General features: G+C 31.9%; 12 protein-coding genes and 5 long non-coding RNA genes across 18 annotated transcripts; 13 read left to right on the top strand and 4 right to left on the bottom strand.

The window, feature by feature from the left end:
* The first annotated feature begins 4,596 nt into the window (after nt 1-4,596).
* Nucleotides 4,597-6,720, top strand: LOC112786551 (dof zinc finger protein DOF2.1). The gene is made up of 2 exons (XM_025829923.3): nt 4,597-5,383; nt 5,524-6,720. The coding sequence occupies exons 1-2, from the start codon at nt 5,351-5,353 to the stop codon at nt 6,412-6,414; spliced, it is 924 nt and encodes a 307-aa protein (XP_025685708.1). The 5' UTR covers nt 4,597-5,350; the 3' UTR covers nt 6,415-6,720.
* Nucleotides 6,721-11,324: 4,604 nt separating this feature from the next.
* Nucleotides 11,325-18,391, bottom strand: LOC112786541 (interactor of constitutive active ROPs 3-like). The gene is given in 5 exon segments (XM_072232206.1): nt 11,325-12,085; nt 12,088-13,138; nt 13,340-13,514; nt 16,377-16,508; nt 18,256-18,391. Coding segments are annotated over 4 exon segments (1,806 nt in total). The 5' UTR covers nt 16,403-16,508; nt 18,256-18,391; the 3' UTR covers nt 11,325-11,531.
* Nucleotides 18,392-22,666: 4,275 nt separating this feature from the next.
* Nucleotides 22,667-27,815, top strand: LOC112786532 (tetraspanin-3). Its single transcript, XM_025829904.3, has 2 exons — nt 22,667-23,277; nt 27,217-27,815. Exons 1-2 carry the CDS (start codon nt 22,765-22,767, stop codon nt 27,559-27,561), a joined length of 858 nt encoding a protein of 285 aa, XP_025685689.1. The 5' UTR covers nt 22,667-22,764; the 3' UTR covers nt 27,562-27,815.
* A 1,694-nt stretch (nt 27,816-29,509) lies between these two features.
* On the bottom strand, nt 29,510-30,524 carry LOC112792817 (serine/threonine-protein phosphatase 7 long form homolog). Its single transcript, XM_025836187.1, has 2 exons — nt 30,453-30,524; nt 29,510-29,908 (listed from the first exon to the last, which is right to left on the bottom strand). The coding sequence occupies exons 1-2, from the start codon at nt 30,522-30,524 to the stop codon at nt 29,510-29,512; spliced, it is 471 nt and encodes a 156-aa protein (XP_025691972.1).
* A 10,091-nt stretch (nt 30,525-40,615) lies between these two features.
* LOC112786521 (LOB domain-containing protein 1-like) lies at nt 40,616-43,297 on the top strand. The gene is made up of 2 exons (XM_025829895.2): nt 40,616-40,927; nt 42,309-43,297. The coding sequence occupies exons 1-2, from the start codon at nt 40,682-40,684 to the stop codon at nt 42,690-42,692; spliced, it is 630 nt and encodes a 209-aa protein (XP_025685680.1). The 5' UTR covers nt 40,616-40,681; the 3' UTR covers nt 42,693-43,297.
* A 12,539-nt stretch (nt 43,298-55,836) lies between these two features.
* Nucleotides 55,837-59,151, top strand: LOC112786512 (E3 ubiquitin-protein ligase RSL1). 2 transcript variants are annotated; one of them, XR_011879450.1, is made up of 3 exons: nt 55,837-56,715; nt 57,517-58,539; nt 58,663-59,151. XR_011879450.1 is itself a non-coding variant. In XM_025829884.3 (3 exons), exons 1-3 carry the CDS (start codon nt 55,945-55,947, stop codon nt 58,853-58,855), a joined length of 1,737 nt encoding a protein of 578 aa, XP_025685669.1. In that variant the 5' UTR covers nt 55,837-55,944; the 3' UTR covers nt 58,856-59,151. The 2 variants fall into 2 exon arrangements, 1 of the variants encoding a protein (XP_025685669.1); XM_025829884.3 differs by having other exon boundaries at nt 57,517-58,289.
* Nucleotides 59,152-62,331: 3,180 nt separating this feature from the next.
* On the top strand, nt 62,332-67,095 carry LOC112786504 (uncharacterized). The gene is made up of 6 exons (XM_025829877.2): nt 62,332-63,056; nt 63,805-64,005; nt 64,108-64,344; nt 64,626-64,843; nt 65,012-65,272; nt 66,450-67,095. The coding sequence occupies exons 1-6, from the start codon at nt 62,708-62,710 to the stop codon at nt 66,699-66,701; spliced, it is 1,518 nt and encodes a 505-aa protein (XP_025685662.1). The 5' UTR covers nt 62,332-62,707; the 3' UTR covers nt 66,702-67,095.
* Nucleotides 67,096-68,272: 1,177 nt separating this feature from the next.
* On the top strand, nt 68,273-80,641 carry LOC112786491 (tRNA ligase 1). Its single transcript, XM_025829864.3, has 27 exons — nt 68,273-68,620; nt 68,995-69,444; nt 69,531-69,581; nt 69,695-69,777; nt 70,049-70,148; nt 70,872-70,950; nt 71,369-71,492; nt 72,065-72,171; nt 72,773-72,901; nt 73,237-73,301; nt 73,588-73,752; nt 73,865-74,025; nt 74,150-74,181; nt 74,415-74,578; nt 74,684-74,763; nt 75,486-75,551; nt 75,659-75,948; nt 76,293-76,400; nt 76,817-76,914; nt 77,527-77,587; nt 77,944-78,020; nt 78,133-78,204; nt 78,276-78,352; nt 78,650-78,730; nt 79,289-79,391; nt 79,535-79,693; nt 79,867-80,641. The coding sequence occupies exons 1-27, from the start codon at nt 68,489-68,491 to the stop codon at nt 80,254-80,256; spliced, it is 3,504 nt and encodes a 1,167-aa protein (XP_025685649.1). The 5' UTR covers nt 68,273-68,488; the 3' UTR covers nt 80,257-80,641.
* On the bottom strand, nt 80,569-83,895 carry LOC112786498 (exonuclease V, chloroplastic). The gene is made up of 7 exons (XM_025829872.3): nt 83,068-83,895; nt 82,657-82,761; nt 82,437-82,558; nt 81,786-81,935; nt 81,520-81,691; nt 81,196-81,272; nt 80,569-81,083 (listed from the first exon to the last, which is right to left on the bottom strand). The coding sequence occupies exons 1-7, from the start codon at nt 83,482-83,484 to the stop codon at nt 80,810-80,812; spliced, it is 1,317 nt and encodes a 438-aa protein (XP_025685657.1). The 5' UTR covers nt 83,485-83,895; the 3' UTR covers nt 80,569-80,809.
* Nucleotides 83,896-90,003: 6,108 nt separating this feature from the next.
* Nucleotides 90,004-94,387, bottom strand: LOC140181335 (uncharacterized). The gene is made up of 4 exons (XM_072224874.1): nt 93,295-94,387; nt 91,866-93,181; nt 90,534-91,700; nt 90,004-90,129 (listed from the first exon to the last, which is right to left on the bottom strand). Exons 1-4 carry the CDS (start codon nt 94,385-94,387, stop codon nt 90,004-90,006), a joined length of 3,702 nt encoding a protein of 1,233 aa, XP_072080975.1.
* A 2,526-nt stretch (nt 94,388-96,913) lies between these two features.
* On the top strand, nt 96,914-100,038 carry LOC112786461 (vicilin-like seed storage protein At2g28490). Its single transcript, XM_025829837.2, has 5 exons — nt 96,914-97,322; nt 98,147-98,328; nt 98,416-98,496; nt 98,572-99,003; nt 99,088-100,038. Exons 1-5 carry the CDS (start codon nt 96,965-96,967, stop codon nt 99,838-99,840), a joined length of 1,806 nt encoding a protein of 601 aa, XP_025685622.1. The 5' UTR covers nt 96,914-96,964; the 3' UTR covers nt 99,841-100,038.
* A 3,097-nt stretch (nt 100,039-103,135) lies between these two features.
* On the top strand, nt 103,136-105,171 carry LOC112786473 (protein disulfide isomerase-like 5-1). The gene is made up of 5 exons (XM_025829848.3): nt 103,136-103,299; nt 103,390-103,448; nt 103,574-103,749; nt 104,509-104,624; nt 104,893-105,171. The coding sequence occupies exons 1-4, from the start codon at nt 103,198-103,200 to the stop codon at nt 104,610-104,612; spliced, it is 441 nt and encodes a 146-aa protein (XP_025685633.1). The 5' UTR covers nt 103,136-103,197; the 3' UTR covers nt 104,613-104,624; nt 104,893-105,171.
* Nucleotides 105,172-107,385: 2,214 nt separating this feature from the next.
* LOC112786482 (uncharacterized) lies at nt 107,386-108,283 on the top strand. Its single transcript, XR_011879449.1, has 2 exons — nt 107,386-107,583; nt 107,669-108,283. It is a non-coding gene; the product is annotated as an uncharacterized lncRNA (long non-coding RNA).
* A 6,209-nt stretch (nt 108,284-114,492) lies between these two features.
* Nucleotides 114,493-115,193, top strand: LOC140183681 (uncharacterized). The gene is made up of 2 exons (XR_011879448.1): nt 114,493-114,639; nt 114,745-115,193. It is a non-coding gene; the product is annotated as an uncharacterized lncRNA (long non-coding RNA).
* Nucleotides 115,194-121,011: 5,818 nt separating this feature from the next.
* LOC140183680 (uncharacterized) lies at nt 121,012-123,559 on the top strand. The gene is made up of 2 exons (XR_011879447.1): nt 121,012-121,533; nt 122,619-123,559. It is a non-coding gene; the product is annotated as an uncharacterized lncRNA (long non-coding RNA).
* A 4,350-nt stretch (nt 123,560-127,909) lies between these two features.
* On the top strand, nt 127,910-129,505 carry LOC112769267 (uncharacterized). The gene is made up of 2 exons (XR_003186439.2): nt 127,910-128,442; nt 129,224-129,505. It is a non-coding gene; the product is annotated as an uncharacterized lncRNA (long non-coding RNA).
* Nucleotides 129,506-135,196: 5,691 nt separating this feature from the next.
* On the top strand, nt 135,197-136,549 carry LOC112786453 (uncharacterized). The gene is made up of 2 exons (XR_003194277.2): nt 135,197-135,703; nt 136,315-136,549. It is a non-coding gene; the product is annotated as an uncharacterized lncRNA (long non-coding RNA).
* The last annotated feature ends 7,630 nt before the right edge of the window (nt 136,550-144,179 follow it).

The raw sequence follows: 144,179 nt of genomic DNA, 5'->3' as shown, positions 1-144,179 counted from the left end.
GCATATTCAAAGATATTCATTTTCTTCTAGTTAGATCCATGAATGCATGAATCATGATTATTCATGATGATGACGACGAAGATGAAGATATCAATTATTATTATTATTTAAGGCGGAAGGTACAACATGGATATTATTATATATATGCATATTATTTAATTAATGCTATATATATATTTGTAAAAAAGAGAGAGTATATGGATGGTTGTTGAAGAGTAGTGAAGTGAGTAAGTGACTATAATGGGAAATAATAATGTGTGGGGAAGTGGAAATGGGAACAAAGGTTAAGAGTGGATCCAATTAGTGGAAGTTGAGTAAGACAAGTCAGTGAATACTGTAGGCATAGATTATTATTATTATTTATCATTATCATCATCAAAATATGGGACCACCCATATTACATTAAAGAGCCAAAAGACCAAACCAAGTAAAGCAAAATTGACTGATGAATTCAGGGATATTGGTGACACTGCTCAGTGGCATACTACTATTATAGTAGACAAATAATTGTTATTAGTACCCTCTATTATAATCAAGATTATTATTCATGTTGATTAGGTTATTATTAAGTTATATAGTAATGATTTTTTAATTTTTATTTAGAATATTATGGCTGATCTGCTTCTTATTAAATAAAAAATACAACACTCTTTTTTAATCAAAAGATTCGATTATTTTATTAATCTTTATAATTTTATTAAATTTATAATTAAATTTTTATATTTTTTGTTATATAATTAGATTTTTATATTATTTGTAATTTTTAATTATATTTTTCGTGTTAAAAATATTAAAATTAATAAAATATTTTTTAAAAAAATATGTGATTAAAGACGTAATTAGAATTTTAATTGTAGGTATTTTTTAATCTTTTAAAAAATATTTTGTTAATTCTAACAATTTTTTATAATGTCTGACAGAGACTTAATTATAAAATTAAAAGTAGTGTAAATATTTAACTGAAAGAAAAAAATATAAAAATCTAATCGTAAATTTGATAAAATTATAAAGACAAACAAAATAATTAAATCTTAATTATACAAATTTTAACTATCAATTTATTATATTTTATATTAATAGTTTAAATTTAATGTTTAGAATACTCTATTTTTTAATTTTTCTTTCAATTTTCAAAAAGTCATGTTATCCTTATTTTATCTTAAGCGTATTCTAATTAAGAAAATTTTTTCATAATTATTTTATCAACAATATATGAGTAGAAAACAGTTAATAACACAGTATCCAATTATATAGTAGTTAATATGTATTTTTTTCAAAACATGATTAATTAATGAGAATTCACAACTTCTAATAATGCATGTTTGGTTAGTGTTTAGTAGAAATTGTACAAATATAAAAATTTAGATATAATTAACTTCATATAAAATTAATAGTTAAAAATTATTATATAATTTAGTAAATTTAATTAAATTATTATCTAATAATTTTTACCTTATACTACGAATAGAAGTGTATTATGAACTAGGTACTTAAATATGATTGTTATGAACGGACTCCACTGAAATCGAATCAATTAGAATTCAACAAGATTTAAGACACAACCCGACACTAAAAGCATTAGCTAGCAAGGAAACAATGAAACATGTACTGTTGTATTGTACATAATACATCCCATGTAATACATAAAATGAAAACACATACATGAATAATGAAATGGGGGAACAGATTCTGTGAGCACACATCAAAAGGATGAAAGAATATATCATCAAATGATCCTATAATATCTGCACATACATCTGTGGCAACCTGCAATTGGAAGTTGGAAGAAAAAAAAAACTATTTAGTAAATTTTTTTTTTCCAAATGAATATATATAGAGTCCAACACAATCTAAGTGTAAAAAGCATCCCACACTTTTATTTATACTCATAATTATTATCCGATAACGTTAAAAAGACAAAAAAAAAAATAATTATTCAGTTAATTTTTATAATTTTATTAAATTTTTTATTAAATTTTTATATATATTTTTTAATTAAATTATTATATCATATTAGATTTTATAATTAAATTTTTATTGTGATAAAAATATTAAAATTAATAAAATATTCTATTAAATTATAAATAATATCTAGTTAAATTATTTTATTAATTTTAATATTTTGTCATGATAGATATTTATTATAAAATTTGATATAGTATAAAATTTAATAAAAAATTTAAAAATTTAATAAAACTATAAAATTAATTAAATCACAAAAAATAAGTAGAATTTATCTTATTTAATTAAATATTAAATAAGGTAAATTCTTATTGTTTTTTACTTAGAATAGATAATTAACTAAAACTTTTTTGTAAAATAGAATAGTAATTATAATATTAATTATTATGTTCATATATTACAAAATTTTCTAATATATTATATAAGGATTTGAGAATGGAGGACCTGTGTCATTGTCAAGGGTGTCCCCAACATAATTAACCACAAGTCCACATCACTCGGACATTCAACAAACCACCACAATCCAATTTTAATTTCTTTTTCTTTTTAATTTCTTTAATTTTTATCTTTCTTTAATTCTTTCATTTCAATAATATATAGTAATGTTTGTTTTCCTATGCCATGTTTGGGTCCCATTGCATCATCATCACACACATCCAAAAACATCCCTCTCTATCTTTCTCTCACACCAAATCAAATCTCTGTTCTGCTTCGTGTTTAACAAGGAAACAATAGTTTAATTATAGTGCTGTTCTTTTCGTATAATTAGGAAAGATGTTCTTTGTTTCTTTAATTTATGGTAGATAGATTGAATATTAAAAAATAATTATCGGAAAATGACGGCAACTCTCATTTTTATATATATGGTGGTCACCTCAAGGAAATAAATAATTAAATAATTACAAATACAAATTCTAAAACAGAAACAAAAGTAACTAATTAGTGATCTTGTTTTAAAAGTAATTTAGTATATGGTGTTACTAATTAGTATAATTATCATAAATTTCATCTAACATTATTGTTTTGAAAAAAGACATTTATTTTATGGTGAAAATTCAGGTGCAGTCAATTTCACGTAAGATTGGTATCTGAGAGCCGTTAGATAATTTGACTGATTTGACTAAATTTAAATCTAATAACTCTTAGGTATCAACTTCACATAAAGTACATGAGTTTTCACCTTATTTTATTGCATATGGCCATATGCCAAGCAAAAAATAGTAACTAATATTACAAATTGATATGATTAATTGGGTGTAAGCTAAGTTTAAATTTGAATTTGCATATCAATACCATCAAATAAAAGGGTTCTCTCTCTCTCAACTATTAGTACACAAATTTTTTTTTGGTGACACTATTACTACACAATTAAATATAAGTATTAGGTGACAACGTAACCTAATATTGATGTTTTATATTATGAATCAAATTTACAAATTGTGAAATAAATTCCCTCGTCCTTCTAGTATTAGGTGATGACCGAATCCCGAAACCCGAGACTACAATTTAGTGTCATTCATTTACGAAATTAAAAAAAATATTGTGAATAATCATAGTTTTTTTAAAATAAAAAATCTAAATATTAAAATTTATTTTAATTTTTTTTGTAGCTTCTAAATATTTATTTAAATATTTACAAAAATTTAGATTTATTAAATAAATCGCTTGTTAAATATAAAATCAATTTGTTATTTATAAAAATATAATAATTATGAATTATTTTTATTATATTTTTAAATTATTTAAAAGTTATTTTATTAATATTATATTTAAAAAGATTTTATCAACAACTAAATTTTTCGAATACTAAATTAATGGTGAACCTTAATAGAATAATGCAAGTGTGATTTGGCCTTTTTCAACTATCTTGAGAGGATTTTTTACCCTTTCTATGTATATTTTTAAGGAAAAAGTCGGAATTATGCATACGGGGTCATTTAGTGAGACTTGTAGTCAAATCCAACTTTAAAATCATTTCTTAGATTCTTTTGAATGTACAATTTTAGCTTGTAGCCCTTTTTTATTTATTTTTTAATTATATTTTATCAAAAAAGATGAAATTTATAATGTTTAAAGATTAAAAGAATAATATTTTTTAATTAATTTATTAATCTGTTTAAATAAATATAAAAAATTTAAATTTTATTTTATAAATACTGACTAATAATAAATTTTTAAATAAAATTTAGAGATGCGATTAATTAGTATTTGATATATTAAATTAAAAGATGTAATGAAAATAATTTTTTTTGTACGGAAAAATAAAAGAGAAAAATTAAAATATAAAAAAATTTATATATAATTATTTTTGTATAAAATTAATAATTAATAATTATTAAATAATAATTTAATCAAATCTGTTAAATTTTTTAATAATTTTCGAATATTAATTTTATATAAAAATAATTATAGATAAATTTTTAATAGGAAATAAAATAAAATAAAGAAAAAAGGGGGGTGGAAGTGTGGGGACTGAAAGGGGAAGGAATGAGTGTGGGGTCCACGAATAGTTGAATCCACGCGAGAATGCGGGTCCCACAGGAGTTGTCAGAGACTAAGACTAGTGTTTGTTGTATGAAACCGTTGCAGAAATCTGAAATCTGAATTGGGTGGGTGGTGCTCACTGCTGATTGCTGAAAGCAACAAACACACTCTCTCTCACTCCATTTTCCCTTTCCTTCCTATTATTCCTTCTCTGCGTGCAAGCCATCTTCATCCACAAATTATTTCTATTTATTTTCATTTCACTTTTTATAATTCAAAATTTATTTTAATTACATCTCTGTAATTTAATTAAATTAAATAATCAATTTTTGTAAAGATTAATTTTAAATTAAAAATACTCATCCGCAGACTGAGTGAAAAACAAAAATCCAAAATTAATTAATGAATAATGTGTATTTTTTTTTTGTCTGTAAAATTTTAAAAAATTTAATTGCTAGAGGTACATTTAATACAAATAAATTTTTTTTGAATAAAATAAAAATAAATTAAAATTTATAAATATTTTTAAAATTGTTTGACAAAATTAAAAAATATATATATACTTTAACATGAAATAATCAAATATTTATTATACAAAAAAAAAAATCCCCCTCCTCTTTCTCACTCTTGGGATTGGCATTTTCCTATGCCTCCTTGCTTTATTTACATATAAGAACACTTGAGATGTGCTTTCTATTATCTCCACTTTGCATGACTTCCTAGATAAACCATCTCTTTACTTCTCTTCTCCAACCTCTACTCTTTCCCCTTTTTCTTTTCTTTTTTAGCTTCTTTTACTACTTCAAAAACACATACACCAAAATTAAGAACACTCTCTATATCTCTAATTTCAATCCAGAGTTGTCTTATTAATTAGACTCCATAAGCTTTAAATTTTATATGGATGGATCCTTCTAGTGGACAACAGAACCACCAGGTGAGTGATGAGACATATATGTACCATTTCATGTGTTCCAATCATCACATGTTCCTTATATTTATTAATTGTATACCATAATTTTAGCCGTTGATCTTAATTATAAAATTCAGTAATTGATTTTTATTTGTTTGTTTCAGCAAATGGCAAACAATAATAACAATCAGTCACTAGAAAGCATGATGTTGGGTTGCACAAAACAAGAACAACAACAAGAGAAGAAGCCAAGGCCACAACCAGAACAAGCATTGAAATGTCCAAGATGTGATTCAACAAACACAAAGTTCTGTTACTACAACAACTACAGTCTCTCACAGCCAAGGTACTTCTGCAAATCTTGCAGAAGGTACTGGACAAAAGGAGGAACATTGAGGAATGTTCCAGTAGGTGGAGGCTGCAGAAAGAACAAAAGATCATGTTCTTCTTCATCAAAGAGAGCTCAAGATCAATTACCCTTTAACCCAGATCATAACCCTCTCATGAATTCTCTCCCTCCATTGTCATATGACTCTGAATTCACACTTGCATTGGCTAGGCTCCAAAAACAAACAGGTGGTGTGCATCTTGGTCTTGATGACCACCATGATCTCTCAATGTTGGTGAACCACACTAACACTAACACCAACACCACAACACAACAACAACAACAACAACAACAACAAGGATTCTTGGATGCACTTAGAAGCAATGGATTCAACAGCAACACCATGCATAGTGATTTGTACTATGGTGGAAATGGGGACATGGGTGAGGTTTATAATGAGATTATGCTTCCTTATGAGCAAGAAATGAGTGTTGAAACAACTCAAGCAGTTACTGTCACAACCACAAAGCAAGAACTCTGCAATGTTAGTTATAATTGCAATAATACTAATAATAATAATAAGGTTTTGTGGGGTTTTCCATGGCAGATCAATGGAGAAACAAACATGCTTGGAGATATTGATTTATCAAGAGCAAGTTGGAATGGTAATGGTCCTCTCACTACTCCATTATCTTGGCATGGACTTCTCAATAGTCCCCTAATGTAGAACAACAACAATGGAGTTTAATTAATTAATTGCTACCCTTTAATTTCTTCTTTAAAGTATCAATTAGTGTTAAGAGTGTTGGGTTGATTAATAGGAATTTGATTCACTTGAATCACCTTTTTTTTTCTCTTCTTTCTAGGTTTTATTTATTTCTTGTTTGTTTCTAATATTTTTTTCTCTTTCCATCAAGCAAATGTCAAAACTTGTGTTATTATCTTTTTTTTTTTAATTGGAGAATAGACTAATGAAATTCTAGATTTGTAATGGAGGTTAATTATTTGCTTATGAAATGATAAATTCCTCTCATGTCTGAGCAAAATATCAAAGTAAAAGTCTTATAAGATTTTAAATCCTTAAGAGTGTTGAAATGAATCATGTTAATAATATTAATATGATTCATTTTGTCTCCCCCTTCTTTTTAGTTCTCCTAAGCAAATTGTCAAAAATTGTGTACTATTTTTTTTTTTTTCAAAAAAGAACATTGATGAATATAGAGATGAAATTTGAGGTTTGTATGGTAGCAATTGGTAACCAAGTCAATGAAGTTGGAGAGAAGTAGATGAAGCATCATTTCCTAATTTTGACAGATGGAGAGAGAGAGAGATTTGAGGGAATGAGAGTGATGTTTCATGGTTTTTTATTTTTAAATTATGTGCAGCCCTGAAACAACTCTCTGAATTCTGAACACCTAGAATCAAATTTTCAGATTCATAGATTAGTTATGGTTTCAAGATATTCTGCCACCATTGATTGCATCTTATATTCTTTCATTCATCAGGTAGATTCTTGGAACATGTTTTGTACTTTAGTTTTGTTACTGACTAGTTATATACCATACTGAAAATGTATTATTAAATTCAACTATAAAATACTAGGTAAGAATTTGAGTGTTAATTGAGTTTAATTTTAATATATTAATAATGTAAAATATTTATACGATCGTGCAGTTATATTTTGTTTGAATAATCATTCACGCCTAAATAATTATCTTTACTGATATGATATTACATAATTATTTACACATATAAAATTATTTTATACCGATATTATATCAAAATGCGCCAACTTCGGCAAGGATTTTTGTCACTTGGCAGACCAAAATCCGAGTTAAGATTTGGGCGTGATGGAATCTGTTTCAGTAATCAGTCTCAAAATTATTTTATTTGAAATAAAATAGTGCATCCATTACCATTAATCAATGTACCATGAGCTACTACATACATTTGTTACATCATTGTTTGAATATTTTATAACTATATATGGACATTGATTCTTGGCGCCTTATAAAAAATTTGATTAACGTGTACATTTTTCTACATTAGAAAACAACACTGCGTAAACACGTTGAGTAGAGAAATAAATATTATTCTTTACCATAAATTAACATTCTGCCTAACTTAATTGTATGTTAACTTTTATTATTAATTAGAACTGAATTGCTTTTTCTTAGTTAATTTTAAAATTTTGCACGTTACTTGATCATAATTTAATTTCATTTTTTGTAATAATAATTTAAATTTTATACTTTATCAATTTAAAAGAATTTTACATAATTAATAATTGTATATTATTATATTAATAAAAATAACTAATTTTTAAGTATACTATTTAAATACATAAATTTAATTAAAATAATCTTTGATGGTCCCAAAAAGTAAGTAGAAATAATATGAACAAAAAGAATTCGATGAAGTCAGAAAAAGAGAATTTGGTTTGTTACGGTGTCACTATTGGAGAATTACTTTTTGGTTTCTAGGGTATAAAAGCAAAAAGAAAAAAACGTTATAAAACAGTATCGTTTGATTTACTATAAAATTAAAAATTATAGGAGTCAGATCAAAATATTATTTTAGTTTTTAATTTGATTAATTTTTAATTTGGTCTCTAATATTTTAATTATTATATTTAGCTTCAAAAAAATTTTATAGAACTAATTTTAATTTTAAAAAATTTTAAATAATTTAATATTGTCCCATCGTTAAATTTGACACAAATAATTCATATATTAAAGAGCCAATAACGTCGATTTTAGTTTGTAAGTATAATTGATATACCAACGATTATTAATATAAATATTTTTTTTTAATTTTAAAGTGTTGATAATTAATTACTGCGATTTAGAGTTCTGTACAGAAAAATTCGAAAAGAAAAAATATTATAAAAAAATTTTGAAGATGTCTTTTTAATATAAAAAAAGATATAATATAACTAATAGCGTTGTAAATAATCACTCTATTAATTATTTGTGTTAAATTTAATAGTATGATAATATTAAATTCATTTAAAAAATTTTAAAACAAAAATAAAATATCTAAAATATTAAAAACTAAATTAAAATTTGATTTAAATATTAAAAATTAAAATATAATTTTATCCTACATATTATTTATCATTAAATGGGATAGAATTTGAATCTCATTTAAATTGAATTCAGCTCTAATCTAATGATAATTATAACGCAAATCAAGGTGATATTTTCATTGTGTATGTTATATGCATATAAAAACAAAAATAAACAAGAGATAGATGCAGCTGTATAGCATTGGAAGAAGAAGTCATTTTCTTGCACCTAGTTGAGAGATATCATATGATTACATTTTTGTCCTCCTTGATATAGTGCCATAAGGATAGACATTGTTGAACATTGATAGGTGGAGATGGGCCATAGGTTGATATTTTAATTACATGATTATGACAAATAAATATGTAATTTAAATTAAACAAACTATATATTATCCATCAAGTATATAGTTTATAAATATATTGACCGTCGCAATCACCTCAAAGCGCAACCGAATAATGGGCCCACTTTGGTTGATGAGGCTTCAAATGAGAACGAAAATGGAGCAAGTGTTGATGGTCAAAGTCTTCAGCTACCACTATCTCTTTGTTTATTTAGCTCACATGCACATGCCAATATATATGCCATATAATTAAAGGGCTTTTAGACTTTATCATTACCATTAAGATGATATTACTAACTCTTATTACGAGTTTAACTTAATAAATTATGGCTATTTCTGTATGATGAAATATTTTATATTTTTCATAATTCAAATTTAAAATTATAGAGTTCAACGAAGGAATCAATTACTTTTCAGCATATATCGGAAATCCTAACCCTAATCTTTACAAAAATTGAGAATTAGAAAATAATTTTATAATAAAAAATTAACAAACATTAATTAATTAAAAATTAATTCTCTATATTTATTCATTAAATATATACTCATTATTATATCAGCAGTAACATAATTAACAGTTGCAATGATATATATTTTTCATAAGAAAACTCTTAGAGACAATAAATTTTGGTATTTTTGCTTATTATTTGACTAGTATAAATATTAAATTATTTTTAATAAATAAATTTTATTAATTTATGTGTGTTAAATTTTGATAAATATAAGTATAAATTATATATTTTTTGTGTATAAAATATTTGTAAATATAAAGACAAATTATTACTGATAAAAAATAATAATATTTGTTAGTCATGTAACATTGCTCACTTTATAGAAGCATAAACATAATTTTTTCATGAATACTAAATGGTGGAAACTCAAGTGAAGTCGACTTCACGTGAAGTTATAATACCTGAGAGCAGTTAGATAATTTGATTGATTTGACTAAATTTTCATCAAACGACTCTCAAATATCAACTTCACGTGAAGTCGACTTCACCTAAATTTTTACCATACTAAATATATATATTTTTATACGACAATTGATTCTGGACCAATTTTATTTAATCTTCATATAACAAGTTCCATTTTGGGTGTATAGTGCATATTTTGGGTCAATTAAATTGCGTGAATTGAGAAGATAATAAAAAGCATAGTGGTTACCATAAAAATTGGAATGAAACGCGGGAGTATTTTGTGAAGCATGACGTTCAAGTGCAGAAAATACCAAGTTTCTTATCAGTCAGTTATCACAGACTTCAATGCTTATACATCACACATGTTCAATGCAAGACATTGTTTTGAGGTTGAGCATTTTCAGTAGCCACAAATTACATTAATATTTTCAAGACTAACCCAAATGCTTGAAATTTAAAAGAGGTGAAAATGGTTGAAGAAGAAAGCTGAAAAAGATTAAACTTTTAGTTGTGTCCATTATCGTAGTGTAACTGATGAACATTGTTTTCACGTTAGAAAAATATAGGATACCAATATACTATCTGTTAATTTATTGTCAATAATAATTAATTATTATATTTTAATTATAATTAGCATTGATATGTATAAGGAGACATATCTACAAAAATATTTTCATTAGACACCATCATAAAAAAGATATTTTTATTAAACACATCTACAAAGACACTTCTATTAAATATAACCATAAACAAGAATTGACAGAAATTAATAGAATTCTTATTAGTTAGGTAACAAAATTGTTTCACATTACTACAATAGTATTATATTCAACATTAATAAGGAGAATTTATTTTAGAGATTAGAATAGCACTAATTTAAATAAACAACTTAATTAAATTTTTTTAAAATAAATTTAAAATATAAGGATTTATATTAAAAATAGATTATAAATAAATTATTTTGTGTTTAATTTTTTTCTCATGAAATTACTTATTTTAAAATAAAAATGATAAAAAAATAATTAAAAGAAAAGTTATTTTTTTTTTACTTTAAACAATGTTAAATCTTATCATGTATTATGTTTATAATAAGACTATTACTAGTTGATCATCTTGTAAATGATCTTTTTGAATTATTTTTTATTTCATCACTTATTTATCTTCTATCTAGGCCCTAATATAAATCATACTTGTGTTTAACCTTAAGACAATTCTAATTATAATTATAGTTAGTCAACTTACCAAGATGAGATGGTAAACCCTAATTCAATCCACAAATAATGAGTAACTTTGAAAATAATGCATGAGATATAGAAAGATCATACTGCATAATAATGATCTTCATTCATTCAAAAACTAAACTAAATTTGCAAATTCAGTTCACAAACACTGAGACTCAGACCCAGGTAGCATTTACAGTGCAGTTCAAAGCAGAGGGTAGTTAACAAACAAAAAGAAATTATAAAAAAGACACAAGACATTACAATAATATATTCATGACTACAACACAAGATAATTATTTCTGAGGCTTCTTCCATAACACACCAATCTTCTTAAGCATGTTGCCATTTTTCTTTCTGTTGTATTCATCATCATCATCCATCATGTGTTCACCAAATGGTGACCGTTTATAGTTGTTGCTGTCCAAAGAAACAGTTCTCTCTGTGATCTTACCATTGTTTCCGGCCGAAAGCATAGCCGCCGCAGCCTCTGCTGCCTTCCTCCATTGATCAGACTGCACCTTCAGCCTCCTCAGCTCTGCTTCCATTTCCGAGCTGGCCGCCTGCGCTGCTTCCAGCTGCTCGGCCACCCTCGCAGCCTTCCGGTTGCTCCTATCCGCCTCCTCCATCACAATCCCAAGTTTCGCGAGTGCCTCGCGCTCTGCAGCCTTAGCCGCCTCGACTTCTGCTGCAGCCTCCTCTTTACTAACTTTGCCACCATCTGACAAGCTCTTGTTGATTTCGGATTTCAGCGATTCGTTCTCTTCGGATATGCTTTGCAGTGTTGTCTCCTTGTCCATCAGATCAGCCTTCAATCCGGCCACACATTCATTGAGTTTGTTAAGTTCTTTTTAAGCTTGTTCTCCTTTTTGGATGCAATGCTCTCATCAAGCTTTGAACTCAAATTCTCATTTTCCTCCACAATACCTTGCAATTCAGTTTCCTTGTCCATCAAGTTAGCTTTCAACTCTTCGATTTCAACTTTCTTCGCTTTCAATTCAGCTTCTAAATCGCATGCCTTCTTGTTTGATTCAGATTTTATCTGTTCCATCAACTCATAGGCATTCCTAAGCTGCACCGTGCTTCGAATCTGTTCTTCTTGGTAATTAGTTTCGGCAGTTTCTACAGCAGATCTTAGTCGCGCAACCTCGGCCTTCAAAGCATGAATTTCGCCTTCGATCGGAGTAGGATCCTCGCTCTCTTTCAATCCTTCAATCAGAGAATTTCCAGAATGATTGCTCGCAAGTTCCTCGAGCGAGTTGATTCTTGCTCTAGACTCATCTAACTCTAAAGCAATGGAGTTGTAGCCATCAACGGCCTTCGCAGCATCGGTCCTTAGCTGATCTACAGTTCTATTAGCTTCCTCAAGTTGCAACAAAGTCTCATTAACCATAGCTTGGGCCTGAGCTTCAGATTCTTTGCAGTTCCTTAATTGATTTTTCATTTCCTCCACAAGAGAGAGAGTTTCTGACAAGTTCTGCTTCAAGCTCAACAGCTCTGTGTCCGCGGATTCGATGTGTTGGATTTGTTCAGTCTCACAATTAGCTGTCAGTCCAAGCTGAGCCTTGAGATGTTGCATTTCATTCATTGCAGAGGCAAGTGCAGCAGGGTCAACTGAAAGCCGGTTTCTAGAAGCCTCGAGTTCGCATTCGTGCTCCTCTATGGTTTTTTCAAGCTCAGAATCATGAAGTTCTTTAGTAGCTGAGAGCTCTAGAATTTGCTTCTGCGAATCCTCGAGTTTCGCAGATAGGACTAACAGTTGATCCTTGACATCCTCAGCCTCTTGCTTAGCTTGCTTCTTGCTCGATTCGGACAGAATAAGCTGGTCCCTTACCACCCTCAGATCCTCTTGAAGTTGAGAAACTTGTGATTCCAATTCGGATATCTTGCTCGGGCGCTTCCTCTGAGGAAACAAGGAATTATAATGGTTTAGAACCATAAAAAAATTTTGATGACTACAAAACACAGGATGCTTTAAAGATTCAACATGTAAATGTATGGAAAAAACAATGATAATTTCATAATATAGAACCAAATGCATCCTAAATTTTCAATGAAAAAGAAAGTTATCCCAAATAAACATGTTACTTGTGAAACAAGTTACCTCTGGAACAGGGCTTCTTGGTGATCTGCGGTCGGCGATCTTAGGGCTTCTTTCCTTTGACATTTTATTAGCTTGGCTTAACGATGATACAGCGTCTGTGTCTAGACCGGTGGGCCTTAGTTGGCGCATCGCACGCGGCGAAACCTTCTGAGGAACTTCAGAGGATCCGCCATTTCTAAAATCAAAACAAAGAGAGGTGTTGATCATGTAAACATTGTTGAATCCAAATCCCAGAAGACAAAAATGCAGGTGCAAAAACAAGTATGTCTTAGGGTCCGTTTGGCAAGCTTCAAAAGGCGAATGGATCCTCTCAATTTTTTTTAGCAATTGAAGGGGTAAAGTGTGATCTTTCACCATTAATTTTATAAGTGGGATCAAGAATAAATTCGAGAGAGAACAATGAAGGGTTACAGATTACACTCTACACTCTCAATTTTTTTTAACAATTGAGATGATCCATTCCCCTTCAAAAGCTACTTTTTGTGCTTTTTGACTTATAGTATTAATGTCTGGTACAATTTTTAAAATTAAATTACAATTTTCTAAGAAACTATTTGAGTTCTTATGAAAAAATTAAAAAAAAAAAACTTCTCTTATAATAAAAAGCTTTTTATCACATTTTTTTTTAAAATACTTTTAGAACTAAAATAACAAAAACAAAATAACTTATTTATAAGTTACTTTTAATGTAAGTATTTATCGTTTAAGCTATTTTTTTAAAAAAAGCTTAATTAAGCTGTTTACCAAACTGAGTCTTAATGTTGCGCTACCTGAGAACTGTAACCTTTTTTTTGGTGGATAGAACTACTTCAATTAGTCACAATAAAGTGTTGCTAATGTAGCTAGGTGTAAATGTCATCAACTTCATTAAATTCATTTTGAAAATGTAGTCTTCCAAGTTCCAAGAGCTATAAAGAACATTTTATGATTATGATAAGTTTCAAACTATATTAATCCTCCCTCCATTTCACAAGTGTGTCTCTTTTTAGTTTTGCACATGTATTAAGATAATCATTAAACTTTTATTGAAAAATATAAAAAATATCTCTAGTATTATTTTTCTCTCCATTAATTCTTTAGCCTTCTATGTTACTCTTTCTATTTAATAATGAAGGGCATAATAGGTAAAAATGACTTCTTGAAATTATAAGAGGACACTTAATTTGCAAACAAAAAAAAATGCAAAAATACACATAATATGAAATGAAGGGAGCAAAGTTTAATTTTGATTGTAACATTCAATCATATTCTTTCTTTTAAATAATAAGTTTAAAAATTAGTTGTTTTTGCTATGCGACAATATCCGATTAGTTATCTACATAAAACTCTTTCGTATTGATAGTACATGAAAAATGAATTCTTAAATATTGAAAGAAAAGAAATAGAGAGGAAGAAAATACAGAAAAGGAAAGAAAAAGAAAAGAAATGGAATAGATTTTTATTTTCTTTAAATATGTTTGGATGAAAATAAAATGAAAAGAAAGAAAATAATATATAATATTATGAAAAAATAATTTTATCCTTACATATTTTAAAATGTGTTGAAAAATAGGAGGATAATATTAGAATATTAATAGTAAGTACATTTTCCTCCTATTTTCCATCTAATGTTAGAGGGAAAAAAATTTAATGAGTCACACCTATTTTTTTACACTATTCACTTTTTTTTTTTACTTTTCTATTCAACCAAATAATATAAAATAGCTATTTTCCTCTCAATTTCTTTCTCTTCTTTTGCCTTCCTCCCATTTTCTCATCAAACAAACACACCTTAGTGTTAATGAAGGAGATCTTCCTCCTTAGTAGCCCGTAACAAGAATGAATCTTCTCAATTTTTTTTTCAATTGAGGGAATAAAGTGTGATATCTCATCTCTAACCCTTTAATGCGAATCCTCTCATAGTTTTTTTTGTTCCATTTATAAACCTTACCATTTCATGTGAGAAAAAAATTTGAGAGGATCTATTATGGGATCTTAATTAATATTGTAGTCCAAATTGTGTCTTCCCTAGAATAATTCGTTTTCAGTTTTATTTTTTTTAAAAAGGAACACATGAAAATGCAATTATAGTGGTGTGGGGTATTGAAACCTAATTGAACAAAAAAGGATATAGGGATACCTAATTACTCATTAGTCTAAGGAGACAAATATGCTTAGCTATCATTATCAATCTATTTTCTTAAGTAATCACTAATCACTAGTCGATCTAAACAGCTAAACTTGTCCAAGGGACTGAGACAGATAAAATTTATTCTATCTTATGGGATAATGGTATTCAAGCTTAGTTTTCACGTCAACTATTTTTTTTTTTTTGCTTTTATTTGAATCTATGATATAATTCAATTTTGATAAAAATAAACATATAGAGAAATTACAATATTTAAGAATAATAATCTTGCATTCTCTCACCTTAAATTAAATGTTGGAAAAAACTTCAGATAAAAATAAACGACTTATTTTGTTAAACAAAATTTATCAAAAAGGGAACTCACAACTAACTTTAAGAAAATTAAGAACGAGTATTTATTTATTAGTAGAAGGCCCAATAAAAAACATTTTCGGCACTAAATTTATCCAAAATATATGAAGCTAAACAATTCCATGGAGCTTCTTAAAATTCGGTTTAATTATTCTATTAGTCTTTATAGTTTTACCAAATTTAAAATTAGGTCTCTATTTTTATTCCCTTTTAATTGGATCTCTATATTTTTAATTTTATAATTAGGTCATTTTTAGTGTAAAAAATATTAGAATTTGCTAAATATTTCTCTGCAAATTGAAAATATCTACACTTAAGAACCTAATTAAATCTTTAATCACATATTTTCTAAGAGAAATATTCAGTTAATTTTAACATTTTTAACATGAAAAAGATCTAATTATAAAATTAAAAACAGTATAGACTCAATTAAAAAGAAAAAAATATAAGGATGTAATTACAAATAAAAGACCAATAAAAAAAATTAAACCTTGAAATTCCATTCGGATTAGGGTTAAAGGTTATAAAAGCAAGCGTTATAAATCATTTCAAGATTACCTTGTCTTAGGGTTAGGGGTCTGCATGGCTTCCTTCCCTGCCCTTGCAATTTTGTATCCACCAAAAAGAGAAATGGGCTCACAATTTGGGCCTCACTGTTTCAATGCTCTCTGACCCACAAGGACTATATCACTTCAAAAAAAAATGAGACAAGAGAATCCAATGTGAATGTTGATGAAGTTATGGGAAAATAAATGTGTTCATGCAATATGAGATGCACTACTTATCATATCATCCATTTACCCCTTAAGACATAAATGCACAAGATTCTTCATTACTATGGTTTTCACATTTCAGTGATTCAGTCCCTAAAAGTACCCCACCCTTCAAAGAGTATCCGAAAATGTTTCACTATAAAGATATTAGGTTATGGGTACCACTATTATATAGGATGACAAAATAAATAAAAAAGTGAAGTAGATTTTTATGAATATGTCAAACTCAAACCACATATATCAACAAAATTAAGGGAAAAAAATGTTATACTTTTTACCAAATGCTATGATAATGTCTTTTAGGCTCCAACATCCCAGTTATGATCAAGAGGGACCTACAACTAAACCCACATAGAAGGAGGAGGAAATTACTAAAGTACCCCCATGTAAGACCATGAAAATTTTCAATTTTATCCATGTGTAATGGGTATTTTGTAAAATCACAATTGAAATGAAAATTTCAATATCCTCCAATATTGCCGTGAAAGAAGGGAATAGCCAATTGTAGTTGGTATGGAAAAAGATATTTTATTACCTATAAAACTCTCAAACTTAGATTCTGTCTGCCAAACAAGAAAGCCAATTGATCAAATTGGCTCCAACTCTTTGACATTTTTCACATCATTATTGTTTCAAATTTCAATGTTGCATTTTAAAAACAATAAACCATTAAAAAAAAGTGTTTTTTTTTCTAATACAACATGCTAAGTTACTCAAGAGGGAAAAGTGGGAAAAACGCCAAAAATTAGAAGAACAAGGGATTTTCATAGGGAACAAAAACAAGAGGAATCAGATCCATACAGAAACACAAATAAAGCATGCAACAACAGCACTAAGCATTATTTAACTCTGCCACAAAACTATATATATGGATAATATATAGAAACATTTTAATTGATTAATTAATTAACCTTGGAAAAACAAATAGTAGAAAAATGGGAACACACCCCATATTTTGAGATTAAAAAGTGGAAAGAAGGAATGCACTATTTAGAGAAATATTATTTATTGAAGCATAAAAAAAGAGAGGAAGAAGCTCACAAACAAAGGGACAAATAAAGTACATTATAGAATCCACTTTTCTTTTTAATATATTCTCTGTGCTGCTTTTCTTTACACACATGAAAGCTACAAAACCTTGCAGCTCCTGAACTACATTATCAAGCAGAAAAACCGCATTTTCTTTTCTTTTGCCATAATAAATAAATATAAAATAAACTATATATCAGTTAGAAGCAAAGACACTTTTTGGAAAAAAAAAAAAAAAGCAAAAAAAGAGCTTTAAAAGAAAGAAGTTTCTTTTTTTTTTCTTTTACTCTCCTTAAAGTAAAATAGTTCTTACACGGAATTTTTTTGAAAAAAAAATTGAAAAAAGGAAATTTTGCAAGGAAATGTGGACACCCTAAAATAGTAAAAATATAAGTGGTAGAGACCCACTTTTAATATGAAGTTTTGAGATCTTGTGAGGTAAGAAATAAAGCAAGAATGTAATGTAAGTGCATTGACTTGAACCATATTCAACCCCATTTGGCTATTTGCTTACATTTTATATATGAATGCAAAGTTTAAAGAGAAAATGTAAATGCAAAACAAGTTGTGAGTCCTAACCAAGTGATGAAAGCATAGAAACTGAAGAAGAAGCTTGGAGAGTTGTGTATGCTAACCCTTGTTTTGTTCCTGATGATAGAGCGTGCAAAGGAGAAGCCAAGAAGAAAGGAGAGAAAGAGAGAGAGTAAGAGAGTGACAAAGAAAGGAAGCTAAGTAAGAACTAAGAAAGAGTGAGAGGGTTGTAAGTTGTAACTTTGAAAGGGTTGTCGTTTCATCCAACAGCTATTAAATTGGTTTGAAGTGTGACTTTGCGTCCGCAACTATCATATTCATACTCTTCGGATAAAATATGCCGTCCATATAACAAGAAAAAAATATTTAATTATTTTATAAGAATGCTAGATAATTAATAAATATTATTATTTTTTATTAGTATTTAATGAGTAATAATTTTTATTTATATTTATAAAAATTTTATACACATAAAATATATAGTTTATATTTTTATTTATCAAAATTTTATACGTATAAATTAATATAATTTATATCTATATTTTTTAAAATTTACACACATAAATTAAGGATTTTTTTATAAATAAAATAAAAAAAAAATCATATTTTTTTAAACATTATTTTTGAACTTTAATTTTTTAAATACGTTTTTTTAGAGCAAGTTCATCGCACCCCAGCGAACTTTATAAAAATTATAGAGTTCGCCTTACTCCGGGCAAACTCCTTTAAATTTTTTTGAATCCCGCATTTTTAATCATTTTAATCCATTATCATCATCTCCAAATAATATATAGATCTACAAATAATATATATGAGTATTTACACAAAAATAAACAAGCATGGCTTCTTCAATAACTTTTGTAATTATAAATTAAATAAAATAAGTCATATTTAACAATAGCAACTATTATCATCGTCTCAAAAAATATATAAGTACATCGGAATAAACTATATTTAACAAGAATTTTTTTAATTATAAGTCGTATTTTATTTTAAAAAAATTTAAAAATATAAAAATTTAATTATAAATTTATTGAGATTTTAAAATATAAGAATAATTAAATAAATAAAAAGATAATTATATATTTTATATGAATATTAAATTTAATAATTACTTTTATATATACTTAACATAGTTGTTTACTTTTTATATATGATACCAAAAAAACATTTGAATATTTTGCATCTTTAAAAATTAAAAAATGATTTAAATTTTTTATGAATTAATTATTAACTAAATTTTATTATTTTTTTCATATTTAGGAAAATTTTGTAACATTGAAGAATATGTAATCCTTTTACTACGTTTTTACTAAGATGTCTTCTCTTTATGTTGAGAGATAAAATGTACCACTCAAATGAAATGAACTTTCATAAATGGAGTATGTTGTATACTTGTACGTCGTATGTTATTCCACAAATACTATGCCTACTTTGATAAGTTCTCACTCTTTTATTTAATTAATCTTACCTCTTGTCGTGTCTTGGGATCGACGACGAATAAATCCAACAATTAAAATTGTTTAAATGCATCTAGTATATATGTTTCAAATAATTGCGTGATTTTTTTAAAGTAAAATATTAAATTGAGATATTAAAAGATATATATGTTTTGGACTTTTTTTTTACATTGCTATCAGTTTTTGGAGGGGTTTTTTTTATTTTTGGTTTGGTCAGTCTGAGAGGTTTTTATTACAAGTACTAGTTTTTTACAAAATTTTGATTTGGTAACCCATCTATGTCGGCCCAATAGATTCTTTTTTGTAAGGAAAAAAGCAGATTATCCAAAATACAAAAACAAAAGAGCCTTTTCCGGTCAAGTTAGCCCATAGAGAAAAAGAAAAAAAACTCCCTTTTAATGAATATAATAACAACTTGTGTCATTGTGTGACACTCCAAATACTAAGACTAAGACTGCATACGAATTGGATCGAATCGGATATAAACTATAAATCTATTCGATCCACACTGTATTTATCAAATTAAATCAGATACAATATTTATTATTTTTTATAGTGTGAATCGGATAATATCCACAAAATTTGAATCGAATACGGATAATTACTGTGAATATATAGATATTATTCGATCCATGTGAAACCCTAGCAAATAGTTCAGTTTTATAGTACCAGATCATTCATCCAGTAAACAAAAGGTCAAAGACATTTTTAATATATTAATTAATATTAGAAAATCATAGTTGTGGTTGGTGGCTAAATATCTTTTGGAAAAATTAACAGAAAAAATTAGCAAGAGTTAATTAATAATATAAAAGAGTAAAAATTTTAGTTAATATGTATCCTAAAAGTACATATTACAGATATTATTACTTATTAGTAAAAGTTTTAATTTTTTTAATAAATACATAACAATTAACAAATATATTAAAATTTTAAATTTTATATTTTTTCATAAAAAAAAATTTAATTTGTAATCTTGCATGTCTTTTTAGAATATATATTAACTGATTAATTAAATATAAATTATTACTTCTTGTTAACCGTTTTTAATATTGTTTTCTCCCCAACCAAAAAAAAAAAAAACATATTGGAGCAAAAAATTACTATCATTTATTAACATGTCATTGTATATATCATTGTCATTTGCATTTATTAAAAAGAAAATGGAAAAGTATAGTAACTTGTAGATGAAATTTCCGAGTAGAAACAGCTTTGACGATAATAATAGTTCACACTCCATAAAATGCGGAAGCTTTAAATCTTCATGCAGCTACACTGACATTTTCCCTCAGTTCCTTTGAAACTGCAGCAAGATAGGCATGTGATGACCCACATATATACCTCTTACCCAAATAAATGTAAAAATATTATGCAAGCAAGTGATTTTTATAATGAAATATTATCTATATATTAAATACTCTTGATATTTATATAAAAAATCTAAAAATTAATAATTAATTATATATTTAAATTATTTTTAATTAATAAAAAAATATATTTAATTGTTAAAAAACACTAATATTAAAGCAGTATTTATTATAAGAATTTAATTTTGATACATCGTTAGTAAAAAGTAATTTTATATGTGTATTTAATTATGTGACGTCACATCAATAAAAAATAACTATCTTTTGTATTGATCGCGTGAATATCATCTAAAAACTAATGTAATTATACGACTATATAAAATACTTTACGCTGTCAATACATCAAAATTTAACTTTTATTATAAAGACCATATATGTAACAAGATTGTTCTTATAATTATACTACTTGACAATTACATAAAATATTAAGAGAAATAAAAATATAATAGTGGCATTTTTTATGTACATAAACTTCCCTGCTATGATGTAAAGGCGACAAAGACATGAACCTGCATTCTGTGTCCCTTCTGCTACATGGAACTTCCAACGGAACTTCGGTTCAAAGTCTCTGGTCTCTCAGTGTGAATGGAGGGATATTATAATCATTAACTCCATATATAAAAGTTGGTTATTATAATATATATAGTATTGAAATGATTTTTTTTTTCGCCCTCATTAGAGAGTACTTGGTGATGAGGATCGATGGAAAATGAACATAAATTAAAGTACTGATTTAATTAAATAAGACATGAAAAAAATATATAAATTAAAGTTACAATTTTATCTAATAATGACTAAAATTTTGTCTCAATAATTTTTAAATATTTAACACTTTAGTAGGTACACCTTATTGTCATTAAATTCTAATGTCTTGAGTCAGAAATATAACAACAAATGAAAAGAAAATATGTATATTCCGTCTTTAATTTATTTTTAAAAATATAGATATTTTAGAAAAAATTATATCCAAAAAATAAAAGGAAAAAAAATACTCCATGTGTATCAAAAATCAAATATATTATTGTCTATAATACAAGACAAAATTTAAAATTTTAACATTTATTTAAACACACAAATAAATTAATTATTCGACTAACATAAATTAATTATATATTTTATTATTTCTACTATAAGAGGTTTGATATTATGATAACTGATTATTTAGTTTATATATATATATATATATATATATATATATATATATATATATATATAAATACATAATAATTAATTTAATAATTAATATTTTTGAAAATTGAATATATTTATATTTTATAAAAAAATTAATATAACTTATCTCTTTATATTTATTTTTAAAAAAATTTAATTTTAATGCACTAAAACAGAATAAAACAAGTTTTATACGTGTTAATTATAAATAATTATCTTAATAAAAAATAATTATCACATAAATAATCATTTAAATAAATAAATATAATTAAATAAATATATAAAATAATTTATTATTATCACATAAAAAAATCCAATTATTTTCAAAATAATAATATTTAAAAAACAATAAAAAATCAGCTCAAACAATTAAATTTTTTCTTATTTATTATTCATTAATTTATTATTTAGAAAACAACATGGAAACCTAAATGCAGTGATTAGCTGATTCCATAAAACTTATCTAAAGTGGTAATTAAATTAAACCCTACAAATCAACTTGTGACCCACCCTAGCATGCAATATATACAAAGAAATAGAATTAGCTTCTCCACAAGTAACACTCTCATCCAAGCAACAAAAAAAAAAACTCACTACTCACTCATTAATTAAAAAAATGAGAGCAAGCAACCACTTAATTGGAGCACTAAACTTCCTAACTTTCCTCCTCTCGATCCCAATCCTGGGCGGCGGAATATGGCTGAGCAGCCGCGCCAGCACGACCGACTGCCTCCGGTTCCTGCAGTGGCCCCTAATCGTGATCGGAATCAGCATCATGGTAGTTTCACTGGCGGGCTTCGCAGGCGCGTGTTACCGCAACACCTTCCTAATGCGTCTCTACCTGGTCGTAATGTTCGTCGTCATTGCGGTTCTCATCGGCTTCATCATCTTCGCGTATGTTGTAACTGACAAGGGATCGGGCCGGGCCCTCTTGAACCGGGCCTACTTGGACTACTACCTTCAGGACTACTCGGGCTGGCTGGAGGAGCGCGTGGCCAGCAACGCTTATTGGCCCAAGATAAGCGCGTGTGTTAGGGACTCTAAGGTTTGTGGTAGAATGGGAAGAACCATTAATAGTGTTCCTGAAACTCCTCAAATGTTCTATCTTAGAACCCTCTCTCCCATTCAGGTACCTTCTTTTTCTTCCTTCACTTTGATGCATGTTCATGGGAAATTAATAGTTAAGAATCATTTAAGTTTCTATATTTTCAAAATATTTTTGTTTTTGTTTAAGTGAACATATTATCTTTATTCAAAGTTAATAATAAAAAATTATTAAATAATTTAATAAATTTAACTAAATTATTATCTAACAGTTATTTAACTGTGGGTCTTCCCTTTTGTTTAAGTTTTAAAACAATTTATGCGTTATGTTTTGTTTAGTTTTAATAATTAAATTGCCAGGATCATAAACTAAATTGATAGTTTCTTTCTATATATGCATTTCTTTCTTGAGTATGGAGCAGTTTCTGGGTTTTCAGATTTTAATTATTTGTGTATGCTGCTGTAACAGAATTAAGAAAGAAAATGGAAATTAATATCTCTGAAGAATATACAGCTAGGGGTGTTTCATAACTTGCCTGTTGAACCATCAAGTGATTTAATTTTTTTAATATATATTCACATAAAAAAATATTTCATTTGAAAATAATAATACTTGGTTGTTATAGTTACATAAAGATATTTAAATATGGGTTTTTTTTAATGTTTTAGGTTTGAATATGAGAATAAATTGAGAAATTAAAAAAAAAAGTGAGGGTATGTAATAGAACTGGTGTCCAATTTTATTTAAAACTTTATAGATTTGGCTTTTAAGATATATTTATAACCAAGAGGCACTCTCAAAGTCTCAATAATTATGTTTTCTAATATTTAAAATTTAAATTGAAGGGGGAAGAGCATGTTTAATATTATATTGCACCTAATACTTGTTGACATCCGCAGATTGTGATATCATATGTTCTCTTTTTTATTTCATAAAAACATTGTATATATTATCCAAATTGTCTTATTATTAAAGAGAAATAAATAATAATTGAGGGAAGTGAATTGAGATGAAGTTGATGGGGGTAGTTCTGACTTTTAACAAGTGTAGTGGATCTCTCTGCTGAAATGGTGTAGCATGTGAAGATGATGGGCTTTGACCCATCAAGCCCCGAAATTTGTGGGCGGTGGTCCAATTTATTTTAACTTATTATTATAAGTGGAAAAAATTATTAGTAGCTTGCTAAAATAAGAAATTAGGAGTTTAATTGGTATTCAATTTAGATTTTTCTTTTTTTTTTTGTATCAGGTTGAGTATGTTGATTCAAGAATATGACTAGTATTTTACCTTCTATTTCATCAATCTTTTTGTTTGGAAAAGATTGATTCATGATAATATGTGACAAAATAAACGAAAAAACATATTGGTTCAGAATTTAGAAATTCCGACCAAAAAATAAAAAAGAAAACATTTGATGCAATTATAATATTCTCAGCATCAAAAGAGAAAAAGAAGATAATGTAACCAAAATGTGTGATATCATGAAAAGATTTTTCTTATGTTTAAGACTATAAAAAAAAGTTTATGATATACGACATAGTGACAGTGATGTATTCTGGCTTTACTATGTGAAGCGGTAGTCACGTTACTTGTAATTAATGGATTGTCTGATTGAATAATTAATGGTACTAACAAAGCATAATTGTCGTTTCATATGCAAATATTTTATACTAACTCTATAACATATAATATGATATTTGTGCATGTAATAACTCTTGAAATTTGATTTGGAATTGTGTTTTATACGAGCGGGGATTATAATGATTTAGGCCACATGCCCACATATTTGAGAATTTGGAATTTTTTAAATTTAATTAAGAAATTGAAACTTTATGAGTCAGCATAAATTAAAAAGCATTATATGATAACACATTTTTTTTAAAAAAAAACAAGGGAATTTATTTTTGAAACACTTTTAAGAGTTTGTCGTCTTACTAAAATTATTTCATTTTCTTTTTGTATGCTTTTCTGGCATAATAAGAACCTTTTGGGGTTGCAATTTGCAAACTTTCCTTGAAGAGTTAGAGTAGAATTGATAATAATAATTACTCAAAAAAGTATCGATAATAATAATAATAATCTTTCTTTGTTATATGGTTGGGCTCCATTATTATTCATTCATACCTTTTTGTGGTTCTATTCTTTCTAAGTGGCAAACATGATTTGAATGTATAACCTAATAGTTGTCGCTTTCTCTCCTCAAATCATAAGAATGTTCTCTGAGATACGATTTATACTTTTTCAGTGTTTGCCCTATTTATTTTTTTTTTTCACAATAAAATTCACAGAGTTATTTTTATATAAAATTAATAGTTGAAAATTATTAAATTATTTAATATATTTAATTAAATTACAATTTAATTATTTTTAATTATCAACTTTACATAAAAATAACTACACATAAATTTTTATTTATTTTTTATCTTTATCCATATAAATTATCTTTTAAGTGATATAATATACTTCTTTTTCTTTTTTCTTTTGTTAATATAATGAACTTTCTTTTTATTCATTTGAAACTTGCAACATCATCTAAGAAGGTGTGAAGAAACAAGATGTTAAGGGCTTTGTTTGAATGGAAACAATGGATGAAAAATTGATAGCTAAGAAATCTTAACATGAAGAGGGAGGAGGATGGGAAAATTTGAGAATAAGAAAATGTAATTATATAGAAACAAAAGAAACATCAGGTAATTAATCCTTTTTATTAATTTTATACTTGAATTAACACTAACTTTTTTAAATTTTTTTCTACGAAAAAATGTTGGTATCTTAGTATTTTCTATAAACTGAGAAAAAGTAAAAACTTTTTCGATACTCAATTATGGCCTAATTATTACTTTATATTAAATATGGCCCAATTATTATTATTATATATTAAATCCAATGGTATTGTATAACAGCATGCGATACAAGTTAAATTTGAAAATAGAATATACGAATAAAGATGTACTACATGAGCGGCATATAAAACAATATAAGCAGTAATAGTATTGACACTCCAATAATTCATGTATGCCAATGATTAAAAATGCCTGCAAGCTTTCCATATGGTCAATAGTTTTATGATTTAAGTATTTTAGTTGCTATATTCAAATCTGTTGGTGTTCTATTAAAAATTGCATGTGATAAAAAGCGACATTTAAGTATAGAATATAGTAGCAATACATGATTCCCTATAGAACATTATGAAATCATCACTATCATCACTCTTATTATAATTCAATTCATGAATGCCACTGACTAATATGAAAACTCAACATTTTTATTATACTCATTATGTATTTTATTATTTTATTACCTTCTTGAATCACATAGATATTTCTAGCAAGCTTTTCCAAATGGTCAATTGTTTTATGATTCAAGCTTCTGACCAGAGACAACAACATATATATAGTTTAGTTGCTAGGTCTCCCTCAACCTCCTCTTTTTTTTTCTAATTTATCACCTAATATCATGATGTATTTTATCCTTGCAAGTAAATTGTCGCAAAATTTTAATTTCTTAGGCTGATCGTTTCACATCATGTTCATGATTAATTCTTGTTAGGTCTAGTACTTGGCTTTATGAATAGTGAAGTAACACACATGGAAAAGTATAGGTAACTAATAACATTTTTGAACAATATGTGAACAATGTGAATTAATAGGATTAAAAGAATAAATTTAATGAGTAGCATTAAATTAGGGTATAGTATACTTGTATTTGATCGGTGATTGTTCATGTTGTTCAAGATAATCATTGTTTACCTAGCACTTCCCAACACACATTATTTATGCGCAATAATACAAGAAAAAATATAATAAACAATAGTTTTTGTGAACAGTGTAAATAATTCAATAAAGTAAAAACACATTACACTCCTAAATTACCCACCTAAATCTTAATATTAGAATAACCATTTGCATACCTACTAAATTGAACATCCATTATTCATGTTGTTCAAAAAAGTCATTTGTTACTTGGTATTACCGATAATGCAATTACTACTCCCATCCCATGACATGTTATTCTTGTGTGTAGTCTGGTTGTTGCAAGCCTCCAACAGAATGTGGCTATATCTACCAAAATGAAACGGTTTGGAACATCGGGTCGGGCGCAATGGCGGCCAACCCGGACTGCGCAAGGTGGAGCAATGACCAAGAGATGCTCTGTTATGGCTGCGACTCTTGCAAGGCCGGGGTGTTGGCAAGTCTCAAGAAGAGTTGGAGGAAGGTCTCCGTCATCAATATCATCGTCATGATCATCCTTGTAATTGTCTACATCATTGCATACACTGCATTTAGGAACAATCGGAAGATGGACAACGACGAACCCTACGGAGAAGCCAGAATGACAAAGGCACAACCTAGTAGAATCAATATTTAGGACCACTATTTTGCATGGCAAAGGGTTTTACATGCATATTTTAGCATTTTCTAGCCTTAAGAAGATGATGTTACTTAGTTTTCGTTATTATTTGTATATTAGATAGGTGTGACATGAATTTGGTTTTCATTTTGGAAGGTTGATGTATATTGTGTTTACTTTTGAAGAAGAAATCTGATCATTTTGTAATAGGTTGAAATCAAGCATTTACTTGATTTATGTATGATTTACCTCAACCCCAATCTTAATATTGATATTGGTAGTCCTTTTTATATAGATATAACATATTTAAATAGTTTCAATATCAACCCTTCTACTAAAATTAAGATCTTAGCGTTTGACATATTTATGAAACTACTTACAAGTTCTAAAGGGAAAAGGTAGAAACTCAAGTAACTCCATGTGAATTTATAGTTAATAGTAGTTAAATGATAATTTTGTCAAATCTATCAAATCATTTAACTACTCTCAGTTATCAATTTAATATGAAATTAACTCGAACTTTCACGAAATGGAAAATGTTTTAGCAGTAAGAATGTAGGGTAAAAAACACAAATAAACCATGGGAGGAAAGTTGTTACATGAATAAGACAAATGGAAGATTGATTCACGAATGAGACAAAGCACACTTATATGTAATTCGAACCTATTTGGTTCGAACTACATTTCCACAGAAATCGAACCTATTTGGTTCGAACTTCAACATCATAATTCGAACCCAATTGGTTCGAATTACACACGAATTGTTTGCATCACATAATTCGAACCTAATTGGTTCGAATTACTTAAAGTTGTAAATCGAACCAAGTTGGTTCGAATTACTAAGGAACAGACTTGAATATGTTACGTGCATGGGATCGTAATTGATAAATATGTTTCGTTTAAGGAGTTTTAAACGAAATGTCCGTTGAACACACATGGATATAAATTAGTCTACGAATTAAATTAATTAAGACATGATGCGAAATTTAAGTAACATAAAAACGCAAAGTACATATATTTTCATAGTAACACAGACATACATTTAAAGGTGGATACTAAGTAACACTGATAACAAAATACATAGACGAAGATAGGTAACACACAACTCGGCACAGAAATCATCTAAACAGGTGCGACCCCGTGAAGCAACGACGTGGAACCCGTGTTCTCTGACCTCTCCGGATAAGCGGCTCCTCATCCTCGACCTCGTCGTCCTCGTCCTCGTCCTGCGGGGCTGGCTGTGCAGGCGTCCTAGGCTGGACATGTACCGGTTGGGATGAGGACGGCCCGACAACTGAATGTGACCTAGCAGTATGTGCTGAAGTTGGGGTACCACCCAAAGCGAAATACTCAGGAGGAGGCACGGAGGGAGGCTCATTCAGATCAACATGTAACGGTGCCTGTGTTCCCGTCGTCTGACTCTGCCCACAGGCAGCCTCATCATCATGCATGATGGCACTGATCTCATCTAAGAAGGGGGATCCACCAAAATTTTCACCATACCCAACACCGGCAAGAAAGTCTGAAAACGTGCTGCCCGGACTCACCCATGGCGTACTCTCCTGAAGTGTGTGGTCGTCAGAGGGAACTCCAACGAAGTAATCTCCGAGCAGCCCCTCCCCAAGTCCAGCCTTACCATGGGCAATGGGATCTCCGGTGGCGTACCCCTCTCCACCAAGGACGCCATGATGGGGACTAACAACTCCGACTGCACCCCTACCCCCACTGTCCACATCACGAAGATCACCATCGTCGTGTCCCAGTACAACCATGCCAATGCTGCAGACCCCCAACTGTAGGAACCCATCTCCTCAAGCCTAGCAACGTAAGGAAGCCATCTGATGTGAATGCGGTTGCCGGACTTGTCGGCAAACAGTTGAGTGCCTAACAACATCATGATATAGGCACGAGCAAATCGGCGCACAGTCTCCTCATCGGCTCCCTCGGGGCACTCTCCGAAAGTCTCCTAGAACCAGGTGCAGTTTACTGCGAACTTCTGAACCTGGCTCGGAGGAGGAATCACTCCAAGCAACTCCTCGAACCACACCCAAGCTGGACGTCCACCCTCGATATACATATGAAAATATGTAAGGCAACCGCTGACATAACGCCCGTCCACTGCCAACCCCAACTGGTACGCCACGTCCTGAAGCGTGATGGTGCACTCTCCGGAGGGCATATGGAAGGTGTGCGTCTCAGGACGCCACCGCTCGACAAAAGCGCTAACAAGGGGCTCATCTAACTGAAACCATCTATCGTTTAGCCTAGCCAGATGGTATAACCCGGCCATCTGCAAGTAGGGAACATAACGCTCATCGAGTGGCATGCCTTGTTGCCGCCGCATGCTCTTGATGCATCGCTGTGGCTGCGCATTAAATGGACCGCATTATTAGAACCACATACAATATTGGTAAGCAAAAAAAAAAAAAAAAAACTAACACAATAAACCACTTACATAAACTACTTACAAAAAATCACTTAGCATAAACTACCAACTAAACCGCATGCAAAACTACTAAAATAAATCATTTGCAATACCACTACAATAAACCACTAACAATACCACCTAACATAAACCACTTACATAAATCATTAACACAACCGCATATAAAACCACTTACAAAAAATTACTTAGCATAAATCACCAGCTAAACCGCATGCAAAACCACTAAAATAAACCACTAACAATGCCACCTAACATAAACCACTTACATAAATAATTAACACAACCGCATATAAAACTACTTACAAAAAACCACTTAGCATAAACTACCAACTAAACCGCATGCAAAACCTAAAACCATTTGCAATACCACCACCATAAACCACTAACATAAACTGCCACTAAAACCACAGGCAAAACCACTAACTCAAATAAACCGTGTGCACAAAGTTTTCTATGTACTAACCTCGTCGTTGATCACCCCGGCTATATGAGCAACCCCGTCCAACCGGTATAGCCTTGCAGGATCGTCCCCCATCAGCTGAGTCTTCGGTTCAACTATTTCTCGGATCGAATTTGGGTCATTTTCTCTGGGATTTGGTGGGGTATGAGAAATGAGAAGTGGTTCGAATTTGCTTGATTTGAACTCCTTATATAGCCCAATTGTATGTAATTCGAACCAATTAGGTTCGAATTTGTAGCCGCACTTATTAACGAGTAATTCGAACCTATATGTGATGCAAACAATTCGTGTGTAATTCGAACCAATTGGGTTCGAATTATGATATTTAAGTTCGAACCAAATAGGTTCGATTTACGTGGAAATGTAGTTCGAACCAAATAGGTTCGAATTACATATAAGTGTGCTTTGGCTCATTCATGAATCAATCTTCCATTTGGCTTATTCATGTAACAACTAACAACTTTTTTCCGATGGTTTATTTGTGTTTTTTACCCAAAAATGTATGTTATTGCGGTTTATTTTGCCTCTTAAAATGTTTTTGTCTAAAAACTAATCGAATTAACAATTTGGTTTTTATTTTAAAGGACACATTGCTTTTTTTTTTTTTTTTTTTTTGAGCATAGAAATTTTTTTTTTTCGGAAACCCATGGGTGTTTTGAATTGGGTTTTCAATTCGGGCTTACTATTTGTTAACAAGTGATAGTAAGCGGTTTTTTTAAATTGGTCATGTGTTTTTCATGGAATTTGGCATATACTGTACAACTATCAAAATGACTTCCGTTTTATAATTTTTAGGCCTGATATTTTTGTAAGCCCATAATTAAACTAGTTGCCCATATATTGGATTAAGGCGCTATGGCATTCTTTATTGGGCTTAAACTAGTTGCCAGTATATTTATTATTATTCGATTTGTAGTGTATCTTCTCAGAGGCCCAAACCAAAACAAAAGTCCTCTCACATTATATTTGAAATTCTGAGTCGCCAAGGGTTGACCACATGACTTTTTTTTTTTTTGTGTTCTAGATTAAAATTAGATCTCTCAGGCATGACGTTTGGATGAAGATGCCTCCTAACAATTGACAATTTTATGCATTGACATTTTTATCCTTCTTGATCTATGGTGATGATCAAGGGTTGATTAATGATTATATTGGTTGGTTGCAATGATATAAGGACCCGTCGTCAATAGCATACACTACTTGACCCAATATACATTTATACATTTCTTAATATCTAATTCATATTCTAACATATATATTTTTTTATACATGTGAATGATTAATAACTGATTTTTTATATACATATAATATCAATAATAACACAATTGATTAGGTAAGAATTTTTCCTGTTAAATAAAACATGCACATGTATTTGGAAAGAATAACCTCGTATATATATTCAATTAAAAAATTATAATTGGAGCATAGTGCAGTTTGAATGATAATATATACTAAGTCTATACATATAGTAATTAACACGTTTTCATGAACACTAATAATGCATGTAAGATACCTATATATAAGAAAAAAATGTGAAAAACTTAACATCTTTAGGGCCTAGCTATAGCTATATACATCATTCTTCATTATGTGCATTTTCAACAATATAGAATAGTTGAATGGCTCTATATATATATATAAATATAAATATATAATATGATAAAAATTTATATACAGTTGTTTTTATATAAAGTTAAAAGTTAAAATTTTTAAAATTATTTAATTAAATTTATTAAATTATTTAATAATTTTTAAATATTAATTTTATATGAAAATAATTACATATAAATTTTTAACCTAAAATATATATAGTGGCTAATTCCACCAAATCAAATAATAATTTAACATAGTATAATAAAGAATTTATTTAGGTAAGTTTTTAAGAAAATATATTTTTTAAAGTTATTTTTTTTTTCAAAAGATCTTATAAAAAAATAAAAATAATTTTATATTTAGATATTTCATACAAAAAGATTTTTTTTATTTATTAATTATGTTTAGCTATAACCATAAAAAAATACTTGTTTATTTATTACGTAAAAGTTATTTTTTTAGAAAAAAATCTTTTAAAAAAATATAAATGATAACTTTTAAAAAAAAAATTTTTTATTTTTCTAATTTTTTATTTTTATTATTAAAAAATTATTAAATATACTAAAAAATAAAAAAAATAAAAAATATTTTTTATTAGTGACACCCAAATAAACCTAAAGTGAAACTGAAGACGAAGAAGGAAGTCAGTGTGCGTGCTAGATAGTAATAGGAATTTGAAAAAACTTCAAACCTTAACGCAAAGACCTAATCTAATTCTTCAAGATCAGATCACCATAACTACGTTAACTCAAATTTATTATCATTATTAATAACAGCTAGCACACATAACTTTTCACATTTTCTTACGGACAAACTTAATTTATATTTATATATATTACTAAATCGAAGAAATTAAACAAATAATTGGAGCAGACATACACTTTTTCTTTCTTTATTAATGACTTCCTATTCAAACCTTAATGTCATTAATTGTCACTGATTATATATAAAACCACTAACCTTACGAAAGCATGTAGTAGTCACTACTCAGTAGCCAATAGAACTGTTGTTAGAATAAATACTTCACAACTCAGCAGTCAGCACCATTAATACTTTTAGATATAAATATTCATTATTTATAATAGTATACTATATATTTACGGAACTGAAATTCTAACATTGAGGGATCTAATTGGCAAATTTTTATAATTAATTTACAATTATATTATATACATTAAAGTTAGTCACTAAAATAATTAGTAGTATAAAATATATAATAAAAATAAATTAAATTATATATATTTATATTCAAATATATAATAATAAATTTTTATAATTAATTTTAATATATATTTCATATTTTTGTTAATTTTATTATGAATGATTTTAATAAAATAATATATAAGAATAGCGTATTAAGATTATATAACACTATAATATAATATTATATATATATATATATCATTGATAATAAAAATTATAGTCCACGTCGATTTTTTTTTTGTTTTGTCATTGAATCAAATATTCATTCACTCATCTACTTAAATAAATATTAAACTCAAATCTTTCTTTTATTATATGTATCAACCATTAGTTTACAACAAATTTTTAAAATATTTGTCGTAAATTAATTAATCCTTATAATATGATAAATAGATGTTGGAAATTTTATTTTCCAGAGAATGGTATAGATTTTTATCAACTTGTATTGAGATTAAAAAGTTCAGTAAATAATATACTTCATTCGAGAATGACATTTAATTAAAATTTATTTACTCTTTATCTTGACAATTTATATATAAAAATTCAACTATTAAATTAGTCATTCTAATATAACATATGTATGTTTGATATAATATATACATTAAAAATAAAAAATTCTCTTATAATTGTTCTTTCCAACAGCTCTGAATTATTTATTATCTATTATGAGTATGGTCTAAGTCTAAGAAGTGTGATTAGGGTCCTCAATTCACACAACACTAGCTGGCTCAATGCCCTTTGGCTCACGGCTTAAATTTTCTTTCATTCATATTTGATCAAAGACCAACCTATAATTATTTAACGTTCTCTTTGGACTATGACTATGCATTTATTAAGTGTGCTGAGGGATAGCTAGCTAGATAGATATATCAACTTTTCATTATAATTGAAGATCAAAGAAAAGGATGAGGATGGATTAAATGCAAAAAGGTACCAAATGCTGATATATTAATTATGAGTAGCATTCTGAAAATATATCTATCTATCTACATTATGATTATTACACATATGGTGTTAATTATATGGTATGTGTACGACCATTCAACATATGATTTAATTTGTAGACATTTCTTGCATTGCAGGACAAGTGATATGACCCCCTCCATTCAACAAAGTTCTAATCAAATTAAAGATCAATTTGGTCTCTAAAATATTAATACGATTTTGATCTTTAAGATATTGATTACATTTTTTTTTATTTCAAACTTTTTTTACGTATAAAATCATTCTTAAAATTTAAAATTATATTTTAAAATTGTCATTTTTATTTAAATATTAAAATTTTGGATCAAATTACTTATAATAAAAAATTATAAAATTAAAAAAATAAGAAAAAGTATTTCTATTTCTGCGAGTTGAGGAAGAGAAGAAAAAAAAGAAAGAATAAAAGAATAAGAAGAAGTTGTCAATGATTCACCTCTTTTGCCTCTGTTTCTGTCATCATCTTTGTACGATTTTGATCTCTAAAGTAAGGACAATTTTAAAATCAAATTAAATCTTACAAACGATTTGTATGTAAAAAAAAAAATTCAAAACAAAAAAAATATTCGACCTATACCTTAAAAACCAAAATTGTACTTAACCTTTTTAATTATTAAGAAGTGGTAGTACTTGCAATTTTGACCGATTAACTTCGGATGTAACAATTAGTTGATTAGGATAATAGATTAATGATCTCTCCCGGGTTGGCTAATATAGCTGTCATTTAATTTGTGACGATTTAATTTATGACTTTATTATAGATGTATTAGTTCCAATGATATATGTTATTCTAAAAAAAAAATAAAGATTAACTTTCTTATAAACTATTATTCAGAATGAGAAAATCTAGAAGATTAACAAATTTTGTAATTTTTAATTATCAATTAGTCATCAATAATGTTTTTAATAATGTGAAATTGTATTTAATAATATAAAATCATTTAATTTTTTTTTAATGATTAAGTGTCGACCAAAATTTAATAAAAACTTTGATCCTAACACTCCTCATTTAGAATTTTTTTAATAGAAAACCAAACATGTTGCTAGATTAATAACATTGTACCTTCGCAGCCTTGATATGAACTAGTATAATAATAATCTTCTAATAATTGAGCTGTGTCAACTCTATCCCACTACTTCAACAATAAAATAATAATAATTAAGCATAATTACTCTCAAGTGGAAATTGGTTAAAAAATAATATATATATATATATATATATATATATATATATATATATATATATATATATATATATATATATAAACCATAAAGTTTAGTTGGCTAATATTCTTCATCTCTTAAGGTCCACGCGCTAAAGACTCCAAGGGCTAAGAGATAGAGCACGAGAACAAAAAATAAAAATAAAAATTATAAACAAATTACAAAGGTCTAACTACTTCCACCACAAAGTTGAAAGCTCGAATGAAAATTTTCCAAGTCGTGGAAAAACTTAATCACTTGAAGATAAGCTAGAATCCCAAAGTTCAAAATAATACTACTTAGTTAAGAACATTTCGAATAAAAAACAATGCATATAAGCTTAAATAATAATGGAATATTTATGATATGATATACATAGAGCAGTGATAGTTGCTACATTTTGAAAATGGGAATGTCATGTATAATGGTTTAATTGAAACTTAAGACTTATGACTCCATTTTCTTAATGGGTGTGTTCAACGAGCTGAACGACTCTTCACCAAACTTGCCCCCAACTTTGCGGCCTTATATTTTAACTCTTTTGCACACACACATGCAATTATAAAACATGCACGCACAAAATCATATATCACAGTTATCGCTATTTTGTATAAATATCTTTGTATATATAAATTTAATTTTCAACAAGCACTCCCTCGCTTTGCGGCAGTTTGTGCCTGGGTACTAAATCATGTCTGGGCATATTGCGGAACCGCCGCTAAATAATTTGACGCAGTATATTGGATTAATGGTGGTTATAACAGTGGTTATTGAAAACAATAGCAAAAACTAATCTTCGCATCTCAAACTAGGTTAGTTGACAAATCGTTGGAATATGATTTTATGGCGATTTAAAACCGTCGCTATTACCAAAATAAACTATCACTATTTGATTCATTTGTTGTAGTGAATAATTTTACGCAAATAACTAATTACACATCATAAAAAATAATTAATTTTTTATTTATCACTTAACAAATAATCTAAATCTATAAATCTAATTAATTAGCAGATGGTCATTTAAAATTTTTTACACGGTTAGTATATTAAAACTGAATTCAGATTATTTATTTGACAATTTATAACAGATTTTTCCTCAATTTCATAATATGTGTCTTGTTTAATTTATATATGAAAATAAACGTGTTATTTCATTATTTTTCATGATTTTTTTTTTTGAGATAGTAGTTATTTTGAAAATAACAAAATGTTTGTCTAACCTATATGAATTGGTTAAAAGAAATGCAAAAGATAGCTAAATATTTTAATTTGTCATCAATATAGTGCATAAAGTAAAAATTTTCAATCTTCTTAATCTACTAATTAACTACTTCCCTCTCATTTTTAAAATGAGTATTCTCCTAAACTAATTAAGTGGTTAACTAATTAGTACTTTCAATTTTTAACTAGATCATACATTTATAGTTCAGGGTAAATAACTAGATATGACGTCAACGTGTTAAATAATTTTACCTTATTATATAAAGTGATTAATTTCTTACTTCAAAAGAATATTCATTTATTTAAAAAAAAAAACTAAATTCTTCTAGAAATTGTGTTTTTTTTTTTTTAATTCGATTCTTATTTTGATTGCGAAGAATAGGAACACAAAGTGATGAAATAATATTGAATAAAATGAAATGGAAATGTTTTTTTAGCTCATTTAATTTGTTTGGATATAGGAAATTAAAGAGAGTCATTGTATTGATGTTTGAAAATATAGTAAAATAAGACAAGATATACAGGTACCTTTACTTTGAAATTGTAGGTTGAAAACACTGTACAATAAAATGAATTGATAAGAAGTTTGAGCTAACTTATCTTATTTCATGATTTCATCTATACCGGAGGAGAGAATAAAAAAAAATCATATTTTTCACATACATCATAAAATAGTAACAGTCATTTAATTTATTATTTAATATTTTTTATACGTATATAATTAAATAATTACATAAAGTTTTTTATATTATTAATACATCAAAATTAAAAAATAATAAATTGCATTCCATTAGGAGTACACATGGGGCCGGATAAAATTGGATTCACCTTGATCTAGATTCAACTTTAAATAATGACTGAATTTATTTTTTTTAGACCCTTACCCGAGTCTCTAACACGTGAAGTCATGACCTTGATAAATTTATATTAAAAAATTATGATGCACTCATTTATAAAAAAAGATATTTATTACATAGAAGTTGATAACCATAGTACTTAAACTTGAAGTTGTCCATAAATTTTAATTTTATGCTTCTTTAATCTATTTTTTAATTCAACAATATGATTAAAAACAAAACAATAAGCTTATAATTAATATAACATAATATTGGAATTAATTTAAAATATATATATCTTTTTTAATTCCCTAGGATGTATATAGGGGTAGAAACAGGTCATGTCAGGTCAGATTTTGCTCTTAACAGGTCTGACCAGTCATGTAGTTAATTGAATCCGACCCTAAATAATGATCAGATCTATTTTTAAGATTCTTATTCAATTCTAGACCCAGTAAAATTACACCAAATTAACTCTAGAATCTTCGGGTCAAACCAGGTCATGTGCACTCATACATTTAATATATCATCATTCTATTTTATATTTTGAAATAATTAAACAATAAATCTTAATATAATAATACCCCATATCATTCTATTATTGCATTTTATTACTTTGTATATATCCAAACATATCAAGCCTTTGTGAATCAGGTGGTAGTTAAGAGAGTGGAAAGCCTTGTCTCAGTGGTGGCGGCAAACCTAATAAGCAATAACTTTGGATATATTATTATATAGCATATCTAATTAGAATCGCACCACATTATTATGCTTGCTTAGCTTCTAGAGTGCCACGTTATATTTTAAACATTTGAAAAATAAAAAGTAATGTAAAATGCTATACGTGGATTCCCTTTCAGTTGAATATTTCATCAATTATATATGCCAGAATAACGTAGTTTTAAAATCATAAATATTATAATTTTCTATATCTTTCCTTTTTAAAAAAATGAATATGTATTACTATTACCTCTCATCATAGCTTTCTTCAAAAGTAAAATATATATAAATAAATTAGTGGTCCATATCATTCATTCCATGTGAAGAAACAAATAATATAAGAACAGAATATATAAGAACAAAAACAAAAATAAAAAATAATTATATAATACTGGTATATATTGTATGTTTATAATAAGATGAATTATCTATTTATATATCAAATTAAGGGTAAAAAAATGATAATACATAAAATTAAATAATTAATATAACATCATTGTAAATAAATTTAAATGATGTACTAATAAGATATGATCTATTGACTTGGTAGAAATTTCTATATGAAAATGAGAAGACAAAAGACTCATTTCATTTTCTTGGATAGTTTTTGGAAGACCGAGTGTAATTAGACAAAAAGTTAGGTCAATGGTATAAATTTTAAAACACTAATTTAGAAAGCCAATAAATAAATAAGACCCCAAGAGCCAAAGATTTTTCTAGTGGATGGCTCAATTAACATATGTTTATTTTTGCTTTGTCCTCTGAGGCTGCCCCTACTTTGTGTTGTCCGTTATGATAAAATTTAAAGACGAGGAAAAATATTCATAAACAAACAAATTAAATAAGAGTAGTTTTGTCATATGCCTAATGTCTAGTTTATTTCATACCTTACTTGTCTTACACGTAATATAGTTTTAAGAGGTAGATTAATTAAAAAGATGTTTATTGCACTATAAATTTGATGGAGAGTTTTCAATTTTTAATTTTTTTTTATTATTATACCAAATATCACTCGTACGAGTTGTGAGAGAGATCAGAGATTGACTGGTTTTGACGATGATAGATAAAATTTCTAGAACGACGAAAATAATACCTGCAAAGATACTCTGACGTTCAAATTAGAATAAATCTAAAAGGTGTAGGTAATTATTAAGATTGAATATCTTATCTGACTCCTTTTAAAGATGGGTAAAGAATTTGAGTTACTATACCAATTTAAATCATAATAAAAACCTAGATTCAGATAACTGAATTGGAGGTTGTTCTAACGAAAAACCCAAAAATTGAATCCGGAACAATTATCAAATTTCATGTTTGAAAATTATACTAATAAATTTTGAGTCCCAAAAAGCTGGAGTGTGATGAGGACATATGTATGTGTTATCTCTTTCATTTTCTAACCACTTTAGAGAAAGAAACTTTGCAAGGCATTTATACAGGTTAGGCAAACCACAAAGATTCTCCGTGGAAATGCAAAAGTACTTCTAAAAAAAAAAAGAAAAACTTAAAATTAATTATAAAAAAACTGATTTTGATGAAAAATATTATATAGCAAAAATATCATCCTAAATCGGATTGGTCCTTTATCACGTAACGTTAATTTTTATTAGGAAATGGAAATTTAAGCTGTGAAATTTAAATTATATAAATACTATTTGAATAAAATACGGATTAAATATACAAAATATTCTATCATAGTCATTCATTATTTTTTTTTATTAAAGATAGGAGACTCGAATCCGCTACCTCTTAATTGAATATGAAGAGACTATGTCATTTGAACTATAACTCATTGGCATCATAGTCATTCATTGTTACCTACATATATAATACTTGATTAATTTTTATGAATAAAAATATTTTTATAGTTAATGGATAAATTATTTGTATTTTTTGTAATTACCTTTATCAATATTTCTACCTTTGAGAATAGTTTTATAGTTTAATAACTAGTAACACATATATTAATTAAAATTTGACGTGCTTGTAATTAAAGCAAAAACATGGAAAAGAAGCAAAATGTGTGCCTTGAAAGTAGTTTATGTATTTTCTCCATTCAAAGTTGAAGGAGTGATATTTATGTTTCACATTCACACAGAGAACCGAATAACAAACAAACAAACAAAGTGAGGAGGTACGTGCACCCACCCCCACATTAATATTGCCCTCTTCTATCTTTTGTATAAAATTTATAATTAAAAATTATTAAAATATTATTAACTAATAATTTTATATAAAAAATTATTATATGTAAATGTTCACTCTTTTATATATTTCTAAAAGAATTTAATTAATAATTTCATATTTTTATAATTACACGTGAATTTATTTTCAAATGCTGACATCATATTTCCTCCGTTATGACGCACACTTGCCTTTATATATAGCCCCTTCTTTACTTCTCTTCTTCCCAATTCACACGCTCTTCTTTTCTCTCCATAAAAAACTACACAATACCAAAGTATTAATAAAAATATGGAGGGAAGTGACACTAACAACACCACCTACTCTAACTCTACTTCTACTTCTTCTGGTGATCCTCCTCCTCCGGCGGCGGCAACGGTGGCGGTTGTAATGAGCCCTTGTGCAGCATGCAAGATCTTGAGGCGAAGATGCACGGAGAAATGCATGCTTGCGCCATATTTCCCTCCCACCGAGCCTACCAAGTTCACCATTGCTCATAGGGTCTTTGGCGCTAGCAACATCGTCAAGTTCTTGCAGGTATTTTTCAAATGCTTGCGTCGACTTTACATATAAAGTTGATAGCTGAAAGTGGTTAGATAGTTTAATTGATTTGACTAAATTTTTATCTAATGGAAACTATTAACTTCACGTGAAGTCGACTGCACCTGAGTTTTCACTTTTAGATTCTTCTATAATTTCCACTGTGTTACACATATCAAAATCAGCTACCAAAATCAGTCGTCAGTATAAAATAAATTAAATCATACATATATTTATATACAAATATATTTGTGATGGATTAAAATATACAAATAATATTTTTTATATAATTTATATTTAATTATTAAAGTATTTTTACAGTTTAGATAATAACAGAATTTTGTACATTACGTCAACATCTTTCTTTCTTTCTTTTTATTTAGTATAGTTTATTTATATAAGAATTTTCCGTTGGGATGAGAAGAAACATAAAAATAAAAAAACTAAATCAAGATGTGAATCTAAGTAATTATTGTTATTTAATATTAGAATTTACTGCGTGAGTGTGAAGACGAGGAGGAAGGAATTAGAAAGTACCACTCCATTATTCAGAGACAGGATGCAAGACTAGACTTCTTCAAGGGACATAAGTTCCCTCTTTTTTATGCAAACCCCTCAAACTTTGACCGTCACAAAAAATTTCAAATCTTCTTAAAAAGATACTTATTTCAATCATTTTAGTTGTTGATTTTAATTATAAAAAATATATATAATATATTAATTAAAATTATTAAAATATTAATATTTTAAAAATATTTAAAAAATTTCCAAATGTATATATAATTTTAGAATTATCTTATTTATATGATTTTATTTTATATACATATATCATTTTTGAATAATTTTTCTATTGAAAGCCAACATACAGTGGAGACGTATATAGTAGCTCCTTGTTTTTTTATATTATTTTGTTATTCTTTTACTAATTATGCTTAGGGGAGAGGCATGCTAATTAATTAATCACATTGACTTCCTCATTCCAATAATGGACCTATAATTACTCAAATATAACGAATACCTAATTGTGGGCCTCTTAGTAGTTATATGTAACACTCTTCACCTCTTCAAAACTCTATAATGTTTGTTAATATTGCAAGTGTGAGAATTGTATAAAATTAATCCCACATAAAAAAAAGAGTAAAAATTTTATAAGATGAGAAATTCATTAATTTAACATTTTAAGATTTTGAGTTAGATGTTGTGTTCTTTTTTTTATTTTATATTCTCTCACTTGATTCCTCTCTAAAATCTCCAGTTATCGAGTATTCTGTTGGCCTAAATTTGTGGACCATGAGACTTTTTTATTATTTAACATAGAATTTTTCACTAATTAGTTTTAAATTAAAGCTCATATATTATTTTTTTATATATATTTTAGGAGATTCCGGAATCTCAAAGAGCTGATGCAGTGAGTAGCATGGTGTATGAGGCAAGTGCAAGAATAAGGGACCCAGTTTATGGTTGTGCAGGTGCAATTTGCCAGCTTCAGAAGCAAGTCAATGAGCTTAGAGCACAATTGGCAAAAACACAAGCTGAGGTTGCAACCATGCAATTTCAACAAGCCAACCTTGTTGCCCTAATTTACATGGAAATGGCACAACAACAAAGTTCCCAACAACAACAACAAGAGTTTGAATCATCACCTCAGCAATCATCAATGGAAGATTTCAATGTTCCAAGCCCTCACTATCAACAAAGTAACATCAACTACTTTGAGGATAACCCTAGCCTCAATTCATTGTGGGAGCCGCTCTGGACATGATTTATCATACGTTATATACGAGAAATGATATTTGTACTATTTTTTTTGTACATGACATTTCTTTCGTATAAGAGATGTGTATACAAAAAAAATAATATAAATATTATCTTTTATAACATACCTGGATAATCTAAGAAAAAAGTTATGATTTTTGTACTTAATTTTTTTTAATTCTAAATTAGATTATTTTTCTATATGATTAGATCAAATAATGTGTGAGACTTATATAATTAATTAATGGGTTCTCATGCTTGATTTAATAGTAAAGAAAAATAAATCCATTTAGTATTTAAAAAGATAAAGTATATAAATCATTTCTCAAAATAGATATATATGGATATTGCCGAAGAAATATTGAATTATGACTAAAAATAACTATGTAGCTAGGATTTAAGTTGAATTAATTCTATGGGGAAAGAATATTCCTTATATACCTGCGACCATGTCTCCCATTATTGCGCAAGCTAGGTGAGAATTGAGAAATGAGGTATATGAATATATATATCACATCATCTTGAAAGTATATATATATATATATACTTTCAAGATGATGTGATCATTTAATGTATGTAATCTTTGCAATTTGAAGAAGGATTTAATTTTTATGTAGTGATTGTTAATGTAAATATTCTTTTTTATATATGGTATAAATTTCTTTAAGTATAACGTAAAAGGTTAAATTATTATAATTAATGAGAAATTTTTAGGACCCATAATTTTTAGTATTTTTTATTGTTATTTAATTAATATAAATATTAAATTATTTTTAATAAATAAATTTTATAAATTTATGTGTAAAAATTCTAATATATATATAAAAACTATATCAATTTATATAAATAAAATTTTTTTAAATATAAATTATATATTTTTTATGTGTAAAATAATTATATATATTAACTAAAATATTATCGATTAACTGCTAACAAAAAAATAATAATATTTACGATTCACGTAGCCTTGCTCATAATTAATTAAGCATAACATATAATAAACTTTCCACATACAAGGTATATATAGCTAGATATGATCAATCAATCTCTTTCAAGAAAAAAAGTCATGTGATGATAGGTCTTTATTTACGGTGGAATTTGAATCTTATACACCTATTTTAATAATTTTGATTTGTCACATACTGTATCATTCAGAATACTTTCAAAGTAATAGCTTTTGACCATCTTGTGTCTTCGGATTCGCTATATTATTGTCACCATGACCAACTTTCAATTTTAAATATATAGCCATCGATAGGGTAACAATAGGCCACAATTAGAGTTGAGTAAACTGGATATAAAGACATATCTCAATATGGGGGCGATATCCCCCAAAATAAAAATGTGACTAATATTACCAACTAATATGAATTGGTTGAGTAGTCAGTTTCATCTTTTAAATAAGTGTCAACCATTTAAATTTTATCTTATATATATAATAATTTATTAATTAACGATAGACTCTTAAATAAAATTTAAATTCATAACAAAATAATAATTTTATCTTATATATATATATATATATATATATATATATATATATATATATATATATATTTTGGGTGATGTACTATATATATATATATTGTTAATTACTTAGCTTTTTTATTAATTGTCTCATTAAAATTTTAATTTTATTAAGTACACAATAATTTTTATAAATAATATGAACAATGAATTTTTAAATTGATCTAATAAAGTAAAAAAATAACATTCCACTTTTAAATTACCTCTTAAATTTTAATATTAGAATAATCATTTACACATCTAATAAATTGAATATTCAGCTATTATTTACTGTACTTGAATAAATCGAATAAAAAAATAATTATCCAATTAAAAATAATAAATATAATCATCTGTATATTTATTGAATTAAATATCCAATATATATATTATTTATATTATTTGGGATTTTTATTACCAACCTATATTTTTCTTTTTAAGATTTCAATGGTAAGGAAAAGACAAAGCATGCTCATTTAATAGAAGAAAAGGTGAATAATTCCGAATATGTACGTAACATCTAACTATTTTGGTTTCCACATCTAACTATAAAGTAGAAGAAATAGACAAAGACAAAACTTCTTTTAACTTGTAAATTTTATCAATTATGATTATTTTATTTAATTCTAGGAAGCCACATACAAAAAAGTTACATACGATCTGCGAGATAAGAGATTAACGAATGGAATTAACTTAAGAAAATTTAGCAGTTAATTTATTAATCTGTTTAAATAAGTGTTATTATATTAAAAGTTCGAATTCTATTAAAAATTTGAATTCTATTATATACCTGTAGTAATTTATTAGTTAATTATAAATTTTTAAAAGTTAAGTAATGAACTAGTGTTCATCCTATCAAATTAGAGGATAGTATGAAAAAAAAAACAATAGAGTTAAAGTTTAATGGTCATTGGTGAACAACTTATATTAAAACTCATTTGTATGTGGCCACAATATTTGGCTTTTAATTTTATTTGAACTCATCGCTTTTGTATTTTATTAAAGATACTTAAACTTATTTTTAGAGTTTATATAGTTTAATTACTTTATCGGTCTTATAATTTTATTGAATTTTCAATTAAATTTTTATATTTTTTTAATTGAATTTCTATATCATATTAGATTTTGTAATTAAGTTCTTGTTGTGACAGAAACGTTGAAATTAACTGAATATTTCGTTAAACAAAATAAATATATCTAATACTTGACTGAATACTCCCTATAATTTTACAGAATATTCTGTTAATTTCAATATTTTTATCACAATAAAAATTTATTTACAAAATTTGATATGATATAGAAATTTAAATAAAAAACATAAAAATCTAATTAAAAATTCGATAAAACTATAAGAATTGAATAAATAATTAAACCATTAAATAATGTTCCATATCTGCACTATATATATAGTATGCAGTGTCTCAAAAAAAAAAAGAAAAAAAAGAAGCATGCGTGAATTACTTTCGTCAAACGTAAATAAATAATAGCTTAATAAAACAAAACAATGTTCAATTGTTCATGGAACATAATGCATAAACTAACATGCATGAGAGTGTGACCTGAAATTACTACAAACATTGTCATGTGCTTCACATTCATCACATCGATGGTAGGTCAACATTGTCATGATGGGTTATTGTTAATTTCACAACAAATAACTCAAACAACTAAACAATATAATTTCTTCAAAAAATAAACCTAATAAACATTAAAAAAAAAAAACAATAAGCTAAGGTGGCATTATCATTAGTTTTCAAAAAAAAAAATAATGGGCATCACCATTTCTTTAATTATATATGCAACACTTGTAACAATTTTTTGCTGCAATTTATTTTCATCATTTTAAACTAATTTTTAAACAAATAAAAGAAAAAACAGTGCCTCATGTATTGTTTCCTAGCTACTCTCCTCACTGTGTGAGATAGATTGTGATTGGATGCCTAATTTGGATTTATGTATTCAAAAAAAGGGAACGTGTTTCCTGCGCTATATTCCATTCCAACATTGAGTGCTACCATTTCTATTTTTTACCAAAAAAAGGAAGAAAACTATCTCACACAAGAAAAAAAAACGATATTTGCATATTAAATATTCTTTATATATGTATAAAAATATAGTTATTATCAATTAATAGTAAATTATTCTTTAATTAACAAAATAAAAATATATATTAGTTGGTAAAAAATAGTAATATTAAAATAATATTTACGACAAAAAAATATATGTGTAACGAAATTATCCATAATATAAATCAAAATCAAGCATTCTACATACTTAGACTCCTCCAAAACGTGCACCATGGCAAAAGGTAGGTTCATCCCCCCTCTTCTCATAGTATTTTGTAAATTGACAAATTTAGGACTAACTTTTACGAATAGGATGTATAAGACAGAATTTAAACTTTAAACATCTATTTAAATAAATAGATTAATGAACTAATAATTAGCTAGAGCAACTAAACTTAGTTCTCTTTAAAAAAAAAAATTATACCTTTTTTAGCTTCAAAGTCCAATAATTAATTGGTATATGAATGGTTTATTATGGCAAACGAATTGCGCCACTTATGGGGATAGCCAAAAGAAATGAATAAATAAAAGTTTAGGTAGCTAGTAATGTATTATTATATATACATTATTTTTGGATATATAGTGTGCTAAAGCTACTACCTATACTTGAGTTGATACGTAGTTGCATTTTTTCTTTATGGCATGATTTTAAATAAGAGTGTTTATGGATCGGATTCGATATATTTGTGGTGTTTATCCGAATTCGATCTGAAAATTGTGGATATAGGTTCGATCCGTAACACTTTTGGATCGGGTCGGATCAGACCGCACGTTAATAAGATCGGTTTGCGAATTTTGTGTTTGGATCCACATATCCGTGTATCCGCAAAAATAAAAAAATAAATAAGTAAATATTCTTTTTATGTTTTATTTCAACTAATAATTATCATATATATTATATTATTTTAATTTATTATTTAAGAAAAGTATATTTAATATTATTTTAAGAGTAAACATGTTTAAAAGAATAGAAAAAATAAATTTTATTGATTTTTTTAATAAAAATAAACTTTTAAAAATACTTTTGTATTTTATGGATATATCCGATATTCGATCCGATCGGATTGGATCCAATCTTAAAAACTGCGAATATTGGATCCGATCCGATTCGATCTTATACATATTTTTATTTAATCATACTTTTTTCATAGATGTGAATTAACAAATTATTTATTTTTTTCTTAGTTATAAATACACACATCTCCCCTTTGAGTCAAGGGGAATAGTGTATTATTATGGCGCTAATTCAATGCAATTTCTCTGCCTATACTATAATATAAAATAATATTAGAGAGACCAAGTAGTAGTATTATCATGCTTGTCTGGTGGGTACTGAGTATAGATCAGATCAATCCCCATCATTAGACATTAGTGGCATTAGGTTTTAGCTTCATCTAAATGACCTTATGGAATCTACTTATTTATATTTTTCTTTCTTATTTACAGGATCGGATTAAAAATTATTTTAATTGAATTATACATATGATACGTAATAATCATTTGTGTTACATTAGCGGATAATGAAGAGGTAATAAATACAGTAATGTTAAGATGACAAAAATATAGTTTAAAATTATTTTATTTAGTATTTATTAATTTTAGTAAAATTAAATAAAATAAGTTATAATTATTTTTAGTTAATTTTTTTTGTTATCAAAAATTAATATGGGACTAATTTGAACATGTGCGGTGACAATTTTTTTGATCGATAATTATTAAAAGTGAAAATTCACGTGTAGTTATATTCATGTAATGTTGATAGTTAAATGATAATTTAATCAAATTTATCAAATTATTAAACGACTCTAAATTATTAACTTCACATGACTGCATTTGAGTTTAGTTTTTTCCTTATTTAAAACTAGTCATTCTTCTAAGTTTCTCAAGTAAATTAAAGATAGAGGAGCATATAATAATAATAATAATAACAAAGGCAGAATACCAACATAATAATTCAACAAAAATGAAAGTCATAATAATAAGCAAATGAAATGTAAATGCATGATGGTAATATCATAGCAAGTTTCCAAATAATTCAACAAAAGACCAATTCTCTCTTCTTCTTTTTTCCATGTCAAACAAAACTAAGGCCAACCGTAAGTAATAGGGGTGGGCATGGTTTGGATTTTTAAAAATCCAAACTGGATCCACTCCAGAACCAGTTTTATGGTTTAGGAAACCAAACCAGAACTGGATTGAAGAGCAAAATCGGTTCTAAACCGGTTTGAAAAAACAAAAACCGATTCTAAACCGGTTTTAAAATTTAAATCCGGTTTTATTTATAAACCGGTTTTAAATCCGATTTTACTTGCAAAACCGTTTAAATCCGGTTTTTTTAAAAATCCAGTTTTAAAACCAGATTTTTGGTAACCAAAAATCCAGTTTTAAAACCAGTTTTATATCTAGTTTTGCTCATGAATCTCAGCCATCCCCTTTTTTTTAACCTATTAATTTTAGAGTGCAATAGCTTCCATCTTCTGTTACACATTCAGAAAGGGGTTTAAAGAAAATGGAAGCTAGCAAGTTAAGTCTTCATTTGCTATCCTATATTTAAGTCTTCATTTGCTATCATATTCCACACCTCAGCTTAAAAGTTCAGAATTGCATTTAATAAAAATATATCTAAAAGCTAATCCTAAAACTATAAAGTACCTAATAAAATAATGTTGAAAGGCATACATAAAATGTAAAATTTACACCACTATAACGATTATATCAACATGCTACAAGGTTTCATTACCAGATACAACAACAGATAAGGTTAAAATAGAAAACTTAATGGGGTTCAATTAACCTATCATGATAGGAAGCCCTGCAAGCACATGCTCTATGAACAATGAATAATTCAAGTGGCAAATACAAATATCTCAAATGTCAACAAGCAGAATAATGAAATACATACTACTAAAGAGCAAACTGAATTGATAAGTTAACAATTTGTTTACATGTTAAATCTCATATTAATGTTTGATATTCTGTGTACACATGATAATGCAATCAAGGAAATATTGAATAAAGATAAAGCATTTAATATAACAGATTGGATTCAACTAGAGGAAGCTATATTTGGACTTTCAAATGTTCTAGTTTTTCATAACTCTCCCCAATCCCCATCCCCAAATTAAAACAAATACTAGTACTATGCATGCCACCTCCATCTATCTCTATAACAATACTAGCTATTACTGCATGAACTAAATAATTTAGTTAAGTGTTGCGAGTAAAAATATTGGTCAAGCCCAATTAGGATAGTTTCAATGACTATAAATACAGATAGTTTCAAAATTAGACCTTTTAGTGTGGCAGCTGCTAAACAATTAGGAGCAGAACAAGACAGCAGCAGAACAAGATAGCAGCAGAACAAGACAGCAGCAGTGTTTCATATCAACAAAATTAAGGTGGGGACTAGTGAAAGCAAGCACTCCTAAGTCCTAAGATCTTGAGTTGTTTCCATTGCCTATATTATAGTTGCTACTTGCTAGAGCGAGATATTCAAGGCAGTAAATAATGATAAGAAAAAGAAGGCCAAGGCAGAACACAGTTAATGATTTTTCAGAACAAAATTCTATTTACAACAAAAATCAGAACAACAAAGCCGGAAACATGTATAAGATAAGTTAGTTTTCTTCAACTAAATAATGATTTTTCATATGATTGCTAATTGAACCACAGTTAATACACTTCTTACTAAAGTTCTTGAATCAATGTCACCATTTGAAGTGTTCTTACTATCCCTCTTATGCAGCATTGTTCAAATTCATCATTCATCCCTGCAACTTCAACTACTATCTAATTCTAATTCCTATAAGAGATTAGGAGATTGGTTGTTGGTTATATATATATATATATATATATAACTAAGTAGCACAATACATATAGAACACTTACGTATTGGCTTAAATCAGCAAGTAGATTTTTTATGAAATCAAGTTTTAGGGGGGTTCAATTTGAAAATTCATACACCGTATATAAACAACTAGCGCTACATATATACTATATATATTATGGTACATGCATGAACCAAAAAAATAATAAATGAGCATGGCAATCAGTTCATCAAGGATTCAACAAAACAGAACAAATCAGTATAGTCATGAAGGAACAAAACAGAACAAATCAACAAAATAGAAAAAACCCAAATAAAACTCAGAACTCAGAACCAAGGGCAAGGAGGAGGCTTACCTCAATTGATGAGCATGAGCTCCGGCGAGCCACCAACGAAAGAAGAAGAGAACCGAAAAAGAGAGAAGACAGAGTCGCGAATGGGAGGTTGAGGCAGAGAGACAGAGTCTCGAATCAAAGTGAAGACTATAGACTCGAAGAGGTAGAGGCCGACGAACCACCGGCGAGCTCCGACGAGAGGCAGAGAGGAAGAAATGTTGACGGTGGCGAAGAGTGGATTTGGTTTTTTTGAATGGATTTGTCGAAGAGGAGAAGACTCAATTAGGGTTTTTTTAGATCCGGATCTTAATTTGGATCTGGATTTGGATCCGGATTTAAAACCATTTAAATGGATTGGATCAAAAACCAAATTATAAAATAAATGTAATTTGGTTTGGATTTTTTTTGGTTTAAAACTGGTTTTTTTAAAATGGTTTGGTTTGGATTTGGTTTAAAATCCAAAATATGGATTTTTTTGCCCACCCCTAGTAAGTAACGCAAGCATGGTGACTTAAAATGCCGACATTGCCTCTTATTTGGGGGAATTAAGAAAAAAAAAGAGATGTAAAAAATACATTACTAATTTACATGATAAAATTAAATAACACGTCGATAGTGGCGGCAATGAGATTGTGTTTTGATTTTTGAATTTGAATATACTAGACACTACTAGGAAAAATTAATATAGATAATGGCAAGTACTTGAATATTGCAATTTTAAGATTTGAATGAATCGTTATTTTAGAAAAATGATATTCACTTCCACATATAATTGTCATTCTATACTGTCTTCAATTTATAAATATTTTAGAAGAATTGGATTATGCATGACTAGTTTAATTTATCAGCCTTATTCTATGATTCAGGTCAACATGGCTCATCATCTAGAATTAATTAATCTGCATGCATTGTCAAAAATAATGGCAGGGTCAGTCAAATATTCATGGAAAAATATAAAAGGCTTTGTTTGACATTGAGTTTAATTAAGATACGATCCTATATTTATTCCAAAAGATTAAGCGGTTATATATATAACGGTAAAAATTTACATGTAATTATTTTTATATAAAATTATTAGATGATAATTTAATTAAATTATTTAATAATTTTTAGTTATCAATTTTACATGATAATTATATACTTTATAATTAGATATTTTTTTAAATTAACAATTAACGATAGAAATTTAAACAAAATTTCATTTAATAAGTCAACAATTAAAGATACAAAAAAAAAAACAAAATTAATTAAATATTAATTAAAAAATTAATTTTCAAATTTTTTAATATAATTTATTAAGCACAATATAATTTGTTTTAACTTATATATCAATGTATTAAATATTGACAGTAAGTATACATTTTTATCAGTAGAAATTCAAGTACAGTTAATTTTATATAAAATTGATAGTTGAACATTTTTAAATATTTTTTATATTTAACTAAATTATTATATAATAACTCTCTACTATTAATTTCACATAAATTTAACTGTACTTGAGTTTTTACCATTTTCATTAGTAGTCGTTTTTTATTTTTCATGCCTTGCTTCGTTCACTCTTTACTTTTCTTCCCCTTTTTCACAGCCTATAAAATAAGGAAACTAAATGGCAAGTATAGCAGACTTGGAAAAGTTCAATCTTTCATAAAAGAATTACATGCAAGCTCCTACAATTATTTATTATAAAAAGTTATCTACCTTAATTCCAAAATTTAATTATAGAGGTAAATTTATCTCACGAAACTGTTATTTATTTTATTTAAAGAAAAACAGACAATTTAAAACTTTATACATCCATCATGCTAAAATTTGAACAAGCATTTGGAAGATAAAATTTGGTGAAAAAATACGAACTTGTGTATAGTGCAAAAATAATTTAATAACAGATTTATTTTGATAATATATCATAAAATTATTTATTTTAAAAATTTAAAAGATTAGATAAAGGGACACGAATGATGTTTGTATATAACATTTGTGTCTAAACACAAATTGTATTTATAGAAAAAGTCAAAAAAATTAAATGTAAAATAGGTTAACCAACATGGAATTGGTTAATGTATTTTAACCCTTTTATAAAAAAAATTCTAAAATTTAAGCCTTAAGGCATTACAAAAAGTAAGAAAAAAAAAGTTTTTTTTTTGTTTTGTTTTGGTCAATATATGTATCTCCTCCACGTTGAGTGATATCCACTCTTTTTTTGGATCGAATTTATTCAGGCCCAACATAATCATTAGGTTCCATAGTCCCCGGTGAGTTAAGATAAAAAAAAAAAATATAGAAAAAGAAAACCCATCCAAAAAACATAATAATAACAGAGATGTCAAATTGCATAAATTAATTTAGTTACGGATCAAATAATGGTGATAATCATCAATATGAGTGCATAGTCTGTTATCCATAAATGTGAACTTGTGTTGCTCCGTCACCTGCAAAACGTAGGTAACGTTTTGTATGGGACAAAAAAAAAACTGCTACCTACTGCAAAACGTAGGATGCGGTTGGCAGAAAAAGGCGTCTGAAAAATCGAAACGTGTCGGTTGGCTCCCTGCATACAGATAGGAGCAGCCTTTGACTAGCCTGGGGTGCTCAAAACGCAGCTTGCATTTGACAGGTGTTAAAAGCAAGTCGCATGTTGCGATTGACAGCCTCCAGCTTTGCATGCACGACACGTGTTGAATGGGCAGTTGAAACCAGTCTTTAAAAGCCAAAACGCAGGCAAGCAAGAGTGAAATAATGTGCTGAAAAAGAGTGAAACATTGTGCTGGGAGTGAAAGAGAGGGTAAGTGAGCCGAGATTGAAATGGAGGGTAAGGGAGTGAAACATTATGCTGGCATGAAGGAAGAAGGAAACCGGAATGGGGTTTAGCCTCAAGTGAGGGAAGAAGAAAAAATAGTGCGTGATTTTATTACATCTGAAAAACACATTATTGAATACTTGGATTATTCTCAATGAATATATTTTTTTTAAAATTTTATGTTCAATAAATAAATATATTTATTTGTATTTTATGAATTTGTGTTTTAACTAGCAATTTATTATTGTTGTTGTTATTGCTGTTTGTTATTGTTGTTAGTGGTATTGTTATTGTTGTCAGCCATTATTATGCTTAAGTCTAGAAAAAAAATTGTTATCATGGTTAGTATAATAGAAGTACTGTTTAGGATAATAATAATAAATTATTATTTTATAATAATAAATAATACTGTATAATAAATAAATATATTTTTTAATAATTTATTAATATTTTTCTAAGAATATAATAATAGAATATACTGTTTAGGATAATAATAAATTATTATTATTTTTTAATAATACGTAAATAATGTTTAATATTTTTTTAATTTTTTAATACTGTTTAATAAATAAATAAATTATTTTTAATAATAATAAATAAATAAATACTGTTGTTAACATTTTTGAATAATAATAAATAAATACTGTTTAATATTATTGTTATTATTTATTGAATAAATTATTAACTAATATTATTTAGAATTTAAATAATTATCATTTTTTTAGGCTAACAAGAATTTGTTGTTCAGGAAATTTGATATGCCATATATCTTTAACGAGATAGTTGCAGCGTCACTGGCATTTATTGGATTTCAACACGTTTCGCGAGTAGGTGAAATGAGAGACCATTATGCACTGCTGAGTGCATTAGTAGAACGGTGGAGGTTGGAAACTCACACGTTTCACCTTCCAGTTGGGGAAGTGACGATGACGTTGGAAGACATTACATATATATTTAGCCTCCCGGTTAATGGGGATCCTGTCACGGGTAGAACAGACAGCAGTCACCAGTTTCTAGTGGAGAACTGCATTGCTTGTTTTGGTCGGAAACCAGGTCCGCAGGATCACGTCTTGGGTAAGGTGAATCTTGCATAGGTTCGGCGGTGCAGAGACACCGAACCGTGTGACACACAGGAGTCGATTGAGCGATATGTCCGGGCTCACATTTTCTTCGTACTTGGAACGATTGTATTTCCGGATAAGTCTACCACTTCATTGAACTCGAAGTTTCTGCCTCTGCTTCGCGATTTTCACCGGATTCCAGCTTACAGTTGGGGGGCAATCAGTCTGGCACACCTATACAGATCGTTGTGTCGTGTATCACGATACAACTCTAAAGAGATGGATGACTCACTCATACTATTTTTTGTTTGGGCGTGGGAGCGTATGCCGCTCTTGACACCTATATCCCACGATCAGCTCGGCAATGTTGGTATTCCACTTGCGCGACAACATTGTTTTTTACTGTAATTATTATTATTATTATTATTATTATTATTATTATTATTATACGTCGGTGGAGTCATTGACGCTGACATACAAGATATATACGGATGCCTACTGTCCATTTTAAGCGAGGACTCAATGACATGAGAGTTGACGATGTAAGTTTTAACCATTAATATCTAATGTTTTTATTATGAAGAATAATTTTTTTAATCGGCCTCTTGGTAACTAATATGTAGTTTATATAGCGGCCGTATATGGGAGTGGGGTTCCGGATGACCTCGCTGCCCATTTGTTTTGTGCTCCACAAAGTCGCCGCTAGTGTCATTCGAGTGCATAGAGTGGCACCCGACAGATCGAGTTAGACGACAGTTCAGGATGCAACAGCTTCCACCAGGCCCGGCATTCGACCTTAGTCGTGATCATTGCAAGTGGTTGACAGGAGTACAGAACCATGACTGGAGAGAGATTTACAGTCAATGGGTTAACAGGTGGATATCTGACTGCTATAACACATTGCAGTTAGGCGAGGAAATTATTAACTTTCATCATCTTCCAGTGTACTACGTGTGGTACCACAGCAGTACGGGATTCATCGACGACTGTTAGATAGAATTGTAGGTGAAGAGATTAGTGCAAATAAACTACAGGTGAACAGAATTCTTGATTAAAATATATTTTTTTAAAACAAAAATCAACCTGCGTTTTTAGTTTTCCCAAAAAAAAGCTAACAGTTTATAAAACGCAGTCTGCATTTTGCATCTTTCAAAAAAATTGACACAAAAAATAAAATGCAAGCTGTGTTTTGTTATTTCAAAAAAAAATATTACTATCCACCGCTAAACGCAGACTGCATTTGGATAATTTTTTTTAAAACCTTGCAAAGAACAAAATGTAGGCTGCATTTGTTTAGTTTCCTGGAAAAAAAATTGAAGACAAAAATAAAACCTAAGCGATGTTTTGAACTGATATCATAGCCGTGAAAATTGTGAATATGTCCATTTCATTGCGCAGCATCAACTTTTTTTTTTCATAACAAAAAAATCAGCCGTCAAATTGTCAATGACCTTGTGTTTGATTTTTAAATTCTGTAGAAAAAAAAAGTAAAAATAAAAAATAAAAAATAACTTTATTTTTTTTACAAAACTTTAAATACTAAAAACAATAAGAATTTTTGATATTTACATTAGTTCTCCAATTATTTATCCGTGTGGAAGAAAAAGAAGCACTCACTCACACACTCACTCACTCACTCGCCACGACGACGACGACGACGACGACTTCATGGACTCCGACGACGACCTCCACCGCCTGTTATTGGAGCAACGCTGTGAGCTCGCCACGGCTGAGGCCATCGACTCCGATCTCGAATTCGCATACCGACTACAGCTTGAAGAAGCTCTCGCCGCCTCCCTCGCTTCCCTCCCCTCCTCTTCCTCCCCGCAACCACCACCACCACCACCACCACCAACCAACGATGACAAAAACGACGCTGTTTTGAACGCCACAACGCTCCAGGCGCAAGAACTCGCGAGGGTTGAGCAAGAACTTCGCGACCGCCACCTCAGCGAGGCTGAGGCCCGCAAAACGAGTCTCGATCTCAACCGTCGCGTCCACGATCAGAAAGTCGCCATCGAAATTCTTAGAATGCCCGAAGATGATTGGGTCGAATGGGGCGATAACTTCGAGAAACCCTTCTTCTTCGGGGAGGGTTCTTCTTCTTCGTCGTCGACGAAGAAGAAGAATACTGGGAAGGGCAATTTGGAAATGGACGAAGGCGATGATGGTGCGGTTTTTAGGGTTTACTTTAAGGGTTTGGTGAGCAAAGACGAGAAGTTGAAAAACGGAGAGAAGGTTCTGTTGGCTGGGATTGGGGTTGCGATTTGTGATCCTGAAGATAACTTGATTCTTGAGGTGCAAAAGCCACTCATTGGGTGTGGAACGAGCAAGATTGCTGCTGATCTTAAGGCTTTGATCGAAGGCTTGAATGCTGCGTTCGCTTTGGACTTGAAGCGTGTTCAGTTCTTCTGCGATTACTATCCAATCTTCCAATTCGTGAGGCACCTTTCCCTTTTCTTATTTTTCTTCTCTTGGTTTTGGTTGTTTTGTAGTTGATACGAATTGAAAGTTCCAATTTATTAAGATTATGATGATGATGATTTCTTTGAGGTTTCTCTTGATTTGTGAATGCAATGGATTGACAAGTGTTGGGTTTAGGAGGCTTCACTCGTTAGAACTTAGAAGAGTGAGGAATGTATATTAGTGTCGAAGTTCTTGTTAATTTCTTGTAAATATTATTCAAAGAATTTTAAGATAGATGTGATTTTAGAGGTTTCAGGTGGGAGGATTTTTGGGGTGGGATATGTTTACCAACCACCATTTTGAGTTTTAGGTGTTCGGAGAGTTTGCTCCCGATTCTCGGGGATGTAGCATGTCCTGACATGTTATCCTTTTAAATGAATTGGAACTCTCTTTATCATTTTTGATGATGACATGCCATCAGAGAATCATTGCACATGACTAGGATTGGTAAGTGGTAATTAGAATCGTTATAGGGGCAGTCGAACTTCTAGAGTAGTTTAAGTTTCCTTTTAGGAATTCTCTTATTTTTGATGATGTGTTTACTTCAGTTTCGTGTCAGAATTGAGATTTTAAAATGCTTCTTGGGGGATTTGTTGTTTGAAATTTGTTACTTTTGGAGCAATAAACAAGCCAGGGTGTGAATCCTGATAATAGCTTAAATTATAGTATTTTGTTGTTCAGATGAAAATGATGGCAGACATTGTCTTTGGTTGGAACTTTTTTTGGTGTCAAGAAAAACGGTTGGAATATTTTTAATAGTGTTTTACGGATCAGGTTAGGGGAAGATGGCCTGTGAAACAGCGGAAGGTTGCTTTGCTAGTCAATCAGGTGAATGTGCTACGGAGAAAATTTACTTACTGTGCTCCAATGCTTCTCGCAAGACATGATGTCAAGTATGCATTTAAGCTTGCAAGAGAGGCAATCGTTTCTCAATTGACAGCGCCTGCGGACTCTAACGGTATGAAGAATCTGAATGAAACTTGTGTCATATGTTTGGAGGATACCGATGGCAATAACTTTTTTTCGGTTGATGGCTGTCAACACCGGTATTGCTTTTCTTGCATGAGACAACATGTGGAGGTGAAGTTGCTTCATGGGATGGTGCCAAAATGCCCTCATGAAGGATGCAATTCCGAGCTTCAAGTTGACAGCTGCAAGAAATTCTTGACAAATAAATTAATTGAGACCATGCAACTGCGAAAGTTGGAAGCTTCAATTCCAGTTACTGAGAAAGTTTATTGTCCCTATCCACGATGCTCTGCTTTGATGTCAAAAACTGAGCTTTTTGAGTACTCCAAAAATCTTATTGGTGATTTTGAACAATCAGGACCTAAGAAATGTATAAAATGCCATGGTCTCTTCTGTTTTACTTGCAAGGTCCCTTGGCATAGTGGCATGAAATGCTATGATTACAAAAGGTTGAATCCTAACCCTCCTGCTGAAGATTTGAAGCTAAAGTTTCTGGCATCCAGGAGTCTATGGCGCCAGTGCGTGAAATGTAACCATATGATTGAACTCGCTGAAGGCTGCTATCACATGACTTGCAGGTACTCTAATATTGACTTGGATTTAACCTAAGTTGTGATCATCACTCTTGTAATCATTGATTCACTAACTGAAAATTGAAATTAAAATCAGATGTTTATTGTATAGGCATCACAATCCCAATTTATGTTGGTATACCTACAAAGTATTTATTGCTAGGTAAAAGTTTCAGGTGATGGAAGTATTTAACAGGAAATAAGGAATACATGCCTTCTTTATACTTGAAGAGGAGATTCATTAACAGATTTTCATGTGAGAAGAAGTTATCAATGTTGAATCCCAGTGTCTTCATTGGGAAGCAATGATACATTAACCTGTAATTAGTTAAACTTTTGTTCCATTCTATCACCACTGATTCTCTGGTTATGATTATAGGTGTGGCTATGAATTCTGCTACAACTGTGGAGCCGAGTGGAAGAACAAGAAAGCAACGTGTTCTTGCCCACTTTGGGCTGAGGACAATATTTGGTTTGAGGATCATGCGAGGGACTCGGACGAAGAAGAAGAAGAGGAGGAGGAAGATGACGAATTTTTTGACTCAGATTATTCAGATGATGAATATTACTAATATGTGCCTTCTAGTGCTAGGTCAATTGTTTCATGGTGTGATCTCTGCATTTCTCAAATAGTAATTTCATCTGCCTAATCCTCCCTTTTTCTGGTATTAATTTGTAAATTTTTGGAGCTGACTCACATATTCTCAAAATGAATCAGTCGGATTTTGGAAAGAAAACAAAAAATTACTTGCACATACCTGACTAGCAAAGTGTGAATAGTCTATGGAAACCGGTGGGAGGTTTTAGTAATGTTTGATTCAAATTTGTATACTCTCTTCTTTTTTAATATATCATAATCAGTTTTATAGGTGCTATAGTTTATTAATTTTACCTATAAAAAACGCTATAAAAATTGAAAATGACATGTTGGTAGAGTAGAGCCCATGTTGCATACTGGGCTCCTTTAAAGGTGCAACGAATTTCCAACCTCTTGTGGCGTATTGGACCTTTCATAAGGTCATGTCATATTTCCCTGCCCCACTTTGCTATGCCATAAGGTTATGCCTAAGCTAGGACATATGAACTTTAATGTTAATGTGCCCTGTTGTGATTTGTGAGCATCACTTTTCAATTACTGTTGCATGCATATGCACATGCACGTGTCCCTGTTCATATTTGAGCTGTGCAATTAACAAAATTTCTAAGAAACTTGATGCTACTTACAGTGTGTATTCATTGGTAACTATAAAACTAACCATCTCAAATTAAAGGGTATTTCTATTTCACAACAAAAATCTAACTAATGGTGGTTTCTTAGTCGGATTATGATTCTACACAATTCTAAATTTATTACTGTACTATTTTATTCTTTTAACAAGTAACTAACTACCTTACATGAGCCTAATCCTAATTAGTTTGAATTAGGATTCTAACTTTCTAAGAGCAATGTTTTTCTTTCTTTCTTTCTTTTTTAAATAGATAAATATATGTATCCAGAACAAGTAGGATAAACACATGAGATCATACAAAAATCCAAAGAAAACATCAACTAAAAGAAGCCAACACCACAAGAAGCTTAACCATATAATACAAGTTCCAAGAACAATGTTTAATAGCATTATTAGTCTATTAGGTATTAATCCTGAGAAAACGACAATGAGAAAATTAAATTAAAACATAGTGTTGTTGTTTTATTACGATCGTTCACATCCTTTGATACTCCATTATTATTATAATTAGCTTCATCAATGTACTTTTAAAGCCATCTTTGGAAACAATTAGTTGGGGTGGGAAAAAGTAGTTACACTTCTTTAAGAAAATGAATAGCTTCGAACATTTTCTTAATCATAGCTTATTTTGAACCACAAATAAGTTAATCTTAACGCAATATGGCAAAATAAAAATTAAAAGATGTGTGTATTAAGTATTAACTACATGATAGTGTCATTTTTGTTTTGTTCATTCTTCCAGCTCGTCAAGGTACTATAATAATTCAGGTAAAGTGGTTCAACTATGTGGTTATGTTATAAAGACTTATAGGTGGCATATAATAATGAAATGAAAGATAATTATTAATATTTTTTATTTGGTAGACAAAGATGGATAAAATTAACTTCATATAATATGATAAAATAATATTCAGAAAAATCCAAGGCATGTGTCGTGTGGGCTCCCAGTCCTTACTCGCAAAAAGGTTCACAATTATATTTCTATCTGTCTTACTACGGCTAAAAAATTTATATATGAATAATTTTAATGTGAAATACAAAAATATTTATTATTTTAATATTTTATATAATTGTAGTGGTAGTACAAAATGTTATTGACGTTTTGTAATAAAAAAATTTAAATTATAAAAAATAAAATGTTACTGACATTTTATAATAAAAAATATTATTTTAATTATTAAAACATAAAATGTCACTAACGTTTTATTAAAAAAATATTATTTTAATTAAAGAAACACAAAATATCATTGACGTTATGTAGATGGCCATAGTTGTGTTCAACACACAGTTTGGTTCATGATAAAAGATTTTACCTCTAATAATATAATATTAAAAATAAAAAATTCTCTTAATACCCAATAAAATAAAATAAAATAAAATAAAATCTATCTGTCTGCGTTTACTTTTGTTGGAAAAATTGCAATATGCGGCCTTTGTGGGTAATCAGCTTAATTATGCAGTATATTGACAAAGTTAATATACTTTGAACAATTGAACTTGCATCCCTAGTTAATTATTAGGCATTGAAATAATCTTTGATGATGTTGCAAATTAATATCCACTTATATTTTCTCATTCATAGTCATGACATGTGGGGGAAAAAGCTTAAGTGCTTTAGACAAAATAAATCGTGGTTCAATTTGTTATTTCATATGTTAATAGCACTTTTATTAACATTGTCAATTTGTTATGACTATCTTAGTGAGTGGGAGAATCCTAGTAATCCACATTATAGAATAGAATGCAACCCTTTTTAAGTAGAACAAAAATCCAGGAACTTTATATAACTAGTTAGTTCTTTAGTCAATCCTGAATTATTGAATGATGAATTAATTACTTAATATGAACGATAAATTATATCGATCATCACTAAAATAAAGTTGTTTTTATTAAAAAATGATAGATAAAAATTATTATATAGCAAAATTACAAAAAAAAAAATTATATAGCAAAATAGCAAAACCAACTTAGGTTGGTTTAATAAATAGTTCACTAATTTGTTTAAATAAGTACAAAAAATTTAAATATCGCCTTATGTATAGCAAATTATTGGCCAACTATAAAATTTTAAATAAAAATTCGATCCATGACCGTTAATCATTGACATACCCAAAAATATCATAAAAATCAAATTATCATCTAACAGTTATTCTTAATTATTATGTAAATATGAAAACAAGTGCACTTCAATAATATTTTGTTATGAGTAAAGTGACAATGAGGTCTACGAAAATTTTGACTTTAAACTAATTAGTTTTTAAAGAAAAAAAAGTACTAATTTAGTCATTCAAGATAGCAAACCGTAGACACATGATATCCTTTTTCATTAACTAAAACTTAACAGTGATATTTATATGTACTGCTAATTACTCTGACGTGCCTATTTATAAAAGATAGTTATGTAAATAATAATTTTTGGAGCGAAATTTCACTTGTTTTAATAGGATTTGTGATAAATAAAAAATAGTTGATAAATGATATATGAAAATTCAAAAAATAATAAAAGTTTGACTGTCTAAAACTACATTATTTTTATGCTCACGTGACAGTAATAAAGTATGCACTACTATAAATAGTAAAATATATGAACAATTCCATTTTATTTCGTATTATTCATTAAAAAAAGCATAGACATATATAATATCTACTATCTTAAAACTTAAAAGATCTAATTAATACTTTTTTTTAAAAATTAATTAATCCAAAGTTAACCTCTTCGAAAATCTAATTCTCCTTTTATCTTTAGTTACTCACCAATTTCAAAGATAAAATAAATATATATGAGTAGTATGAATATGATGTAGGTAGAAGAATATAAAGAGGGGAATGGGCATGTAACCGTTTAAGAACAAAGGGCACACACATGGTTGTTTGTTTTGCTCCCAAGTCCCAAAGGTTCCTTCCTTATAACCATAACCATAAAAAAAGGCACTGCCATTTTTTGCTCTCACCCACCACCTTTTTCCTTTTGCCTTTTCAGTCTTTTTCTTTTGTCAACATTTAAGCCTCTCCAAATTCCTCCTTCACTACCACTCACTCGCTCACTCACTCTCAAATTCAACCTCAAATAAATCATTTAATTAATTAAATAATTCAATAAATACTCATTTTCCCCCTTCATTTTTTTTTCGTTTCATTGTTGTTGTTGTTCTTCTTCTTCTTAAGAAAATGTGGACCCTCTGAAGGGAGAGAAAGATGAACAGAAACAACAACTCATCGGGATTTGTTGTTGGCGGTGGCGGTGGCGGTGATGGTGAATGGGTGAGAGTGAAGGAGTGTGTGACGGAGTTCATGAAAGGTGTGGCGGAAATGACGGTGGAGCTCGGCAAAGGTTGTAGGGACATTGTGAAACAAAGCCTCGTCAACGAAGAATCTTACCTGGTCAAGAATTTCGGTAGGGATTCATACTTTGGGAAAAGAGTGGGTGGAACTTGTTCCAAGGTGTGTGGAAAATTGAGCTTCTTCAATGAGTATTTACCCGAAGATAAGGATCCACTTCATGCTTGGTCCGTTATTTTCTTTGTTTCCTTACTTGCCTTTGCAGGTGCGACTTGAATCTACTTCAATCACTCTAATTTTCTATTTATGTCCTTTATTATTATTATTGCTGTTGTTGTTGTTAATATTATTATTATTTTTAGAACCACCATATGGATAAATCTGATTTTGGATTCATAGATTTATTTTATATAGTTTGGTTGTATTGATAGAACATTCAGTATTTAGCTGATACCACACTAGGCTTACTTACATTTTTTATATATATATATATATATATATATATATATATATATATATATATATATAATTGAATCTTATATTTAAGTTCTTATTTTACTCCCTTGTATTATGGTATGTTTAGACTGAGGGGGTAAAAATGGAATGGAAGTTTTCATGGATCAGTGTTACACATTAAATTCATTGATGATAATTTCTGCAGCATGTTTACCCCTAGTCATATATACCTTAAGGCTGCGTTTGGATATTATCTCTGATATTGAAATATAGAAGTATAGGACATTTATATGGAAAATACATGAATTATTTATCTTATAAATGGAAATTATTTTGTCTCTATCTGTCTCTCCACAACCAAATGAGCTTCTTTGTCCTCTGTTTCCATCTCAGAAACAATGTCCAATTCCAGCCTAAGGTTTTTAATGCATTCTTCAAGAAATAATAGAAACTCGTAAAGTTCTATATGTGTTGGTGAAATCAGGATTGGAAAAGTTGTGCTTTGATGTTACATTCTGGCTATAGGTAGATGTCATGATTGGTTGATATGTTTGCAGCTATATATTTAAATTTAGAGCATGATCCATCATCCCCTTCGACAAAGGAAGTCAAGGAAGTATTTCTGCATCCTCCTAGTGCTGCTCGCATAGTGCTTCCAGATGGAAGATATTTGGCGTATAAGGAGCAAGGCATTCCTGCTAACAGAGCTAGATTTTCAATGATTGCTCCTCATACTTTTCTTTCCTCTCGGCTTGCAGGTTGTTTGAAGTGTTAAATTCTTGTTCTGCTGTTTTTTTTATAATATTTTTTTTTGGTATCCTACTATAGACTGTTGACACCATCTTCAAATTCAAAATTAGGAATTCCCGGAGTTAAGGGTTCACTGCTTGAAGAGTTCGGCATTTGCTTGTTGACATATGATCTTCCTGGGTTTGGGGAGAGTGATCCACATCCCAATCGAAATCTTGAAACTTCAGCGGCAGATATGTTATTTCTAGCAGACTCGCTCGGCCTTAAAAAGTTTTGGGTTGTTGGCTACTCAAGTGGAAGTATGCATGCTTGGGCTGCACTTAGATACATTCCTGATAGATTAGCAGGTATCAATAGTTCTTTTTCTTTTTGTTTCCATGCAACTTTGGATATACTCAACATGATAAAACTTGGAGCTTTTATAGCTGGTGTCTTGCTTATTCACTTTTCAAAACAATTATTATTGTTTATTTATGTTATTGTCACATTTTAGGCTTATTAAGGTGTTCTGAATAACTAGTTTAAAGTTGAGATAAAGCTCAGAGTTATGGGTCTACATAGTTCTTGCATCTTTTTAAACATGGTATATTTTGGCATGCATTTCGGAATAAATCTAAGTAAATCTCAGGTGCGGCCATGTTTGCTCCCATGGTAAACCCATACGATCGTCTCATGACAAGGGAAGAGAGACGAAGAGCCTGGGACAAATGGACAAGAAAAAGAAAATTCATGTATTTTTTAGCTTGGAGGAGTCCTAGGTTTCTCGCTTTCTTCTATCGACGAAGCTTCTTGTCAGGAAAGCATGGTCAGATTGATAAGTGGCTGTCATTGTCTCTGGGAAAGAGGGTAAGAAAAGCTTTGCTCATCCATTTCTGTCTTGTGGTCAACACAAATGTGTTTGGTATCCATAGAAAGAGATCTACACTTCCATGTGATGTCCATGTTATGGTTGTCTTTCACTTGCATTCCAGTAACTTGGATTAAGCATATCCCCTCACGAACGGTTCCTTGCAGGATAAAGCACTGATGGAAGATCCAATCTATGAGGAATTCTGGCAAAGGGATGTGGAAGAATCAATCAGGCAAGGAAATGCAAAACCCTTTTTGGAGGAAGCTGCTCTGCAGGTCTCAAACTGGGGTTTCAGCCTGTTGGACCTCAAGTTGCAGAAGAAAAAACGGAGCGGAAGTGCTGATTTGCTCATTTGGCTGAAGTCAATGTTCATTGAAGTTCAGGAGGAATACACGGGTTTTCTTGGCCCAATACATATATGGCAAGTGAGTGCATCAATGTTTAGATTACTACACCCTCTATACAAGCTTCATTTACTAAAGCATTCACTCTTATTTGATAAAAATCTTCTGCAAGCATTCTTCTAAGGACTTTTTTCCCCAAAGCCTTATGAGCAATGTTGAAATACTGGGACGATATGATGTTGTTTATATTACAAATAAGCAATACATTTTTATCTCAAGAAGCTTTAAATGTTTTGAATGGTTTAAAATGTGATTTAGTCCGTTTTAATTTTTAAACAATTGAAAACCAATTAGGACAATTTCTGGCCAATAATTTGAAACATTAAAGTTGTGATACCAGTGGAGGCATACAGTATCTGAAGTGGATCCAAGTATGGTGGACAATTTTGGAGTATAATCATCACTTTAGCATAATTATTCTTAACTTCGGTTCATGCTTTTTGGGTTTTAATTTTCATAAGCATTCTTTTTGTCAATAATGTGTTAGTGGGTCATAAATGCCCAAACCATTTTAGGCAAACTATCCTCATTTATTGTTATCAAAGCAGATCACTATACGTAAGAATATCCCATTTTGCTTTTCCTTCCATATTTTTGTCATGTGCACACCTCTATCAATTATCATCTTCACATTCATTAACATTTGCTCTTCTCTAACTTTCTAACCACCGAGAGCATACTACTTTAATGTACACTAAATGGCATGTATTGGATGGAAATCGTTTAATGGTTGCATACATTGAAAACTTTGATGAAAGTTTTTTTTCTTTAATCAACAATTTATGCTAATGACACAAATATATACTATTGTGTCTCATTTCAACTGTTGCCTTGCTGTACCCGTTGTTTCTGCAAAATGTTGAGTTTTGCTAGATAGATATTATGTCAGATTATATTTTTTCGTAGCTGTTCCTTCAAGTATATGGGGGAAAAAGAAGAAAGAAGAAGAAAAAGGACACTATATTTGCTTAGAGGTTATTTTTGTTTGGATGAAGATATTAGAACTTAGAGGTTGTTTGTTTGAGTAATGTAAAACACTACTTTCTTCATTTACATCTTAGTACATCCTTTAATGAATGTATCCGGATGAACCCAGGTGAAGTACGACTTTGTTTGATTCATGTAATGTCTAAATTGGTTTGAGATGATGTTTGTTTCGAATGAAAGTATACAACTCATCCTTGTGCATTGTTTGCAGGGAATGGATGATAAAGTGGTTCCTCCATCAATGACCGATTTCGTGCACCGAATACTACCTGGAGCTGCAGTGCATAAGCTACCATATGAAGGACATTTCACATATATCTACTTTTGTGATGAATGCCATAGACAGATATTTACAACACTTTTTGGAACCCCACAAGGTCCCCTCACTATTTCCTCAGAACAAGATGAAAATGAAACTACCACCCTAGATGAAAAAATGTTGAACAACAGCCAGAAGAAGTAGTAGCAAACCATGGTGAACTTTGATAATGCCACAAACTAGCTAGAACAAGTACACATAGGACATAATAGGATAAAAATGCTCTTTTTTTTTTCCTATTTTCCATTTTTTTTTGTTTTCCCTGGCAGAACATCACAATTTTATCATTCTATGATGTACATACCATATAGTTTTTGCTTCATCTCTAATGGAGCATTTATAGGAAAGAAAATAAAAATCAACATTTGAAACTTGCTTTTGGTTGTACCGTTGTAGTACTCAGATATGGCACGAAATTGGAATTAACTCCAAATTTGTGTTGCTGAAAAACTGATATGATGCCCTTTTTCTCCTGGACGAAGAGATGATTGAAATTGTGCAGCGGATAGTTATAGTATAACTATGTATGCTTTTCATATTTGGCTTATACAATGTATACTTGCTTACAACGTGATATTAACTTCCGTTATAATTTTTGAACTGATGTGATTAAATCTCTGCGAAGCTTGTTTGTGATTGTAGGAAATGCTCTTGTTCATAAACAATGTCATTAGACGTGGAAGCTTTGTGTGCAGAAAATATGCCGTATCCCGTAATACCTACAAAGGTTGTTGCGTGGTTGAGGTTGTAACTTCTAAGCTATACTTTGGGGAGAGTAATTTCCATTCTATTGATATTAAATAGGGATTAGTTTTTGCATGCACGTTTAATTTATTGTCTATGATTAAGTGGGGCTGATTTAATGTCAAAAATGAACTTAAAAGGGTACAAAAATATTGAAATTTAAGGTTGTTTTTTTGGATTAAATATTTGGGTTTTATTATACATCCAAGTGTTTTTATCAATTAATTCTAACTAAATTGGTTTAAATCCAACAAAAATCACTAACAAAATGTGGATGTGGATCATACTTCTTATTCTTGGTGCGTTTTCTCTTTATCATTGTTTTTTTTGTGAAGAAGAAGGAGGAGGAAGATATAGTGACATTGATAATGATCATGATAATGGTAATGAAGATGAAAGAAGAGGAGGAAGAAGAAGAAGAACAACAAAAACATAAATACGCTTATATAAATTTAACTAAGTTCGATTTGGTTAAAAAAAACTTGATTATCTAATATTTCTGTAAATATTTTTAAAATTGATTGAACTTGATTTTAATTGAACTGGAAATACTCACAATATATATATATATATATATATATATATATATATATATATATATATATATATATATTTGGATTGAAATTTAATCAGAACTAATTCTGATTTTTGTCATTTTATCTCTTATTTATATCACAAGCCGTTTCAATTAATGAGATAATATTATTATTCAATTATACTATTTATGTTTTCTTTTCTAAAATTAGAAATGAGAATGAACTTGAGATTTTTAAGTGAAAATAAAAAAATTATAACATTTAAATTATAGTTTATTGGCAATTATATTGTTTATGTTGTTGTAATAAAAATAAAATAGTTAGTTTTTTTCATAAATTAATATTAAGTTCTTAAATTTAATCCTAAAAAAAGTTTAAATCTATGAGTGAAAATAATTATAAAGAAAGAAAAAGAAAAAGAAAAAAAAACAGAGAAAAGGGACTTTAACTCCTGAAGAAGGGGTTTAAGGCATATAGACATGGGAGCTGTGAGACTGTGGAACCTAAAACCCACGTTACTTGGTTGGCGTTCGTTTACTGGGTCGCATCTGGAGTGTGCGTTTTTCACTCTCTTCCTCCTCCCTTCTCCCATTTCCTTACACCTCACACCCTCTCTCACTTATTTTATTTATAACCGTCTCACTCACTTGAATGTCGGCACCGCAGAGGCTTCTCTGCAGTCTCTCTTCCAGAACCTTCCTCTTACTTCCATTTTCCCATCCCTACAGAACTCTCGCTTCTCCTCCTTCTCCTTTCTCACTCATCCCAATGCCTCGCAATCAGGTACTCACTTTACGATCTTTTCATTTCGTTTTAATTTTCATCTTACCTGCTTTCGCGCGAATCGGATTCTCGTTTGTTAACTCACCTCAGAGTAGTGAGTTATTTATAACTGATTAACTGTCGTTTTGATTTTCATCTTACCTGCTTTCGCGCGAATCGGTTCTCCGCAAATCGGTTCTCGTTTGTTAATTCACCTCAAAGTAGTGAGTTAGTTAGTTAGTTATAGCTGATTAACTGTCGTGTTTGAAACTCGAATTTCTAGAATACTGTTCCGATTCTCGATCGGAGCTAGCTTCGAGCTTCGAAACGCGCTAGATTTTGAAGTGATTGTTTGATTAATTGAGTGAGTGAGAGACTGTTCAATTTTTCTGCAGCGGAGGGGACAACAATGGAAGGAGAAACCGAAACGCGAAGGGGAATTATCGGCTGCGGCTGGGGGAGGTGCAACTACTTCTGGTTCAGCTGAAACAGTTACTAACGGCCTTGCCGGGTTGCGTATTGCTGAAAGCGGGGCGGCGAAAACCAGTGTTGGAGCTGGTGGCCAAGATAGGAAGGTGATTTGGAAACCGAAATCTTATGGAACTGCGAGTGGAGTCGCAACTGCCGAAGCTGAAATGGCCGGTAAAGGTGCAGCTGATGCTGCTGCTGCTGCAGGGGCTGAAGCTGTTGTGGCTTCGCCCAAAACGAGTGGTAGTCCCAGTTTGAGCAAGTTGTTTAGCGCTAATTTGTTGGAGAAATTTACTGTGGACAACAACACATACTCGCAGGCGCAAATCAGAGCTACTTTCTACCCGAAATTCGAGAATGAGAAGTCAGATCAAGAGGTTTGATCATGTGCTTTTTAAACAACTCAGTGTACGTTTAGTTCTGAAAATATTGCTTATATTATGGTTGTTCTATTTGCCTGTAGATAAGGATAAGAATGATTGAGATGGTATCTAAAGGTTTGGCTACGTTAGAGGTATGTTTGTTGTGCTTTAAATTTTTGTGTTAGTTGGGAAATTGTTGAATGGTGTGATTTTTATGATTTTATTGATTTTCATTGGTGGAGTTAATCTTCTCCTGCATGTGCAGGTTTCTCTCAAACACTCTGGTTCTCTTTTTATGTATGCGGGTCATGAAGGTGGAGCTTATGCGAAAAATAGTTTTGGAAATATGTATGTTTGTGACAGATTATGTATATTTTGGAATTTTTTGTTTCCTTATTTACCTTATGCTCGTTGTTTTTTTCTTGAATAGTAGTCATGCAGCAACGTGGATAATGGTCATGCCTTAGGGCATGATAGTTTTTCATTCATAAATAAATAATTTGCTAGGAGTACATTCCCTTGGCCTCCATTTCTCCCTCTACTCATATCCCTTTGTTATGCTTTCTTTATGCGGTTAATATTTTTATTTATGGTTCATTGCTTTTTTCCATTGTTGCAGATATACTGCTGTTGGTGTATTTGTACTTGGGCGGATGTTTCGCGAGGCTTGGGGAGCTGCGGCTTCTAAAAAACAAGCTGAATTTAATGATTTTCTTGAGGTAATTTTGGAAATTAATATAAATTTGAATAGCATCTGGGCTTTGTGGTAGTGGCAAACATGTTTGGAAATGCAATGATTATCAAGCATGGAATTAGAAAGAAAATGCAGTATCCCCCCCCCCCCCCCTTTTTTTTTTCAGTTTTTGCATTTTTCTTAAGTTTATTCCATTAAAACATTTCCATAAATGCTTAATATATTAGGTTAAGAATTGTTGTATATTGGGCCACTTTGTGCAAATTAAGAGCTTTTTATCTGAAAAAATTCAGGCTGCATGTCCTTGTGTAATTTGTACTGTTTGAGCATAGATACCTTAGTTTGATATTGTTAATTGCTAACTATCTGCTGAACCCACTTTGCTCTTTCATTTTTGGGTAGTATGTATACTAATTTACAATTGTTTGCAGAATTAATTATGCAGTGATTTACTAATGATTTGCGTACAAATAATGTGATTGTCTTGAAACATGTGGATGGCTTCATTTTCTGTTTTTCTTATTTTTAAAAAAATCAATATCTTCCCAGTTGTGTTTCTTTTTCATAATTCAATGCATTTTGTGATCTCTCTTGTTGTGCATGCACTTTTCAGTTCATGTGGTTGTTAATTATATTCACCATGTGTAGATAAGTTGATAATGATACCAATCTAGGATTGTATTGCTACTTTTATTTAATCTCTAGTTTAAGTCATGCTTAAAACTGTCATTATTATCTTCTTTTTCAGAGAAACCACATGTGCATATCAATGGAACTTGTAACTGCTGTTCTTGGTGATCATGGACAGCGTCCCCGAGAAGATTATGGTATGAACAATTATTTTTTGGTTCATTCAAGAAACTCAATGTTAACTAATGTTGTACGCACAAGATCAAAGCTTCATGGTCATGGAAATCATTACAAATTTGTCATGTTAATTCTTTGTTTCAAATATATATATAGAGAGAGCAAGGTTTGGTCTACATCTTCCTTAGATCTTTTATTAAGTTATTTCTGATCCACAACCTTGACTATTAAAACAATTGAAAGGTACACGGGTCACTGTTTTCCCCGGTATCTGGAGTTGAGAAAGCAATGAAGTTTTCCACAGAAGTGTATGAGTTAATTCTTACATGGAAACAACAAATGCATCCAACTCAAATGATTCCAAGATTTATCCATGTGGAGTTTTGCGTAACATTCTTTTGTATCTTAATTTCATTGTTATTGTCTTTTTCTGAACAGCGGTAGTTACAGCAGTTACTGAATTGGGCAATGGAAAGCCAAGGTTCTATTCAACTCCTGAAATAATTGCTTTCTGCAGAAAATGGCGCCTACCTACAAATCACGTGTGGCTGTTTTCAACAAGGTGAACATTCAGGATCTTTTTTCTTTTACATTAAGAAAATAAATAGAGGATGTATATTGTTTAGCATATAATAAATGACTCAAATATTATATTTCTTTCGAATCCAGTTTCCGACTTTGGAGTTGCACTTTAATTCTGGATCATTTCTACTTAAATATGTTTAAATTGAACACCTTTTGTTTTTTGAATCCATAGTTTTATGTGTTTATATGGTATATTAGGTGTTTTCTTATTTTATTTAGGAAGTTGCAGAGGAATTTTGAATTTTAACTGAAAGAAACTGTTTGGTTCATTTACTGTCTGGGTTCATCTATCACGATTACCTTATTGTTATAAGGAATGGTGGTACACGAGTTCCCTACAATCCCTATCTCACCTCCTTTGATTGATTTTCTTATTTTGATGAATATACTTCATTTATAAGGGTGGTCAATGTTATTTTAATAAATACAAGGGTTCGAGCTATTTTATTTCAACACATACATGTTGACTTGGACCTTAATATTATCTGTTTTGAGGTTTTTGTGGACAAGCCAATTGCATTTCACTTTCATTTCTTTATGTAAACATAGGAAATCAGCATCATCCTTCTTTGCTGCCTATGATGCTTTATGTGAGGAGGGTACTGCAACACCGGTGTGCAAGGCTCTTGATGAAATTGCAGATATATCTGTACCAGGTTAAGATTAGCACAATTCATTTTACTTGATCTTCGTGCCCTATGCTTGACAGTGTCATACACAAAAGTGTTCTATATTTCTATCTTTCCTTGTTATTTCATACATGAAAATGTTCTATCTGAAGACAAAGTATTTGCTTAAAAGCCATTTTCAAATGATGATTTAAAAGAATATGTTTTGCACAATGGAGAAATATATAACATCTCTGAAAGGAATAATATTACATGCACACTTGATGCCATAATTCAACTTTGCTTACTTCTTACCATTATCATCATCTCCCACTTCTGCATCCACCATAGACGACCAAGATATTTTTGAAGTAAACTTTTGGTGATGTAGCAAGGAATATATTCGACACTGAATTTCTATCTATCTATCTATGAACTTTGAACTTTTTAATGTTTCAAATGGATCAAGTATATAGTTTATAGTTTTGTTCTATGTTATTTCCTTTTCATTCCACCTGAGATATGTTTATTTTGACATTTTGTTTTCATCTGCTGCTTCTGTTGTTGTTGTTGTTGTTGTTGTTGTCCCAATTCTCTTTGCATGAGTTTTATGTAAAATTCATTGTTATATCTATTTTCATAAATGTAGGTTCTAAAGACCATATAAAGGCCCAAGGTGAAATTCTGGAAGGTCTCGTAGCTCGTCTTGTGAGTCATGATAGTCCAAATCATATGAAGAAAATTTTGAAAGAATACCCTTTTCCACCTGCTGATGGAGGTATGATCAGTGGTTCTCTCTATATATTGTGTGCTAGCTGCTGTACTGCATCTTATGCCTTGTTATTTTATTGGTACTATGCTCGTTAGTTGAGGAAGGAGAATTAGATATGCCAAGGCTTAGGATCATTGAATAATCCCTTTTATGCATAGTACCAATATTTGATCAAGAGTACCTGAAAATTGGATTTGGGTTATGCAAATGGAACCCTTTTTTTCTGTGATAATGACTTAAACCCTTTTCTTGCTAAAAGCGTACCTTTTTGCTCCTCCTAATTGTTAGTTGAAGTTCAAAGAAAGTTGAAATAGCATATAATTTTTTCCATTCTCCTTCAGATGCCCTTGATTTGGGACCAAGTCTAAGGGAAATTTGTGCTGCAAATAGGTCTGATGAAAAACAGGTACAGCATAAATACATCTTGATTTGAATTCATTCTATTGCAATTCTTGAGGTGGATTTGGATCTGGGTCATCAGTTTATGATACCATCTTGTCAAGCTAGGAGTGTCAAAAAACTAGGCAACAGTGGGATGGAACCCTATTTGAGACCCAATGCAGGATATGTGGTTCCACATTCACCCTGTTCTTGCTATTTGTTTAATGACAAGTTCATTCATGAAAGGATCCAAATCCAGATGGATTTTTAAGTAAATGAATTGACTATTGTGTTTTGTTATTCTTCTACAGCAAATAAAAGCTCTTCTTGAGGGTGTTGGTAGTTCTTTTTGTCCCGACTACTCGGATTGGTTTGGGATTGGTGCTACTGATTCTCATTCAAGAAATGCAGACCGATCTGCTGTTTCAAAGTTTTTGCAAACCAATCCTGCAGACTATTCAACTAAAAAGTTGCAGGTCAGTACATCCTTAAATCATATAGTTACACATGGCAATTTGTTAATTATGCCAAACTGTATTATAAATCGTTCAGTTCATAGTTATATCTTTCTTTTTAAATTTGAGTCAGGAAGTTGTCCGGTTGATGAGGGAAAAACGCTTCCCCGCTGCATTCAAATGTTATCATAACTTCCACAAAGTTGATGACATATCAAGTGACAATCTTTTCTACAAAATGGTCATTCATGTACACAGTGACTCAGCTTTCAGGAGATACCAGAAAGAAATGAGGTCCCATTTCAATCTGATTTATTGTTGAATGCTCAGCTTATTAATTTTCTAGAGAGCCTTCTATTATCTTGCAAAATAAGTTTTACTTGATAACTTCTGAGCTGCAAATGTTTGGCACTTTCAGGCATAAACCTGGATTATGGCCACTATATCGTGGTAAATGCTTTTTTCCTTTTAATCTATCTATTCATTTATTCTGAGATTTGCAAGCTAATGATTCTGACTCACTTGTGGTCAATTGTTGATTGTCTTATTCACATGTGGTGGTTCTTGCTAGTCTCACGTTTAGAAAGTTGCATTTGATATGCGTATAATTGTTTATAAACAAATATATGCTGCTTGTTATTATCATTTCGTCACAGCTCTCTAAGAACTTAACATATGCCCAGGATTCTTTGTTGATATCAATTTATTCAAGGCAAACAAGGAGAGAACCACTGAAATTTCAAAGAATAATAGTACAAGTGAAAATGGTAGTGATAGCTCTGAGAAAGAAGAATTAGCTGATGAAGATGCAAACTTAATGGTCAAATTGAAATTTCTTACGTATAAGGTATGGATTAGTGCTTGAACTTAATTCTTTTATGTATTTGTATCATTTATGAGGAAGAATTCATTTTGTTATTGTAACTTTCTATCTTATTTTACCTCTCCTCAGTTGCGAACATTTCTCATTCGAAATGGCTTGTCAATTCTGTTTAAAGAAGGTCCAGGTGCTTACAAGGCTTATTACCTGAGGTAAGTTTAACGGGGCTTGTATTTGACAGCTGAAACTATATTATAGTTTGCTTTCATATATTTTGATGGAAAATTTAACGACACATAATTGTATTGCATAGTTTATTTTTAAATGCATGTTCCAAGTTAATGTACATTTTCACATCTGAGCATCTTTTTCACCATCAGTTAGGTTGTAAAAACATGATTGCCATAGAAATGATCTTTATGGTCTAGGAAGTATATTAAGCATGAATTGTTGCTTCATAAGAAGGTTTCTTTAATAACTCTTCAAAATGGTACCACATGGCATGCACATAAGGACTTTAGCGGATAAACTTTGATTCTCGACTAGATTCATTTGTAGTATGTGTTACATTGTTAGAAGCGTTTGTGTTCTAAACAACTAACACCCGCAGCCACCCACATACCCAAGCAACTTAATGTGAGACAAATAAACCAAGAAAAAGTAAACCGCCATTAATTCCAAAGCTGTGTTATACCCTATCCTTCATCTATGTCCTCCTTCATGACATGTTTTATCAGCATGTTAGTTATTCAGTTCTGGTTCAGTAATTCCAAGGGCATAACCAATTATTTAGCATAATAAACTTGTTATTGAAGATGTAATATTAAAGGATTAGGAATATGTTGGTAATATGTTTATTCTTTTGTCTACGTAGTTTGTAATTTGAACAAATTTTATATTCTTCATCTTATATTCATTTGCTTTGACATCACAGACAAATGAAAATCTGGGGAACCTCCCCAGGAAAGCAGAGAGAACTTAGCAAGATGCTTGATGAATGGTACACCTGCAATTCTAGTCATTTTTCTCTTCTCCTATCTGTTTGTCTATTCTTTGTTTTCCTATTTTGGTTGGTGTAATCGATTAAGATATATTCTCTGCATACAGGGCTGTCTTTATAAGAAGGAAGTGTGGAAATAAGCAACTATCATCATCAACTTATCTTAGTGAAGCTGAACCTTTCCTTGAACAATTCGGAAGACGAAGTCCTCTGAACCAGGCTCTAATAGGCTCTGCGGGTAATTTAGTTAGGACTGAAGATTTCTTGGCCATTGTTGAGGAAGGCCAGGATGAAGAAGGTGATCTTGCAGCAGAGCGGGAGTCAGTGTCACCTGGGCCTAGTATCCCAGTTCAAGACACGGTCCCAAAAGCTGATGGGCTGATTGTATTCTTTCCTGGTAATTCTACTTATATGTGAAACCTTCAGCAACGTTAAAATATGTCAAGTTGATGAGTTAGCTGTTTTCTACTGCATAGGAATCAGTTTCAGCTAGCATTATTGAGTGACTTCTTGGTGTTTTACTGTAATCACAATGAGGATTTTGTTTTAGAATTTGTTAGATGCTAAGCTAGTTTAGGGGAGAGAGTTTATGACAATCTTTTCTAATTGCTTGTGTGTGTAATTCAGGCATAATTGATTTTGTTGTAGGTGAACCCATGATTATTACATTTTTCTTAAGTGTAGTTATGCAGCTTGGTCTTTGTTATTACTTATCTATAAGAGGTTTTCCTTTTCTTCCAGGAATACCTGGTTGTGCTAAGTCTGCCCTTTGCAAAGAATTGCTAAAGGCTAAAGAAGGATTAGGAGATGAGCGGCCAATGCATAGTCTCATGGGTGATATGATAAAAGGTAATATTTCTCCTATAGGATCTAGAAATGGACAAACGTTGGTTTTTAAATTGTAAAAGTTCTTCCTAATATGATTCAGGTTCAAATTATTCCCCTCACTTAGTTGTTCCTATTTATTGAAGTTGTAAACGATCACTGGGATCATGTGTTAGTCTTGATAGTTAGGTTAAGAAAGTACCTTAGTATGTGGAAATTTCACATATTTGATCATGTGGATTTTCTCCATTGATTATATTTTCTTATGAGACCTAGGTTAAGGTCCTCTTCCCCTCATCAATCATGAAATTTTTGTATATGATCATGTTAAATGTTTACATGAGGGGTCCATTCTCTCTTAGCATTGCCTATAATACTTGAATATATATATTTACCAATCAATTCTTCTCAGATAACTAAATTTTGTGGCTTATCAACAGGAAAATATTGGCAGAAAGTGGCTGAAGAACGCAGAAGGAAACCAAAGTCTATAATCCTTGCTGACAAGAATGCCCCAAATGAAGAAGTTTGGAGATTGGTTGGTTAAGTTGTTTCATTGTGGCCTCTTGAAATTATGTTTTCTCTTCCCCGCACTTGGTTCCCTCTCGTATCTCTTTCCCTGTTGTTAATAGGATCTCATTTAGTACTTTTGTGACTGTTCTTCTGTCAATGGTATCATTTTCATATTTAATTGTTTAGTACTTGATCTTGCTTCCATTGGATGCTGTCAATTCATGCAGTGGAAGGGGAGCAAATTAAATTTGAGTTCTGGTTGACATTAAAAATGAAATAAGAAAGAACAATTCAATAATTGGAAACTCATTCCCCCCACTGAATTAAAATCTTGTCAGGTGGCCTTTTATTTTCCTTGTGAATGGCCAGGATAGTACCATGTTCCCACACTTCTCTTAGACTAGCAAACAGAAAAAGTAATATGATGGCCATGCATTCTTATTCATGTTTTGATGAGTTGCCTTTGTGAGGCTTGAATTGATATATATTTTTGTCATGAAATTGGCTTTAGGGAAATCATCTGCTTCTTTTGTTGGTTTAATTTAATTTAATCTACAATGTTTATCATCAATTATGCCTTTGTCTGCATTATATAACTGTTAAAGCTCTATATGCATTAACAAAATCAAATATGCAGATAGAAGACATGTGTCGCAGAACCAGGGCATCTGCTGTGCCCATTGTGCCGGATTCCGAAGGTTGGGTTTGTGGTTAATCCTACTTTTTTCTTGACTATATCCGTTAGTGTCTGCTATATTATATAAGGGCAGCATCTTCTAGCCCAACATAAACCAATTAGGAAGCATTTACTCAATCTTTCTTTGTGTTATACTCGAGTCCAAAGCAACCAGAGTGAACTGAGTATTTATTTGGCTTTTAAACTGTGACTAAAGAATTGGTCGTCAAAAGAATGAGGCTAACAACAAATACTAGGTATGCATTGATCAGAAGCATAGCTGTGGCATACTATGTCTTGATGATAAAGAACTTGAAATTCTGAAATGAGTTTTAGTTTCTTCCTCATCTGAATATATCTGTATCTTCGATTCTGCAGGAACTGATACAAATCCATTTTCCCTTGATGCGTTAGCTGTTTTCATGTTTCGTGTGCTTCAACGAGTCAATCATCCAGTATATATCTCCTTATTTTTCTGAAATATACAATCCTTCAATTTGCCAGAGGTTGTTACCTTCCATCTCTGATTCCCCCTCCCCCCTCCCCTTCTTTTTCAAATTTTTTAAGGGAAATCTGGACAAGGCATCTCCAAATGCTGGTTATGTGCTTCTAATGTTTTATCACCTCTATGAGGGCAAGGTATGATGCTTCTTTTATTTGGACTCCATTTCTAGGTTTTATTAGTTTCTAAACTGATTTGCCAATGTCAGAGCCGTAAAGAGTTTGAGAGTGAATTAATTGAGCGTTTTGGGTCGCTTGTCAAGATGCCACTGTTGAAGCCGGATAGGTACATTTATGTTAATACTTGTGTTAGTACTTCATACCAATTATATATATATATAGCAATTTAACAGCCTGGTAGCATTCATTGTATTCCATCATTGTCTATACTTACAACTGACAATTGATTCTCCTCAATTTAAATATTGTTTCCTAGTTCCAAATTGGAATACCTTGATTTATAAATTATAAGAGATAGGTCAAGGTGGAAAATTGTTGACACTTAAAAACATTTAGAATAGATTATATTCATTAATCCTCTTATCACTATTACTTATTTTGTTATGCTTTCATCTGTCCGTAGGACTCCCCTTCCTGAGGCTTTGCACTCTGTCCTGGAGGAAGGAATTGATCTATATAAGCTTCACACTAAAAGACATGGAAGGTCAGTCTTATAGAATTTTAGTTCATATACTGTAGAAACTATTACACTATTTTCTGTGTCCAGATTTTGTTTCTTAAACCTTTTTAGAAAACTTGTAGTAAGTAGATGTCAGGATCATTTCAAATTAAATTGAATAGGTTGTAACAACAAATATGATTTACAGAAAAGGATATTAGTTAAAAACTGTCACCTATATTTCAAGGGAGCAAAATGTCGACAATAGCCAATAGTAGACATTGAAATTTCAGGAACTTTCTTAGTACCTGAAAATCAATCCCTCTTTAAGATTGGAACCTTTTTGAAGTTGTTCACCCTCTCCCCCTTCTCTTTTTCCTTCTTTCCTTCCTCTTCTTTCCTTGTAATTTGATCAACATTGCCATTTCTATGGTGGCCATATAGAACTGTAGTCGAAGTATATGTAATGTCCGTTATCTTGATTGATGACAGGGTTGGTTGATCTGTCTACTAGCCTCTTGTTTACTTTTATTCCATATCTTCAAGGTTTTTGCTATAGACTGAGAAGTTTACATAGTCTTGCATTGATCATTATTGTGACAGATTAGAATCTACCAAGGGGTCTTATGCACAGGAATGGACAAAATGGGAGAAACAACTACGAGACATCCTTTCTGGGAATGCTGACTATTTGAATTCAGTTCAGGCTAGTACATCTGGCATTGTTCTTCCTCTATTGTTACACACCCCGCACATTTTTCTTCGCTGTTATCTCCTTTTATCATTTAATATAACCAACTATTATCTCCTGGTTTAAGCTGTTATTGCTTTCGCTCACAACATCTGCAGGTTCCGTTTGAGTTTGCTGTCCAGCAAGTTCAGAAAGAATTACAGAAGGTTGCCAAGGGTGATTACATACCGCCAGTTACCGAGGAGAGGAAACTTGGAACCATCGTTTTTGCTGCCCTCAGTCTACCAGTTACAGAAATTCATGCCGTTCTTAACAATGTAAGGGAAACGTCTGCTCTTCTTGAATTGTGCTCTCTTCAATATACCAATTAATTCTATACTTTTATATACTTTTGGTAGCTACTAGAACTACTTTGTTGGGGAATAAAGTTCACTGCTACGTGTATTTCATCTAGAAAGAATGTTTGATTCTGTAATATCTATGTATGCAGTTAGCCAAGAAGGATCCCAAGATTGAAGCTTTCCTTAAAGACAAGAAATTAGAGAATCTTAATCGTGCTCATTTGACACTTGCCCACAAGAGAAGTCACGGCATCAAAGCTGTAGCTGACTATGGCCTTTTCCTGCATAAGAAGGTACCAGTGGAGCTTACAGCACTACTCTACTCTGATAAGATGGCTGCATTTGAAGCATTTCCGGGGTCAGTTGAAGGTGAGAAGATAGATTCCAAGAATGAGTGGCCTCACGTTACCCTATGGACTGCTGAAGGCGTTTCTGCCAAAGAGGCCAACATGTTGCCACATTTGCTTGCAGATGGGAAAGCAAATAGGATTGTCTTCAATCCTCCCATCAATATATCCAGCACAATGGAGTTCTTTTGAGCATTCAGTTCCTCATCTACCCTTCCAAATTCCTAAATCCCCATGGCACTAACATCAAGAGATGATGGAAAAAATTTTGTAGGAGCGAGCATTTACTAGAGATATTTGTGTACATATAGGCTTATTACAAGGTGATTTCTGCAATTGAGTGGTGGGGTATTCCCGTCTTAGCTTGTTTCACTTGGTTCTCTTTCATGTTAAGTTATCAATTCATATGTATTTTTTCCAATGGAATATGTGTCTTAGGGTTGGTGTTGCTGTCAAAAGAATATTTTTCCCCTCTCCTCTCCTACGATGTGTACAACAAAAACGTCAATAAAACATTCATTCGATACATTCGATATCAGATATACAACCAAAGACAGCACATTGGTGTTTCGTATGATTTTTAGTGTACCACTATCTCAATCAATTTAACACTATACATGAGACTGATAATTTAGTTGTTAAATAATTAACAGACATGCATACAACAACAAAGCTTGTTGATAAATAAATAAATTAAACAACTTTAACACTAGGCCTAGGCTTATATCATCAGCCTGGTCGAATATTATGAGCTGATTTGAGAAGAAATGTCTTCTCCGTGAGTGACGCAGGTATCATCATTTGAATCTTCCTTTGGTGTCATACTCTCAGCATATCCTTCGCAGTCTCTGGCGAATTGACAGTATCGACATTTCCAGCGCTCATCTTCAGGTGCATAGCTTGCCTCTCGTTGTCCATGCCAAAACTCAAGACAACTTTGAATCTGATTCTTTAACCATTCAGAATCATACTCAAATTTATCTTCCGCCAGCAATGACTTATCTTCTTGATACTCATATCTGACATGACGAAAACAAAACCATGTACCCTTAGAAGACAGAGAAAGCATTTTGAAGTCCTTGCAAAAGGGATCAATGAACAATATTGCCAGAGCCATAACTTTGCACTCACCTTAACAGAAGCTGATCATGAGCAGGGGCTAGCATCTTCAAGGTGTTTGTGTAATATCTCACCATATCATCAAGGGTCTGCATTTTCTCCAAGTAATCAAATTAGGAAAGAAACATATGTAGACCGTAGACGCATGCTTCAATCATTAACCAACTGAAATCACTTCTGTAAAATATTGTGGTATTGTGAAAATGTTTGACAAAGGGTTGGGACTAATGCTTTCATAAAAAACTTGAGAGGTACTTTTCCGATATCAAAACAAACTTTAAGGCTATACTCAAGTAGAGCTTAGTAATTTAATTTGTTCATGATTGAAATACACACCAGATTCTTGTCACTTGCAGATACACAGAAATCGGAGCCAGCAATTGTCACTTGCAGATCTTCGGCAAGAATATGGTGAGGGTTTAAGCTAAAATAAGTGAAAAACTTTCCAGAAGGGAAATCATTGGCGATTGTATTGTCCCACAAGTACTTGTAACACATCAGTTGAAACCTGCCAAATATAACATATAATGATTCAATCAAACGCATTAGGACACAATATAGCATTTGACAGAACAAAATGCATGGCAGAAGACCCAGCATACCTTCCGTTTCTTCGTTGCGCTTCAGAAGGAAGTGTATCTCGAACACGAGTTTTGGTGTCAATTAATATTGGATTATGATGTTCTTTTGTTAATGGCATCTGAATCTCATCAATCACTCCCACCATCCATACATTGCCTATATATGCTATTCTGACAACAGAAGTTAGAAGTCTCATCATCATCAAAACAAAAACACAACAGAATCCCACCAACAACACAAGACTTCTTTAAGTCTCTTCAGTAAATTTTATATTTCTATCAAATGCAAAGTGTTATTACTTATTATTACGAGACTATGCTACTTGTATACCAAAATCAGCCATCAGTATAAAATACATATTGGAATACAACTACATATTGAAAATCAATTAAATCATACATGTATTTATACACAAAACATTAGTGGCTGATTTTGGTATTACAATAGCATCAAATTGAGTCTTACAATATCAACTTTAAGCAAGTATTCCATTTTTTAATAGAAGGGAAGCCTTGGAGAAATGGTTGAGTTATCCCGTGTGACCTTAAGGTCACGGTTCAAGCCGTGGAAATAGCCACTGATATAATGCTGGCTGCCCTTTATGCTTTAATACTAGAATCACACGCTCAACTCCTAACACATACATGGCTTGTGAAGTATCATTAGCTTACATTGGCAGTTCGCGAGTTAACCCTGTAAACAATAATTGATTCACACCATGAATAAAATTAAGAAACTTCAGGGCCCAACCATCTTCTTTCGTGGCGATCTTCACCGCCACCCGTTTCATAACCTTCACAGTACAATGAGTGTTCATAGATATGACAAAATGGTCCAAATGATCAAAAAAGTTTACAACATGATATCAATCAATCTAACCATAGTATGTACCTCTTCTTCAAGCTCCACATGTCTAGCAATACCAGCTCTCATTGCCTTGGTGGTCCTCCGGCCACCGCGGGTAAGAGAGAATTCCTTCTGTTTCTCGCACCATTCCTACCTCAACATTCAACACACACACATGAAATCACTCATGTCAAATTGCCATCAATAACTAACCAAACTACCAAAGCTTTCATACACAAATAATATAAATGAATGCATTCATCAATTAACCAAACGAATATTGGTGTTTCCTTTTTCAGAAAGAAACTGAATTGAGCTGAAAGAAAAAGGGCTTTTTGCCAATTAGGTAGAAAATACTAACAGCGTTTAATCTTTAGCAATTAGCACAATGAAATGAGCACAAATCTCGAACACCCCATTTGAAAAAAAAAGATGAAAAGATTGAAAATTGATTACCGCGGCAGTGAGATCAGTGACGGACAAGCCTCGGCTCCTTCTATATCGGTGGAGAAATGAATCATGGAGCCTTGTTTTCTTGGGCAAGAGGTCTTCAATATCAGGGTGGTTAACATTGCCATTGCCATTGCCATTGCTAGTTTCAGTTGATAACCTTCGCTTGGCGAGAAGAGTGATTGATTTGATGGAAAGAGCGTTGGTGTGGAGAAGGGGAGAAGGAGGAGAAGGTGAAGAAGAAGATCGAATGGAAGCAGAAAGAGAAAGAGAGCGAGCAGAAGAGGAAGAAGCTAAAGCAAAAGCAGCTTCAATGAGAGCCATTTCTTCATCACTCACGATCTCAATTGGGATATTATTTGTACTTTTATGGTTGTTGTCGTTCACGACACTCAACTCCTCCTCCGAGGATGTCTCGGCCATGTTTGTGTCGTGAGAAAGTTGACCGTTCGAATCGGCGCGGTTTGAGGGCACACCTCGATTTGTAGTGCACCCCCACTCACCCTTTCTTTTCTCTTTCTCTTTTCTTCATCAGAAATCAGAAATTGAATTCATTGCATATTGCTTGCCCCTTTGGTCTTTCTTACTCTATGCTTCAACTTTCAACCTTGTTAAGTTCTAAGAAACAAACTTCTTCGACAAACTAACCTTAATAAATTATAGTTATATATACTATATAGTAGTTGATTGATTTGTAGGCAAGTTAGTATATATGGTAAATATTTTTAGTTATATTTTTTTTTTAAGTTAGGAGTCAGATTCGACTCTAACACAGTGTTTGGTTCAAACGAAAACAAGGGAAAGGAAAATACAGGGAAAGAAAACGGGTGGAAAATCAAGTTTTCTATTGTTTGGTTTATCAAAGAAAACGAAGAGGAAAAGAAAAAAGTGGAGTGGGATTCACGAAAAATTTTCTCTTCGGTTGGGAGATGAAAACTAACAAGAAAGAGAAAATAGTGATATAATTACAAATTTACCCTCTATTTAATAAAAAGATCAAAATATTTTATTTCATTTTTTTTACATTTGAAAATCATCTCTTGTACTCTTCTTAATTTTACAGCACTATCAAATTTCATTTTTTTTAAATATAATTTAAGAGATTAATAATATAATTTATGAATAATTATTTACTTGTAAAATTATTTACTTGTAAAATTAATATATTATAATTTATATATAATATAAGTAAGGATATTAATGTAATTTTATTCTAACATAATTTTCTTTCTTCTCACTTTTCTTTCAATCCAAATAAAAGAAAATTTTCTCTCTATTTTCTTTCCATCTATTTTCTCTTAATCCAAACAATATACAAATAACTCTACTTTTCTTTCAATTTTCTTTCCTTTCATTTTCTTTCCTCTTATTTTCTTTCCTTCCATTTTCCTTCTTATATCCAAACAAAGCCTAAAACTTTCAGATAAGGATGGAAATTTTATGTTATTTGAATTATAGGCTTAGTTATAGACTCGTTGGTAATATTTTTAGTTATGTTACGCACAAAATAAACCATTAATTCATTAGTCTATAAAATTATCACATATTTATATTTTTTTATAGTCAAATTTTAAAAATAATATAATCAAATTAACAAAAATTATATTTATACATTAAATTGAATCATTAATATATTTATATAATTTATCTTATTTTTAATATATATTTTAATATTTTAATATATATATATATATATATATATATATATATATATATATATATATTGTACATAATTCTTACAAAACACCAAATGACACTATTGTAATAATTTTTTAGAATTCATCATTAAATTCAAGGGGTAAACAATCTTAATTAATAATCAAAATTATAGATTACACGGAACATCATTTGCTTACTATAAGATTTTTTTTTTATGTTGTTTATATTTTATTTACAACTTTTAGTATATAGGGAAGAGACACAAACGAAAGAAAGAATTTTCTAATTCTCTAATCATATTACATAAAATAATGCATTGTTGACAGTTTACATATATATTCAGTTATATAATATTAAATCAATAAAAATATTTATTTTTTATATTAACTATTTAAATAATTATTTAAAAAATAAATATAATAAATTATTGTATAAAATATTTTATATTTTTAGTGTATTAAAATTAAATTTTATAAAATAACCCAATTACAAAATTATATAATACTCATATAAGAGGCATATTCTTTGTATCAGTTCATATTTTAATCTTCAATAATAATAATAATAATATTAAAGGGTCAGTATATTTTGTAATTAAGTTATTAATTAATTATTATTAATATTTTTAACAATATAAAATTATATTTAATAATATAAGGTTATATTTTTTAATGATTAAATTTTAATGAAAATGCTAGTATGAGACTTTCTCTTTCAGCCCCTGCTGCCATATTGATAATCGAAATTTTCAGTAGGCGATTATATTTCCCTGGAAAACTGGTACATCACTTTGCTATTTCCATAACATTACACATCTCAAACATGACAAACAATTTCTAACTTATGCGAACACGTGTTCATTAGTTATATTTAACTCTGCATATAATTCAATTCCATTCTTAATATTAAGAGAGTAAGATCGGAAATAAAAATAGAATAGTTAGATTGAAGGTAATAATATCATTTAAAATATTTAAATAAAAACCAAAATAAGAAATATATATGTACAGAATGCTTCTGATACGATCTAGGAGGAGGATCGGGAACCCGCGGGTCGAATCGAATGTTGGATTTTCCAGATGGAGCGGAGGGGAGGTACCTGCAAAGACACTCCGACGCTCAAGTCAGAATAGATCTGAGAGGTGTCAGGTATGAGGAATGAATGAATACCTGGAGGGACCTGGGTCCTTTATTTATAGGTGATGGTGGTTATCGTATCTTATCTTATCTGACTAAGATAAGAGAGACGTTTGAATTCAAAAGTTAGTTAGGAGCTCTAGAGAGCCGGTTCCTGGGCCTTTTAGAAGGACGAGACGGGTTGGTCCGATGACCCGGATTCGGGTTCGGTCATGGGTCCGGGATCCATGGGCCGGATCCGTAACAGTTGCCCCCGTAGCGGGAGAGCGAGCAAGGTCGGTTTGTCGCTAGGAGTTTGAGACGTTTCTCATTGTGTCTCCGGTGCCGGTCGGGTGTTCATTCGGTGACGAGGTCGGTTTCTCGATTTCGTTTGGTAAAGATTCGTTCTGACCGTATTTTGGTCTTGACGTGACCTTTCCGTGCCTGCTGCGCCCGTTGCGTCCTTTGAGGCGTAATTGATTAGTTTGTTTTTCCGAGGGGGCATTTATTGTGGGGGGGTTTTCTCTTTTTTGCCCCCGTGAGTTTTCATTGCGCCCAGGGTTAGTTGTGTCTTTTTGCTTTTCTTTTTGAAACCGTTTTGCTTCGGTTTTTATTTCCCTCGTCCGTTTTTTCTTTTCAAAAGGAACTCTTCATTTTCTGAAAAAACTCCTTGGTGGTTTTTGCTTTCTGGTGCCGCTCTGCTTCTTCTTATTTTCCTGTTTTCTTTCAAGCTTCCTTCTAATTTACCAGGTTGGTATTTTTTGCCTTTTTCTTTCATACTTGTTTGTGCATGCCTGTTCTGTTTTTGCCATGCGTTTGTTCTGCCTGCTTCCTTTTTTGTTTTGTTTGCTGTGTTTGGTGTTTTTGTTGAGTTTGGGGAAGGGGCTGAGCACCGCCGTTTTTTACCTTGATTGTAGTGGTGGGTCACTGCGTTTGGGTTTGGTAGTGGTGTTTAGGTTTTTATCTTTGTTACTGTGTAGAGTTGGTAGGCTGATGGTGGTGCTCCTCCCTGTTTTAGGTATGCAGCGTCGGAGAAATGAGAGTGTGGGTGCCCCAGTAGCCCCTTCCAGGGGCGTTCCCAATCGCTATGGTTGGGTGACCAGCGATGTATGGGGTGTTCCGTCGCGGATGACGGAGGGTGATCTCCAACGGCTCCGCGATCAGAGGGCGATTTGTGGTGGTGGTGAAGAGGAGGGGCGATACGAGCTCGTGCTCCCTGATGCCGACGAGCGCGTTTGCTATTTGAACCTCCGTTCACCCACCGTGCCGGACTGGATGTGGGTTTATGAATCCATGTTTACTCGGCTTGGTGTGCGGTTCCCATTCTCGCCGTTTGTTCAGGGTTTACTTAGTCGGTGCTCCGTGGCACCGTCTCAGCTTCACCCGAACAGCTGGGCCGCCGTTCGGTGTTTTGAGTTGGTGTGCCAGTATCTCGATCTTCCGGCTTCGGTTCCTGTTTTTCTTTTTCTTTTCTTGTGCACTCTTCCGACTAAGGAGGGGAAGCACAAGAAAGGATATATGTCTTTCCGTGCTCAGCCTCATCGCCGGATTTTTGGGTTGTTTGAGGATTCATTTCATGGGTTTAAATGGGAGTATTTTAAGGTGCGTCCCGTTCGGGGGCACCACCCGTTTTGGCTTACCTTGGAGGGCGAGCGCCGGTTTCCGACGTACTGGAATTTTGGTGCCGGGCCGTCGGTTCTGACTAAGATCTCCTATGATGATTTGTCTCGAGAGGATAAGGATATTGCCAGCGTTTTGTGGCATTTGTTTGGCGAACGTCCGTTGAATCCCCGAGACGTTATGGGGGATCCCGAGGCTTGTCGGACATATATTGGTGTGTTCCCTTTTTTTTTTTTTAACTCCTCTCTTGTTTTTCTTTTAGTTGAGATGGCTGGTGGGCTGACTACTTTGGCAAGGTTGAAGGCAGCGTTGGTTCGGGAGGAAGGGTCGTCGTCTCCTTTTACTCCTGTTTCGACTCCGGCCGTGGATTCTCAGGTTATTTCTCAGGGGGTGGTTCCTTCGGGGGCGCCTACTGGCGTTGAAGTTCCTCCCAGCTCGCCTGAGGTTGTTGTGATGACGGCTGCCGAGGCTTCTCGGAAGAGGAGTAGGACTGAGGAGCCGGGTAGTGAGACCTTTGAGGAGGAGGGCTTGGTTCCTAGTGTGATGGACCGACGCTTCGACGCTACGGGTTTTATTGATCAGCACTTAATGCCCGGAACGGAGTCATTTTTTGATGGCTGTGACGTCTCGTTCCAGGCTAAGTCGGTCTATCGTGCCCTTCTTCGCTCTGCCGTGGTTGTTCGGAAGGCTGAGCCCGTGATGGCCCAAGTGGGTTTGTTGGAAAAGAAGCTTCGGCAGGCCCAGGCTGATGTGACCAAGTTGAAGGAGGAGCTTGAGGCCGCCAATACTGCAAAGGAGAAAGCGGTGAAGTCTTCAGAGGATGCCGGGGCGGAGATTCTCCGACTTGCCGGCGTTGAGACTTCGCTTCTTTCTCAATTGGCGGAGGAGCGGACGCGTTCCTCAGATGCGAGTTCTCAAGCTGCCGTGCTTCTCACCGAGTCGGAAACTCTGAAGGCTGAGGTCGAAGCTTTGAAGAAGGAGAAGACGGCTCTGTTGGCTGATGCTAGGGATGCCGTCGCTGCTACCGAGGAGACGATGAAGGCGCAGGTTCTGGTGTTGGCCCCTGGCGTGGACGTGTCCGTGATGGGAGCGTTTAAGACCGTCCGTGATGGTCGGATTGTTGATATTGAGTAGTTTTTCTGTAATTTAGTTTTGAACTTTGTTAGAATTTTTCTAGTGGCTCAAGGGCCGTAACTTTGTTTTGAATGGTATTTTCGGCCGTTTTTGGGTCTTTGTATGATCCGTTTGTGGCGTTTATTTGGCCGTTCGGGCCTTTTTGCATTTTTGAGCGTTTGTTTTATCGTAACCGTTCGTTTGGTCAGTTTTTTGGATATCCGTGTGTTTGGTCTGGGGGGTGATCAGTCCTCCAGCGATGGCCGTGTCTTCGTTCCGTGTTTGAGGAACGGTAATGACTTGTAATGGAGATGAAGTGGAAATAACTTGTAAAAAATTTTATTTGAATGGTTGGGCCTCGTTAAAACCCTTCGTGAGGGAAAGAGTACCCGAGGTTCTAAAAGACGAAATGAGAAAAATAAAAGAAAAACAAAGGGTGATTTATTTAAGTGTAGTATCTTCGTAAGTTGGCTGCGTTCCAAGTTCTTGGTATTTCGCTGCCGTCGAGTCGTTCGAGTTTATATGCTCCTTTTCCAATTACGGCCTTGATTCTGTATGGTCCTTCCCAGTTGGGGGCGAGCTTTCCTTCTCCTGGGGTCGGGGGACCGATATCGTTTCGTCGTAGGACGAGGTCGTTGTCCGCAAATTCTCGTCGGATAACGCCGTGATTGTATCTTAGGCTGATTCTTTGTTTAAGTGCTAACTCTTTGACGTGAGCTATGCTTCTTTCTTCGTCCACGAGGTCTCGTTCTGCTTCTTCGTTGTTACCTCCAACCGTTTTCCTGGGGCTGGGGTCCCCGATTTCCACTGGGATGACTGCTTCTACGCCGTATGTTAATCGGAAGGGCGTTTCTCCCGTGCTCGTTTGGGGTGTTGTTCGGTACGACCATAGGACTGATCCCAACTCATCTGCCCATAGCCCTTTGGCTTCGTCGAGTCGTTTTTTGAGTCCTTTAACGATTATTTTGTTGGCGGATTCCACCTGTCCGTTTGTTTGGGGATGTTCTACCGAGCTGAAGCGATGGGATATGTGCAATCCTTCTAGGAGTTCTCTGAATTTTTTGTCGGTGAACTGGGTTCCGTTGTCTGAGATGATGACTTCGGGGATTCCGAATCGGGTAATGATCTGTCGCCAGACGAATTTTCGACATTGGGTCGCCGTTATGGAGGCCAGGGGCTCGGCTTCAATCCATTTGGTGTAGTAGTCTATGGCGACGACGAGATATCTGAATTGGCCGGGTGCCGTGGGGAAGGGCCCGACGAGGTCGATTCCCCAATTGCCGAATGGCCGTTCTGCCGATATAATGCTGAGTTGGTGTGGGGCGGCTTGGTGGATATTGGCATGCCTTTGGCATTTGTCGCAGCTTTTTGTTAATTGTATGGAATCTCGAATGATCGTGGGCCAGAAATAGCCAGCCCTGATGATTTTTTGGGCTAGCGTTTTTCCTCCGATGTGGTGACCGCAGCAGCCTTCGTGGATCTCGCGGAGTATGTATTCCGTGTCCCCGGGTTCGACACATTTGAGTAGGGGCTGCGAGAATCTGCGTTTGTATAGTTGTCCTGCTATGATGGTGTAGTTGGCGGCTTCTCTTTTTATTCGCCTTTCCTCTTTTGGGTCTGGAGGTAGGGTTCCGTCGAGGAGGTATTGTAAGATAGGGTATGTCCAAGACTCCCGGTTTGAGGATGTTAGATGTGCGTTGATTATTGTTTGATACGGAAGGCGACTTAACGACCTCCTGGATTAGTGATCTGTTGCCGTGTCCCGACTTTGTACTGGCTAGCTTGGAGAGCAGGTCCGCCCTGGCGTTTCGTTCCCTGGGCACGTGTTGTATGGTGACGTTTTCGAATCCTCCTTTTAATTCACTCACTTTATTGAGGTATTGTTGGAGTAGGGGGTCTCGGGTTTGGTAGCTCCCGTTGATTTGGGAGCACACTACCTGGGAATCGGTATTTACTTCGAGTACCTTGGCGTCGACTTCCCGGGCTAGGTTTAGGCCTGCCAAGAGGGCCTCGTATTCTGCTTGGTTATTTGATACTGGAAAGTCGTATCTTATTGATTGTTCAATTATGATCCCGTTTTGGTTTTCGAGTATAATTCCGGCGCCTCCGTGAGTGGAGTTTGATGAGCCGTCGACGTGCAGTTTCCATGGTTCGGGGATGAGTTTGATCGGAGTCATTTCAGCGATGAAGTCGGTCAAGGCCTGCGCTTTGATGGCGTTTCGGGGTTCGAACCTGATCTGGAATTGGGATAACTCGATGGACCATGCTAGCATTCTTCCTGCTAGGTCGGGTTTTTGTAATACTTGCTTGACCGCTTGGTCGGTTCGGACCGTTATGGGGTGGGCTTGGAAGTATTGTCGTAGCCGTCGGGATGCCGAGAGGAGTGCGAAAGCTAGCTTTTCTAAGCGTGAATAGCGAGCTTCTGTGTCCTGTAGGACCTTGCTTATGAAGTATATGGGTTTTTGTTCCTTTTTCTCGTTTTCCCGGACGAGTGCTGCTGCGATTGCTTCTTCCGTTATGGAGAGGTACAGGTATAGTGTTTCCCCTGTTTGGGGTTTTGCGAGGATTGGAGGTTCCGCTAGAACCCTTTTGAAGTGTTGGAAAGCTTCTTCGCATTCTATCTCCCATTTGAAGGGGGTTCCTTTTTTCATAAGTTTGAAAAAAGGGATTGCCTTTTGGGCCGATGCCCCGAGGAACCGGGATAGCGCGGTTAGTCGGCCGGTGAGTTTTTGGATTTCTTTGAGGTTTTTGGGACTTGTCATCTCAAGGACGGCACGACATTTTTCTGGGTTTGCCTCAACTCCGCGTTGCGTGATCATGAAGCCGAGGAATTTTCCTGCTTCCATTCCGAAGGCACATTTTGTTGGGTTGAGTCGCATTTGGTGTTTTCGCAGGGTGTTCATTATTACCTTGAGGTCGTCGGTTAGTTGCTCACCGGATTCTGTCTTGGCGAGCATATCGTCTATGTAGACTTCTATTTTGTTTCCGGATAGGTTGCGAAATATCTTGTTAACAAGTCGCTGGTAGGTGGCTCCGGCGTTTTTTAAGCCGAAGGGCATTACTCTATAGCAGTAGGTTCCGTCCGGGGTGATGAATGCTGTTTTCTCTTCGTCTGGTCGGTGCATCGGGATCTGGTTATAGCCGGAATATGCGTCCATGAAGCTGAGGTATCGGTGGCCGGATGCTGCATCCACTAGCCCGTCGATGTTCGGTAGGGGGAAGGCATCCTTCGGGCATGCTTTGTTGAGATCCGTGTAGTCGACGCACATTCGCCATTTCCCGTTAGATTTTCTTACCAGTATGACGTTGGCTAGCCAGGTCGTATAAGGGAGTTCTCGGATGAAGTTGGCTTCGAGTAGGGCTTTCACCTGTTTTCGGACCTCGGCGGCTCGGTCTGGTGACATTTTCCGTCTTCTTTGTGCTACTGGTTTGGCTAGGGGGTCTACTGCCAGATGGTGAGACATTAGGTCGGGGCTTATTCCCGGCATATCGGCTGGTGTAAATGCGAACAGGTCTCTGTTTTGTTTCAAAAGTTGGGAGAGTTCTTCTTTGAGGTCGTATGGGAGGTTTCTGTTGATGAAAGTGTATTCTTCTTTGGTTGGCCCTATCTGTAGCTTTTCCATGTCTCCTTCTGGTTCCGGTCTAGGTTGGCCGTCTAGTCGTGCGTCTAGGTCGGCAAGGAATATTCCGGCTGCGTCCCGGGATTTTTTCCTTAGGGCTAAGCTATTGTTGTCGCATTCGGCTGCGACTTCCCGGTCTCCGTGAATGGTTCCGATGGTGCCGTCATCGGCCCTGAACTTCATGAGGAGGTATTTGGTGAAGATGACTGCAGAGAAGTCGTTGATCGTTTTTCTCCTGAGAATGACGTTATAGGCTGTGGAGTCTTTTAGGACTACGAATTCGGATAAGATCGTCTTTCTCTGATTGCTTGTTCCTATGGTGATGGGAAGGGTAACCGAGCCGTCTGATTTGAGGAAGTTGTCTCCGAGGCCCGTGACGTCGTGGCGGTGTGTTTGGAGGTTGTCGTTGCGGAGCCCGAGTTTGTTGAAAGCTCCTCGGAAGAGGATGTTGGAGTCGGCGCCAGTGTCCACCAGTATTCTTCTTACTAGTCCTGTTCCGATTCGGGCTGATATGACGAAGGGGGCGTCTTCGGCCGAGGTGCCGTGTTGGCAGTCCTCCAGCAAGATAGTTATCGTGCTGTCGGCTATGGTGACTGGGTCGTGGTGCCTGACGGCCATTATTTTGAGGTCTTTTTTCATTGTTAGCTTTGACTTATTCGATACGTCCTTGCCCGTGATGACGTTCACTATGATGGTCGGATCCTCTTCGGGGTTTTCCCTGGGGGGCGGCTTTTGAGTTCTCGGGTTGCGTCCTTCTCTTTCTGGTGACTTGTCTCTGTTGGCGCGCCTTGGTTCTCTGATGAATTTGACGAACTCTGGGAGTTTACCGTCTCGTATGGCCTGCTCGAGAGCGTCTTTAAGGTCGAAACAATCTTGTGTTTTGTGGCCGTATCCTCGGTGGTAGTCGCAGTAGAGGGCTTTGTTCCTCCTGTCCTTTCCTTGAGTGGTCGGGCTTTGGGGATGACGCCTCGATCTGCTATTTGGTGGTATATCTCAGTAATTGGTGCTGTTAAGGGGGTGTAATTGGAGAATTTTCCTATTCTTGGTGGTCAGTGGGTTGGTCTAAGGTGGTCTCGTTGGTTCTCTTTGGGTGGTGGGTTATGACGGGGAGTCGGGTTGCCGTGTTGGGTAGCGACGTGCTGCCGTTTGTTGGCAGCGACGACCTGGCTGACTTCCTCGTCGTTGATGTAGTCTTTGGCGACGTTCTGGATTTCGTGCATGGTCCATACTGGTTTAGTGGTGAGGTGTTTGCGAAAGTCTTCATTCATGAGCCCGTTAGTTAGGCAGAGGCTGGCAACGGAGTCCGTGAGTCCATCGACCGTCAGGCATTCATCGTTGAAGCGGTCGATGTATTTTCTTGTAGATTCTTCTTGTTTCTGTGTGACCCCTAGCAAGCTTATGGGGTGTTTGGCCTTGGTGATTCGGGTTGTGAATTGGGCCATGAATTTTCTTGTGATGTCGTGGAAGCTGGTTATGGATCCGTTTGGGAGGGCGTTGAACCATTTGATCGCTGGTCCGGCAAGGGTTACTGGGAAGGCTCTGCATCGGACCGCGTCGGATGCTCCTTCCAAGTTCATTCTGGCCTCGAAAGCCGTTAAGTGTTCTTGAGGGTCTTTAGTTCCGTCGTACTTCATGTCGGTGGGTTTGTCGAAGCCTCTGGGGAGTTTCGCTCTTAAGATTCTTTCTGTGAAGGGCATGGCTCCCATTATGATGTGGTCGTCTCTTGTACGCTTGGTGTGTCGTCGTCTCGGTTCTTCGTCCGAGTCGTGCTGACGGCTCAGATCGTGGGATGCGCTGCGGTGGTGTTTTTTGCTGTGTCGCCGCTCTGGCGATTTCTCGTGTCGGTGGTTGCGTGAGGTGCTACGATCATCTCTTCTATCGTGTTGCCGGGTTGGCGACCTTCCTCGGTAGGATCGCGGCCTGGACGTTGCCTGGCTTCTGTGTTCGTTGGCGTATTTTCCTTTGTCGGTCAGTTTACCTTCAAGTTCCTGGACTCGGAGGCAGAGATCCTGAATGATCTGCGTCGCTTTGTCCCTTGTTTTCTCGGGGTGTTGTGGATCTGCGATCATGTGCTCGTTTGTGCGGTGGATGGTGCTGGCTATCCGGGCTTGGTTTATGACCTCCTGTTGCTCTGGGGTCGGATGACGTGGTCTGGAGTTGTCTTGGCTTGATGGATTTTCGTCCAAGATACCCTCCATCTGTTTCGACTGTCGCAAGTCCCCACAGACGGCGCCAATGTACAGAATGCTTCTGATACGATCTAGGAGGAGGATCGGGAACCCGCGGGTCGAATCGAATGTTGGATTTTCCAGATGGAGCGGAGGGGAGGTACCTGCAAAGACACTCCGACGCTCAAGTCAGAATAGATCTGAGAGGTGTCAGGTATGAGGAATGAATGAATACCTGGAGGGACCTGGGTCCTTTATTTATAGGTGATGGTGGTTATCGTATCTTATCTTATCTGACTAAGATAAGGGAGACGTTTGAATTCAAAAGTTAGTTAGGAGCTCTAGAGAGCCGGTTCCTGGGCCTTTTAGAAGGACGAGACGGGTTGGTCCGATGACCCGGATTCGGGTTCGGTCATGGGTCCGGGATCCATGGGCCGGATCCGTAACAATATATATTACAGTTTATTTTAATTAATTAAATTTGTGAATTTCTTCTATTTTTTATAAAGATGAAAAAACAAATTATCTTCGTTATCCTCTCTTAATAATGAAAAAAAAATTCTTAATAATAAAAAAAAATTTGAAAAAATTGAGTCAACCTCTATTTATATATATGATTCCAGATATTTGATTTCTATTGCTTGATGGCTGATGCTGCCTAGAATAAGTACATAAATTAAATCGAATACTCATTTCACTCTCCTATTTAATCAAATATTAAAATTTGAATTATATTTATGTATGTATATAGTAATAATTTATTATCAACTAATGACATTTTTTAATAAAAACTCAAATTAGATATTATACGAAAATTTTTGTAATACAACTCAAACTAAATGGATTAATTCTTAGCAAAATTTTTTTTTCAATCAAACAAGATATCTAACTAAATTTAATTAAGTATTATACGTATATTTTTTCTTCTTTGTATGCATATTCTTTTTTTTATTTACACTTCTTTTATATTTTTTCTCATTTTTTTCTTTTATGATTATCGTCTTTTTTTTATTTAATTTTTTTTCTTTCTTTTTTCATTACTATCACTATCATTATCATCTCTTTTTTTAGTTAAGTACCACACAATTAATTTAATAATTTATTTAGTTGTAAATGACACAATTAAAAAATTTTGACATCAAAATTCAAATTTTTTTTTTATAGTTAAAATTTTTTATGCTAATTTTTTATAAATTATGGACAATTCAAAATTATCATTCTTTTTCTTATCATAGTTCTTGTGTCACCGTTAAAACATTTTAGAATCAAAACTAAAAATTTTTTTTTTGTCGTAATTAAAAAATTTTGGTACTATTTTTTGTTAAATTCTACATAATTTAACCCTTTTTCTTCTGTTTAATATCACACAATTAATTCAATGATAACAAAAACACATTATTTAATTAGAAATGATAGAAGAAATATTTAAAAAATTACAAATAAAAAATTTTAACACATAAAATAATTAAACCTCTTATATATGAATTTAATACTACCCAACTAATTTAATGATAAAAAAAAGTATATCATTTAATTGAAAATGATACATTTAAAAAATTTATATGTCACAATTACGAAATTACAGTGCCAAAATAAAAAAACTTCTTATGTCAATATTATAAATTTTTGATATTATTTTCTAATCAGATAACCCAAAACTCTTTATCTATCTCTTCTTCTTTCATCATCATTATCATCATCATCATTATCATTTTCTTCTTCTTTTTCTTTTTTTTCTTATTTCACATTTTTATAATTTTTATTTCACCATCTAAACAAAAATTTGTGTCACGATTAATAAATTTTAGAGTCAAAACTGAAAATTTTCCTATATCACAATAAAAAATTTTGGTATTATTTTTTAATAAATTTTATATAATTCAAAATTTTTTCTTATTTTTTTTCTTCTTCTTTTGTTTATATTTTTTTTATCGTTTCACTTTTTTATAATTTTTTTATTTTATCTTTATAAGAATAAAAATACATAATTTTATAAAATTATTAGAAAGAGAACGGACAAAAATACAACAACAAAAATATTAATAATAGAATGAAGATAAAAAAAATACGTAATAAAAAAATACAAAAAAATAAAAAATATTTATATTAAAGAATACAAAAATATATATTAGTAAAATTGAAATGTCTCAATATGCTTTGACTAATAAAATTAATTTTTATTGAATTTAAATCAACTTAATTAAATTTAATGATAAAAAAGACTTAATCGGATTGAATTCTTAATATGTGGATTAAGAAAACAGAGTAAATAAATAAATAAATAAATAAATATAGGGCATGCCACGAGAATTGGGAGAAAATGTTTTAAAATCAAAACGATATTGAAGTTTTGAGAATGAAAAATAATATAAAAAAATTAAATTGAGACCATGTCTATAATATATGAATGGATGCATGTGTGATGTGTGTCAAGAATGAACGAAAGATTGTAACACAACCTTCAACTTGTCTCAACATCACATTGCCACCATAACCCGCATGCATGCCACGTGTTCCTCCACACTCTCTTCATAAACCACCACACCCCCTCTGCTGATCTCTTCAATAATCCTCATCACATTTCTCATCATAAACACACATCAAAACATGGGAAGAAACATAGGATCCCTGTTGCTGTTGGCTCTTGTTATTGTTGTTCATCATGGAGTTGTTGTGGCCACACCCAAATCAATGGAGCTCTACAAGGATCAGGATGAAGAATATTGGGATGAGAGAAGACCTTCTTCTTCTTCTTCAGATTCAGGGTTTTTGTTGCAAGATGCAAAGAGTGTGGTGAAGACTGAAGCTGGGGAGATGAGAGTGATGAGAAGCTATGATAGTGGTTTTGGTGGTGGCAGAAGGAGTTTCGAGAGGCTCATGCACATTGCATTCATCACCATGGAACCAAGGTCCTTGTTCATTCCTCAGTACCTTGACTCTAATTTGGTCATCTTCATCCGAAGAGGTATGTATAATAAATAACAGTTAACAATTATTCACTCTTTGTTGTGGCTTCTTCATGATAGTTCAGAATCAATCATACTTAAAAATTGCTTGTTGGTACAACTTCAGTTGAAATTGATAGTTAGATAGCTGAGGTCTGTTAATACTCAATTAACTCAATTTGGTCCTTGAACTTACATGCGAGTCTCAGTTTCAATTGCTTTTATTTAGTCTTCCTGAGATGATTTTTAGTATAAAAACATTAACAAAGCACTGTTATAGACTAGTTAAAACTTGTAAAATAATGCAGTTTTAGTTTTGGCATTTAAATAGCTCAAAAAGGCATCATATTACTTATTTTGTTAGGTAAAATTTTAATAAACACCATTTACGATGTTATTTTTGGATTATTTGAGTATTAAAACTAAAATGACATCATTTTACAAAGTTTAGTATGACATCCGGCTGTTCACAACAGTGTTCCGTTAAGATTGTACTTTAAAAATTATTTCAAGGACTAATATGAGTTATGTTCGCAAAGTTTAAGGACTAAACAAAGGCAATTGAAATTTTAGAGACTAAATTGAAGTTTGCATGCAAGTTCATAGACTAAATTGAGTATTATCTCGGTGTATTATCTCGGTTATAACGGCTGATAGTGGGTAGCTGAGAGTCGTTAAATTATTTAATTTGTCTTCTAACGATTTTTAACTATCAACCTTACTTGCTCCACATGAAAGTAACTCCACTTAAATTTTCACTTTACTTAATATAATGTGCTTCAATTTAGTATATTTGATTAAATTATTTAATATAATATATGTTCATATTTGGTGTTAATTGCAGGGGAAGTAAAATTGGGATACATGAATGGAGATGAACTAGCAGAGAGAAGATTAAAGAGTGGGGATATATATGTAATTCCAGCAGGATCTCCATTCTATTTGCTCAACATTGGGCAAGGTCAGAGACTTCACATGGTTTGCAGTATTACCCCAGTTCAAGGAACACCCATGCCCACCTTCCATGTAAATAATATCATCATTCATAATAACTAATTAATGTCACTGTGATTTGCTTCAATAATTAACAGCATTCTTTAATTTTTGTTCTAGTCCTTCTATATTGGTGGTGGTGCCAATCCAGAGTCTATTCTTTTTGGATTTGACCCTGAGATCCTTCAAACTGCATTCAATGTAAGCTAATATTCTTAATTTTTGCATTCTCGTCCTTCAATTACTGTTATTTATGTATGTATGATTAAATAATAGGCAACAAGGAGGGAACTAGATAGAGTTTTCAGTGCAGAATTAGAAGGACCAATAGTGTTTGTTGGCGATATTCGTGAGCCTAGTTTGTGGACCAAGTTTCTTGAAATGAAGGACCAAGACAAAGCCCAACACTTGAAGAAAATGGTGGTACAAGAACATGATGATCACGATCGTGATCATTATGATGAGAAAGAAGAAGATGAAAGGACAAGTTGGTCATGGAGAAAGCTATTGAACAGGATATTGGGAAATGAGAGCAAGAAGAAAACAGATTACAAGGGCAGCACTGGTGGTTCTCCTGATTCATACAACCTCTATGACAAGAAACCAGATTTCAGAAACAGTTATGGTCATAGCAGTGCTATTGATGGTGACGAATATCATCCACTCCGAGATGTTAACATCGGCGTTTTCCATGTTAATCTCACTGCGGTACGAATCGTTAGATGATATATTAAATTATGATGATTTCCACTTTGTTAATTGCATGCATGATTTTGATGTGTATGGTGGTAGGGATCGATGATGGCTCCTCACGTGAATCCAAGAGCAACAGAATATGGAATCATACTTCGAGGTTCCGGCAGAATCGAAGTGGGTTTTCCAAATGGCACCAATGCGATGAACGCTGAGGTTCGAGTAGGTGACGTGTTCTTTGTCCCTAGATTCTTCCCCTTCTGCCAAATATCTTCAAGGACGGGTCCTTTGGAATTCGTGGGGTTTGCCGATTCTGCCAAAAAGAACTATCCGCAATTTCTGGCAGGATCGGTGTCCCTCGTGAGATCTATGATGGGTCCTGAACTCGCCGCGGCTTTTGGCGTTCAGGAGGACACCATGCACCGTCTCGGCGATGCTCAGCGCGAGGCCATCATATTGCCTTCCACGTGGGTTCCCGCCGGTGGTGACGAGGAGAAAGGCAAAGAGCCACGTGGTGGAGACAGTGAGGAAAGGGAGAGGGAAAAAGAGCCACGTGGTGGAGATCCCGAGGAGAGGGAGAGAGAAGCTGGTGGTGACGAGGAAAAAGGCAAAGAGCCACGTGGCAGAGATCCTGAGGAGAGGGAGAGAGAAAGGAAGCCGCGTGGTGGTGATGCAGAGGAGAGGGAGAGGGTGCCACGTGGCCGAGGAGGTGGTGATGCGGAAGAGAGGGAGAGGGAGAGTGTGCCACGTGGCAGGGATGTGAAGGGGGAGCCAATGCCAAAGGCGGAGGAAAGAGGTCCTACTGGGAAGGATTTGGCTAAGAATTTAGTTATGGGTATCATTGATGTTTGAGGTCTTTGCTTTTTGGACTTTATGTTTTAATATTTTTATGTTTCAATATTCTTAGGACGTGGTTATTATTATATAGAAATGGAAATGAGTAAGCAGTGAAATTTTGTATTGTCGTTCATGTTGTGCTGTGGACTTGTTTATGTAGTGAGACCTGTGTTTGGTTGTGATTTGTGAATAAAGTTTACTTTCTTTCTTCCATTTTGCTATGAATTGAATATTGTTGCTGGAGAAATGTATAATGTGCATAAAAAGTTCTGATTTATATAACTTTAATTTGAACAATTTGTACTTTCAAGAGAGGATTTCTAACTAATTTATCTGATAGGATTCTTAGTATGTTGATATTTCCTTTTGAGTGAGCATTGGTCGTTTCTTATTAGCTTCGAAGGAACTAGTTGTGCAAGTTATGGAACAAATCAATTAAAAATTTTGTATTTATACTTCTTAGTCTATGAGAAATAGAGTAGTAGTTATGTTAGTTAGAAAGTAGTTACTTTCTGTTATTATAGTAGGTCTTTGGATTGTAATATTGTCGGTCTATACAATGTGCAGTGACTAGTATAATGAATTCAACAACATATTCGTTTTTTTCACTCACAAGCTATCTCTTAATGATTCTTTTGCCAAGAAATCAATTTCTCCTCTCCACTCTATACTCTAGAAACAATAAGGCCATGTTTGGTTCACTGTGTGTGTTTGTTTGAGGTGAAAATGGAAATTTTGAGGTGAAAATGGAAAGAAATTTGTGTTTGTTTGAGGTGAAGATGGAAAGAAAGAAAAGAGAGGGAAATAAATTGAAAAGAAATAGTTATTTTTTTTTTGTTTGGTTGAGGAGAGAAATAGGAGAGAAAGAAAAATAGGTGGAAAAATATTGGTGGGATCTACTAAATTTTTTTTCCTCTAACAATGGAGAGAAAATAGAAAGAAAACTAAATCTTTCTTTCTATTTCTAATATTACCCTTTTACTTTTTTTAATATATTTTATAATATAAAGATAAAATTGTCCTTTTATAACATTTTTTTCTTATTTTTCTTTCATCCAAACACATTTAAATAAAATAAAAATCTACTCAATTTCTTTTCTTTCCTTTCTTTCCTTTCTATTTATTTTTTCTATATTTTTTTTCTTCCAACCAAATATAAAGAAAAAGAAATGAAAAAGAAATGAATTATATTACGTATATACTAAAATTAGTGTCAATATAAAATAGTTATTAAAATTAGTATCAATATGAAATATATGTTAGAATATAAATATATATTAAAAATAAATTAAATTATATATATATATTTATATATAAATATATTAATGATCGATTTTAATGATTAATTTTAATTATAAATAGCATTTTTAAAAAATAATTTAGTGTCTGAATAATAATACTAAATAGAACCTTTTGGCAAAGACACCTTGCCGTATTGCCTTTCAACTATTTTGTGAAATAATATACAAGTTATAGAAGTTAGTAAGGTGTTTGCTATGGTACGATGATAAATTCATATGTATTGATACGTTTAAAATATGGACAAATAATAACAAGTCACATAGAATTTATTTTCCACATCAACATTTAATTTTTTTTTAAATATATATTATATCACCATTTTTACTAATACACCCATTTAATTAAATAAAAATAAAAAAATATTTTTTATTTAATTTTATAAAAAATCTTAAACATCCTTCTTTTATTTGATTAGACAAAAATATCCTTTTTAAATTAAGGAAATTTTAGAATTCAATTAATCCTAATTTTATAGTTTCAAATAATTTAAATAACAAAACAAAAACATATTAAAAAAACAAAAAATCAAAATTTCATCTTTTCCAATTTCTCTAATTATTCATGTCCCCTCTAAACAAAACATATGAAAGAAACAAAAAATTGATCGTTTTTCATCTTCTCCAATTACCCCTCCAAAGTAAAGCAGTGAAAATCACAAACCAAAACCCTAAGTTCTTTGTCGCCGCCGTCCCAAATCAAGTGGAGGGTTGGGTTCCTCCGGAGGCACGCTAACGCTTGTTTCTTCCTTCTGGGTTGATGTAAGATTCAATATACCATCTTTGGTGAGAAACAAATTAGAACTACAATCATCAACGGAACATGGTTACATGACAAAAATAAAAGAACTCAAAATTCTTATAATAATGATTCTGTAGTTTATCCACCTCATTATTGATTAATGGATGGATGGATTCAAACATGTGAAAGCCAGAAAAGCAAAATAAAATTGGAACTCAAAACCAAACAAATGAAACGAACTCAATGGCACAGGTAGCAAGCAAATTAAAAGAAATTTCATATACAAAACAACCAAATTAAAGCATTCGTAGCTTAATATATATGATCTTACACCTATCTACAGCCAGATAGGGAGCCAAATCTTTCCTTGGATTTTGAGCGTTTGATTCTGACAGAAGATGAGTGTAGAAGTTGTGGAACTGGAACATTAAACTCATTGTGCATGTCTATGAAGAACTTATCAACAATGTCCAAATAAACAGAACTTATCAACAATCTCAACAATGATTGTAAGCGGACAAAAGCTTAGACCAATTATTTTCTCCAACTTCAGCGACGGCACTTCCATCAACCCCAGAAGGAAGAAACGAAGCGTTAGCGTGCCTCCGGAGGAACCCAACCCTCCACTTGATTTGGGACGGCAGCGGCGAAGAACCTACGGTTTTGGTTTGGGATTTTCACTGCTTTGTTTTAAAGGGGTAATTGGAGAAGACGAACAAATATTAATTTTTTATTTCTTTGATATGTTTTGCTTAGAGGAAAGCACCAATGATTAGAGAAATTGGAGAAGATGAAGAAATTTTGATTTTTTGTTTTTTTAATATGTTTTTGTTTTGTTGTTTAAATTATTTGAAACTATAAAATTAGGATTAATTGAATTTTAACATTTCGTTAATTTAAAAGGATATTTTTGTCTAATCAAATAAAAGAAAAATGTTTAAAACTTTTTATAAAATTAAATAAAAAATATTTTTTATTTTTATTTAATTAAAAGGGTGTATTAGTAAAAGTGGTGATATAATATATATTTAAAAAAAATAAAAATTAAATGTTGATGTGAAAAATAAATTCTACGTAGATTATTATTATTTATTCATATTTTAAATGTATCGGTACGTATAAATTTATTATCGTACCGTAACAAACACCGGTTAGTAAAACGAAAAAGTAAGAATCTAATTATTTTTAAATTAAAAATTTAAAATAATAAAAATTATATTTGATTTGTTAAAGGATATATAAGTCACGTGCAAAGCACGTGTATAAGAAGATCTCGCAAGTTATCTGGAGACGAAGAAGCGAGCAGAGCAGCGTAGATCGAAGAACGCAGCCATGAGAAATGGAATCCACCTCTTTCTCTTCGTTCTTCTCACTTTCCCTCTCTTCTCCCATTCCGAAGTTATAACCCTAACTTCCGACACTTTCTCTGACAAGGTACCTTCTTTAAACCCTCGTTTTTTTCCCCAATTCTAAAACCCTCTATTCTTATTATTTCAATTTCTTCTTTCTTTTCCCCCTTCATAGATCAAGGAGAAGGACACTGCGTGGTTTGTCAAGTTCTGCGTTCCCTGGTGCAAGCATTGGTAATTGATTCATTCATTCTCTTAACTGCTTTTATATGATGTTGCAATTTTCCAGAAATGATTTTATTGAACTGTTAGAGTGATTTCTAAGCTGTAAATGATGATGATGATGATGATGATTACAGTAAGAACTTGGGGACGTTGTGGGATGATTTGGGAAAAGCAATTGAAGGAACTGATGAAATAGAGATTGGGGAAGTGGATTGTGGCACTGACAAACCAGTTTGTAGCAAAGCTGATATTCATTCATATCCCACCTTTAAGCTCTTCTATGATGGTGAAGAAGTTGCTAGATACCGAGGTGATTTCACTTTTTTTTCTTTTCTTTTCGCTTTTGGTGCTTCATGTCAAATTAAGCTTCGTCAATGCAAAACAGATAGAGTTCTTTTTTATTTCTTATCATTTGTGATTTGGAAAACCAAACAAGGGATTACCTCAGTCACCATGATGTGGAAATACATGAAACCAAGTTATTAATGCTGTAATGCCTAAATGTGGAGATGCAAGATATTTCTCTTTAAACCTGAGAGGTTGCGGTGATCATCGAAGGAGCTTTGTGGCATATGCTTATAATGTAGTGTCGCATGTTTCTTAAAATCTCATGCTATGTTTGAGTCTACTCTGCACTCTGCTTCTACATTTATGAGTTCAATGATTGATATATTTTGTTCTTGTAAAATTCTGAATTGCATTTGACAGTTAATTGAGTATCAACACTGTCAAGACACAAGTGCGTGAATGGAGGAAAATATTTTTGAACTTCCTTATAGTCTTGGTCTTGGATTATTGGATATAATTTATGTGTGATTCTTTACTGCTTTATCTAATTATCTAAGCAGCCATGAATGAAGAAATGTATTCTTTAACTCGATGAAAAAAATCATGGCCTTTTTTCACCATCAATTATTAACTGATTTATCCACTTAATTATTTATTTGTTTTACTTGCTGGATGCCTGTATTATCTATTCCCCATTGCACTCTCACCCCATGTGTTAACCAATGTTTGAGGGAGCATTAATAGATCGAATTTTATGTTTACATGTTTTTTGAATTGCCAGGTTCAAGGGATGTTGATTCATTGAAGAACTTTGTTTTGGAAGAAGCTGATAAGGCAGCAACAAATGCACAAGCACAACAACTAGATAGTGATAGAGAACTATAACTACTTTTTGAGGTATATCTTTTGCTTCAGCTTTATTTTTATATTCTCTGTCTGGACCCTCCAGTGTTATCTCTCACCTCTTAAGCTGAAGAAATGATCATGCTAAGATGCACTAATCAGAGAAAAAAATAATGGTTAATCAATCAATAGTTACCAACTTCTTTAGTTTGTTTACCAGCCTTCTGATTGAAATCACATCTATCACAGATGTTAAATCAATTCATCCTTTGATTACTCATCTGACAAAGTAATAATTCTTGTTAATTTGCATGGTGTACAGCCATTTCCTGGACCAAAACCTGTTCTATGAGATACGCAGTGCACAAATTTAGCGATTTTCTTTTGGGATTCAAACTGAGATTAGCAAAGATACATTCTATTCTGCTCCGACCGGCATTTGTTTGTTCGACCCTGCAGTTGTATGAGTTTAGAACTAATCTTTGTATACTACCACATTTTGTATTGTCTTTTCCATACTTTTACAAAACCGATAGCATGTTGTTTATGAAAAGGGTTCAATTGAATATGGACGAAGATGGATTGACTCCATTTAGTTTAATTTGCCGATTTCCTTGCATACTTTTGTCACATCAAGGTAGAAGCATGTGATCTATCATTAATCATTGATTTGATAAATATATGATTGCTCAACAAATTTATCAAACCAAGCCTGAAATGGCAACCTGATTTTTCATTTTCTTATCATATATCACACATTTTAGTTTCGTTTTGTTCACATTTGGAACCTATTTTGCAAATTTTGGTTTGAATGTGAACCATATGAACTAGAGTTCCTACTGATTTTAACATATATAGTGAAAATAGTTACTCCAACGATAATACCTTCACATAAAGATGATATTGTGAATCATTAAATAGTTGAGTCAAACATTTTGAACCATTAAACCACGATATTATCTTCATATGAAGATCTCATCATTGAAGTAGTGACTATAGTGAAATAAATGTGTTAAACTTTAACATGATTTTTACCTTGAATCCATCACTTGATGGGGAAAACAAGAAGGAAAGAACAAAGCGAGTAGTAATCAAATGAATGGAGAAGAAAAAACAGGTAGAAAATTCAAGTAATGCAGCTTCAGCTCAAGCCTTGTAGGGGCCTAGTATAGTTACACTTACATTCATGCTCACCCTCCATTTGGAAGCACATATATGTTGCTATGCAAGAAAAGGGACTACTGAAGATGAAATTTAGTGCACGTGCCTTTTTTTTTTCTTCATTTTCTGTCTCTATCACGCTAACTTTTAAGAAGTGATGCCTATAATGTGCATTTAAGATTTTATGTGATTTCTCAAAAAACAATAGTATGAATATGTTATTTCATTACTAGAGATAACCAACCAAATGACATGCCTAAGATTCTGATGGACAGACAAAAATGTTCCCAAAAACTATATTAAAGTTCTTAATTTAAAGTTCCCAAAAACTACAAAACGGAATGCAAATAATTTAAAGTTCTTAATTTGTTTATAATATGTTTATTAAAAAAAATATTATAGAAAATCTTAACAAAATGTTTCTAGCAACACGGAAAAAAAATATAGGGAGACAATTAGAATATTAAACAATGTAAACAATTATGTTCAATTAAATAGGTATGCAGATGATTATGTTGATTCTTAGTTAGATGGTGGTTATTTTTTTTATTCCTTTTACTCATACACAATTAATAATGACTGAATATTCAATTTACTAAATGTGCAAATAATTATTTTAATGTTAAGATTTAAAAAATAATTTTAAAATAGAATATTTTTTATTTTATTAAATTAATTTTAAAACCTCTTATTTACATTATTTATAAAAATTATTGTCTACCTACCAAAACCTTCCAAAAAAAAAAGCTCTTCTCAAGAACAATGAGATAATAATATCTCACACAATCAAACAAAAGCTCAGAGGTAAAAGCAAACGCTAAAGAATCTTGCATGGATGCAAATTTGCCACGATGACAACGAGAATTCCACTTGGCCTCAATAAGGAATGCAAAAGGTGGCAGAAGAAAAACTATTTTAAAACTAGTATTTATTTTAATAATCATCTCACATTTTTCTAATTAAAAATAATTAAATATACAATCAATTATTTAAGAAGTATTTTTATGTGTTAGTATTATTGAAAATTAAAATAACTTTATATATATTTGCTCTATGATTTTTAATTTTGATATAACCTTTATTCTAATAATTAAATTCTTTTTCATCCTTAAAAATTTTGATGAGTGTCGTAAATTTTTTTTATTTCCCTATTAAATCAGTGTTTCAAAGCAGACAAGAACCAGTTTGCATGTCATATTAGAAACCTCTAAAAGTGTAGCAGTTGACAAATTTCCTAACCTTTGCGGATCTGCCTTCTTGGACTACAAAGGTAAAAATGTTATATCTATTCAGCATGGGGAAATTTACAATATTTATAAAAATGTAATTTACAATATTTATAAATACATCAGCCAAACAAAGTAACACCAATTCTTCTAGTTCTAGTAAGTAGTTACATAACATTTTCTCTTAAATTTGTTACGTGGATGGATGCTTAAACCAACCTATGCATTAAATACAGTCACACTTTATACAACAATTGAAGATAAAAAAAGTAAAAGAAAAGCAACAAGAGCATCAATGAATTATCAATTATTACGAATTATGATTCCTACCTGTGCCCCAAATACATAGAAATTACAGCTCTTTTTGTAGTATCGTACTGTATTATCATCTTTTGTCATAAATGCTTGGTGGATAGGACGAAAGTGACATCACATAAATGCTCATAAAATTACACTATAGGAAAATAATATTAATATTAATACCCTCTTTTTTTCTCTTATCATATTATTCTTCCATTGCTCCAAACAAAAAGAAAAAAAATGCAGTCAATGTTGAACCTGCGTGCTATTCATGGTGTTCCTCTATGCCTTTCGGGGATCACAAACCCTCTTTCCCTTTCCAGAGAGTATATAGAACTATTACACCCCTTTATCTTTTATTTTCTTTTTCTTTTATCATTCAAGCAGAATTAATTTGTTGATTTTTTTTAGGATGGCAGATCATGAACGGAGAAGGAAGGCCATGAAGAAGCAAAGATCATCATCATCAATGGTCAGAGAAAGTATTGTTGTGCATGCAAATCAAGAACAAATGGTGGGTATTCTTTGGAATTTTGAGAGGGATTCTTCTTCTTCTTCATCAATCAAAGGTGAGGGTGATAATCATAAGAACAATAATAGAGATCTGGATGATGACGTCATGCATGATCATGATGATGATGATGATCTTTCACATAATACTAGCTTTTGTTGCTACCTTGGTTCAACAGCAAAAGCTGCATAGCCTTAATTCATTTCTTAATTAGCTTAATTTACACCAGCTAGAATCTCTTCTATTTAGTTGTTTTTTCTCACTCTCTTTCTCTATTATATTATTGTTTTTTTTTTAATTTGTCATTTGTTTTTAATTATGTGGAATTGGAAGTTGTGGATCGCTTCTTAGTTTATTTCTGCTCATTTGAAGAATTTATTTTAAGTGTTATAGTAAGTAATTTAGTGAATTAATGTGAAGCACTTCAATTGTTATCTTTACATGAACACATCTTTATCATTTTAGCAGTCACTATATATATTTGAAATAAAAGATCTCAATAATTTAATTATTTATTTCATGAAGTCAACTAATCTCTTAGCTTGTAAGTTTTTGGTATCACATATTTTTTTAGATTGATTCTAAAGTTTATTGTATGAGAATGATTATACTTATTTATTGAAGATTTATTGAAGTAGAAAGTTAAATTAAGAGGATTGATTCTCCCCTTGTATTATTATTCTATTTTATTTAGTTAGGCCTAAAAAGAGAAAGAAGTAATAATTTTCATTTTTTTTTAGATTTTTTGAATGGTATTTTTATTTTTTAACGAGAGATCTTGAATTTAAACTCTACAAATAAAAGAATTTGTGAGTACACTTATGCTCTTTTAATAAGATTTTAATCAGGTTATTGAGTCGTATTAAAAAAAATAATATTAGTATACGGTGAAAGATTACAATTTGATAATATAAGTAAAAAAGAAAAATCAAGAGGATGCATTCTCTTAAAGAAATTTCTTCAAATAAAATGAAATTTGCTTCAGGATTTGATCAACAGAGATTGAGTACTTTGGTGTTGTTGCATCCACCTGCACAAGACATTAACCAAGGATACTCTGTACTTATATTTTGATCCTCCTATCTGATGTTTGAATAATGAAACTAAGTGGTATTTGATGATTAATAATTATAATACAATACAATACATGTTATTAATCCCACTCATCTTAACAAAGTGTACCAATATTTTAAACAAACTTTATGCAGAACCAAAATATAATTGTCAATTTTTTTTAATCTAAGAACCTCTTAACTTAAATTTGGAAGGCCAATCAATACCTTGTAGCAAAAGATCATTTGATTCACATCAAGGAAGAGTTATCATTGCAAGACTCCACAAGACGTGAAAACTGATCAAGAGAAATGTGAACATTTGTAAATAGGTGATCAAATAATATTAGATTGGATAGACACTAATATCATATTAAAATTAAATTGAATAGGTCTAACTCAATTTAAAAATTAGTTCATAAAATAAAAAATTATCTCATATTTATAAATTATATCGATAACTTTTACTAAGTAATTATATAAAAATTTTATTTATGAGAAATGTAGGGCAATTTACCAATTTAAAACAATTGGGTGAATCCTTTACCAGATTACAACAATTGGAAATTGCATACCTTTTTGTCTTGTTTCATTTTATATAGAAACCGTGGGAGGCAACCGTGGCTGGTAGCCATGTTTTATGAGGAAAGGATTTTGAGTGTAAACCGTGGTAGGCAGCCACGGTTTACGTGAGAAAAGAGATATACATAAACTGTGGTAGGCAGCCACGGTTTATGAAGGAAAGGATTCGTACATAAAACCCTAGAGGCAGCCACGGTTTATGAGTGTGTATAATAAATAGGAAAGCCGTGGCTGGTGAGGGCGGATCATTTGTGAGCTTTCAAAATTAGGAGAAGGTTGGTGGGTGAGAGAGAAAAAAAGTTTTTTGGTTTAGTAGTTTGTTTGAGATTTTGAACCGGCTAAGTGGCGAACCAATGGAAGAATAAGCTCGGATGTACCGGTTAAATGGCGTTGCGCATGTGGCTGGATTTATCGACCAAGAGGTTGGTTAAACCGCCTTTTTATTATTATTTTTTGTTTAATGTTGCTATTATTAATGGTAAATGTTATATTAATATTTTAACAGTTATAATAGAATTTTTCGCTGTTATCATCAATGTGAGTTTTTTATATTTATTAAATTTCTAATTTTTTTATTGTTAGAATTAATTTTTTAGTTTTAGGTGTTAGTAATATTGTTAGTGTTATTTTTGCTGTTCTTGTTATGGTTAGGGTTTTTTATTGATATTACTGTAAGTTGTTACTATTGTTGTCTGTTGAGAGTTCGCTATCCATCTTTTTGCAGCCTATTAGGTTTATTAGCGGTGTGAGAAGACAACAGAATATGCCTTTACACGAGCGTATCATACCGTATTTAGAGACCGCGGGCTTATATCACTTGGCTAGGCTGAACAGTCAGTGGTTCTGGGTTGATGAGCCTCTACTTAGCGCATTCATTGAGAGGTGGCGTCCTGAGATCCACACCTTTCACATGCCCTTTGGGGAGTGTACGGTCACCTTGGAGGACGTGGCCTATCAGCTGGGTTTACCGATTGATGGTGAGCCTGTGAGTGGGTGCCTTAGTGAGTTTGAGAATTTCATGGAAAACGGAAGACCGGCATGGGTGTGGTTCCGCGACTTGTTTGGGGAGTTACCTCCGCAGAATAAAGTGAAGCAGATGACAGTGTGCTACACATGGTTCCATGAGCGGTTTCGGGTTTTGCCAGCAGATGCTACTGACGACATCGTGCGTATATACGCGAGAGCCTATATTATGATGCTGTTGTCATCTCAGCTGTTTGCGGACAAGAACGCCAACTGTGTCCACCTTCGCTGGTTGCCTTATGTGGCATCGTGGAGGACTTGGGTAGATATAGCTGGGGCTCGGCCGCGCTGGCGTGGTTGTACAGATGTCTTTGTCGTGGAACAAACAGAAACGTTATCAACTTGGCTGGGCCACTACAGCTTCTACAGTCTTGGATCTTTTGGAGATTTCCTTGTTTGAGGCCTAGTGGTTTCAACATATTCGGGTTTCCACTTGCATCCAGGTAAGGAAATATGATTTTAGAGTTAGAAATTGTTCATTTACATCTCCCATTACATGTTATGAGATTCTTTAAATTGAACTTGTAGGTGGGCTGAGTATCTACCGAGGAACGATGCAGTAGATCAAAGAGTGGTGGCTGCAACTGTCTTCTGTTTTGCTTTCCAAACCTTCTGGTAACTGGGCTTGAAGCCGTAATCAGCTTCAATTGCTTGTTGCAACACCTTAATCGGTACTGCAGCATCCGCACTAACCAATGGAAAAATCCTCGCACAGATAACGTGGTAATTAAGATGACGGTGATCACTGGAAATAGATGTAGCTAAGAAAGTGTGGGGACCGTTGTACCTCCTAACCTCCCAAATGCCCTTTCGTGCACGGAGCGAAATCCGAATCAGCCAACTACAACTTTTGCCGAAATCCTTGCACTTTCCATGATACTTCAGATGGTCCGATTCCAACACTCGGTACTCAACACCTCGACGGATGCTATAGTCCTTCACACTAAGAACAGCTTCATCTTTACTCTGGAAGGATTGCCCAATCTGAAATTCTGTTGACGAACCACCAACTGCAACAACTCCCGCTGGGTGTTCACCCAAAGCCTCCAAGTTTAGCGTCGAGAAGTGTGGAGGGTAATGCTGTGTGCCAGAACTTGAAGGACCTTGTTGTGCATGTGGATTAGCACCGGTGTCATCATCGCTGTCCCCAAAGATATTTACAGGCTCCTGGTCAGAGTCATCGTCCCGCATTGCATTCTCTACTCGATCAGGTTTCCCAAATCCTTAAAGTTCATCATCTGTGGCACGACCTGATTCCCCCTGAAATGCCTGCTGCAGGACCCCTTGATTAGGGGAAGGTACAGTGCGAACTGCCTCCGTTTGTACCAGATCAACCGCAAAGGAAGGTGAGGCAACCTGCGGAACAGATGGCCGGATCGCTGGCGCCGAGCAAGACGCACCGCCTGCGGCAGTCGAGCTATGAACAGGAGCCGATGCCCCAGAACTATCCAGAGTTACCTCCAACTTCGCAAACAGCTCGTGTATTCTGACCTCAGGAAAACTCCTTACGCAATGAAACATAATCCTAATATCTTTGTCAGCCGCTAACACGAACGTATCATACATGACACCGCTGGAGACTACAGCGATGGAAATCTTGTAGAAGATCTTCTTCACAAACTTGCTCTCAAAAACCCCAAACTTCTGCAAGATGCTACTCTTCAAATCTGACAAACTGTTTGATGAACTAACAAATACACTCAACGGTTCTCTGTCAGTGAACTTCACACTATATTTTTTGCTTTTTTTATTTTTCCAGAGCAATGCACTAACACAAGAACACACTCTTCCTCACTTGACATTGTGATATTGATTTCCTCACCAGCTTGAATCTCACTCAACTATATATAGATTTTCATTCTACATAAACCATTCTAGGTTACAGGGTTTTATGCCAATTGGACGTCCTTCATAAACCGTAGTTGGCAGCCACGTTTCATGCCTTTCTTTCTTCATAAACCGTGGTTACTTCCAGCAGTTTCTAACTTTCATCTATAAAGAGTAAACCGTGGCTGCCTACCACGGTTTATGTTGTGCATTTCTTTCATGTAAAACCTCCCTGCCAACCACGGTTTATGTGTACCTAGAAACCGTGATTGGCTCTCACAGTTTACATAGATAACGAATCAAGACATTCAGGTATCAATATCTCCATTGTTGTAATCTGGTAAACCTTTCTCTTGTTTATTTTAATTTGGTCATTTGCCCAGAAATGTAAGAATTATAATAGACTAATCATAACTATGTTAAACCTTCTCTCAACCCATGCTACACCAAAAATAGTACTAAAGAATCCGAAATTCTTTTATGCACATCTATCTAAAAGTTTAATTTTATTTAGAATGATAATTTGTTGATACAATAAAATTGGGACTCACATGGCCAAAAATTTTAAGATAAAAAGTATAAAACTAATAAAGAAACAAAGCGATTTAGATCAAATAATTTAGTCAAATATATTAAATTATTTAAATTTTTTTTACTATATCACCTCTTATTTATAGTTACACCATAATTACTTTTTCGGTGATATTCTATTTGTATTATTGGTAACTAATGGCACTGTTAGAAAATTATTTTAATTTTTTAATTTGTTTGTGGGCAATACATACATTAATTATAATCATAAATTATGCTATTTTAAATTAAATGACTTATATAATGGTGATCTTATTTATTGTTATAAATACTAAATTGAATAAGTCATAGTTACTTTTGATTTGAAATTAAATGAGAATAAAACCAAATATTATCTTTTATTCTTTAGATAATTATCTTTTAGATTTTAGATATATTATCTTTTCGACTTTAGATACTATTTTAGTTGGGTTTTAGGGTTTAATGATGCCATACTCAAATATAAATAAGCCTAAAACCGCCTTTGTTACTCTTTCCCTATCAAAAGAGTTACAATTCTGCCGCATAGCGATACAGAAGGCTTTGATCGAGGAAAATGGAAAAAACAACAAGAACCATAAAAACCAAACTCTTTCAATCATAATTTATGTTTATGAATTTAGATACGCTTTTGCATCTAATATTTTCTTTCTTAATGATTTAACATGTTGTACTAAGAAATTCTAAAAAAATTCCAACAAATAGTATCAAAGTCGTTTATAACTAAATCATTAAGTAATAGTTAATTTCACTGTTATTTGTTGTTACTTAATATTGGCATATCACATCAATTTTTTTTAATTTGAATCCATTGATATGCGTCTTATTCAATGTATGTTGTGTGTTGGTTTTATGTTATGCGCCACTTACGGTGTTACTCCAATTTTAATTATGTGAATGCATGCATTATATTATTGACGTTGTAGTCTTCTATATATATATATATTGCCTTCTTAATCTATTGCGAAATATTGGTAATTTCTTTATGTATTATTATTATTATTATTATTATTATTATTATTATTATTATTATTATTGGTTAAAATCACTTATGCGCTATATATTGTGATTTTAAAATAAATAATAATAATATCAGGGTCTAAATTAATATGTCTCTCAATCCCAAATATTAAAGTAATAATAATATTAATTCATAAAAAAATTAATTAATTTTTTATCATGAATACTGTACATCCATAAATTTAACATATTTACTGTGTAATTTTTTTTGTATGCATTGTAGTTTAATTTTTAAATATGAATTTAAAATTTTTGGCACATAAATGGTTGCATAATTATAATCATATTTTTTTGTAAAAGTCTGAAAAGAACTATCCTCAATTTTTGGCAGGATCAGTGTCCCTCGTGAGATCTATGATGGGTCCTCCGCGGCATTTGGTGTCCAAGAGGACACCATGCACCGTCTCGGCGATGCTCAGCGCGAGGCTATCATATTGCCTTCCACGTGGGTTTCCGCTGGGTGACAAGGAGAAAGGCAAAGAGCTGCAAAAAGCCACGTGGTGGAGACAGGGAGGGAAGTGAGCCACGTGGCAGAGACAGGGAGGAGAGTGAGAGAAAAAAGAGCCACAGAGATTCCAAGGGTAGGAGAGAGAAGGATTTGGCTAAGAATTTAGTTATGGGTATCATTGATGTTTGAGGTCTTTGCTTTTTGGACTTTATGTTTCAATATTCTTCCATTGCTCCAAACAAAAAAGAAAAAAAGAGAAAAAAATGCAGTCAATGCTGAACCTGCATGCTATTCATGGTGTTCCTCTATGTCTTTCTGGGATCACAAACCCTCTTTTCCTCTCCAAAGAGTACATAGAACTATTACACCCTTTTATCTTTTATTTTCTTTTTTTTTATTATTCAAGCAGAATTAATTTGTTGATTTTTTGTAATTGATATAAATAATTTTGTAGGATGGCAGATCATGAACGGAGAAGGAAGGCCATGAAGAAGCAAAGATCATCATCATCAATGGCCAGAGAAAGTGTTGTTGTGCATGCAAATCAAGAACAAATGGTGGGTACCCTTTGGAATTTTGAGACGGATTCTTCTTCTTCATCATGCATAATCATGATGACGATGATAATCTTTCGCATAGTACTTGTTGTTGTTACCTTGGTTCAACAGCAAAAGCTGCATAGCCTTAATTAGCTTAATTCACACCAACTAGAATCTCTTTCATTTAGTTGTTTTTCTCGTTCGCTTCGCTCCTTTGAAGAATTTATTTTTAGTGTTATGGTGAGTAATTTAGTGAATTCCAACTGGTATTTTTACATGAATACATCTTGATCGTTTTAGCAGTCACTATATATATTTGAGATAAAAGATCTCAATAATTTAATTATTTATTTCATGAAGTCAAGTAATCTCTTAGCTTGTAAGTTTTTGGCATCACATATTTTCCTAGATTGATTCTAAAGTTTATTGTATGAGAATGATTATACTTATTTATTGAAGTAGAAAGTTAAATTAAGAGGATTGATTCTCTCCTTGCATTATATTCTATTGTTTGGTTAGGCCTAAAAAGAGAAAGAAGTAATAATCTTCAATTTTTTTTAGATTTTTTGAAAGGTATTTTGGTTTTTTAACGAAAGATCTTGAATTTGAACTCTACAAATAAAAGAATTTGTGAGTACACTTATGCTCCTTTAATAAGATTTCAATCAGATTATTGAATCGTATTAAAGAGTAATATTTTGTATTGTAAAAGATTACAATTGACAGCATAAGTAGTAAAAAAGAAAAATCAAGAGAATGCATTCTCTTAAATTTCTTCAAATAATATGAAGCTTCCTTCAGGATTTGATCACCAGAGATTGAGTACTTTGGTGTTGTTGCATCCATTTGCACAAGATATTAACCAAAGATACTCTACTTACATTTTGATCTTCCTATCTGATGTTTGAATAATGAAACTAAGTGGTATTTGATGATTAATAATTATAATACAATACAATAAATGTTATTAATCCCACTCATCTTATAACAAGGTATACCAATAGCTTAAACAAATTTAGAAGGCCAACCAATATCTTATTGTAGCAAACTATCAAGGAAGAGCATCATTACAATACTCCACAAGACTAGGTGATAAACATAAATGTGAACATTTGCAAATAGGTGATCAAATAATATTGGATTGGATAAGCACTAATATCATATTAAAATTAGATTGAATGGGTCTAACTCAACTCAAAACCTAATTCATAAAATAAAGAATTATCTCATATTTATAAATTTTACTAAGTAATTATATAAAGATTTTATTTATGAGAAATGTAAGAATTATAATGACTAATCACAACTATATTATGGCCATGCTACACCAAAAACAGTACTAAAGAATCAAAAATTCTTTTATGCACCTCTGTCTAAAAGTTTATTTTTTTAGAATGATAGTTTTATGATACAATAAAATTGGGATTTATATGGCCAAAAATTTAAGATGAAAAAGTATAAAACTAATAAAGAAACAAAGCGATTTAAACCAAATAATTTAGTTAAATATATTAAATTATTTAAAAAAATTACTATATCACCTCTTATTTATGGTTACACCATAATCACTTTTTCCGTGATAATCTATTTGTATTATTGGTAACTAATGGTACTAATACGTTTATTAATTTTTTTAAATAATAAAAATGTAAGGTTAATTATACATTTAAATTTTGAAAATAAGAAAAAGGTAATTTTTATTAAAATATATATGATGAATATTTAAAAAAAATACGACATTTGTATGTTAATTTTTCTGCAATCACCAATAGATAGATAGATCGAAGAATATGTATAGTATACAAAGTATACACAAAAATAATGTTATATATGTTAGAAACAAGAAATTGAGAGAGTAATCTGAAAAGTGTATTATTTAGTGTGATGAAAAGTACAATGTATAAGGGGATATATATAGGTGCCAGAAGAATCAAAGTAATAAAAGCATAGAATCCTACAATTAATATACAGATATACTATATAAATATAAACGATACTAACTGATCTAAAATGATTCTAATGATTCTTTAATATATCTCTAATATCCCCCTCAAACTCAAGTGGGAGCTAAGGATACCATATTGAGTTTGGATAACAAAGTCTGGAAACGAGTCGGGTGATGAGCTTTTGTGAATATATCAGCAGTCCGATCTAGTGTTCCAACAGCAATGAGACGAACAACATCAATAAGGATACGTTGCCAAACAAAGTGACAATCAATCTCAATGTGTTTGGTGCGTTCATGAAAGACATCATTATGGGCAATCTGAATAGCACTGCGGTTGTCACAAAAAATATCAGTAGGGGACAACTAAGGAGCACCCAAATCTTCGAGAAGCCAACGAATCGAGATAACTTCAACAGGGCACGGTACTCAGCTTCTGTGCTCGATCTAGCAGTGAACATTTGCTTCTTAGCACGCCAAGAAATGAGAGCGTCGCCAAGAAACAAACAGTAACCAGTAGTAGAACGACGATCAGTGGGATCACCAGCCCAATCAACATCGGAGTATGCCTGAAGAGACAAAGAGGAATGGACAGAAAAATAAAGGCCATGAAATAGAATGCCTTTGATGTAGCGAAGAATGCGAAGAACTGTTGCATAGTGAGTAGTACGAGGAGCTGACAAGAATTGGCTAAGGACATGAACTGAATAGGCGATGTCTGGTCGGGTGACAGTTAAGTAGACGAGTCCTCCAACTAGCTGTCGATAGAGAGTAGGATTATCCAACACAGTGCCATCCATAGGAGTAAATCGAACATTAGGCTCAAGAGGAGTAGACTCAGTGCGACTATCTGTAATTCCGGCTCGAGCAAGAAGATCTGAAGCATATTTAGCTTGAGAGGGATAGATGCCATCATCGGTGGATATGACTTCTAGACCAAGGAAATAGCTGAGAGAATCAAGATCTTTCATCTCAAAAGTTCGCTGAAGGGACGCTTTAAGATCAGAGATACCATCAGTGTCATCTCTAATAATGATCATGTCATCAACATACAGAATTAGAAGAACAACTCCACGATCACTTTTACGAATAAAGAGAGCATTCTCATGAGGACTACAAGTGAAACCAAGACCGTATATGGTAGTGCTGAACTTATCGAACCATTCACGAGGAGCTTGCTTAAGCCCATAGAGTGCCTTGCGAAGGAGACAAACTTTTCTAGAAGGACAAGGATAACCTGGAAGGGTTTCATATAGACCTGTTGTTTCAAATCTCCATTAAGAAAAGTATTTTTCACAAACATCTGATCGAGAGACCATTTTTTTACCGCAGCAATGGCAAGAAGAGCTCGAACAGATGTGAGACGAGCAACAGGAGCAAAAGTCTCTTCATAGTCAATACCATACTCTTGTATACAATCCTGAGCAACCAGTCGTGCCTTATAACGGTCAATAAAACCATCAGAGTGAGTCTTTACCTTGTATACCCATCTGCTTCCCACAACTTCTTGATTAGAAGGAGAATCAACCAAGTCCCAAGTGTGTGCTTTTTCAAGTGCCTGTATTTCTTCCTGCATTGCTTGTTGCTAATTTGGATTTGTGGAGGCTTCTCTGAATGACTTAGGTTCATGTTGATGAAGAATAGTAGAAAAATAATGATAATAAAAAAGATGAGGAGGTGGATTTCTCACCCTGGAACATCGAGTGGAAGGAGGAGGCATGACGGTAGGAGGAGGAGCGTCGTCTGGTCTGGAATCATCGGGAGATGGAGAAGGCAAAAGAACAGGAGGCTGTGGAGGGTGACTCGAGATAGAACCTGTAGAATCATCACTAGGGAAAAGATCAACATTAGGGTTAGTGAAAAACGGTGACTAAGTAGGAGGAATAGACTCAAAGGAGGAGAATCGAGAAAACATGTGATGTTCCCAGAAGACAACATGACGAGATATACGAATACGCTTAGAAAGAGGATCCCAACAACGATAACCATTGTGTTCAGTGCCATAACCAAGGAAACAACACATACGAGCCCGAGGTTCGAGTTTACTATGTTCATGAGGCTGAAGAAGAACACAACAGACACAACCAAAAACTCGAAGAGAACTATAATCTGGGGAGGTACGATAAAGACGCTCAAAGGGAGTAACATTACCAAGAACAGAAGAAGGGAGTCTATTGATAACATGAACAGCAGTAAGAACAGCTTCACCCCAAGTACGCTCAGGACACGAAGAAGAAAGAAGCATTGCACGAACAGAGTCAAGAATGTGATGGTGTTTACGTTTAGCTCGGCCATTTTGTTGAGATGTACTAGGGCAAGAAAACTCAGACAAGGTACCCTGTTCTACAAGAAAGGTTAAGAGTTTGGAATCACGGTATTCCAGAGCATTATCACGGCGAAAAACCTTAATGACCTTGGAAAATTGAGTTTTAATCATAGTGGCAAAGTTAATATAAATCTGAGGTAACTCATGGCGATTGGTCATCAAATAAACCCAAGTAAAGCGTGAGTAATCATCAATGAAAACGACAAAGTATCAAGCTCCTCCCATAGAAGCGGTGGGAGCGGGTCCCCAAACATCAGAGTGGATAAGATCAAAAGGAGAGCAAGCAAGAGAGGAATTATTGTGAAAAGATAAAGCAGGTTGTTTAGCAGTTTGACAAGAAATGCAATCAAAACACTCATGATTAACCTGACCCAAAATACCCAGAGACACAAGAGGACACATCTTTCCCAAGGAGGTGTGAGCAAGACGTTGATGCCATAAGTGAAGAGTAGAAAGAGAAGAAGCAGCACAAAGATTTGGTACAGGAGGAATATGGAGATTCTCAAGTTCAAACAACCTTTCGACCTTACGTCCAGTCCCGATGATTTGTCCCGTCCAACGATCTTGTACACGACAACCAGAAATGGAAAAAGTGACATCAAAACCGAAATCAACAAGTTGACCAACAGAAATAAGATTAAAGTTCAACTTGGGAATATAATAAGCATCATGAAGATTAAGAGCTGGCTGGGAAATAGAACCCTTGTGTGTTGCGTGTAAGAGCGAACCATTAGCACTATTGACAGAAGGTGCATTTGTAATGGTAGACAAAGACGAGAAGAGATGACGCAAAGGTGACATGTGATTAAAGCAGCCATAATCAAAGTACAGCGCCACATCAGTGCCACGTCAGCAGGGTCGTCAGTGCCACGTCAGCAATGTTATGACACGTGGCAGTCCCTGGAGGCGGAAGGAGACACGCTGGCGACGAGTTGGCACGCGGGTCACCGTCGGGTTGGGTCGGGCGCGCGGGTCGAGCTTGGGTGGGAGAACAGCAGCGTGACACGTGGCAGAAGCAGAGCCGTGGATCTGAAGCACTGATCCAATGGCGCTGGATGCGTCTGGAAAGAGAACGGATGAACACGGACATGCAGCTTTGGGCGGGGCGTCCGGCGTCTTCCAGGGATGATTCTGGTGGCGTTGGAAAGCTTACAACGAGAGGAAGGCGTTGGTGGCGGCGGTGACGAACCAATGCGTCCGAAACAGATCTAAAAATGAGGGCAAAGAGGCACGGGTGAAATCTGGAAGGGAGATCAACCTGGTCGTGGCAGCGTCTTTCGGCGGCGCGTGGAGGTGCGTCAGGCGGCGGTTATGGTTGCGTTGGAATCACGGCAAAAAGACGAACACGATGGTTACGGGAGTGACGAACCAAAGCGTCGAAAAGGAACGAAAAAAGAAGCCAAAGAATACCGCCGGAAAGAAAAAAACAATAGGGCTATGAACTAATATTCATTGAAAAAAAAAAGCCTAAGCTCTGATACCATGTTAGAAACAAGAGATTGAGAGAGTAATCTGAAAAGTGTATTATTCAGTGTGATGAAAAGTACAATGTACAAAGGGGTATATATAGGTTCTCGAAGAATCAAAGTAATAAAAGTATAGAATTCTACAATTAATATACAGATATGCTATATAAATATAAACGATACTAACTGATCTAAAATGATTCTAATGATTCTCTAATATATCTCTTGACAATATAGAAAACTATTATAATAATATTTTATAAGAATGGTTACCTGATGTTTTATTAACTTTTAAATCATGAGAGATTGTTTGCATCGAATTTCATTACAAGCTTTATTGTTAATTTGGCTTTTCAAATTTTTGTAACCTATATTTATTTAATTTTGAGCACAATTGATATATGAACTTATTACTATAAAGAACACCTAATTTTTTATTCTAAACTTAACTAAAATTAAAAAAATTTACCTTTTGAGCGAGTCTAAATAATAGAAATCACACTAATCATAGATTATTACACTAAACATCCTTTACTTACAATGAGAAAGCTTTTCGTTGTGTTGTTTATATGAAAATTATAACTTGAGGATAAGGAAGGAACACAAACCAAACAAATGAAAGAATCTCATAGTTCTATAATAACCATATTGCATAAAATAATATTGCTCAGAAAAAGTTTAAATTTGTATATAAACTTAGCATATGGTATATATCTTTTTTATAAGACGAAAAGAAGAAAGACAAATGACTATAAAGAGTGTAACAATAGATGCACAACTTTCGCTGAGTCTAATGAAATTATTCCTAAAGAGTCTTTTACTCCATCTTATTATACTACACAGAATCCTAGAGATGACTACCATAGCGCGGTTCAAGCTTTGAGAAGATGTATCATAGATTACCGCATAAAACGACCTTGGCCGCATCAAAAAAAGGCCAGAAAGTGCGCTGAAAAATGCTTGGACAGTAAGTATTTAAGTTGTTAATAAACAATCCTTTCTAAGTTTAGATTATGTATAAATATTTGCTGTTAATAAATTCTCTACCTTTTTTTAGGTAAAAAAAATTAAAGTAAAGTATATATTTTTTTTTAAGTTTGTCAAAATTTTTAAAAATATCTTTAAGTTTTATTTTATTTTAATTTTGTCTCAAAAATTTTTAATTTGTATAAAAAATATTTTGATAGCTAAATTTTTAAAAAAATTTAAGACTAATATAACAATAATGCATAAAAAATATGCTTAATTTACTTATTTTAAAGGTTATTTTTATGAAATTGTTATTGAATTGATCTTAATTTTTTTGAAAAATTATCATCCAGGAATATATTTGATAGAAATAAAAAAATTTTAGGACAAAATTGAAACAAAATAAAATTTAAAGATATTTTAAAAAATTTTTTCAAATTTCAAAGACAAAAAATATAATTTATCCAAAAAATTATTGAATTTTCACAAAAGTATATAAGGTATTCATGTATACTACAAACATAGCCACACAAAGGGAACTTTAAATAAATCATAAAACTAAAATAGCTCTAAATAACATGTGAAATAAAATGTGAAATTTAATTTTAATGTACTATAAATATAAATAATTTTATAAATATATTTAATTACATCATGTCATATTAGTAGAATAACTATTTTTATATTGATAACGTAAATAATTATAAAAAAAATTATATAATTGGATGGCTATATAAATTATTGCAGAGCATACAAATTAAATTTTTTATGTCTTATATTATAATTCAAATTTATAGAATATTAAAAAAATGTATTGGACAATAATTATACTCTAAAGCCTCTTTTGAACTTTTTTTATGACAAGGTTGCTAATAAAATAATTATTTTTATATTCATAACGTAAATAATTATCAAAAGAAGGTTATATGATTGGATACCTATATAAATCATTGTAGAGCATAAAAATTAAATTTTTTATGTTTTATATTATAATTTAAATTTATAGAACTGTATTATTATTAAAAAGTTGTATTTCACACTAATTGTACTCTAAAGCCTCTTTTGAACTTTTTTTTGTCACAGGTTTTTATACTCTAAAAAACTGAGTATAATATAATTTAAAAATAATTTAAGATTTTAACAGTAATAATAATAGTAATTAAAAGTAATTAACATTATAATCTTAAAATTATTTTTAGTTCAAAAATAAATTATCGAAAAAATAGCCACAAAAATTATAATTTTTAGTGACTATCAAAAAGTCTTTATCGGTAATTGTATAATTGTCGCAAAAGATTATAACTTTTAACGGCTATTAAAAAGGTCTTTACCAGCAATTGTGTAATTGCTGCTAAAACTTTTTAACGATGAAGCATAAAACGGCTAATGTCTAATTGCAATAAATGTATTAATTGTTATTTTTATTGCCACTGAAAGTAAAATAAATTGTCTCTAAAAATATTTTTTGTAGTAGTGATAAATGGTAGATATAGAGATATGACCATTGAACTGACCCACTCTTAACATTCCTAATGATTATAATTACCACATATTTGTCAATAAGATATTCTTAAGATAAATACGGTAACATACAGAATCTCTTTTGACTTGCGACTATTATAGTAATTAACAATATATTTATGAAAAAGTTTATGGGACCAGCAGTTTTATTAAAATCTGGCAACATTTAGCCAGCAAAAGAAAAATGAGTAATCCTACACCATTACATGTAATCTCACACCATTAAAAATACTAATGATGACTAATTAATGGCTATAAATTACAAAACTTGCTGGCCCATAACAATCCTCTTATATTATACTTTGATTACGAATACCTAATGACTTAGAGTGCTAGTTGAAGGATATTGGATATGATTTAAATACTTGTAGAATTAATAATTAGTTAATAAGAAATCTATCAACTCTCAGTAAAGAGTTTGAGCTCTATGATTATAATGACTGAGATAAATAAAATTTTGGCAAAGGAGATTGAATGAATGAAAAAATGAGTTTCTTATGTTATTCACAGGTTATTATAATGATGATAACAATTTAGAGTTTGACAATTAAACCATAATCTAAGAGTTAACCAAGAGCTAAAAAGATAAAAGGAATTATACTTTGTTATTCTTGGGTTCTTACTAAAACATATTACTTATTCATACTATCAAGTCGTTGAGGAGTGTTACTAAATGGCAACATTGATTCGTAAATTTAATAGGACTAATTTACTACGACCCGCTTAGAATTAAACCTATGAAATCACACACTAACGAGTGTTCTAATCTTTGCTAAGGAATTATTTAATTATTATTTTAATTTAATCAAATAAATAATTATATTAATTCAAATAAAAAATTATTATATTTTTTACTAGCACTAAAAATATAATAATAATATGATAATTGAGAATATTAATTGAGATTTGAAAATAATTAATTATTCTATTTCTAAATTTGAATTTTAAGTTTGGATGAGATCCTAAATGATTCTGTTTTAAATTGAATTGAGATATGATATGATTCATAAGATTTTAATTTGAGATAAGATACGATTTTAAATTTGAAATGAGATTCAAATTTAAATCAATAACAAATATTATATTATATATATGTATGTTAAGAGTAAAGAAAAAATATGAGTTTTATTCCTTTACTTCTACACACATAATTATATGTAAGTCTAATTTTTAGAAAAGAATTTAACGGTGTGCAAAGAGTTGCAAAATTTGTGCAAAAATTATAAGAGGTTTCTCAATTTAGATGAGATATTCATTAATTTAAAAATTGATATCAATGATCAGTCTCAGTGTGGATACACATATCGTTTTTGTACTTTTGAAGAAGAAAATTATTTTTACTAGCATACTCAAGTATTTAAATTTGATTTATGTTATTATAATAAAATTTAAATATAAAATAAAATTTTAAAATTATTCTTTTCTTTTGCTATATGTTATGAATACTCTATAATATTTCACATGGCATATCTTATTAGAAAAAAAATTTTAAGTGCACTGATATATCAATGTTTCAATAATTTTTAATCATAAATCTTAATTATAAAAAATATATAATATATATAATTAAAATCAACTGTTAAAATTTACAGACTATATTTGAAAACTTTTCCTTATTAGTGCTTTTGAAAAACATATACCACACCTATATATGTATGTTTGAAGTTGGCTAATAAATTCGGTTGAATGGATCATTTCTAGTGTTATGTGTCAGTGTGTGTCGTACCATAAGTGAATTGTGGTAATATGAAAAAGAGTAATAAAATGTTGTAAAATACTAGAATCAAATTGCTGTTTGTGTTTGTTATATAGTCTCAACCTAGTTAAGAGATAATATATATATATATATATATATATATATATATATATATATATATATATATATTTATTGATGGAGAAATAATTGACGTTATATTCAAACGGCATAGTAATTCACACTCTTATTTGTAATTAATAATGGTATTGTTTATTATATATATTTAGTTATTCCATATAATCATTATTTACACTAATAACTATGTTATATAAATAACTAATTTCAACTTTTCGTATAAAAATATAACTATACTTATATTTATAGGGAAATTTATAAAAATTTTATAGTGTAATTAAATTAGGCTAACATTTATAATAAAACTTTATAAATAATAATATAATCAAAATAGATTTATATTTATAATTAAAATACGAAATATAAAAATATAGTGCACTATGATATAAGAAAACTTATTATCGGCCTGTTGAGACCGGTGAATTAGCGATAAGCCAAGGCATTATTTTATTAAATATTGTGACCATCGGTAATCTAAGTTTTTTTTTTTTTTTCTCAATTAGTTCGTTTGTAAAGTTTGTGCTTATTAATTGGTGCCAATGCTATTCTGGACAAATAAATAATGTCTTGGTTATCTTTGAATTTAAAAACGACTAGGCCTGATTAATGATAAATAATTTAGATTTTATTTTTAATTTTATAAATAAGTTACTCATCACACCTTAGCCATATTTAATTAATTTTTTTTTCTTACATAATAAGTAACTTACTAACGGTAATAGGACATGAGTAAAAATTGTTGAATTTTACTAATGGATTTATTGCGATCTGACTGTCTATAAATTTGATTATTAATGTCATTAAAGCCTTTAGTAACATTGAACATTCTTATAGTGACAATGAATTGGTATTTATGAAATGTTTAATTAAAGTACAACAAAAAATTTAATTATTTAGATGATTAATTTTTAAAAACAAATATATAAAAATGTATAAATAATATGTGGTGATTAATTTAATAAATGATTTTTAGTAATCATAGAGTATCTTTATTGCAACAATTACTCTAAAATTTCAAAACAATTTAATTATAATTTCTAGGAGACAATAATAACTAGTCACTAACAAATGAAATAATAACATATATATTATTTCCAAAATAATTCTCAAGTGATTTTTTTCCTAATACAATCCAACAATAAAATCAACAATTAGAGATAGGTAATTCAAAAATATTATTTGCACTAAAAATTAATCATCAAATTAGTTACCATATATTTGTATATAATTAAATTAAAGGTTTAATTATTTTTTATCCCTATAATTTCACCAAATTTGTAAATAGATTCCTATATTTTTTTAATTGAATCTTTACACTGCTTTTAATTTTATAATGAGATTCTTCTTAACGTAAAAAATATTAGAATTAACTAAATATTTTTCTGTAAATTTAAGGTATCTATAATTAAAAACCTAATAATATCTTTGATCACATGTTTTTTGAGAGAAATATTTAGTTAATTTTAATATTTTTGACATTAAAAGGACCTAATTACAAAATTAAAAATAATTATGAGACTCAATTGAAAAGAAAAAAATATAAGGATCAAATCAGAAATTTGGTAAAACTATAGAGATCAACAAAATAATTAAACCTAAATTAAATATATGTGGTGTTTAATTCAATCATTTTCAATATATATTTTAACTTGTGTATACTTTATATTTCAACATGTATTACATATGAATGAGTAAATTTTTTGATAGATTTTTAGTGTATATTCGTACAAATTTCATCTTTTAATAATCTGTATTAAATCAACATTGGTTAGTTGAATGGTCAATTCACTCCTCCACTTAAATAAGTGTCGGAAGTTTGGATCTCACTCTGTGGATGCAGCAACCCGTTGGTCAGTAGCAAACCCTTAAATAAAGTTTAGATCCGCGATGAATTAGTTCTTAACCTATCAAATTGGGAAATACCATAAAAAAATATATAATATATACTAAACCAACACATGATTATATTGTTTCAAATGACAAATACTCATAATTATTCTCCTTAATAATCTGATTCTAATTTGAATTTGGGAGTGAAGTTCTAATTAAATGCGAATGGAATGATCTCGTTTATATTTCTAAAACTGAAAGAGTAAAGTATTATTTTAGTTCTCAATGTTTGGGGTGAATCTTATTTTAGTCTCTAATATTTTAATCGTCTTATTTTTATCCCAAAATATTTAAAATAACATCAATGTTATTTCCATCATCAAATTTCTCACTAAATTGCCGACGTGTGTTTATTAATGATCTTTTTCTTAAAACTACATTTGTTCAACTCTTTATTCCGCCTCTACTCTCTCAATAAGTCCAAACTTCATTCTTAATATTTGATTTAGTGTGATTCTTGGAGAGGGATTTGAGGAGAAGGAAGGAGCTAGTAGGAATGAGGTTTGGGCTTGATGAAAGGATGAAGGTAGGAAGAAGGGATTGAGCAAGCCTAGCTTTAATAAAATATATCATTAACAATACACACGTCAACAAATTCGTTAAGTATTAGTGATGGATTTTACTGTGGGAATAATATTGATATCATTTTAAATATTTTGGGATAAAAATAAGACAATTAAAACGTTAGAAATCGAAATATAATTTACCACAAACGTTAAAGATCAAAACAGTAATTTTATTATATATAATACAAAAAGTATACAAAAAATAATATTATATAAAACACTTTTATTGTATATATTTTTTTTTAATGCCAAAATTAAAACTAAAAATCGTGTTATTTTAAAAACGGTCAGGTGATGTTTTATTGACTTTTAAATCATTAGAAATTGTTTGCATACAATTTCATTACAAGCTTTGTTGTTACTTTGGCTTTTCAAATTTTTGTAACCTATATTTATTTATTTATCCTTTAGCACAATTGATGCAGGAACTTTATTACTATAAAGATCACCTAATTTTTTATTCTAAACTTAATTAAAAGTAAAACTTCCTACCTTTTGAACGAGTCTAAATAATAGAAATCACACTATTTCATATATAATATATATTATACATATTTTTACGAAACACCAAACAACCATAATTAATTATAGATTATTTCACTACATGAAAAATTTTTCGTTGTGGTATTTATAATTTACAATTTTAGCATAGGGAAAGGACACAAACCAAAGAAATTAAAGAATCTCATAACTTTATAATTATAATAATCATATTATATAAAATAATATTACTAAGGAAAAGTTTAAACTTGTATATAAACTTAGCATATCGTATATATATTTTTTATATGACGAAAAGAAGAAAAACAAATAGCTATGAAGAGTGTAATAATAGATGCACAACAAATAATAATGTTGCTTATTATTGGAGTAGTTACGTGTTTTGTTTTCGCTGAGTCTCATGAAATTATTCCCAAAGAGTCTTCTACTCCATCTTATTATACTATACAGAACCCTAGAGATGTGCATAGCATCATTCCAAATTTGAGAAAATGTATACACGATTGTATAAACAGCGGAGGTGGGAAGGGATGGTTGACGCAGTGCGTTGATCATATATGCTTGGACAAGTTCCTACCTCTCTAGTACTTTCAAAATGGTAAGTATTTAAGTTGTTAAACAATCCTTTCCAAGTTTAGATTATGTTATGGTGGAAACTCAGGTTCAGTCGACTTCACGTAAAGTTGATAGCTAAGAGCTGTTTGATAAAAATTTAATCAAATCAGTCAAATCATCTAACGACTCTCAGCTATCAACTTCACTTAAAGTCGACTGCACCTGAATTTTCACCTTATGTTATATTCATATTTGCTGTTAATAAATTCTCTACCTTTTTGTTAGGTAAAAAAAATTATTGAATTTTCGAAAAAGCATATAAGGTGTTCAACTATTCATTTATATGACAAACATAGCCGCACAAACAGAACTTTAAATAAATCATAAAACTAAAATAGCTCTAAATAATATGTGAAATAATTAAAATACTTTATAAAATTCCTTTTAGTCTTAAATTGTTTTAGTATATTAGATGTTAAATTTAATTTTGATATACTGTAAATATAAAATAATTTTATAAGTATATTTAATTACATAATATTATATATATTAGTAAAATAATGATTTTTTATATTGATAACGTAAATAACATTTAAGATACATGTTATTTTAGAGAAAATTAGGTAAAATTCACCTCCTATATAAAAAAATAATGTCATTGAATGGCTAAGAAAATTAATGTAGAGCATAAAAATTAAACTTGTTTTATATTTTGTTGTTATAATTCAAATTTATAGAACTGTATTATTACTAAAAAGAAAATGTATTATTTCACAATAATTGTACTCTAAGACCTTTTATTTGACCCCTTTTTTTTGTCACAGGGTTGTTAGAGTTGATGAAATTTAAATAAACATTCTAATATAATGTTTTGGACTTCAAGTCTATTGGCTCAGTTATACTCTATAAGACAATAGTTGCTACCAAAAATAACTAGCAAATATAATAAAATGGCACATCTTAATACCTCTACCTATGATCGAAAGTTGTCTAATAAGTTTAGTTGTAGTGATGTGTGTCTGTGTACCATTAGTGAATTGTTGTAATAAATATAATAAAATGTTGTAATAAAATAAAATAGATGTTGTTTATTACATATAATCAAACTAGCATATATATATATATATATTCTCTAATTATATTGATGGAGAAATAGTTGACCATTCTATTATATAGGTGATTAATTTCAGCTATTTGTGTAGAAATATAACTATACTTATATTTAAAGAAAAATTTATAGAAATATTGTTAGCAATATAATCAAACTAGGTTGACATTTATGATTAAATTTAAAAAATAATAATATAATTAAAATAGATTTATATTCATAATTAAAATACGAATAGAAATACAAAAAATATAATCCACTATGATATAAGAGATATTATTATAAGCCTGTTGAAAGCGACAATGAGTTAGCAACAGTTAAGCCATTGTTAAATATCATGGTCATCGATAATTAAACAATCTGAGCTTAATTTTTTTCTCAATGAGGTTGTTTGTAAAGTTTGCCTGCCGGTGCCGGTGCCAATACTATTCTGGATAAATAAATGATGTCTTGATCATCTCTAAATTTAAAAACGACTAGACCTCATTAATGATAAATAATTTAAAAGTTAATAATTAAAATTATTCTTGAAAGATATCTCATTCTCCATTTTAGTCTCCGAAAGATAAACTTAGTCAAAATAGTCTCTAAAAAATATTCGAATTAGTTACCTTTGTCCTTCCGTCAACTCCTTTTATGAGTTGGCTAATGTCTACTGACGTGGGACGTTACTGCCACCGTGGCAGACAAGAAAAATGACGCCGTTTTGATTGAATACCCTGCTAGCTATGATTCGTTGTTGTTTTGTGCCCAGATAAGATTCAAAACGTTGCAAAGTCTCATCCCATTCCATAACAACTATCTCTATGTTTTGCTCCAAAATGTTTCGTCTCCCTCAAGCCATGTCCTAAGCCTTTCACATTGCATTCGAACGACGACATCCACCTTTGTCAGTGTTGGTTGACGATCAAAGCAGAGTAGGTATCGCTACTGAGAACATAGTTCATCATCTATTGGAGCAACATTGATCGGAAGAAGCAATCGTGACGGTTAGAGGTAAGGCTGAAAGTCTTTTCATGTTTTTTAAGTCATTTTGTGGCATGATGTCTTCGTAGTGGTGTGCTGTATGTTTTCCTCTGAATTAGGGCAGGGGTTTGATGAGGTTAAGGGTTTGTGTGACTATTCTTGAAGATTTTGAGTGTGTCATAAAGCTTGGGAATATTTCGACAAATGGCCTAAAGATGCATGGACAAAGGCACATTTCAGTAAAGTTCCAAAAGTGGATAACATATGCAACAACGCGTGTGAGTCTTAGAACTATCAAGCACGACAGGAGCAAGCCCATCCTGACCTTAGTTGAGGAAGTTAGAAGAATCATCATGAAGAGTATAATTGACAACAGGAAGAAGTTACAGAACTATCAAGGGATACTCCCCCCTATTCAGCAGAGTAGACTTGAAGCAATGACAACGTTATCTAGCCACTGGGCTCCTCAATGGTGCGGCGATGAAAAAGAAGAACTCTATAAAGTTCATGGCTGGCCAACCAATATGGTGGTTGACCTGGGAAAGCACACATGCAGCTGTCGCTGTTGGCAGCTCACAAATAACAAGTTCATCGCTTACTTATGTTCAACTACATTCACGCACGGTTTTTAATTAATCATATAATTGTCTTTGTAAGGGATGCCGTGTAAGCATGCAATATCAGCGATACAGGATAAGAATGACAAAAGGGCTGAAGAGTATTGTCATGACTGGTTGAAGATGGAAGCGTACAGGAAGACTTATTGTTTCAATGTCAATTCGGTTAAAGGACAAGATCTATGAAAAAAAAACTCCACACCCAGCTCCAGTCCCACCACCATTTAAGGCCAAGCCTGAAAGACCAACAAAGAAAAGGAAAAGGGACAAAGATGAGCAACCAACTGGGTCAAAGACTAAGATGAAGAGGAAGTATAACCCTATCAGATGCATGTATTATAGTGAGATAGGACACAACAATAAGAGAAGTTGTGCAAATAAGAAAGCTATGGAAGCTGATAAGCATGCCAGACAGATGCAGCTGCAATTAGCTGTGGTTGCCCCTAGTGCAGATAGGGCTGAGCCTGAAGTAAACTCTATCCCAAATGAACATGATCCAGCTCCAGGAGAAATAGCACCATTGCCTGCACTTCCATCACCAACATAGCCTCCAACAGTGATTGACATTAGCCGATCTAAAAGCATTCCACCAACCCAAGATACACAACAGGTTGTATAAGGACTACTCAACTATAAAACATATGTGATTTCTTTTATAATCTAATAAATGCATCTGGCATTAATTTATGTAGAAACAAGTCATAGCTAGGCCACCTAAGTTACAGGTCATTAAAGGAAAAGCTAGACTTAGGTCCTCTCCTAAACCTACTGTAGCTGCACCAGTGGCTATCTCTGTTGAGATAATCAAGGAGACTAGTTCATCCACTGCTAAAAAGCTTGCCAACTTTATGATCTTCGTTCCTACTCCAGGCTTCAAGCCCTTAAGAAAGACTAATAAATGACTTTGATTAGAAAGAAATGTATTCTGCTTGACTTTTTTTGTATAGGGATACTTTATGTTTTTTGCACATGGAAATTGAAGTTCCATTATAAACATTGTGGTTATCTATGTAATTGAAAGTTGTATTATGCCCTTTTAGGTTTGTATCCTCATGTAAAACCTTATGAATTTGCTGTGGTATTTATCCTTAAGACAATGTGATATTTATCCTTCTATGGCAACTCAATGTTTAAGAGTACTTTGACTACTGATTATGTTCATGGCTTAATACATCTTACTGTAACACTGATTCTGTTTAGTTTGGAACATTTGATGGATTGTGTTGTCTTAATCTCAAAAAACCAAATGCAAACACATCTATTCTCATTCAAGGCATTCATTTCATTACACCATAACATATCAACAGAATTTGGTTTACTTGGAACTACGTAACAAACAACAAAGGATCACATTAATGACAACTACCACAAAAAAAAAAATTATTAGCAGTTTCAATGCTTTAACTTCAGCTTCCAAGCTGCCCAATCTCCATGCCACCTTCAACCTCCATTCATCATAGTCACTTTCAACTTGCAACTCAGCCCCATAATCTTTTTTTGTTCCACTTTCGGCCACTCCTTCATAGTCATCATTGTCGACCCACTTAAAGTAATTGCAGTGACTGTCGTTCTGCAAATTCAAAAATCAGAAAATAAAAAATTGAAAAAAATCCAACAACACAAAACAAGATGGAAAACCTTTAACTTCTTCCACAACACTTACCCGGTACCTTGGACATGCATGGAATAGTCTATCTGGATTCTCTGCTGTCCCAGATTTTCTATCACAGCCTTCAACCCACATACAGTTACATGATTTCTCATGGATTTTTCTCCTGGTTCGCATTGAAGAGCTGGAACTATTACTACCGTTCGACGGAAACTCCGAAAAAGTATCTAAAAATATTAAATTTAGATATTTGTACCCTGTCGAAGTAAGGAACCATGGTATATATGTTTGGAATAGATTCCATTTGGAGAGAGTTAAAAGAGTACTATCTCGTTGAAAGGTTCTATACATCTGCCCTTTCTCAAGGCATTTTTTTAGACAAGGACTCCGTTTTTTCCTCTTTTCGGATGGTAAATATTTCTCAGAACATGGAGTGTGAATCAAACCCACGTTTGAATTCAAATTGAGATACTGATGCAAGTTCTTCCCTTCTGAATCAGGTAGATTCATATCTGAAAGAGGTTTACAATAAGTTCTTTCAAAATTGACTATTTGTCCCTCTGTTAGAGGTGTTCCCGAAATGTCTGCGATCGAGTAAATAGCTCTACGAACGAATGGATCGAATCGAACTCCATTTGCTGCCTCCATCCTCGCTACAAACTAGCAATTTCAACACTTACCCAGACATATGGCCTTCTGATTGTTGAATGCGACGTATTATCGTCAATTTTAGGATTAGGGTTCAAACACTGAGGGACTGATTTGAACTGTTTTCACATAATTACCTTGTCAGCAATAGCAGGACACACATAGGTGTCTGCCACGATGGCAGTTAACGTCACACGTCAGCAGACGTTAGCCAACTCATCAGGGAAGTTGACGAAAGGACGAACGTGATTAACTCAGGTATCTTTGAGAGACTAATTTGATTAAGTTTATCTTTCGGCGACTAAAATAATGGAGAACGAAGTATCTTTCAAGGACGATTTTAAATATTAACTCAATAATTTAATTTTATAAATAAGTTATCCATCACGCCTTAACGGTATTTAATTAAATTTTTTTTCTTACAACATAAATTATTACTATCATTATATTATTTTACAACGGATAATATTTTAGCGGCAAAAATATTAACGTGACATGTTCTAGTATCTATATGCATACCTCTCTTTTCTCAATTTATTTAAAAAATATTTTATTTATAATTATATGAAAATCAACATTTAATATACAATTATACTAATTACCAATCATTAATATTTTCAGTCATTCTAATTATATTAATTGTCAATCATTATAATATAATTTTTAATTAAACATAATTAGTCATAAATATGATATTAACATTAATAACTTTGTTAATATTCTCTATTATGTACATGTGTATCCTATTAGTATCAAATTAATATTGATATCAATAATTAATTCCTATAATTAATTTTCTACTACTAAAAGATATATATAGTATTACTTTTATCATTAGTGAGTCTAAATTATTCTAGAGTCAATGCATTTTGTTTAATTTTTTATTCTTGCTTGACTACTTCATAAAATAAGAATGTATCATTTATTTTTTATTGAAGTTGATCCTTTTAAAATACAAGTTATAATTTTTTTATGATCTATACAATTATCTTATTCTTTTGATAATTTGATGATTATAATTTTTACAAAAAAAATATTTTTTGTCATCTAACCTTACAATGCACCACATCTATCAAATACCACCTCGAGTTGTATTCATTGATCTAGATTTTAATTATATGGATATAAGAGTTTAACGAAGGGACAATAAACTTTGTTTTACTGAAGGATTATTGGATCTATACAAAATATACAAAAAATATTGTTATGTAGAACACTATTATTGTATATATTTCTTTTATGCCAAGATTAAAATAAACATGTGTTATTTTTTAAAGAGTAAAGTATCATTTTTGTCATCAACGTTTGGAGTAAGTTCCAAAGTTGTCAATAACGTTTAAATCGTCCTATTTAAGTCTTTAATGTTTCAAAATTGGCTCAATATTATCCTGTCATTAGGGATCTGTTAACAAAATTAACGATAAGACAAAATGATACAAGTTAAACGTTAGAGACTTAAATAGAATAATTTAAACATTAGAGATAATTTTAGAACTTACCTTAAATATTGGAGACAAAAACGATACTTTATTTTTTTCTTTTAAAAATTGTTACATGATGTTTTATTAACTTTTAAATCATGAATACAATTTCATTACCAGCTTTATTATTGTTACTTTGGCTTTTCAAAATTTTGTAACCTATCTTTATTTATTTAATTTTTAGCCCAATTGATACATGAACTGTATTACTATATATAAAGATCACATAATTTTTTATTCTAAATAAACTTAACTAAAATTAAAATTCTCTACCTTTTCAGCAAGTCTAAATAATCGAAATCACACTTTCATATATAAATTATATATTATTATTACACTAAACATCCCTTGCTTACAATGAGAAATTTTTTCGTTGTGGTGTTTATATTTGATTTACAACATTAGTATAGAGAAGGGACACAAACCAAACAAATTAAAGAATCTCATAATTATATAATAATCATACTACATAAAATAATACTGCTAAGGACAAATTTAAACTTGTATATAAACTTGGGATATCATATCTTTTTGATAAGACGAAAAAAAGAAAGAGAAATGGCTATGAAAAGTGTAATACTAGATGCACAACAAATAATAATGTTGCTTATTATTGGAGTAGCTATTTGTTTTGTTTTTGCTGAGTCTCATGAAATTATTCCTAATAATAAAGAGTCTTCATCTCCATCTTATTATACTAAACAGTTTCCTGGACAAAATCCTAGAACCATGCCAACTTTGAAAAACTGTATCAACAAATGCATAGAACGACATTGGCCGCATCCAGAAGATAAGATCCAAATTACAATGGGACCGGTGAAGCAGTGCGCTGAAAAATGCTTGCAGAGTTTCATATATTCGATACTTTAAAAATGGTAAGTATTTAAGTTGTTAAACAATCCTTCCTAAGTTTAGATTATATAAATATTTGTTGTTAATAAGTTTTCTACCTTTTTCAGGTAAAAAAAGTTATCGAACAATTTTCGAAGTAAAGTATAACCACACAAAATGTTTTATATTATCAGTGCATCAAAATTAAACTCTTCATTTATATGACAAACATAGCCACACAAAGAGAACTTTAAATAAATCATAAAACTAACATAGCTCTAATTAAATAATATGTGAAATAAAATACTTTATAAAAATTCCTTTTAGTCTTAAATTATTTTGATACATTAGATGTTAAATTTAATTTTGATGTACTGTAAGTATAAAACAATCTTATAAGTATATTAATTACATAATGTCATATATATTAGTAAAAATAAATACTTTTTATATTGATAAGGTAAATAGTCATATAAAAAATGATGTGATTGAATGTTATAGAGTAATAAAATTAAATTTTTTTATGCTTTATATTATAATTCAAATTTATAGAACTGTATTATTACTATCATTAGTTTTAGGAAAATAAAAAAAAAATATATTTCACAATAATTGTACTTTAAGACCTCTTTTGACCCCTTTTTTTTTGTCACAGGTTGCTAGAATTGATGAAATTTAAATAAATACTTTAATGTAATGTTTTCTTTACCGTTGTTACTTTCACGTCTCGGCGGGCTTCAAATCTATTGGCTCAGTAATACATTCTATAAGACAATATATAGTTGCTACCAAAATTATCAACAAATGTAATAAAATGGCACATCTTAGTGCCTCTAAGTATAGGAAGAGTTTTAAGTATACTAGAAATATCAGTATTTTAATTATTTTAATCGTTGATCTAAATTTAAAAAAAAATATAATATATATTAATTAAAATTAACGATTAAAATAATTAGAATATCGATATTTTTCGGTACACTTAAAATTTTTCTCTAAGTATAATATGAATCTTTTCTAGTGTTGTCCGTCATTGTGTGTAATAAGTATTACTATAATTTAATCTATCTATCTATCTATATATCTATTTTATATCTATCTATCTATAATAAGTAACTAGTGCCTATCTAGGTGATCGACAAGTGTTATGGCCAGCTAAATAACACATGTCTCAACAAGTAAAATTATATTATTAACTAAAAAAATAAAACGTCAACATTGAAAAGTAAATGGGTAAACTAGATATTGTAGTTGCTAAAATAATAGCTCTGAAAAGAATGTGTTTGACAAAAAAAAAATCATTCCCTAAGACAGAGTAATATAAACTTCAAAGCATATTAGATTGCGAAGGAGATTTTGGCTATGAGCAAATTCTTTCTCTTTTTGGGGTTAGAATTCAAATTTCAAACACAAAATTTGAATAAGCATTTCAAATCAGAACTAAGTGAATAAATTTAAATTTAGAGTTTTATATTTCAATTCTTCTATCCTTGATTTTCTGTCTCTCTCTTCGCTTCTTTATTTCTACTTGGGCACTCTCTCTCTCTCTAAAAAGATAAAAGAAGGAGCTCATCAATGATGAAAATAGTAACTGACATAGAAGATAGAGAATGGACATGCTCAGTGCTTTGGGTTAGGAGAACGTTTGTCGAAGAAAAAAGAATATGACGACAGAGGCTTCGAATCTATTTCTGGCAAGTGGCAAAGATGAGAACAATAAATTAGAAGTGGCAGTAGCTGTTGATGCAGCTGTAAGGAGAAAGAATAGTGGCACAGTGAGTGGTGTTACTACCGTCAGAGAAAAAGGAGCAGTTGACAATAAGTTGACAACTTCAGTCAAAAGAATGGAGAGCTCCAAGATCCTGTCGTTGGTGGTGTGGGAGGGGTAAATTTTATTCTTTAAAAGCAGAAATTTATTTTCTTTTTTCTTTTTTTCTTTTTAAAAAAACTAGTATTTTACCCGTAATATTATTACGGGAATATAAATCTTTTAAAATTATGTCAGTTATGGTATTATAGATTATAACACGAAAAATTTATAGCACTAAACTACTTTTATAAAATGGTCGTAAGAGACAAAAGTTCCCGTCGGCTAAGAAGACCAGAGTCTTAAACAAAATTAAATAATAAATTTTTTAGTTATTATTTTCAAATGAAAGAGTTTAAGTTTTTTACTTTATTTTAACATTTGTTATCTAAAATTTAAAAGAATTTAATGTGTATATTTTTATATTTAATTAGGTATTAAATTTGTTGCAGAAACACAGATAATTAATTTTTATACTTGCTATTTAAAAAAAATATTTTTTCTAGATATATAAAAATATAATTAGATATTAATATAAAAAAAATTTATTGATACTTATAAAATTAATTCATTTTTTAAAACAATTGAATTTTGATTCTAACTTCTAATCACAATATTAGTATTTTTTAAAATTATATGTAATAAATATTTAAAAGAAAAGAAGTGAAAATATATATTAAAAAGATAAGCAATAAAAATTTAAAGTTAACTAAAAAATATGAATATAATAATATTTTTATTTAAATTATATTATGTTGTTAATTTTATTTTTTGTAGAATATAAAGGTGGAGAAAAATAGAGAATGAGAGAAAAGAGAGAGATAAAGAAGAAGAATGGGAGAGGGAGTTTGTTAATCTTGGAAGCTAAGAAAATTTTTTTATTTTAATTATAATAAAAATATTGGTGACACATTTTGATTTGTCAAATTACTAATATAAAATATGAATTATAAATTATATATAGAGTGAGAAGGATAGAGAGAAATAGAAAAAAGAGAGAGGTAGATAAGAAAATATAAGAAGGATATTTACTAATTTTGAAGGAAAATGTTTTCTCTAAATTTTAATAAGAGTGTCATGTGACACATTTTAGTTATTAAATTAGTTAGTAATATATAAATAAAAAATCCCGCCAGGAGCCAATGGAATATTTGTACAATATGTATAATGGGCTATTTATTTGGCCCAATATGAGTTAAAAAATGAACATTTAGGGTAAAATACTACTACTTTTTCAAACACAATACACCCATATACTATCCAGAATAACCATCCGGATACCAGGGATAATAAACATCTGATATCCTACTGAATCTGTAACACCCCAGACCACCCGCTAGCACGATATTGTCTGCTTTGGCACACAAGACCTCACGGTTTTGCCTTTGACGATAGAGATGATGGCCAAAACCCCCACACTCACTCGTCAAAACGCGTCAAGTTAGGGAGAGGTATCCACACCCTTATAAGGCATGTTTCGTTCCCCTCCCCAATCGATGTGGGCCTCACAATCCACCCCCTAAGGGAGCCCAGCGCCCTCGCTGGCACATCGATCCGGGCTTCGGCTCTGATACCATATGTAACAGCTCAGACCACCCGCTAGCACGATATTGTCTGCTTTGGCACACAAGGCCTCACGGTTTTGCCTTTGACGATAGAAATGCTAGCCGAAGTCCCCCACACTCACTCGTCAAAATGCGTCATGCTAGGGAGAGGTATCCACACCCTTATAAGGCATGCTTTGTTCCCCTCCCCAACCGATGTGGGCCTTACAATCCACCCCCCTAAAGGAGCCCAGCGCCCTCGCTGGCACATCGATCCGGGTTCCAGCTCTGATACCATCTGTAACAGCCCAGACCACCCGCTAGCACGATATTGTCCACTTTGGCACACAAGCCTCACGGTTTTGCCTTTGACGATAGGGATGCTAGCCGAAGCCCCCCACACTCACTCGTCAAAACGCGTCATGCTAGGGAGAGGTATCCACACCTTTATAAGGCATGCTTCGTTTCCCTCCCCAATTGATGTGGACCTTACAATGGTTGTAAAATCTCCCCCAACGAGATGGTGGGAGGTTAGGATCCCCTCCTTCGTTCCTCCTGGGCATATGACAACGTACCTCCTGGGTAGATGCAATAGTTGTGGTTTCCGCCCCACTTGCTCCAGGTTAGTTAGTATAGAGGCTCCCCATATAGACGCAAAGGTTGTGGTTTCACCCATTTGCTCCGAGTTATGATGAGTTACGTATAAAAGTACAATGATATGATGAGTCAGTAATGAATGATTATGGAATGATTATCCGAGATACGAGCTTCCCTGGGTAAAGTACCATGGCTTGCCACCACGTGCTCTAGGTTGAGACTTGATACTCTATTAACCCTACGTCGTAAAGATGACCGGGCACGTATAAATTCTCGGGAATAGTAGCCCCCATTGAGTAAAGTTATATATATGAATGTATGAATTATGAATGATATAAGAAAAAGTTATGCATAGACTCATGGGGATGCGCGACGGGAGACAGTCCAGGCTTTAGCAAACCGGACTTGTCGGGTTGGCTTGATAACTGACAGATGAGCCTCATTAGCCATATGATAGGCATGCATCATATGCATTTTGTTTGCTTTTTTTGCTATGCATTATTTGGGAATGCCTAATCGAATATATTATGCTAACGGTTATATTTGCTACTTGCACTACTTATTTCCTACCTGCGTTTGCAATTGTCTGTTTGTCTGTCTTTGCAAACTCACCGGAGATGGACGAACAGAGAAAAGGTGGAAAGGTTTAGAGTTGAGATTAAGTTTAAGCTAGGTTTAGTATTCCCTAGATGACCTCCATTTTTATGGTTATATTTAGTACTTTAAGCTTCAAAATCTGAGTGTCGGCATTTTAGGATTGCCTCTGGCATTCTCAGGACCTTATATCTTATGTGTGTGGCACCTTTACCATGTTGAGAACCTCCAATTCTCATTCCATACTATGTTGTGTTTTTCAGATGCAGGTCGAGAGGCACCTCGCTAAACGTCTGGAATTCTCTGCAGCGAAGTGGACATTTTGGGTTTATATTTCTGTTCTGTTTTAGTGTGTGTGTATATATATATATATATATATATATATATATATATATATATATATATATATATATATATTCTCCCTATGTTTTTACTTTTGCACCTCATAGAGGTTTATGGAAAATTAGGGTTGTTTTTATGTATTTTGGGTTATATATATATATATATATATATATATATATATATATATATATATATATATATATATATATATATATATATATATATATATATGTATGTATGTAACTATTTTCTGGCCAGCCTTGCCTTCGCAGGCTGAGTTCGGAGTTTGATATTTTGTATTCATGACCCTCTACTCTTGCTTTCCATATACACAAGTTTATGAACCATTAGTTTTCTTTGTACGCAAGTAGTCTCTTTTCTAAGCGTTGCGCTTTTATACTTTTGCGATTTTTGCTTTACATTTTCTTCAAGGCTCCTCGTATATCATATCCTTCCAATTATGATTAGATATATATTTTATTTTAGAGGTCGTAATACCACACCACCTCTGTCTTACGACTTAAGCGTAAGGCTCTCTGTGGTAGGGTGTTACACAGTATCACCTTAATGAAGAACCAATAAAATTCTGCCATTCATATAATTATGTAGATGAAATAATTAAAAATAATATAAATTTATAGTTGAATTAAAATTAAGTATTGGAAGAACGAGTTTCATTTTTAATTTCAAATAATCATTTATGATAAATAGTTTCATAAATAATTATGTATCATCTTATAGGACCCAAAATAAAATTAAAATTAGAACTAATATTAGAGATATTCTAACATCATTAAAACCTTTAGTAATACTTAACTTTTTTATAGTGGCATAATTGGTAGCTAATTTTTTATATGAAAAAGTATGAGAAGCCAATATATATTTTATACAATGTGTATAATGGGATTAAATTGAAATTAGAATTAAATTAGAGGTAATTAATTAATTTTGAGTAGTTTCCAATTTAAGATTTGAATCAAATCATGATTCCCGTCAGTTATGGAATCAAATTAGGATTACCTTCCTTTCTCAATACGGTATGAACTTCTTATCTCACTCTCTCCTCGAAGCAAAAGCTGGTATAGTGCTGCGACGGTTACCAGCCGCCGTCGTCCGCACAGGCCACCGTAAGTAGGGAGGATGCGCATATTGTGTGAGTCGAGCTCACAGCACTGCAGCCGATTTGTGCCTTTTTTCCGTCGCCGGATGTTCACTTTCTCTGTGAATGTGGATGGTTATTCTTGGGTGCTTAGTTGTAGACAATGATTGCTGGTTATGATTGTTGTTATTTATACACGTTCACATTGGATGTTCGTTTTGTATGATTTTGGATGTTCACTTTCTCAAGTTTCGTAGATGTTTATTCTTCGAGTAATTCAACAAGACCCAGGCAACAAGCTGGCGTTGGGATGACGCGAGCGTAGGGGGTTCGGGGCTGCAACTCACGTCGGCGACGCTGATAGTTGCAGGTCATGGATGTTTGGCCGCGTGAGGAGTGACAAAGGTTCTTCCGGCGAGAGCATTGGCACGAGGAGGCAAAGCCCGACAGTTCCGTTCGACAGAAACAGAGGCTACACGTCGCGCAAAAACAGAGCGGTGGGATGCAGGTTCCTGTGCACATGGCGGGGCGGCGGAGAAATGGAGGTTTTTCTACGGAACAAACAATGGGATTTTTTTGAGGGTAGGGTAACGGTGGGTGATGAAGGGTTAATGTGAAAGAATTTTGGGTAAATTGAGAATAAATATCACAAAACTGAACAGGCAACTAGAAATTAGAGATAATGATGTTTAATTTACATTATTAATATATATTGAACCAAATAAATAGTTCATTATACATATTGTATAGATACTTCATTGTCTCCTTAACGGGATTTTTTTATATTTATGAAAAGTTTAATTAAAGTACAACAAAAATTTTAATTATTTTGGCAATTAATTATTAAAAAATATAAAAATATATAAATAATACGTGATGACTAATTGATAGGATTAGTATTGGGCTAGCCCAATTAGAGAATTATACTATAAATAGGAGTATGATGTAATAATATAGGATATGCATGGTGTAATTAAAAACTCTACTTTCTCTCTTTGGCCCTAATTATAGGATTTCTCTTCTATTCTCTCTGATTATCTCTAATTCTATCTAGTTCTTGATACAAATTCGTATCAAATGGTGCTTTCATTGAACACCATGCCAAATTCCTATGATGACACAATTTGGGAGTAGATTCAAACTAGCTTAGATCACTTGAATTCAAATTATGAAAATGGAACCAAGTTACTTGCAGAAATTCAGGCAACTTGCACCAGAATTTGTGCAACCCTGCAAAATCATCAACGACTCCAACAGCCTCCAATATGCCAGATTCAAGCCAAATCAACCTCAGCTTTTCAACCACTCAACAATGATTCAACAGCTCCAGAAGCAAAAAATTCAAAACTTACGGCTTTGCAATTTCAGAATTCAACATCAGATTATGAGAAGGCAGCATTGGAGAATGCAGCAACCAATTTTCTAGAATTCAACATGACTCCAGTTCACACAGAAGAGGAAGAAGATGCAGAAGAATCAGATTTCAGTTTACGAGTTCGACCACAGCAGCAACAATAAAAATCAACAAAAATTGCAGATTCAACAAGAAATTCAGCACTAAATTCAACAATCGATCACAAATTCAATTACACAAGATTACTGTGCAAATCAACACATTCGGATTATGTAATTGATGCCGAAGATGCAGTGCCACAGTTTCAACAACAACAACAAAATTCATGCCAAACTTCAAAATCCATGGATGCAGAAGAAGAAGAACTCGATGCAAATTCAGATTCAACAAATAATTCAACAAATTTACAGAAGGTATCAACAATTTTAGATCCAGATTTTCAAATCCACATCCAAACAACATTGCATCAGAGATATCTTCTTCCAAAAACAAGTTCAATCGATTTGAGCACAGAAGCAACCAGAATTTCAATTCTGCAAGCAGATTTCCTGATTCAGGGGCCAGCTTACCTGTATGCCGGAACGCAACCTCTAGATACCGATGATCGTCCATGGCAGGGAATAAATCCGTTCGAGGACGAAGAAGCGGCAGATCTGACAACAGGTAGCGGCGCCGAGGACGGCGCCTCCGTGAAGGGGGAGCAGATGCTCGAGACGTCCTGGGTTGACGGAGTGGCAGCAGCGACCAGCACCAGAGATCCTCGAAGGTGTGGCGGAGGGTTCCAGCGCGTGTCTCCGATCTTGGCAAGACCAGCTCCACTCCTTGCCGCGGTCTTCCCTTGGGATCGCAAAGATGCAACGCGAACAGCCGGCGATAGTTCTACGACAGCCAACTGCGTGCTCTATGGCGCTGCGCAGAAGACGTCAGAGCAGAGAGAGGACAGGGTGGTGGTGGTTTGGCTTGATGCTCGCACGGTGGCTATAGTGGCCGGAGAAGAAGGTGGAGGTGGCGGGTTCCGACATTGGGATGGCCGGAAATGGCGACCTACGTGCGCTGTGGAGGGGTGGCCGCGGGATGGACGCAGTGGCGGCGTAGGTGGGTCTCCCGGAAGCAGTGGAACCCAGGGCAGAGAAGGAAGGAGGTGCTGGGAAGGAGAAGGGGTGTGGGGCAAAGGAGTTGGGTCTTC

Source organism: Arachis hypogaea, chromosome 3 (assembly GCF_003086295.3).
Source record: "Arachis hypogaea cultivar Tifrunner chromosome 3, arahy.Tifrunner.gnm2.J5K5, whole genome shotgun sequence".
Classification (NCBI taxonomy): Eukaryota; Viridiplantae; Streptophyta; class Magnoliopsida; order Fabales; family Fabaceae; genus Arachis; species Arachis hypogaea.
The sequence above is the reverse complement of the archived record's forward strand: the minus strand, read 5'-3'. Positions and strand labels throughout refer to the sequence as shown.

Coding starts and splice junctions, on each gene's coding strand:
- LOC112786551 (XM_025829923.3), top strand. CDS start 5,351: ATGGATCCTTCTAGTGGACAACAGAACCACCAG. Junction 5,384..5,523: donor GTGGACAACAGAACCACCAG/GTGAGTGATGAG, acceptor TGTTTGTTTCAG/CAAATGGCAAACAATAATAA.
- LOC112786532 (XM_025829904.3), top strand. CDS start 22,765: ATGAGAGCAAGCAACCACTTAATTGGAGCACTAAACTTCCTAACTTTC. Junction 23,278..27,216: donor GAACCCTCTCTCCCATTCAG/GTACCTTCTTTT, acceptor TCTTGTGTGTAG/TCTGGTTGTTGCAAGCCTCC.
- LOC112792817 (XM_025836187.1), bottom strand. CDS start 30,524: ATGGGGGACGATCCTGCAAGGCTATACCGGTTGGACGGGGTTGCTCAT. Junction 29,909..30,452: donor CCGGGGTGATCAACGACGAG/GTTAGTACATAG, acceptor TTTAATGCGCAG/CCACAGCGATGCATCAAGAG.
- LOC112786521 (XM_025829895.2), top strand. CDS start 40,682: ATGGAGGGAAGTGACACTAACAACACCACCTACTCTAACTCTACTTCT. Junction 40,928..42,308: donor ACATCGTCAAGTTCTTGCAG/GTATTTTTCAAA, acceptor TATATATTTTAG/GAGATTCCGGAATCTCAAAG.
- LOC112786512 (XM_025829884.3), top strand. CDS start 55,945: ATGGACTCCGACGACGACCTCCACCGCCTGTTATTGGAGCAACGCTGT. Junction 56,716..57,516: donor ACTATCCAATCTTCCAATTC/GTGAGGCACCTT, acceptor TTTACGGATCAG/GTTAGGGGAAGATGGCCTGT. Junction 58,290..58,662: donor TGCTATCACATGACTTGCAG/GTACTCTAATAT, acceptor TTATGATTATAG/GTGTGGCTATGAATTCTGCT.
- LOC112786504 (XM_025829877.2), top strand. CDS start 62,708: ATGAACAGAAACAACAACTCATCGGGATTTGTTGTTGGCGGTGGCGGT. Junction 63,057..63,804: donor TTCCTTACTTGCCTTTGCAG/GTGCGACTTGAA, acceptor ATATGTTTGCAG/CTATATATTTAAATTTAGAG. Junction 64,844..65,011: donor CATTGTCTCTGGGAAAGAGG/GTAAGAAAAGCT, acceptor GGTTCCTTGCAG/GATAAAGCACTGATGGAAGA.
- LOC112786491 (XM_025829864.3), top strand. CDS start 68,489: ATGTCGGCACCGCAGAGGCTTCTCTGCAGTCTCTCTTCCAGAACCTTC. Junction 74,764..75,485: donor TACAAGGCTTATTACCTGAG/GTAAGTTTAACG, acceptor TTGACATCACAG/ACAAATGAAAATCTGGGGAA. Junction 78,205..78,275: donor ATCACCTCTATGAGGGCAAG/GTATGATGCTTC, acceptor TGCCAATGTCAG/AGCCGTAAAGAGTTTGAGAG.
- LOC112786498 (XM_025829872.3), bottom strand. CDS start 83,484: ATGGCCGAGACATCCTCGGAGGAGGAGTTGAGTGTCGTGAACGACAAC. Junction 82,762..83,067: donor TCACTGATCTCACTGCCGCG/GTAATCAATTTT, acceptor ATGTTGAGGTAG/GAATGGTGCGAGAAACAGAA. Junction 81,084..81,195: donor CATGATCAGCTTCTGTTAAG/GTGAGTGCAAAG, acceptor TCGTCATGTCAG/ATATGAGTATCAAGAAGATA.
- LOC140181335 (XM_072224874.1), bottom strand. CDS start 94,387: ATGGAGGGTATCTTGGACGAAAATCCATCAAGCCAAGACAACTCCAGA. Junction 93,182..93,294: donor ACACGGCAACCCGACTCCCC/GTCATAACCCAC, acceptor CCAATTACTGAG/ATATACCACCAAATAGCAGA. Junction 90,130..90,533: donor CCCGGGAAGTCGACGCCAAG/GTACTCGAAGTA, acceptor CCATCATAGCAG/GACAACTATACAAACGCAGA.
- LOC112786461 (XM_025829837.2), top strand. CDS start 96,965: ATGGGAAGAAACATAGGATCCCTGTTGCTGTTGGCTCTTGTTATTGTT. Junction 97,323..98,146: donor GGTCATCTTCATCCGAAGAG/GTATGTATAATA, acceptor TGTTAATTGCAG/GGGAAGTAAAATTGGGATAC. Junction 98,329..98,415: donor CACCCATGCCCACCTTCCAT/GTAAATAATATC, acceptor TTTTTGTTCTAG/TCCTTCTATATTGGTGGTGG.
- LOC112786473 (XM_025829848.3), top strand. CDS start 103,198: ATGAGAAATGGAATCCACCTCTTTCTCTTCGTTCTTCTCACTTTCCCT. Junction 103,449..103,573: donor GTTCCCTGGTGCAAGCATTG/GTAATTGATTCA, acceptor TGATGATTACAG/TAAGAACTTGGGGACGTTGT. Junction 103,750..104,508: donor AGAAGTTGCTAGATACCGAG/GTGATTTCACTT, acceptor TTGAATTGCCAG/GTTCAAGGGATGTTGATTCA.